Consider the following 144,179-nt stretch of genomic DNA (forward strand, 5'->3'; position numbering starts at 1 on the left):
CATCCAGACAAGGCCTGCTGTATCAGCATGATGTGCGTTTAACAGGTATAATGTGCAGAAGAACATAAAACAGTATTCACCTTCAGAAAGGCGTTTACTATCTTTACCACATACTCATCACTTATTTATTTTTTTGCTAACCACCACACTGCAGTATGGTGTGATGGTGATTATCACTGTTGCCTCACAGCAAGAAGATCCTGGGGTTGACTCCACCATCTGGCCAAGGCCTTTCTGTGTGTTGTTGTTATCTTTGTTTGCGTGGGTTCTTTGCAGATACTCTCGGTTCCTCCCACAGTCCAGAGACATGTAGTTAGTGGGGTTAGGTTAATGCGAATGTGAGTGCAAATAGCTGTCTGTCTCTCTGTGTTAGCCCTGCTACAGACTGGTGACCTGTCCAGGGTGTAACCCGCCTCTTGCCCTATGGCAGCTGGGACAGACTCCAGCACCCCTGCAACCCTGGTAAGGATAACCAGAAGAGAATCAATTTTTCTTTTTTTTTGCATGCTGTTAGGTGGTTGTTACAGTTAATATCACGTACTGTAAAATCCACACATCAATTTAAAACTCCCCAGACAGTGCAAAACTGTCAGGATGGGACATTAAGGCCAATGATGGAAAAATATAGGAAGGGAGGGGCTTTGAAGGAAAAAAGCCTAAGTTTTTGTTATAAATTCGCAGGAAAGACTTGCCAAAGTTTGCCAGACTTGCCAAAGTTTGACCAATAGACCGGATTTACACGAAACAGAAGAAAGCAAACACACAGTTTCTTTCAGTAAATCTTTATGTGAATACAAGAAAAATCAGAAATCACAGTTTACTGCATCTTCTAGTAAATGTAAAATCAGTCTATTGCACCTATTCATACACAAACAAAAAAAACCCAGCCAGAGTTAACACTGTTACAAACTCCTTGTCCTGGACTGAACCTACCGCAAGATGAAAGAGCGCTTTCTCCACATCTGTCAGCACATCTACACATCTGAATACACACTTCAAACACTTGAGTAATTTCAGGTTACAGGATAGATCTGAGAGATCGAGTGAAAGGAGCTTAAATGTGTTTTTTTCTATTGTTCTTCCCGTCTTGCATCTGTTACAGCTTCACTTTCATATGGACACAGATCTGAAACGAAGGAAGGAAATCAAACTGATGAGTCACTGTTTACATTAGATGTACTGCTTACTGTTTGCGTGGATGGTGAACGCATCTCACCTGTAGTGTTTGCAAAGTATAAATCTAGTGTGAAGTTGAGGCACTCAGCCTGTTTCTTGAGGACTTCGAGATGAGAGGCCTCCAGTGTCCCAGTCTTTGCTGGAGGTAGGGGATGGCAGTGTTAACATTATTTTCAACAGAGTGGCAAAAACAATAAAAAAAAAAACAGTTTGAAACTAATTATTAACATTACAGAGTCCTAAAAGTTGGACACATATGGACACAGACAGGCAAATGCAACTCACTGAAGATCCTGAAGCCTCTGCTTTTTGTGGTTTCGCCGTCGACCTCTGACACCAAGTGGTCTGTCCAAAGCATGCAGTCGGGGCAAGTGGCCAGATGCTTGCCAATATGCTCATGAGTGGTGGAGTTATAGTAATCTGTAAGATACAAATTAGATGGTTGCCATGTTGTTTTACATCACAATGACTATTTGATAATGTGAGTATAACAACATGTGATCTCTTACACGTGTCTGTGGAAGAGTTTCCTAAGAAGGTGGCATTGACACTTCCATGATAACATTTTCCATCCCTGGTAAAGAGCAGGAAAAAAATATAAGCACATGAAAAAACAAAGAAAAAAGTCAAGAGGTCAAATTACGTAACTCATTTGATGCCTCAAAGCAGGGGTGTCAAACTCATCTCATTAAAAAACTGTAAACCTTGTTAAAAGCCCCAAATTTATGCCCTCCTTCTCATCTTCCTAAATTGTCCACTGGACCGGATTTGAGCCTTTGCTAGGCCGATTCTGGCCCACGGGCCTTATGTTTAACACCCCTGCCTTGAAGGTAGTACAAATCATTTAGAAAATATCGACAATTACGCTTTGTGTCCGAAGCGACTGAGCATGTCTTCACTGTCAGGTATGGGAGTCTGTTCGACCCAGAAGCTGTGCAGAGTTTTAAGCTCTTTTAATTGCTCTTTGCTGTCTGATGTTCCAGCGTAAAATATCCATTTTCCCCAAAGCTAGAGAAAGAAAAAAGAAAAAGTAAATTCAACTTTCAAAGAGATTCACAGCAGGTTCTAAAGAACCAGCATATCTATTGAAAACAACAGAAAGGAGTTTACCATCTTTACCACATGCATAAACATGATCATCACTTGTTTCTGTGATCATATATAATAATAAGTTTATACATGCAAAATCACCAGTGGGACCTTTTAACCATCCAAGGTCAAGTCTGTTTTTTGTTTTTTTTGTTTTTTTTGCTAGAGCTACGAGCATCAGCGATGATGATTCAGCCCTCAGGGATTTAAAACAATTTAAACTCAGTTCAGCTTCATGGTGAATGTCTCTGCTGAGGACACTGTAGCAGCCTGGATCAGACGCACCAGAGAGCGAGAAGAGAGCCAGCAAAGCCAGGCAACAATGAAGGAACATGACGACAAGTCAAATGACAGGCAGCTGTATACTACTGCAAGACCACAACAGCTGGACTCTTATAGGGAAGGTGCAGCGGGGAAGTTACATAAGACAGGAGGTGGTCTTTAATGGGATTGTGCAATATTGGTACAGATAAGGATAAAGCTTTAATTATTTTTTTTTATCTGTGGTGTGCACGCGTTTGCAGAATAACAAAATGGAAAACAGCAAACAACATGAATGTGCTGCATTCCTGCAAAAGCTTCTCACAGACACGTGAAACAGATATTCTCTTTATCCGTCAAGTATGGAGTGAGCAGCAGCAAAAGTATTTGACAGATTTGGGTAGGGTGGCATAGAAATAAACTATTTCACAATCACCATCTGTTGCAGCCTGGAATTGCCAGTTATTGCAGAACACTGGAAACTTACTGGAATTTCCAGGGTAGCGTCAGCCAAAACACAGAAAGTACAAATAAAGCAGATTCCTGAAAAACAAAAGCAAGCATAGCGTGTCCTTTTGTAAAGATTTGAGTGAATATAGGAGACAAGAAAAACCCTTTTCCAACATTATTTAACCCAACTGCAGTATTAATGAAATTAGTTTGTTGACTTGTCTTTAGGTTCAAGGTTCTTTATTTGTCACATGCATAGTTATACAAGTATAACACACAGTGAAATGTAACCTGACACGCTCCTCGACATGTGCAAAAATTGGGGGGGGGGGGGGGGGGGGGGGGGGTAGAGGAAGAACATATACACATATATATATATATATACATATATATATACATATATATATATATATATACACATATATACATATATATACATATATATACATATATATATACATACACATATATATACATACATACACATATATATATATATATACACATATACACATATATATACACATATACACATATACATATATACACATATACATATATATATATATATACACATATATATATATATATATATATATATATGTGTATATATATATATATATTAGGGGTGTGTATTGGCAAGAATCTGGCTATACAATATGTATCATAATACAGGGTAGACGATACGATATATTGCAATACTAAAAGCCAGACGATATTTGTGTTTAGTAGGACTAAATTTAATTAGGAAAACTCAAGTAAACAGTCCAAACTGTTTAATGCTTGACATGAAACATCTGAAACAAAAACACTCTAAGTTCAAAATGAATGGAGAAATTAACATCTGCCTTATTAGAAGTCATGTCAAATAAACAAACAAAAACTACTTTACTGAAATATCAAGTATTTTTTAACATGAAAAAAGTAAACATGTAACACTGAAGTCTTTCTAAGTACTATGATTGTAAAATACTTATCCAAAAACTGCTCTATGGAGCATCAAAACAAAGTACTTTTTATGTGACCTTAACATAAACAAATATAAATCAAAAATGAAATTGCTTGAAGAATCCATCCAAGTAAACATTAACAAAAAATGTAAAGTGCTATTACAATTAAGTGTTAATAAAATAAAGTACAGCTCTGCAGTGTCCATCAATGGAACACTTTTAGTACAACCTGAAAAAAGGAATTTACTCATCTAAATAAGTGCTTATGAGACTCAACCAAAATGTCAAACATTCTCATATCAGAGATTTTACATGTGTAGTGTTTTCTCAGTGTTTATTTTTCAATTTCCAGATTTTTGTGCAGGAATACAAGCTGATCGACATGGTCAGCTCTCAGGACACTTCTCTGTGCATTTACTATGTCTCCTGCAGAGGAGAAAACTCTCTCTGCAGAGACACTTGTTCCAGGAATGCATAGGAAACTCCTTGCTACTTTGGATAGCTGAGGCAAGTCTAGCCGCAAGAGCCATGTTTGGTGCATTATCGGTAACAACAACAACAAGGTCCTTTGCGTTCAATCCCCATTCAGCCACAGCGTCAGTTAGTAACGCTGCAATGTGCTCACCTGTGTGACTGTCATGCATGGCTCGGGTTTGTAGTACATGAGACTGAAGGTTCCACTGGTCCGTTATGTGATGTGCTGTAACAGTTACGTACGATTCAGTGGCTCTCGAAGTCCAAGCGTCGCATGTCAGAACAACTGTCTCAGCCGAGTTGAGAGAGTCCAGCACTGTTGCTTTGACTTCTTGGTACAACTTTGGCAGAGCGATGTCTGCTCCGCCTAGGCTGCACTGTCGAGTGCAGATCCACTGAGCGCTCAACACAGACAGCATCGTCAGAAGGAAAGTTGATAAAATAAATTAAAAATTTTGTATTGTTCAATACATATGCGTACCGAACCGAAAGCACTGTATCGAACGGTTCAATATCGATACGGATATCGTTGCACCCCTAATATATATATATAGTATATACATTGGGTGAATGTGCAGTAGTAGCAGCAAGCAGGTGAATTCTGTACATTAATATGAATAGACATCTGACTATTTTACAGGATAGACAATATAAACATATTTAAAATTAAAGGAATTTGAAATGTACATTGTTCCTTGGTTTAGTGTCTGGAAGAGAGTCCTGTCTCAGTCAATTATAGATGATGTGAGAGGGCGGGTGTGTGTGTTTAGGGCACGGATGGCTTGGGGATAGAAGCTCCTCTTGAGTCTCTCTGTCCTTGCCCGGAAGATGCGGAACCATCTACCAGATTGCAGAAGTTGGAACAGTTTGTTGCCAGGATGGGACGGGTCCGTCAGTATCTGCGCTGCTCTAGTCCGGCATCTCCTGGTGTAGGTGTCCTGAAGCGGGGGGAGAGCAATCCTGCAGCAGTGTTCTGCTGTATGGATCACTCTCTGGAGAGCTTTTTGGTCCTTCACACAGCTGTTCCCAAACCACGATGTCATGTTCTGTGTGAGGATGCTCTCCACAGTGCCTGTATAGAAAATCCTGAGGATCTTTGGAGAGACCCTGAACTTCCTCAGTTGTCGTAGGTGATACAGGCGCTGCCTAGACTTTTTGGTCTGGACCTGAATGTGGGCAGCCCATGTCAGGTCTGAGGAGATGTGGACACCAAGATACTTGAAGGACTGCACCCTCTCCACTGGAGCTCCATTGATGATAATGGGCTTGTAGTCTCTGTGCTGACTCCTTCTGAAGTCCACCACCAGCTCCTTGGTCTTGCCGACGTTCAGCTGGAGGTGGTTGTCCTGGCACCATGATGCCAGATTCTTCACTTCATCCATGTAGGCCGCCTCATCGTTGTTGGAGATGGCACCCAACACCACTGTGTCATCAGCAAACTTCACAATGGTGTTGGCCACACAGTCTGAAGTGTAGAGGGAGTAGAGCAGTGGCGAGAGGACACATCCCTGAGTTGCTCCTGTGTTGATGGTGATGCTGTTGGAGAAGCACCTGCCCACCCTCACCACCTGAGTTCTGCCAGTGAGGAAGTCCAACACCCATGCACACAGACGGCTGTTAAGTCCCAGATCCCTGAGCTTTGTGAACAGTCTGCAGGGCACTATTGTGTTAAACGCTGAACTGTAATCAACAAACAGCATTCGCACATAGTTACCCTGTTTCTTGTCCACGTGGCTGAGAGTGGTGTGTAGGACGTGGGCGATGGCATCCTCTGTGGATCTGTTGGATCTGTAGGCGAACTGCAGCGGATCTGTGGTGTCTGGGATGGAGGAGGAGATGATATTCTTCAGCAGCCTCTCAAACACCTTCATTACTACCGAGGTCAGTGCAACTGGCCGGTAATCATTCAGGGATGAGGGTTTGCTGTTCTTGGGCACAGGGATGATGGTGGATCTTTTGAAGCATGTGGGGACCACAGACTTCGCCAGGGACTCGTTGAAGATGTAAGTGAACACACCTGCTAGCTGGTCAGCACAGCAGCGCAGCAGACGGCCGGTGATGCCGTCTGGCCCCGCCACTTTCCTTGTGTTCACTCTCCTCAATGCCGCTCGGACGTCATGCTCCGCGATGCTGGTCACCGGTCTCTCGCTGATGACGTCACTGTCCTCGGTAGCAGACCTACTGCTGAATGTCGCAGGTTCATTAGTGAATAACTTTATGAGTCTCATCAGCTTTGTGTTTACCAAAGGTCCCAGTCATCACCTGGATGACCTACAGAGACATACTTTAGACCAGGTAGTAACACAGAGTGCGACAGTCAAACACTTAACTACCTGTCTCACATTGAACTCCCTGCAAGATAAAAAAAAAAAGCACCAACACATCAGCGATACAGAGTTCCCTCATATCAAAGAAAGCACATCTGAATACAAATGTGACTCATGGAGCCAGTTGATGTCTCTGGTTAGACTTGAGCAATACAGCAGGTAATAATAGTGTTTTATTGCTTTTTCCCTTTACATCTCCGGCACTTTCCTTCTCATTGGGACACAGATCTGAAACAGAGGAAGGAAATCAAACTGATAAGTCTCAGAACAAACACGGCTTAAAGTCAAGTTTATGAACGTCAATATAGAGATAAATACTCTTAGATTGGGGGGAGGTATGGTGAATTTAAGAGACATGATTAGAAACCAGAGGACATTTAACTGGATATTGCAAAAATGACGCAACCCGATTTGCTGAGAATCGGGTCGTCACACCGAATGTGAAAATTGATCAAATATTTTATATTAACTACAGTTTTTATGTATTATCTGCAAACTTTACGGTGATAAACTGGGCCTTGGGGGACACGAATAGGTTGGCGAAGCTTTTGACCTTAACCATCATTGTTAGTGCCCAAGATCAAAGTTGACCTTGATTGAAAAAAACAAAACAAACAAACCCCAAAACATATTGAGTAATACATCATATGAAAGGCATAGAGCAGGGGTCTCAAACTGCAGTCCTAGAGGGCCGGTGTCCTGCAACTTTTCCATGTGTCCCTGTTGCAGGAAACCTGAATGCAATTAGTAGGTCATTAGCAAGACTCTACAGAACTTGACTGCATGCTGAGGTGGCAATTCAGCCATTTGATTCATGTTACAGTAGCTCATGAGTGAATGAACATGGTGCAATAAAAGTACTTTTAGAAGTACATTTTTCCAAACACTTACATTTACTTAAATTTACTTGAGTAGGGTCAGGAGTTTCCTCCTCAGCATGCAGTCAAGTTCTATACTCTTCCTAATGACCTACTAATTTATTCAGGTGTGTTGCAACAGGGACACATGGAAAGGTTTCAGGACACCAGCCCTCGAGGACTGGAGTTTGAGCCCCTGGCATAGAGAGAGCTGTACAACACACTCTTATTTTTTTTTTCAATACGATGGCCTACGACTTTACAGTGACATCATAACAGGCTGATATCAGCATGATGTAATAAAAACAACATAACCCATAACAACTTTGATGTTATTACTGTTATAACTAGAGTAACAACATCGAGTTTTAGCATAGCCTCTAGCATTGCCTTTGCTCTTCTGGGGGACTTGCTGTTGTTACTATTATTATTAAAATATGTAGCTATACATGTAAAGCTATCCATCTATCTACCTGTCTATCAAATTTTAAGTACAAAATCCATCCCCAAATGATTGTTTGATAGAAGTTATACAACAGGTTTGGTAAATTTAAGTACAGCTTTAACAAACACAATTGTGATCATTTCATCAGCAGATACTTTCAAATGCACTCCAAAGTCTGTTCAAAATGAAAAGAGATGACACTTTAAGGTTAGAGAAGCTTTATATCAGCATAGTCAAAACCCATGAAACTTCTCTGTGTATTTACAAAAACATAATACAAGAATAAAAAAGAGAAAATGAACACGTCACAAATGGAGTCCCACATACTGTCACAAAAACAGAAAGAAAAAAAATGATCCAATTTACAAATTGATCTTTATGTACTCCCACTTATGGCTTCAATCTAACACAAAACAAAATAAAACATCTCAGGTCAGCTGTGATGGTGCGCCATCAGTCCATCGTTCCCTTTGCAATAATAATTCTCTCTAGCATTATCTTTAAATAATAATAATAATAATAATAATATCAAATACACATACAAGACAGAGGAGCTACATTTGTGAGCTGTACACTTTGCAGTAAGGGAAGGGAAAGGAGAATGTTTGCAGGAATATCCACCCTTTGTACATGATAATAATTCATCTTGGGCAGTGAAAAAGGTTTCAAAGATTATTTAAAAACGAGCTTGTTTTATTTTTCTGTACCAACCAATTGTTCATCATACTAAAAATCACAGTTTTTCCGGATGACAGTTAAGTATGAGTGACCAAAGCTTGCAGTTTATCATCCATACTGCTTACCTCTTATTACTTCTCTTTCTCATTTGAACATTTTTATGTCTAGGATATGGGAGCATGTTTTGTCACCAAGTAAAACAAACAAACTAATGATTTCCTTCATTTCTGTCAAAAACATTTGTTTCGGCCCCACAAAAGCACATAATGGGAAAAACCCACAGGATGAATTGTAGTAAGAGTTCAGGTGAAATAAAAACTTTCAGTCTGTACAGTACTACTGAGTACTACGGAGTACTACTGAGTACTACGGAGTACTAACATTTGTGCAAACATTCCTCAGCCTTATGCTGACTTCAGTTTAATTACAATTAGCATAGTGACTGATCTCATGTGACTTAAAGTCAGACTATGGAAGTTTTTAAAGACGAATTAGCTCGTTTTCCCTCAGACTAATTGAAAGATGAATCCGTAACTACTAGAATGCATGAATGCTTAGTTCAATACATTCAGGACTTTTGCTTTATCTGTCTTGCTTGGTCTGGTATGACCATTAGCTTTTAGTTGCTAAATGTTAGCTAATGCAATGACCTATCTACAATGCCACTTTGCCGACTTTTGTGTTTAGACATTTCCCATTTCCACCTGTGGCATGTTGGCTGCTGTTAAAGCAGGTTCATAGTCTCACTTTAAGCCTTGAGCGAGTTTTTTTCTTAATGAACATTCGCCTTCAAATTAAATATGAAAACAAATATTGTCAAGTGGGATGAGAAAACCATTGATAGTATAAAACTTTAAATGCAATGTATGCGGTCTTTAGACATTTACAAACTCTAAAAAGACTTCTCAAATATCGGCCCAAGGATTGCGATGTCTCTCCACTTCTCTTCTGGTACTGCAAACAGACTAATTAGAAAAAAGAAGACTTGATGACAGCCATTTAGATCAATCAAACAGTGACTTTATATATTTAAACTCACTGGAATTTTAACTTTAGGCTACTGGTATTTTGTTTTTGGGTGCCGAACTTTGTGATCTGATGCAAAGGCAGGAAAATCTGTCTGTGACCGGACTGTTTGCACTCTCATACACACCGTATGCAAATTTACAGTTCTCCTCTGGGTCAATTTAGTTCCTTTGTACAGTCTCATTGGAGCAGAGGAAGAGCAGATGAAGGTAGCAGAGTCACCACTTAGAACTGGAGAAAAACAGGAGCGTAGAAACATGGACAGAAACCATGGAAGGGTGGGACTTCGGTCAGGGGGGTAGTAGTAGTAAGATGGCGCCTGGGGCTACTGTCCGATTGGGCAGGTGGTGGAGGAAGAGTCACTGGCCTAGATGGCATCACATCATGTCTCACTGCTTTTTGCTGAGCCACACCAGGTTATTGAGCGACAGACCAAACCTGCTTCCAGAGCCCTCACACACTCATCGTCATGTTTGGAGAATACTGCAGAAAAAAGTTAAGCAGAAACATAAAAACGCAACTGTTTATGTGTTTAAGAGAGGAAAGCACATCTCTAGCCATCAGTCTTAATTATGCAACAGTCACACGAAGCATATTAGTGGTTGGAGACCAAAATTGCTAGGACCATATGCGCCAAATGGGACTTTGTTGCCTTTGAAATGATTGCTTTGAAGACAGGGATCAGGTCTGTGAGCACTCGCAGTCAGCTGCGAAGCCTCTTTGTTTCACCAGCAAGAATTAGCATCACATTTAAAATCACGGCTGCATCATGGGAACTAAGCTAACTAGCCAGAGCTAGCATTAGCAGATAATGCTGGTGAAAATACACTATATCCAGTTTAAACAAAGAAAAAGAAGATGGCGACGGCCATAAAGTCGAGGCTTCAGAACAGTAGTCAGCAAACCAGTGGTGGTGTTATCTTTTATATACAGTCTATATATCTTGCAGAGACTAGTAAGACTGATATTATCCGCATGGTAAAAAGTACAGCAAGTAGTATCTTAGCTTAGCATAAAAAATGGGCACGTTTAAGGCAAAGTATTACAGGGAACTCTCAGCAGCAAACACCTCCAGTAATCCCATATATTAAGAAACTAATTTTCACTCACACTTTCGCTCTGAAAAGGGTTAAGGAAGTTTCCTCCCATCTCTCCATCCTCCCGAGGCGTCCCAGGCTGATTACTCATACTTAGGTTACCAGGAGAGTTCTGTTCAAAGACAAATAAAACATATATCACAGTATCTGCTACAAAAATCAGAAGTGTAGTTCAGAGTAGGTGAAAAACTTCTCATACCTTGGGGAGACTGTCCATATCGCCCGACCCTGAAGGAGGGAACACAAGTATGAAAATAATGCACATCACCACGATCAAATGAATACTAATTTTTCATGACAAATCAGGGACAAACATAACCAGAGGTTTTTTAGTTTGTTTGTTTTACCCCTGCTGGACACAGAAGCTTCTTGTTTTTGTACCTAAAGAGCCATTCATGTGATGTGGCTCCATCCCGGCCATTCCCCCTAATGGACCGTCACTGCCTGCACCCATAGGAAACTTCGGAGAACACACATAGGGCAAGTTAACAGCAGTATTCCTGTTTGACTTGTAACACTAACACACACCCAATAACCACTCACATTTGGCCGGCTTCCACCTGGAGGGACTGTGTTTATCATAGTGTACATGTTGTCTCCAGAGTTAGTTGAATCTGACAGAACACAAAAAGGAAAATGGAAACAGTAAGAAAATTAAAGGTCAGTAGCATGTTTATATATCTACATACACATATACAACTGATACACACAGAGCTTACCTGCTGGACTTGGCATTATTGGTGTTCCAGGTGGCCCTCCTCCCCCCGGAGGTCCCTGAAATGAGAGTTTTGTTTTCATGACATTCATGCATGATCTTGTGAATTAAAGCCTATTTAGCTAGTTTAAGAGTTTCAAACATACATACCGCATAGCTTCCTGGTGACGCAGAAGAGTATGGGGTCTACAAAGACAAAGAAGTAAACCACTCAAGTCATGAAATGAAAATGAAACTACTTCTTTGGTATTTTTGTTGCAGGACTTACAGAATTGGAGTTGGGAGGATTTGGCCAGGGTCTACCACCACCAGGTCCCCTAGAAAACACCCATACACTTGAGTTTTTTGCATTTGGCAGGGTCTTTGTTTCCAATTTATTTGGGAAGAGCTGGCAATAACAAGCTCCCCAGATGCCAGAAAAAAAGTAAATGGAAGAAGAAGAAGAAGAAAAAACTAAAGAAGACTAAATAGAGGGAAAGGTTAAGGTTGTGGTTTCATGTTCAGAGCCAAAAGTTAAAAACATGTGGTAAAGCTGTAGGCAAAAGACAGTTAAAGGAAACGGCTGACTATAACAACTCTACTGAGTGATTAAAGATAGCTGACATTTGGAGAAAAATGTGCTGAGTAAGCTTACATTTTTAAAATAGACACACAGAAAAGTGTATTTTACTCTTTTATAAGCTCATGTTCTCAGATAGGCCTTATTTTACTCTGTCTATATGTGCGTGTGTTATGGTGATGATGGCTGTTATTATGTTATTCATATACCACTCACATGCTCATACCAGGCATCCCAGGACCAACCAGAGCATTCAGTGGTGGCCTCATCCCACCTCCATAGTTCTGGGAAAAAACAGAAACCAGAATTCCATTTGGACACGACTACATGAGAGTAACTATCAGAAACAAAACTTACAGCAAGTAGTCCTCAAAGAAAAATCATCTTGACCCAAACCTGGGGTCCTAGTGGGACCATGCCCCTGGGTGGAGTCATCCTCTGCATTGGTCCTCCCATATTTGGATGTCCTGAAGTGTAGGATTTACCAGAATGAGAAAAGGTTCTCTTCAAACATGCATTTTTGTGTTTAACACCTTTTTGTGGCCACTTTGGTAACTCAAACCACAGACGAGGATGCATTTTTAAGGCGACGAGACTTAGATGGCACAAATGCTAAAATTTACAGCTGCTTCAGTGACACCGTTTTCTTGGTCTGATGTTGGTTCGACAGCGGCTGAACACCATCTTCACCCATGCATAATTTAAGTGTTGTCTGGAGCAGTGAGTAGTTTGCGTAAATGGGAGTATGCTTGATTCATAAGAATACCGAACATGCTGGTTTTAATATTAATAATAATAGTATATCAGGGAGAGGCTAACCATGAGTTCATCTTGGTAACAAGCAGCTTTCAACTGGGTTTCACGGTTATCTGAACACTATTAAAAACTCATAAACGTGCCATTCTTCCAGTGCAATGAATAAGGGCGACTGTTTCTTTATAAACCGTCTTTGATCAGATATAACAACGCTTTCAATTTTCAGTGTGTTATGCGATTTCTAGAGGGACTCTCCAGAGAATGTATTGTCATAAAACCTTTGTTTCACGATCCCCTCGGGAACCCATTCTGACTTTGGTGATTCCCTTCTCCCAATTATAGTGTCATAACGGGGTTTATTTATTTTGTAATGAAATATCTTGACAGCTACTACGGTAAAATTTGGCTCAGGAATCCATGATCTATAGGTGGAGAGTCCTCTTTTAGTTGTGTTAATACATAAGGGTGCATGTTTTAAGGGAAAAACCTCAATCAGGCTATGATCGCACAGTAAATATTATTTCAAAAGACAAAATCCTGCCTGCCTGCATTATTGTTAAATAAAGGAATTATTGACTATATGTGTGTGTTTCAGTGTGGGCATGCACCTTGCTGTCTTGTGGGATCCATTCCACTTGGTAACATAGGCTGGCTCCCTGGAACTCCTCCAAGACCCTACAGAAAGAAGAGGATCCATCTCCAACGTTATAATCACTGTGATGTTGCTCATTTGTACAATTCAGTTACGTCTGCTGCCTGCAGGGGTCAGTGTGGCTCTTACCTGATTCGGTAATCTGAGGGGCGGTCTTGGTCCTCCGGGGTATCGAGGTGACATAAATGGCTAAAAAAATAGGCAAATAAAATATTACATGCAGACAAATAAATGGACTGACCACATGTGTAACAAAGATTTAGAGGGTGGCACAGTGGGAACTTTATACGCTCTTCAAAGCAGGGAACCAACCAGAGCTGCTTTTATGTTTTCACTTGAATTCAGGGCTCATTTTCCTTTAGCCATACAGCAAACGGAGGAAGCTGACCGCATTTTCACTGGAGTGAATTTATGAGGGGGAGAAAAAAAATGACAGGAAAAAGAAGGATGATAATGATGTCAGTGCGTGTGTTAACTCTGTGGAATTTGGCAGCCTGTATGAGGAGCTCTTTTGCAGCTGTGAGTGGGCTTTCACTTGTCCTCACCACAGACAGTAGCAATGCTGTTGCTATGTCTGCTGAACTGATGCCACCCCGGACAGAAGAGCCACTCTGCAGTGGTGGAGGAGCAATGCAGAAATCTGCCACTAGAGAGCAATGGTCCTCTTAATTTAATCAGAGCCTTCACTTAAATTGCTGTCTTAGTTGTGCTTAAATGAACTGGATGAAGCTACAGCATTTTAGGTTTCTTTAGTGATGGCCTTACTATTTTTTTTATTATTAATTAAAAAATGTAAACAACTGATCATTATCAGCAAATGACGTAACAGAATTTGAATGAATAAAACGAAGCATCATTTGTGACTGACTTTGGAAATAATGTGCAATTTATCACAAAAAAAAAAGTTAGTGCAGATATTCCGTTATATTTCATACACAAAAAACCAGACAGAAGAGCTGGCAATCAGGTAATTGTTATATTTCTTTAACTAAGAGGTCCTGACAAGACCTTGCCTTCAAAGAGCGACTGATCTTCAGAAGCAGACGGAAAAAGCCGTTCGGACTCACATGTGAGTTTATGAAAGCGGAACTAAGAAATGCCCGGGAAGACTATTGATCTTTGCGTCTAATCCGAGCGCCTGAATTTGACTGATAATGACGTTTAATCGATGTACAACTGGCAGAGGCCTTCACAGATGATCTGGGGCAATGCTGCATGTGTGCGTTTTTGTGTGCCAGAAATGTATCTCTCCTGTCAGATTAGTTGTGTTTGAGATTGTACACATATTCAAAGGTAACGTACGTGAATATACATACAGTTGTTGTTATCTGAGAGTGAGTTCTTGCTCTTAGGGGATTCATTGGGTTTCTAGTTAGGATGTTTGCAATGCGCTCTTTCAATTTAAAATGCCTGGAGATGGCTTGTTGCTGTGATTTGGAGCAGTTTCAATACAATGCAATTGAAATGAAATGAGACTGAATCTGCCAAATATGGGGAAGCTTAAATTTGAGCTGATATTACATCCTCTGGAGTGACAGAAACATGGCCGTTCAGCTCTGCGTTGCATGCATACCTGAAAGAATCCCGGTGGGACTGGCCCTACTGGCATGCCCTCTCCTGGGGGAAGGTTACCGAGGACTGGGCTCGGTGCTGCTGCGGCACTCTGAAAGAGACAAATGGCGAAAAAGGGAGACTTCAACTCAGATCTCAGACTTGTCAGAAACAACAAACTCAACACCTCTTTCACCTGTTTCATCAGCTACTCTCCATTTTTCTGCAGAATAAACAAACAGATATAATAGTTTGGATAATTTCTGTCTTCCTCAAAGCAGGAATTTACTTATCCATGTTGCAAAGATAACACATCCAACACCAAATACCAGATAAGCCTGCCACCACTTATATAAAAGTCATAGTCTGCACTGCGAGGGTCTTTCCCCATCTCTCTCCCTCAGTGGGATATTTCCTGTTTCTGCAGATGCCCTGCCATGCCGGCCCAGGTTTATTTTTATTCAATGCGTTTTTGTTGTGCTTGTCCCAGACGGGTGGCGCTGGATCATTTCAGCACTGCCTCTGTCTGCTTCCTGTCGCATTGTACAACCAAGTTACCACCCAGCACCGGCCTCTTCTTCCTCATCCTCTTTAGGAATACAGAGCAGACAACGCGCAGTGTGGGAGAGTGTACGTACATCCATATATTGTACACAATAACGTGTGAACAGTGGGCTCATGAAGCCGGAGTGACTGCATCTGTGTCAGTATCTGCCCACTCTCTGTTCTATTTTTCTGATCTTCCTTTTCACTTTCTCTCCCCCTCTGAAGGCACTGGAGGGGTGTAAAGAGATCCAGCGAAATTCACCCAACAGTCTCTGAAGTTTCCGCCAGCTGACTTTTTAGGTCAGACAGGAACAAGGTTTAATCAGAGCTGAGATAAAAGCAGACTGACGACACCCCTGTATCCTCCTCTGCTCCACCCCGCCACCCTCTCTGTTCCTTCGCTCTCATATCTCTCGATCGTTAATGTTGAGCAATGTCGAACAGGATGCCGTGCAGTTTTTAGATTCTATATTCTGCTGTAAACATAGGCTGTATTTGTCTCAGCAGATGAACATACAGATGGACACAGATGGATATTTGCAGCTCCATGGTTCAGTAGCGGGAGGCTGGATTTGATGTGTGTGTCTGTGTTTCTGTGTGTACAAAATCATGCACTGCATCAAGTGTGTTTTGTTTTTTGGGATTTTTTCTCCCCTTATATTCCCTCTCCCTCCTCGCACCCTGGATTACCCAGAATGCCTTTCCACCCTGGCAGCCTGGAGGTCTGCTGAGTTTGCCTTCGTGCACCGAGAGAGGGAGGGAAAGAGGAGAAAAGAGGACAAAGCAGAGATTATGAGTGTGTGTGTGTGTGTGCATGTGGCAGTGAGTGTGTGAGCGCACTTAATGTTTGTGGCGGAAAAAGAAGAACGGGAGGAGGGAGGAGGAGGGGATCTACCTGACCTGCTGACAAAGCAGCATTTTCCCAAACACCCAAACACGGCAACGAGGAGAAATAAAAGCAAAAACAACAAGCCTCAAAAAGCAGGACCACCTCTCATACATGGAAAACTACAGCAACGCTAAAAGCTCTGGTACTGCTGCCGACGGTTAAGTGTCTTTTGATTACGACAAATCAGGTTGAGTCAAATGACATTAAAATCTGAATGAATCATAGGTTTAACAAAGCCTCTTTAAAAGAAGTGATTTTTTCCCCCCATGTTTGTCTCCATACGTTGATCTCTAGAAGAGTCACGTGGGTTAAACAGTGTAAAACTGGGATTTGGAAACAGGCGTATTTGATTTGCCAGTTGTGGCAAGCAGCTTCATGGCCCATTCTCTCATTTTCACAATGACAAATGAAGCAAATGAGAACAAAAACAAAAACACTGAGTTGATTCTAAATATTGAAAATGCAGTTTTTAGATTTTTAGGTGAAGGAGTTGAAAACTGCCCAAAATAAACCAACCAGAGAGACAGCAAAAACTTTGAGTGGCCGAACTAACAGTGTGGTAACTTCTTAAACAGAATGAATGCGCTGCTCAGCTCAGCAACACCAAAAGACCTGCAAGACCACAGAGGACAACTGCAGTGGATGATTGCAGAATTCTTTCCTTTGTTATAAAAACCCTTCACAACATTTAACCATTTTAACCTCTGCTACAGTAGCACATTCAAGGACATGGGCATATACCCAAGCTCCCTAAAAAGGCGTTCGCTGATCCAGAATGCTGCAGCCAGAGTACTGACAGGAACTAGGCACGGAGAGCATATTTCTCTTCACTGGCTCACTGTTAAATTCAGAACTGAATTAAAAATCCTTCTCCTCACATACTAAATCTTGAATAATCAGGCCCCGATCTTAGCTACTGTATAAGACTGCTGGTTTACTTTTAGTTCCTAGATTTGAGAAAGTAGAACTGTTGGTTACACTCAAGAACGAGGAGGTCAGACTGGACTTTGCCAGGAAACATCTAAAAGAGCCGGGAAGAAACAGCTAACAGTAGAGCCGATCTTATGGCATTAGGATATATGGCTGCCAGTGGGACTGCTATAACAGTAGCAGCAGGATAACCTGTGAAGTGTGCAGGCATGTACTCGCTGCTCAGATTCAGCCAAATGCTGCAAAACCGATCAGACAGTGCTTCACAATGGACAGATAATGACCCACACAAACCAAATCCAAAAGCAAACCAAGAGTTTCTCGAGCAAAGAAACGGGATAGTCTTCAGTGCACACACCACTCACCTGATCATTATTTCCAGTTACTAAATACAAAACTGAAGGCTGAATCACGTGTGTCCTTCCCTCCTCTGAAAACAGAATCTATAAAATCTGTTCAGTTAAACTGACGGCAAAGCTTAAAGATCTGCAGAATCATAACACCTGGTGTCGCTGTATAATAGTAATGTGGTGCCATTACCTCGTGTTAGCCACAGCGATGCTGTGATCCACACAGCAAACTCCTCCTTGTCAGTTCTGTTTAAATACCGATTCACAAGCGAGCTCAACATATTCCAGCACTTAACCTTAGCAACCACAAAAGATCCACAGATTGTTACACAGTTAATGAATCCATCATTAACACCTCTCACACATCAGTGTTTACACTTTTCTGACAAGGCCAAGTGAGAGGAACACTGAGATAATGAGGTGATGCCTGTACACATTAACACCGTACGGTAGTGTACATTATTGTGTGAATGTAGCTGCCAGCAGTGGTGCAGTGTAACGCTTCTGCATACACTTCTCACTGAACTTAAATGCAACCGAACACTGACGCTAATTTCCACTGCACTTCATTTGATGGACTTCATTGCCCATTCAATTTGCGAACAAGCTGTAAGGCCAATTATAACGCTCAGAAATTCTCAGCCCTTAAATGAAAATTAACCTGTCTGAAACTGGATTTGGGGGAACGACAACAATTTTTCTTGGCGGGTAAATCATTGCTTTTGCTGCCGATGTCCATGCAGCATTTTATAGTTTCATTGTTTGCTACATTTCCAGTTAAAAACATGAAGGGAAAACACTGCTTGACCGCGCACCACCGTTTGTTCAGCTGTGACACCTGTACAGCTGAAACATGCTCCATGAACAATGGCGTGAAACAGAAACACTGTAATGACAAAACTTCTCAATTATTATTTTTCTGTATAATATATTTTTTTTTTAATAAGCAACAAAAACTAGTATTAGACAACACCTGTACCTGCCTATAAGACAGCAAAACATAAGCCAAACGAGTTGGACTCTACCTTTTTCTTCAGTATAAATACTGCTAGTAGAACTTAAATACAGTAAATGTACAAAAATATAAAAAAGATGAGTGTAAATTTTTAAATTTTAAGGGGTCTTTTTACGGTGCTGGGTCACAACATTCTGACCTGAGCTATTCTGTTACTCCAAAAGTCTTTGCCTTTTTTGCTGTATTGATCATGTGTTAGAGAGCATTGTTTTAATGAATGCACAATGGCGGGGAAAAGGTATTGCATGCATGTATGTAACATCGACCTGAACCATGATACCACAACGACTAAAACGCTCAGCGTTTGAGTTTTCCTTTAATTTGTCGCACCCATCTGTAGATATACAGATAACCAGAATGTCAGTGAGCTCATTCGGCTCACTATCCATCACAGTTTACAGGTTATTGTCTGTGAAACGACAAATGTTACCTTGACCTTGAGCGCAGTTTGTGTGAAGACTCACTACACTAGGAGGAGTAGGCTACCAGACGGATGCCTCGCCACGCCATAAGATAGTCGATCCTTCGGCCGGATGAGCTGATTAAAGTGTATAACAAATGAACTTATGTTCAAGAAGAGTAAGGTTCAGTCCACTTTAAGCAATTTCCCTCACTTCTTTTCTTAAAACTATCTTCGTTCTTACACTCGTATCTTTTCCGATACGCCATCATTTTCTAGAGCGATCCAGAAAGACCTGATTGAAGCGTAACAAGACAATCAACTCTTCCGTCTGCCCATTCGGGAACCCCATTACATTACAGCTTTTCATTTAATGAAGCGCTGTGTGTGTTGTGTTCTCCCTACATTGCGGTTATTTGCACGCTAAACGAAGTGTTTGTGATGAAACCCGAGGCAGTGGAACAGCCCCCGAATGTCCTCAGATGAACACCTGCATCTCCTGGCAAACTCATTTGTTTCATAAATTATTCAAAACACCACCCTCCAGGAGGGGAATTACAGTATACCAGACATACACAACAAGGCATACAATAATACAAACTACAATTGCCATTTATGAAGTTTAAAAAAAAGGTCCAAAAAAGAGGCTAAAATAAGGTCAGCTTCTATTTCAAACTGTGAAGACTGGTAAATGTAACAGCGTCTTTCCTGTGTGAAAGAAAAAAAAAGGCAGTAAATGTATCATATGTCACAACAAACAAGGGGAAAAAAAAAAATCACCCGAATTCGAGGTTTACTCACTGAAGTAAAGCTTTAGATGTATTAGATCTACCGCGTCCACTCTGTTATCAAAAAGCTTCCCATATTATGGAAATATGTATAATTTCTCCATCAGAAATGGCGCTTTCTCTCCCGAAGCATCTCCTGCTTTATGCCTGAAAACGACCCAAACATGTAATTTGCTAAACTTTTCTATAAAAAGCACAAAAATGCATCGAAAGAACTCCGTAGTCATTCATATGTAGGGCAATTACGCCGCAGCTCAACACTTTACAACTTAATCAGACTTCCTCCATACTACATTCACAGTACACTAATCCCATCACACTAAAGGGCTCACAAATACTTAACAAGATAACTTGCAAACTCTTTCATCCCTCCATGTTTACAGATTAATGCGTGTATGTGTGTGTTTGTGTGTGACGCATGTATACTTAGCTTGGGGGTGTGTGTGAGTGTGTGTGCATGTGAAGGTGAGGAGTCATTTTCATTCAATACTGCAGAGACTGAGAGACACTCAGAGATGCGTGAGTGGAATCTCAAAAGGCTGTCTGTGTCTACCTTCCCTCTCCGTCTCTATCGCTGTGTAAACCTGAAGCGGTCCCTCCACCTCTCTGTCTCACGCAGCCTCACACATCAGCTCTGTCTGATTTTTATTTATTTATTTATGTATTAATTTACCAACCCATTACAATAAGTTTTATATATATATGTATCCCACATAAAATGTCCTGCTGTAGTAAAACTGACCTGACAATCTGTTTACAACATGCAGCATAGGTGAGTTCATCTGTGTTTACCGTCACTTAAATATCAAATAATTGAAAATGATATTACTTTACAGTAACTGCAATACTCCAGTAGTCCAGTATTCAGGCCCAGCAGCAGGAAGTCACTCCTTTTTTCAAGCCTTTATTATTTGGTTTGTTCACCTTTATATTTGATGATAGAATCTTTCGTCAGATATTCAAATTTCTACAGAGATTTTGTGCCAAGCTTCAATTTTACAACCTGCTCCTGGACAGACGGGTTATGTTGCCTGTCTTCCTCTTTAACCCTATAAAGGCTGCATATCTGCTACATCCAGTATTTTTTTGCAGTTTATTGCTTACAACTGTATTTTTTGCAGGGGGGGGTACACAGATTAGGGTGACTGACCTTCTTTTGCACTTGTTGACTTGTAAAAGCCTATATGACATTTTTTATTTCACTTCAGAGAAGGCATCGTTTAAATATGTTAAAGTTTTCTTTAAACAAACAGTATTATTACAGTTCTTCATGACAGTGTCCTCTTTTTTTGGAAGTCAAAATATGGTCACCATAACGCTGATGAAATGGAGGTCTCAAAAACTCATGTATCAAATATGACACACCAGGTGTTACAGGGTTAAGATACCCCAGATTTGCTCTGTTGGACTAAGGTGAGGTAACGTTTTTAACATACTCCTCTGGCTCTGATTAGTTCCGCTGTGGCTCGTTCTATACCTCCTGATTAATGCTGCAAATGCACTTCCACTGATTTGTAGCTGGTCTTAGAATTTCCTGGATCACTTTCCAAGTTTGAAAAGCCTCACAGTCAGCCTTTTATTTTCAGACACCTTAAAACAGACAGACTCCAAAATTCACAAAGTTTCCTGTTCACAGGTCATATTAAAACCACATTCATGCAGTTATGCCTAATCCGAAATCACAGGTGTGTTTAAATTTGTTGATTCCTTCTTTTAGCCTGTTTTCAACATTGCATTTTGATTGTATCACATTTGTCTGCTTAAGAGAGTAAATACTCAACTTCTGACCTTAGAAACAATAAAATTATTATTAATCTGACATTTAAGTCACACACAGGTGCACCCTCTTCAGACTAACACAGCAATATAGAATATGTATGCAGTTTTAAATAATAGTATTTATATCTGTATAATATTATAGACCTGGGTAAAGTGCGTTAGATGCGATAAGGTGAAAGCACTGTTGGCTTTGGTTGTTTAATGGAACAACAGGATTTATTATGAAATACTCAGAGCAGACCACTACTAAGTTATCCTATAAATTCTCACTACCACTAACTAATACTACTTCCCACCTAGCGAGAGTCCACCTCCCTACAGACACAGAATTAACCATTTCATAACACAAAGAAGAGCAGATAACTTGAACTAATAAATGAAATTATTTGCTTCAGTTCACCTGTGAACGATGGCCAGTGACAGAGGTTGACATATTTTCATTTATGAATTACAGTAGCAGCTGGGGAAAAATGGCAGAAGGAAAAATCTCTGAGACTGCGAGAAAATGTTCAAGTAAAAGCTCGAGGGGCAGGTTCACGAATTCTTCACTGAGCACGGCGGCTGTCTTGGAGAGCCTTTAGGTGAAAGGCTGCAGCGGGTTGTGCATAAAAGTTAACACTGAGTCTCAAGGCCACATCAGGATCTACGAATGACACGCTACACAGGAAGGAAATGTGTTCCCCCTCCCTCCCCCTCGTTTCTACTCACTCCATCCTATCAAATGCCATTAGTCCACTTCCTGAACAAGGAGGGAGGGTGTGGAAAGAAGAGATGCTTCCATTCTGCATGATTCCCTCTTTGCACGCACACACGCACACGCACACGCACACACACACACACACACACACACACACACACACACACAGTAACAAGAAAAACACACATTCATATATGCACAATATCACAGTGTGAATATGTGTATCCACAGAATAAAACTTTGGAGTATCTGTATCTGTAAATGTCATATGAGAGAGGCAAAACGAAGCGCAGAGATGAGAATGGGTGTGCTCTCCTTTTAATCATCTATTATTCACATCTCCCATAGCAAGACAGATCAACACACCCCACTGTGGAATCCCAGCCCAAACTCACTTTTCAGTTTCAAGACTTAAAAATCACCCTCTGCTATTCAAAGCTTGGAGAAGACCTTTCCTGTTTGCCCACACTGTACCAGAGCTACTTGCAAGTGTCTGAACCAAATTCAGTTGAAACACTAAGGTTATGTCATCTTTCAGCTCTTACGAGGGAAAGTCCAAGATGAGGCTCAAGAATAGTGACTTGCAAGCCCAGAGTGAAAGTTGTCTAATATGGCTTCTAGTCAGTGCTAGTATGAAAAGTGATGATAGCACGATGGCCTAAATGAGAGCAAATATCAGATTTGTAAGGAAATGTTCACACCTCTAGTTTGTTTAGTGTGGTTTGAATAAGCTCACGAGTTTGTAAACTTGTAGCTTTTTCCCATGGTTTGGTTTATTTTCACACGGAGAAAAATTCAAGTGAACTCCAAGTGAATCAAAATTCATCACTACAAACAGCGTGAAAATATTCAGTTCGCTTATTGGCCAGATGTGTCTGGGGCAGGAGCATCAAAAGTAAACACATAAATAAGGTGTTGTGCTCTGGACTATAGGAGGACAGAGAATTTATGTTCATTTCACAGCTATTTGTTCATCTGCCCAGACCTTTGCACATCTACAGTACTGCCTGGTGGTTGGTTTGGATCGAGGTTGGATCACGTTAACACCATAAACGAACTGGACTGGAGTTCATGTGGAACTACACCAAGACCACCTCCTCTCCAGGGTTTTAGTGTGATTGTTTTGCTCTGCAATTACTGAGTCCACACCTTGACAAATGAAACGCACCACGGGGGAAAACGAACCAGAGTTCAACACCGCAGGTGTGAAAACACCCTTAATGGAAAAGTCCAGTATATGCCCTGCATTGTATTGCTGTATGTAATCTGGTACTGTAATTGATTTGTTTATATGTATGTGTATATATTTACATGTGTACAAATACTATTTGCACTTCAGATTTGATGTTGTCTGAATGAATCTGCAATTAGCCTCAAGCTATGTGGGGTTTACAAAGAATCTCAATGAAATAGCTAAATGAAAACAATCAAAACAAAAAGGGTGGTTTCCATATTTCTATACATACCTCATGAACAGTTTACTACAAGCTACATTCATGCATTCAAACAAAATGTTATTCTATAGCTTTGGTGCGTTCTAACAATCACACACTCACAGCCCGATGGATGCACCGGGGGCAAGGACACTTCGCCACGCAGACTCTGTGACGCACTGAACAACCAACATTACAAATGGTAGATGACACACTCTACCACCTCAGCCACCCCTGTAGTGACCTGTGCTTTTTCACAGTAAAATCAGCATCAGTCCTGACATTGAATGGTTATACTACCTAATAATTTTCATGTTAGCTTTTTAGCAAAAGCTCTAATGATCACGCACGGTGCTTGATTTGCCGATACCCTCAGTACAAATGTAGAATAACGAGAGAAAATACTGTGGAATACTAGGTCTACTTTTTTAATTAACTGAGAACAAGCAAAATGATATAATTTCACATTTTAAGAACGGTAAGCTTGCTCGTTCTTGTAATGGGATGCAAACAATAAAACAAAAAATAAGAAAAACAGAAAAATACAAAACAGAAGTTGAGAAGTCAGTTTCAGATGCAGCAACACAACTGTCGACTAATATCACCAGGCAAAGATTTAAAACTGCAGCATCTGGTCAACTGTCCTTTAGTAAAAGATGAGCAAAGAAAAGATTCAGGAAAACATAGTTACCATATAGTATTTACAGATGAGTAAAGTTGACATCTGGCAAACTTCAAGCAATAATGACCCAAAAGCAAGGCTTTAATGTTCAGTGTTAAAGGTCTGGATATTAAGTGGCACTACAAAGATTAAACTAAAGAGGACATCCACACAGGAAGTGATTTGTGTGTTGCACATTGTTTTGCCACCAATGTTTGTTCACTAATCGGCATTCCAATCATTCCAGACTTTGGTTGCCTAGGTAACCAATTTTTTTTTTAAGCAAAAGGCCTGAGCCGCACCTCATTTCTTTCTATTTTGTGTCCAAGGAGTCAGACTTTCGTCTTTTTTAAGTGTTCATGAGCAATAGTTCTCCAGCCTTCCTGACAGTCTTTGGGTTTTTCTATAAACATTGGCTGCTTTACTCACACTCTCATTACACATACATATAGGATCTTGGGGGTGGGCACGATACACGGAATCCAAAGTACCATCAGGGTGTACACCTCACCCCTGGCGTCGTTGCCCACCTCTCAATTTTGAATACACGTAGACATTGAGGGCTAGCAGGAGAGACTATGCGCTTACCTGCTGCTCTCTGGCAGGTAGCTCCATGCCCTCCTGGGTTTTAATTACACCTTAGAACACACATGCATCAACACTACAATGAGCGGGTGGAGGGAGGTTTGGAGTCTTCTCTCACCCCCGTTCTCTGCGGCCTGCTGGAGCGGGGGGGCTAGGAGGAGTTGGCCGTCTGACTGCGGTCTGGAGTGTGGGGCCTCCCTGCTGCTGCGGAGTCGGGGCGGTCTGCCTCTCCCCACCGCAGGGAAAAGGGTAACACCACCTGGGTCTGGGTGCAGTTCCCCCCTCCAGGGGCAAGGGTACCTAGACCCGGTTCGTAGAGTACGCTTGGGGAGTGTGATCGCGTGTACAGCGTCTCTTTATGTCTGTCTCCACGTTGGTTGAGTGTGGAGTAAGTGCATATGAGAGCATGAGGGTGGGAATGGATGTTTGTGTCTGTGTGTGCCTGTATGTCTGTGTCTATATGTCAGGTTGGGTATCAGACGCCACCTCTCTGGGGACATCTCAGGCCCTCCAAGGTTTGGAGGCCTATCTCCACCCACCACCACTTCCCCTGCCAGTGGCGGACTCCCTCAGGTGTCGGTGCGTTGGTGGTTCTTTGTGTCTGGGGGTGGGCGTCCGGGTACACACCGGCTCACTCCTTGGCGGCCGCTTATCGGGGCCTGGAACCTGGGGCTCGCTCGGGCCACTTCGGAGGTGGGGTGCCCCCGGCCTCTCGGCCTGGGGCTCGGTCACTCAGGCACAGCTGGCTGCCGGCGGAGCTCACGGGCGCGTCACTGCAACTCCCCCTGGCTTCTGCTCCGCGGCTGCTGAGTGAGCCCTCATCTGGGACTCTCCTCAGCTCTTACTGGGACAGTGGCGCGGCTGCCCCTCTGTTGGTCTTCCTTGGTCTCTTGTGTTCTGGGGGCCTCTGGATGTCTGGAGTTTTGATCTCCTCCATACCTGCTTCATACCCTGGAGGACGGGGCTGTGGCCCCCCCACACCCTCTAGCAGATCATTACATGGAGAAACCTTTGGAATGCAAGCATGCTGATCCACACAGGTATGCACACAGGTGTGCACACGGGTATTCACAGACGCGGACTACAGCTTTCTTGGCTGCTGCCTCAAAGCACATTGTGCGCCGTCTATCTTGCGTGCTGCACAATATCGTTTATTATTTAGTATCTACTGATATCTACTGCTAGCTAGTTTATTGTGATGGTGCCGTTTTTTTTTTTTTATTATGTTGCTCTTTGTTGTTTGCTTTCTCTTCTGTTTTTTTTTCTCCATACAGGTGATCCAGGTGTTTTTTTTTTCTCTCTTCCCCCCCTTCTCACCGTCTCTTCTCCCCTTTGGTTTTCTCTCTCTCCCTCTCTTTCTTTCATTCTTTCTCTCTGTCCTATCCCCCAGTCATGTCTGTCCCGTTTGTAGCAACTGAAAATAAAATAAATTCATAATTATAATAAAGGTCAATCAAATGGACCAATATGGCAAGGCCATGATGATCCGCTTGGTAAAATAAATCCGCTTGGCATCTTTCTTGGCCTTAAGACAACAATTCTGATGGCTAAAGATCCAAACGGGACACAAAAAAAAAACCAAAAAAAAACAAAAAAAACCATTGGCTGCTTTTTCACAAAGTTTCAGTCTTTGTACTTGACCATTTTCCGTTTTAAGAGAGTGTGTTTTTGTTTGTTAAGGCCCTCAAAGTCTTAATTATATGGCTGAATAGTTATTTCTGTTATACATCTTTAAAGTCTGCTTGATATTTGCCCAGGGTACATGCAATTGGTAAAGTAAATTCTCTGTATATGAAAAAACAGGGACACGTGAACACCTGCATGAACTCTCATGTTCACCGTCTGGTGTCAACATTGTACCTCGGACCTGAGTGGACCCTAGAGGACTTGCGGACATGGAAAATATGATCAAGGCTAATCCCTGATAAATTAATCATTCAAGCATTATAAAATGCACCCAACTCAAGGAATCAAGTGTTGCGTCTACACATTAGAGAAATACATTTAAAATTGTAACTTTAGGAACTTTGTTACTAGCAGTCTGTCACAAAAACACGTAATTAGTTACAGAATCCGTCATGGATCGGCCTCCCCAGAGCTCGAACCTCAACATTGTTGATGCAATGTGGGATCATCTTGATAGAGACCAGAACAAAGTCATCCAGCATCCAAAAAACTTTGAATGTCTTTAAAGAAGCCTAGAGAACTATTTCTGAAGACTACTTAAAGATATTAGAAGAAAGCTGGCTAAAAGTGTTCAGCCTTGACTGAAAAATAAAGGTGGTAATACCAAATATAGAGTTTCATGTTTGCTAGTTTGCCTGTCCTTGCTTGGAAGCCACTAAATGTCACTGACTTTCTTTTGTCTGTGGTTGTTTTTAGTGTGGATGCTTATTAAGGTTATGGGAAAACCAAAGTAAAACCTAGACGATAATAATCAGAAATGCAGACGTGACAAATAGACAAAAAATAAAAGTTGGAAATGTCACATATTCTCATGACTGTGGGGTGGACAGCAGATGGAAAATATAAAGTGGGGAAATGAGCTTTATGTGTAAAGACTAAAGAACTTATTATGAAAGGCTAATTTCTCGCAGCTGAGTTTAGCATTTTCTCGGTTTTATTCTAGCACAACAGTCTTTCACTATCACAATCTTTCAAAATCTTTGCCATGTTTATCGACTTTAGCAGAACATTATCAGTATAACACAATCCCCACCAGCACCCAGACACTCTCTAGTGTAACATTACAGGTGATTACCTGGTAAAATGGCACCACTGCGCTAATCTGCTTGGTCTCACTGGGCGATTACAGGTAGGGTGATATCAGCTGCACAGGGGGTGACTATGATGGAGGGGGGGGGGGGGGAGGGCATACTGGTTGTGTTTCCTTTATCACTGATGTCATTATCGACCCTTGTAAACATCTCCGAGTCTTGCAAGGAGCTGTATAATATGTGAGGTGGAGCTGCAGGCTGATACACTGTCAGATACACATACAGAGCTGAAAATGATAGTCACTTTGGTGCTGGGGTGTTACTCTTCTTCCACCACTATCTTCCTTGGTTCAACGGCACTGGGGAAGATAAGGGAGATGGACTGAACACAGAGGGGAGGGTGGGCAAAAAAATAAAAAAAGACAGAAAATTTAAATCCTGCAGCTTAGATAGAGATGAGGCTATATTGTGGTCTTTTCTAATGTATTTAGAAGATCATTGCAAAGACTTTGATTATTATGTCATCTTTAATAGAATCACTTCAATTATTTTAAAACACATCATAGTGCAATTACGGAGATTGAGAAAAGTAATTAAGAAAACTGGCAGAAATGTTAATTCACAGACTTATTGCCACAGGAACAACTAATGAGGAGTTGTCTCATCTTGCAGTTCTTTAAGTAATAGAAGGCCAGACACAGGAGACAGCACAAGATAAGGATATGGGTGTCTACAAGAGGAAAGGAAAACACTGCAGTTAAAGAGATAACGTGCTAGTCTGATCGTGTCAGGGTTCTCTCTTTTGCCCTCCTACTTTCACTTCTGCAGCTCAATCTCTGGATCCTTTTCAACATAATCCCATCCACGTCCCCTACCTCTGCGGTTGGTAGTGATAATCTTTGCAAGAATTTCCCCAGTTTTCCTTGAAGATGAGTCAAGGAAGCATAGTATTTAAGCATGCAAAGTCCCATGATTAAAGATTTTGCAAAATAAAAACAATATGGATTCTTGCTGGAAGCAAAGCTGCCCGTCTTAAAGATCAGCTAGTCTTTACTTAGACCGCTGCAGAAGCATAAAATATGCTCCTGACAAAGCTCCCTATCATCATAATCAATAGCAATAATTGCACATGAACTTGAAATTTATCTCTTGTTTCCCATGGCCCTGTTACAGCTTCTCCTTATTCTTACGCCTACTAGTGTTTCACTGCCCTCAGTTAACCTCTCCCCTCCGCTCAGTGCCGTGGCTTCATCTTTGCCCCTGCCTCGAAGCGAGGCGTGCATATGTCAACATCACATAACACTTCACCTCGGCGTGTCTAAACATGCGTGCGACATGACTCAGCGTAATACACCAGTGGAAAACATACTCCTTAGAGAGCATATGGGGAGGGGGGGGGCACAATGGGCCAGCAAAAGAGGAAGCAACACACATGGAGAGGAGTCTAAAAGGAAAACTGAGTCAAAGAAGGAATGAAGAAGAAGATGAAGTAGTAGGCAGGGGATGGTAGAAATGTGAGTTTTTGGTAAAGAAATATTTCAGTATAAGTAGCACCACACTGAAATTTCCATTTTGAGTTTTAAAACAGAGATCGTGACAGCCATTTCCATCTCTCCTCCACCTATGGAAATTCCCATTCTCTTTCTCTCCTCTTCCCTTGGTTCGCTCTTCATTGCCATGGCAATGATGTTACAGTGAGTCACCTCATCATCTCCCTCCTCCTCAACACCGCCAAGAAAGAACATGGGAGCGTGTAAGAGAGAGAGAGAGAGAGAGACATGGACAGAGACAAAGAGAGAGGGAGTGAGAGGTTTTGTGGGGTGGAGGAGGAGATAGAGCTCTGTTTCCCTGGAAACAGACCGGGGGTCTCCCCAACCCCCATTGGTTCTCTGCTGGTTGGAATCAGCTTGTTACCCACAATACTTGAGCCAACGGAGTCTCTGTTTCTAGGTTGTCTCTGTCCAGTCTGTTTTTTTTTTTCTTCCCGTCTGTTCAAACGCACACAAACAAGCTCAGGTTCTGGTCAAAATTCAGGTTTGCATTCATACCACTGAAACGTGCTGTCCGAGCTCAGGTTTGTTCGGTGATACGATATGATCATTAAAACTGCAGAACTCAAAAACAGTCATTTTTCATTTATTATAACAAACTCAGGACTTTTATTATTGTGTTTGTGTCCCCATACTTCTCCACCATATTCTTCCAATCCCCTTGAGCCTTGCTCTAAACAGGGTCCACCATGGCCACCTCATCATATGGTATCTCTCATCTCTATGGACCAGTATAATATAAGGTTTAATGTTTCAAGTTGTTTAAGAACGTTTTACTTTAAGGAATGAGTCGACTTTCTTTCCTCTGTTCCCTGTGTGCCAGCACAGCATACACACTAAGGAAAGGAGACCAGTTGGAAGAAAAATGCAGTAGAGACTGAGAGCACATATGTTAATGAAATAACTTTTTTTTTCTTTAAATGTGGTAATTTATTTAGGTCCCTGTCACAGATGCCTAGAAACCAGACGGTGACTATCTGGCAACCACTGGTTGTGAAGAAACAATATGTATTCCCGGATGGGTTGGCGAGCAATTGCTGGTAGTTTCTATGAAGGACAGTGCCTACTTGTCTGCAAACGCTTGTCATCTACTTGGCAATCAATAGTAAAATTTGAAAAAGTGCGATAAAAAACCAACTCTACAGAATGTTAACCTTAAAGTTAAAGCTATGCTTTACTACCACTTTTACTTTGAAGGTGAATATTCTCCATTTACTGCTTGTGCTGCATTATCCATCTATCCATCCATTTTGTTCCACCTATCCAGGGCCAAGTCACTGGGGCAGCAGCTTAAGCAGACAAGCCCAAACATCCTTCTCCCCAGCCACCCCCTCTAGCTTATCCATGGGAACACCAAGGCAATCCCAAACCAAGAGACCGAGAAATATAATCTCTCCAGTGTGCCCTTAGTCTGCCTGGGATCTCCCCTTGGTGGGACATGACTGGAACACCTCACCCCGGAGGCGCCCAGGAGGCATCCTTGTTAGATGCCCAAACCACCTTAGCTGGCTCCTTTCGATGTGGAGGAGTAGCGGCTCTACTCTGAGTCCCATCGAAAGGCTGAGGTTTCCTCGTGGCTAATTTCCACTGCTTGTATCCGCAATCTAGTTTTTTCGGTTACTACCCACAGCTCGTGACCATAGGCGAGGGTAGGGACGTAGATTGACCAATAAACCGTCGTGAACAAGACCCCGATACTTAAACTCCCCCACTTTAGGCTCTAACTCGACCCTGGCATGTAGTGGGCACTCTACACTTTTCCTGCTAAGGACCTTGGCTACAGACTTAGAGGTGCCGATTCTCATTCCCGCCACTTCACACTTGGTTGCAAACCACTCCAGTGCGAGCTGGAGGCCACCACCTGATGAACCCAATAGAACCACAACATCTGCAAAAAGTAGAGATGAAATTCTTAGACAATCTAATTAGAAGCCTTCTGCCACTTGGCTATGCCCAGGCAAGTCGGCATCTTTGATGCAAACTACAGGCAACAACAGCAATCTGCAAACAGCCAAAGCAATTGCAAGGAGGTTTTGGGTGCAGCATAACAAACCTGTTGCAACCACTTGCCAACTGGTTAAGGAATACACAGCAACATGGGGTCAAGGGGGGGTCACTGACTGGTCTCTAAGCATCCATGACTGAGGCTTTCGCAATTGATTTCACACTGACTGCCATCAACCTCCAGCAACCACTTGGGAACCGGTTGGGGAATGTTTTCCGTCTCAACTGATGGTTGGGAGATTGTTGCTGACTAGCCTCTTAGGGACATTACTTAGAGAGTAAAGCATTCTCTCTAAGAGAATTGGGGGTATGGAGTCTTAGGTGTCAGGAAAATATTAAGTAACTTGCCATCTCTAGCTATCTCCATGGATACTTTCCTGAATATTTAGTAGTAATCTTCAAATTGTTTTAATGCAGTACACCGTGACTGTATCTATAAGAAACAAAGAGATCAAAAATGAAGCTGCAGGGTTTAGCTTAAGACAGTAGTTAGAAAGGTTTTGCTGATGAAGATTGGGAGGCAGCTCAGCTTGAGACGATGACTTCAGGGGAAAGGAAGTCTAACAGTCAAAAGCATGGCTGTAAGAATTTTGGCTTGCTGAGGTGTGATGTTTATTAATGTAGATGTGTCTCGGTACTCCTAGGAGTGCTGCTAAACCAGACTGTTTAAGTTAGGAAAGATCAGCAGGTTAACATATTTGCAAGAATGTTTTCATTATGACGTAGAACATTTAGGGTAACAACTGTTTTTATGACTCAGTAATACTAGAGAGAGAGAATAAAGGAAAGTCTAAGGTCGGCTGTGCACTTAGTGTCCTTTAATATACTGAAACAGCATACATTTTTACTTCACATGTCTCTCAGCGCAGACAGTGGCTGCTTGTCCTTCAGCATCTCACAGGCAGTACGGTACAGGATGTGTGCACTCGTGCTTATCAAACACTACTGTTTGAGAACCATATGTATGTAAATGAATAAAGCAGCACAGAGCGTTGTTACATATTTACCAATCTGTTTATGGTGTAGCTTAACAATAATGACACAATATACGTGCTGCTGTCACAGTGCACGCTATGAATGCACTTCTATGCATGAGGGGGAGAGTATGAATGTAAGATCTGACAGCATGAGACAAGGCATTTTTATCAAAGGGGGTTGCTCTTGGCACTCCTTCTTGATCTCTTCTTCCCCTAACTGCTGTGTGCCTGCTATCTCCCACAGTGATGCCACACAATGATACCAGGCTCCCTCTGCTATAATACTTGCCTGTAACACTGCTGCCTGACTACTAGCACATTTTATGTCTACTCAGTCTCCAGTTCATCCATCTGTCACCTTTGCTCATCTTGAAGATCCCATATTGTGAAAATGCCTTTTGCCTTTTCTAGCTTTAAAATGTCTTAGCTATGAGCAAAGCAAGCCAAATGAGTCTTCACACGTCAGAGGACAGAAGACCTTCTCCAAAACATTCACAAATGAATAAAGTTACCGTCTGTTTAATTTTCTCTCACAGACTGTATAGAAAAGATGTACATAGCTTCCAAGTTCGAAAAGAAAAAATGATGCAAATTGTCTTAAACCTGCATTTTTCCCCCTAATGGCCAGCCTGAGGCGACTCATCCAGCTGCAAAAAGAAATCCAGCTGAATTGAAGTCTGTGGAAAAAAACAGCCCTCGGCTTTGTCGTACTGTAACATCAGTAAACACCTTCTTAATGAGTTTGTGATCTCAGTTGCTAGTTTCAAGTCTGAATAAGTACAACATGACATTAGGTAAATCATGCCCTTTATACTGAAAAAGGAGGATAAAGCTGGGTGTGCTTGAGTGTCCCTCTGATTCAGTCAGAGCCACTCCTGACTTGTCACTTCTGTTTAAAAAACACCCAGATGGTGACGGCATAAATACTCAGATTGAGGCTAATGGGACCTCTTTTATTTACAGTCTATGTTCTCTCCTATTTTCTGGGCTCAAATATACATTATTCTAACCCTTTAAAGCCCTTTGAACCATGAAAAAATATATTCTTTGAAATATATTCTTTCTGAATGCTTTAGAATTTAACTGGTTTGATATTTAGTCTTTTTTAGCAAAGTACTGCTCAAAAATGTGCTGTACAATTCATTTAGGTTATTTGGGGAGAAAAAACTCCCACAAATTGTGTGTATCAAATACAATACATTAGGCATTAAGGGGTTAATGCCGCCATTTCACAATATAGACTTTTTCGATGACACATTTCTATGTTGTTAGATAAGTGAATGAGAATGAGATAATGACTGAATAGCGGGCGTAGAGACATCAGAGTTGCTGTGCTGCACTTTTGAAATCCTGATTTTATAACTGTAAAGTGAAGTGAAGGACAATAGTAGAGCAGAGAGAGAATGGCTTTTGTGTCACTCACACTCATTCAGGTCTGTGAGCCACATGGCAGCCACAGAAGTTCTCCTGCCTTGTTTTGGCCGGGGTTTCTGTGGCGTGGGCAGGAAATGCACAGCAGTTTTCCTGAAGGGGGGGGGGCTGCAGCAACTCTGAAGCACCTTATTTGGCACAGGGCTAATACCAGGAGTATACGACCTGATCTGATTCTGAGCTCACACTGTGAAACTTACATTAACTTGGTAATAGGTGCATAATATGGGAATTGTAGATAATTTAGCCTTGCAGAGATCCTTTGTTATTGTAGTGTTTGCCAATTCAGCAACATTATTGGAGCTCACTCAGATGACCTCTAGTATATCAGAGGTCCACCTACTGACACAGACTAGAACATTTTAGCTTAAAGCATACTTTAGTTCACAATAAGCACTTTTTAAACAACAACAAAAAAAAAAACCCCCACACAAAAACACTTGGATTCATCAAGGATAGCGTTTCACCCAGTGACTTTCTTCAGTTAAAGCACATACTTATCTTAAGACTGCACAGCACAACCAGTACTTCTGTCAAACACTGATAATCTCCTGAAATCAAAAGTCAGGCATCTTCTCCGTGGAGTTCAGTTAAGAGTTCTCCCCAACTCCCCCGAAAATTTCAAAGTCACCAGCACTTCTTGTACCAGTTCGCCTCTTTAACAAAGTCTCTATTCAAGAGCTTGTAAGAATAATCTACACAGAGAAAGTTATGGTAGTAAGAGTGCCGTGGGAATTATGTAAGTGCTACACACACATTTACAATTTACACACAATTACACACTAATGCACTTAACACAGTGCATACTTTTTTCTTCTTTTTTTCAGTAAAACAAACATCTTTAAAGACTCCACTTTAATTTAACAAATCATAAATCGCAGCAGTGACTTGGGCCTGCAGTGAGTTTTCATCTTGACACAGTGAGATGGTGATTTCATTAAGATGCAAATGCAGTTTGATAGCACAGCTGTGAAACAGGTGTCCGTTTTCAAACTCGCAGCGCTGTCAGGAAAAACCCCTGAAATGACACGCACGGGTCTGTGATGTATATTCTTCCAACACAGAAACGAGTCTGACTTTTGTCTCTAATAGGATCATTTCCGGGCCAGGCACGAGAATTTAAAAATAACTTGTTTATGTGACTCCATGGGCCCTTGCAAATGGAAACCGCTCATTTAGTATTGAGAACACAATTTACAAAGCACTTAACAGAACTGTAAACGGCCTTTCTGATGCCTGAAAAGCTTTGTCTGAGGATGGAAATCAATAACGCTGCATCTCTCTTCACTTTGTTCATCAGCCTTTTCTTTCTTCCATTTTTAACATTAGATTACTGTATTAATGTCCTAGAAGACCATCCCCACGCGCTCAAATCTAGTTATATGATTGGCATCTACATAACAAAACCATATGCATGAATCCCACGCACACGCAAACAAGAGAGAGCACAAATCAAACAGTTTCAATCAGATTCGCACAAAGCCAAATGTATCTACAGTAGGTAGTTCAAACTGGGATAAGCTCGCAAATGAAGTCAAAAGCCTTGTCACAATCCCATCAATTATCAAAGGAGTGGGACACAAAGATGATGCCAGCGAGCTCCTATATCTCTCCAGCATTAATTAGGACTTCACTCAGTAATTAGCTATCTGAAAATAATTACCATGAAAATGTCTGATTAAAATCTCCGCCAGTCTCAAAGTCAGGAGACTGAAAGAGAGACACGGGCATCAAATTAAGGCGTGCTCCTTCTTCCTTCTAACGACGTCCACCACAGTTGTCCTCTCGTTTTGTTTTAATTGAGTGGCAGATATGTGGGAAGCACCTCTCATTGGCTGCGAGATGTAGTGTTGCATTGGAGCAGTTGATTGAAAGTGACCTTGGTCTAATTACAATTGGTCTAATTATAATTCTCTGATTACATCCCTGCAGGAAACGTAAGAATGAGATGCTGCTGGTGGCCTTAGCTAATCACGTTAAGATACATTCTGAATGATTTCTGAATTGAATTGATTCTGATCTGACACGTAGAAAAACAACAACATACTGTTGTGGCTGCTTCCACTACAAATACTTAATTACTCGGTTTTTATGTTTTGTTTTTGATTTTTTTGCTTTTTGTGTTACAAATTATTGACATGAATCGCAAAGCGTTTATCTCACCAGTGTTTTTCCCTCTTATTTATTTTCATACATCTCCTTGCTTTCATGTTTCTCTCTGCCTGTCTCCTCTCTTTTTTGTTTGTCTCTCAGGCCTGAGGTCGCTATGCCCTCCAGCTCCCTCCTTGGGAGCCGGGATGACATCATCACATCGCTGCCTCGTCCTCAGAGTGCCTATTCATCACCCCGATCATCATCGCCGGCATCAGCAGCATCACCTGCGTACGCACACGGGCACGCATACACACACCGACTGTATGCAGATAAAAGGGGAAGTGAGGAAGTGAACCCCCACCCCACCCCTCGTTCCACAGGACTGCAAGCTTAAAGGAAAAAAGGGAGTAAACCACAGAGCCACACACGTAGGGGGAGAGAGAGAAGATCCTGCTGGGCTAGGCAGAAACCCCTGACCTGTGCACTTCCAACAATACATCTCAATAAACCACTGTAGAGAAATGTGATGAGTCAGACTGCACGCTCCTGAGGGAAAAACAACAACAACATAAAAAGCAGGAGAAGACCCCAGCGCACACACAAGCACCTCCAAACTCAAAACGAGGACCACACTTCCTCTCACACAGTCGCCAGTTAATGTAAAACTTCAGGAGCTCTGGCACTTCTCACTGTATTCCACTCTTTAGTGGTGAAGGCTGGATCTAGCCTTAATGTGCAGGAACAACAGCAGTGAAGTGGAGCCACATTGAGAAAACACAGCCATAAACAGTGTTTCCACTACACGAGCCTGCGTCTCACTGCCCAGGCTGCTCTACAGCATAAATGTGCACGATGCAGTATGTGCTGCATTTTAAGGCTGCTGTGGTAGAATACAAGAGGAAGCAGGTAGAAACCTTAAGTTATGCACTGAGGTCTCTGCACTCCATCACAAACATCACAACAAGCATTCCATTAAACGCCACTTAAGATCAAAGATTCATGATGGGATGAAACCGTTTTGCAAGGCTGTGAAGACAAGTTGCCGCCATATGAGAAACGGAGTGTGCTCATTACACGAGCCTCACAATAGATGTGAGAAATAAATGTCAGCTGTCTAAACTTTATGATCTAAATACATCCCACTCTGTCATTTTTGTCAACAACAACGCAACATTAGGTGAGCTATAATGCTACAATCCTTAAATATGGCGAGTAGGAAGCAGGACACAGAGATGCCGCTGCAGTGTTGTAGTTCAGTATATTTTTGGGTGGCAATAAACTGGATGACCACAGCTTCCGGGATTAATATTGTAGAGTCTCAATCTACTCAACATGAAGTTTAAAAATTAAACGGTATCCATATATGAATTTATTAATGAACACAATACACGTTACAATCGCAAAGTTAAATTCCACCCATTTAAAAAACAAAAAACAATCTGATCTTCAAGGGCATCTCCTTGTGCACCTCTGGGTACTCTTAGCAACATGGCTACTCGTGGCTGTTTTTTCTTTTTTTTTGTGCTCGAGCATCTCTGACATCACAGGTTTTAAATTTGCAGAATTGGGTCAGACTGACACGACTCTCATGTCGAGGATCATAGTAGGGCTGGGTATCGTCACTGATTTCTAGAATAGATTCGATTCCGATCCACAAGGTCCTGAATTGATTCGATCCACGATTCGATTCAATTCGATTCGATTCAATTCGATTTGAATCTGGGAAATTTTGCCTCAGACAGTCAGAAATATTATAATTCAGATCAGAACATTTACATATTTTTGTATCTATAAAAAGAAGGCTGACACTTTCCAGACTTTATCAAAGGTGTGAGCATCACAGCAGAGGCCTTTGTGTCAAAGTAGCTGAAGATAAAACACAGAAAAACATGAAGGTGATTTTCCTGGCCTGGGATTTTATAAAAAAATATTCTGCAGTACATCAAAAACGAAAGAAAACCATTAATCAACATATGAACATTACCTCTGAAGTTACAGCGGTTTGATTAGAGACACAGGTAAGCGTTTTGCATTTTGTATCATTTTAAAAAGTTTAAATTTGTTCAGAAGCCTGTTGAACAGCAGAAATTAGGTTTTCTTTTCGGAAGTAAGTAAAAGGAAAAAAAAAAAACATCGGCCGACAGCGCTGTAAACAACGGTAGCCTTGTTCGTAACAAGCAAGCGAATAATGCAGAAAACAGATTTCGGGGATAGACGGAAACTGTTCTTGAAGTACACTGAAAAAGAGAGAGAGAGCTGTGCATGAAGTGTGATTTTATTGTGGTGGAAGCAAAACAGCAAAAGTAAGAGGGAGTCCATGACGATGTTTACGTGAAGCGTAGTTTGGATCTTCTTTTGCTGCTGGTTCGGTCAATATTGTTTCGAGAGAGATCAAACTAACTGCTTTAGAATCAACGCAAAAAGGGCGTAAACACAAAGCGCGGACCCGCCGAAACATCAGAATCAGCGAGCTGTCGGCTTTCAGCCCCGACCGTGTCCGTGCCGTCGGGTGAGAAAGGCGACATCTCACTGATTCTGATCTGCGGGTCCGCGCTTTGCGTTTACGTCTTTGTGCAGAAGCCGTGGACCTGCTCTCATTTACTGTTTTAAATGTTTGGTGGTTGTCAAAATTTTGTGACGTTTCACCTGAGATTCTGGAATTTTGGGCAAAATACATTTATATAAAAAAAACGATTTAAGGTTTTTAATGAATCAATATCACGTTATCCAAGCCAGAATCGATTTTAATCGATGAATCGATTGTTAAAACCCACCCCTAGATCATAGTGATGAGAGCTGGGTCTTAGGGGGACTAAACAGCAGTTCTTTTACTGTCCAAAGGTGGCACATGAGGGCAGGAGTGCAGCTAGGAGCAAGCTTGTTATCGTCTCTTTATTTATTTATTTTAAAGTTGACTGTGCAGCTGGGGTCAGAGTTAAATGTTAGCACCCTTTAGCATGCTGCAGCAACTGAGAGTAGACATTCAGCGCAAACCAACTGAAATGAAGCGATCTGAGTGGCCTCAGATTTGGCTCCCTGCGGCTTCTTCCTATCAAAATAAAATCTAGCTGAAGGGGCATCGTTTTGACACAACAGCGGAAACCCAGCACATATGTCAGAGGAACAAGTGCAAGTAGTTAAAACTTCAGTGAGGGAACTAAAAGCAGCTTTCCCCAAGGAGACCACCAAAAAGGTGCGGTGGCCTTACTGAATAAAATATATTAGCTCTAATTTTAAGAATTTTAAGAGCTAGGTGAACACAACACAATAAAATCTGGAAACAATCCAGTTTTCTCCAGTTTCATATCATAAAAGAATATTTTTCTATGCAACTTCTCAAAATGCTTTCATCCAGCAGAGATGTGAAGATTTTTACACTGTGAATTAGACTCTGCCTTTCCATCAAAGCCACAATCAAACACAAGCATGACCTGCAACAGACTCTACTGCTCTGCAAAAAAAGCAGATAAAACGCTATTTGTCATTTTTTTTAGTTACTTCATAATTTCCTGGTTAAGGATATTATATGATTTGATCATCTGTTTATTCAATACTGCACACTGGCATTGGTCTCCTTATAACATGACACCATCCAGCATAGATTTCTGAATTAATCTGAGAGCGCCACTGAGCCAGAATAAGGAAGAAAAGCCGCGTCAGCGCAGACTCACGTAGTCGTGGAAGGCCTTTGCCTCACTGGAGTGTTCACATGTGTCTCTTCTCTCTGGAGCTGCACAGTACAGGTCCCAGAAAACACTACAAAGCACAGAAAGAGACAATATTATAAAGCCGAACCTTTTGAAATAAAGAAAAGATAGGCCATGACAGAGCTCTGGTAATCTGGCATCCAGAAAATAAGGTTTTTTTTGTTATCAACATTGCAGCAGATGACTTCAAATTCACTCTCACAGCATGCAAACAGTTAACCGAGGAAGGGCTGATGAGATAAAGACAAACACAGGAGGAGAGATAATTTTATTCAGTCATGGCAGTGATGGAATGAACAGAAACGGCAATAAAAAGAATGGATCTTGTATCATTTCCCATAAAAAAAAACGCACTCACCACCACCATGAGTGGAGGAACCCCGGAGGTTCTCCTAATGTGATGTTCTTCTCCCATCGGATCTTGAGACACACACACACACACAGACACACAGAGAATGAGATCCTTCAGAAACATAGCAAGTATAACAACATGCCTGACATCTGAATTACCTGCTTTATAAGGTTAAAGAGGGTGCGAGGGAATTCTTATAACACGCCATTAAGTAATTATGTTATGATTCTCGTGGAATCATAAGTGGATAAGTGGGTTTATGTGTGCCTGAAAGCTCTTGTATTCATGAGTACATGAAAGTGTGCGTTTGCTTCCTCGGTCAGGAGGTGTGTAGGGTATGAGGTCATAGACATGTACCGGCCTGAGGAGCCCAGCCAGACTATTGTGCGGCCTACGACACACCCTTCAGTCTCCTCCTCACAGCATTATCCATCATTCTGAGCTCATCAACTTTGAGTTTCATTTATTGCTGCTCTCTCTAAATTCTTTACCTTCCTTCCTATTAAAAAAAATGAACACAGACAAGTTTCTAAATAAGTCTGACAGCAAAAAATGCCATTCTTGAAGATGGCCATTGAGCAAGGTGGAATAAGAGTTTTACTGCATGTGGACTCGACTGGTTCTTATATAGCACTTCTCTACTCTACCTGAAGTACTCATAGTACTTTATACAACATACCTCATTCATGCCCATTCATATACATGCTTTCTATCAAATAATCATAATAATAACACGCATTTACTCTCTGCCCAACCTTCCAACTAGTAGATGACCTGCTCTACCTCCTGAGCTACAGCCACCCCACATGTATCTCTGCTTTCAGGCATTTATCCTATAATATTAGGCTCATATTAGGTCAATAAATTTGACCGACTAATCCTTAAAGTCAGGTTTTCAATACAGAGCAAAAAAAAATAAAAGTGTTGGGCAATCGACTCTTAATAAGTTTAACGAGGCGTCCCTGAGGAAACTTGCTAACAGCAGCGTTTTCTTTCTCAAATCAAGAACCACTATCGCCACAGAGGAAACATGGAGCAAAAGAGTAAATCAGCCTATGATAAAATTCAGTTTGAGAGTGACAGCAGATGCGAATGAAAAGCACAAGACAAATTACACAGATTTGAATCTGATCACTGAGACAAATTTCGGATATTGTCCGGGCTCATTTACGAGCAAATTAATTTCTCTTTCGGATCTTACTGTTATCTTGAGATGTGATTATTTCAAACAAATCGGTACACACACAGAGAGAGAGAGAAAAGAGCATCTTAAGGTATTAAGATTTGAATCAAAAATAAAATATCTGAAATGTGAAAACAAGGTGGAGAAAAAAAGAAAATGTTCTTTTCTGGGGCAGCATACCACTCAAATAAGACACCAAAACAAAGTAGTTTCCAGTGGAAGTGAACATGGTTACAACATGCTTAAAAAAGCAGTTTATAATAAAGCAAATTCCCAGTTCAGGAAAAGTGCAGATGGGGGTGGGTGGAGGAATAGATAGTTATTTAAAAAGCAGAAAATGAGCTATCTAAGAACGAGAAAATCAATTTTTTCTACCTACTGCTGGAAAAACTGCTGTGGATTTTATGTGATAATCTGCTGAGGTTAGCGCGGTGAACTTCACTGGTGCCGAAGAAAGAAAAACACAGCGTCAGTGGGAGGGTTTCAGACGCTGTTCATCAGACTGACACGTCTGCTGAAACAGTCGTAGCACCTTGCAGGCTGTCGTCGGCCTTGCAAACAGCTAAAAATGACATCACCGCTGCTGACGTGCTGTGCATTTTGCTTCTCGTAGCCTGGCTCCTCCACGCATTTCAGCGATATACCGACGCAGGAGCACAGAGGGAGATTGCTGCAACAGTAGGAAGAGTGATTGCTTTGTTTTGCAGCGACTTCAAGCGTGCCTCAAGTGTGTGCATAAACGGTTATGGGGATGACTTGACACCATAGTCCAACATGTCGTTTACAATCGCAGCATTCGTCAGAATCAGTGACATCACCCACGTGTAGGACGACTTTGAGCACAGTGTTCATGGATGAACTGTGCTTAGCCCCATGTTCGTCTTAATTTTTGATAAGGCTTAGACAAGTAGAACTCAAAGGCTGCGCTGCATAAATGGATCCATGTGAGGACAATCACAGTGGTTCATGGAAAGCACAAGAGAAACAGTAGTTAGTGGTTGTAACTTCAGCCTTATGACTATGTGTTTACCCCACTAATGGGCTTTTCTATTGATTGTGTGTGGTGACTAGGTTTGAGTTTGGAGCCCACACCTTGGCTCTGACCCTGTATGCACACACACACACACCACACCACACACAGAGAGCTGAAAAGTGTGAGCAGTAGTGAGACAATGACACAATTGTTTTGTCTGCATCTGACTTCTCAGAGTGACCTCATGTTCATCTTTTTTAATTTCTCTTCATATTATGTTTAATCCAAGTAAAAGAAGAAGACTATTGTGCCACCTGCTACAGCAGCGGTGTGAACAAGCGCTAACATAACAGGAAAAACCGAATCACCGCATGTTCAATCAGACCGTCCTGACCTCAGCTGCAGATCAGACACAGCGACTTTTAGAAGGAATGGTTTGCTTTGAAGTGTTTTGGGAGGGTCAGGAACTGCCCCTGTTTGTTTGGCCCGCATGCTTTTAGTCTAAGTTTGCAGTTCCAGTAAACCCTATTGGCAGCCAGCAATTTCCATTTACACACCATGACAAAGAAGGTTTTACTTTCTCGAACTGGCAGAAACGATACAGAAAAAAAATCGAGAATGAGCATGACATTCATCATTTCTCACATTTAATTGGCTGCAGCTTAGACCAAACAAGATTACACACAGTTCAGGTCAGGACACTTTCTAGTGTCTCTTGTATTTCCCCTTCATCTGGAAAGTGTGGAGAAAACCCCCCAAAAAACAACGAATGTGCCCGCATATCCCGTCTTCCTGTGGTCTGCATTCCCAGGAGGTCTTTTATTTACCTTCCCCATGCTGCAGAAAGATCCCTTTAGCATGATTGCTGGCAGATGTAGGCAATGTGTGACATGGGCACAGTTTTGTTTTCACCCCTACTCGTGTAAAATGTAAACCTTTTGAATTTGTGCTGTATTGTCTTTAAGGTTTCGGATCTTTTTGTTGTTTTTCTTTGAGCCATCAATTTAGTTTGAGAGGTTTGCGTGGTTTCTTTTTGCCACTTCTTCTAAGCTGTCCGTTTGTGATTTGATATTTATATCAAGGTATCCCTTTACGATTTGTGAATTGCCGCCCCGGGCTCCTGCTCCATGAGCATAAGGATGCGCTGTAAACCCATGTGAATGATAACACAGGGCTTTAAATGCCGTACTACAACCCACCCTTCCAGCACCAGTTACACTTTTTTTGCAAACATGTTTATGCTCTGTGTGTACGTGCACGTGTATGCTTGCATATGTGTGCATGCGGACGGCACGAAAGCGGCTGTGTTTATACTTGTTGCGCTCCCGCCGAATGCATTCCCACACTTGAACATGACACCGCCTATCTTCTTCATCTGCGGAAGAGAGATCAAGTGATACGGCAGAGAGGAAAGGGTGTCTGAGAGAAACTGAGGTGTAGGTACGTGTGCGCACGTGTGCGAACACACACTAAGAGTGATGAGAATCGGTGCCAGCTGATGATGTAACCTTTTCCACCACCCACACCCCCTTTCCCCCTTTGTTCTCCTCTTCCTCTGGCCGATGTACAACAAGCCTCTAGCTACTGTCTCCTACATTGCAATTTACCGTCATTTACTGCAAAGCACAATCATCAGCTGACCTCCTTTTCACCTCATCACCTTTTCACCTCCGCGGAATTAAAGTGAGGACAAGCGCAGGGAGAGGAGTGGAGAGACAGACGAGAAGGAGAGCAGGAAGATTACAATAAAAACAGAGGAGAACAAGATGGGAAGAGAGGGACAAACACAAAGCTGCCGAGCGGATCAGACAATGATGTCAGTCGGAGACGTCAGCTCCAGCCTAAGCATCATAAGTCTCCCTGCGCGCCGGCTCCAGTCCCACTAAATGCAACACTAATGTTAAAAAGCTTGTTGTCTCAGCACTGCGAGGCCAGGCTAATTCAATTAGCCGCTACACTTGTTCGACATGTTATATGAGGGTCAGACCACCCTTCAGAGCGGACACATAAAGTACATGGCCTGCAGTCCGGCACAAACACATAAAGCATTTTTGTGACTTACCTCTGAGAGAAAGGTCTGTGCTGACTTCTGTGCTCCTACATGCAGCAGGTACTCGTACACATAAAGAGCCAACCTGCACAAACAAAGAACAACAGCAGGACAAAAGATGAAAATTAGCAGAGGCAAACAGATATGAGGCGAGTAAGCAAGAGACAGTGAAAACAGTCTTAGTTTTACAAGCAGGCAAAAATTAGAGCAACTACTAAGCACTTGCAAATCTCCAAATATTGAAATAAATAAGTTTTTCTCTGGGTGTTTGAGATAAATCCATACATAGTGGGAAACTGCACTAAAGACGAACACCTAGGCGTGGATACAATTTGCCAGGCAGCCAGGCAGGACTAGAATCCTGTATGAGGAGATGAGTGAAAACTTCAGAGTCTGTTTGTGTGTCTTTGTGTTTCCCATGGGAAACACAAAGACACACTCTAACTTAGGAGCAATATTCCTGCCCCCAAATTGCCAAACAGACAGGACAACCATTAAAAACATTCGAAATTCACGCAACATATAAGCTAAAACAACACAGTGATAACAGTAGGCCTGGTGGGACCACACTGAGAAATACCGCACCTCAATGCCTTGGGCTCTCCATGGACTTCCTCCCATGGCTTTGATCACAGTAAGAATTAATTACAGGCTTGATTTGTTAATCAATTCTCCTCCCTGTGAGCCTCTCCTGGTACTAACAGCAACTTAGGAAATGGAGGACGGGGTAATCTACTGGTCTATAAATACAAGGTAAAAATTGATCTACAGGGGATCAACAGCAGATCTCACTGACTCCTAATGGCACTGTGTAGATTTAGAGATTTAGCCATTGTAAGAACACAAAGTAACTCTACAGGGATATGAACATGATCAGCGTATTTAGCAGTATTAGTACAAAAAACTATTCTGTCAGATGTTTGTATACTCAGTGGGCTTGATGTGTGCTGAAACAGCAATGTATTAATACAATTGTGTTATATATGGCTTCAATTAAATGACTAATCTGTTGACTATTTCTCAGTGAATCGGTGTGTCGCTGTCTAATGCATACCGCTGGAAAACTGCCAACATTTCTATCATCATTTTTAAAGATTATGGGGACATAGTGAAATAGTTCTCCAGACTTTCTGAAGGTCTTTCAAAGTTTTTCTTTGGGCATTGGTTGCTTTTTCTCTCATTTTAAGTCCAGTCTGCATATTTGGCCATTTTCAGAGACATGTTTTTTGTTTTTTTTGTTCATTTCTTAAGCCACTTAATATTGACCTATGAATCATCCAAGCATAGAAAGGCACCTAAACAGTGTGGTGTCTACATATAACAGCAAAAAGACAGTTTTAAACCTTTGGGCACTTTGTTACTAGCATTTTGTTGCAAAACCCCCCCAAAAAAACTAGAAAGAAAACACAAAATTTCTCCCCATTTCTTTAGCTGAATCTATGACAAATGCCAAAAGACAGAAGACACAGTTTGACAGCAAATACTATTTGCTCTCAAAATATATTTAACGCAATGCTACTTCCACAGAATCATTAGTGATTCCCAAAGTGCTATTAGGTGAAAACCTGGTAAATCCAGACACGATGTGCAGCATCCATCCACAAAGGTTTCTACAGAAACAGTCTTAGTGGAAGGCTGGCCCATAGGAAGCAATTCTTAAGGGAAACAGGAAGAAAAGGCTAAGGTACATCAAATTACACAAGATGTGGACTGAAAATCTGTGGCAGGTCTGATGGAGTGATGAATCCAAACTGGAAAATTTTGGTTCAAATCATCATCAAATCATCGCTGCTAATCATCACGGACAGGAAAACACAGTGAAACCCTATCAGCCATAGATTGGCTTCCCCAGAGCCCAAACCTCAACTTTATTGAAGCAGTGTGGGATCATCGTGACAGAGAACGGAACAAAGGGTACGAGGAACCGCAGAAGAGCTTTAAATGTTCTTCAAAAAGCCTGGAGAACTATTCCTGAAGTCTACTTAAACAAATGACACCAGAGAGTTCAGACTGTGTTGGAGACTAAAGCTGATTATACCAACATTTTTTTTCAAGCTCATTAGAATTGACCACACTCTGTTTTTGCCATATGTACTGTATTTCCATGTGAGTTTACAAGTTTCAATTAATTGTTGGACCCGTTTCCCATTTTCCTACCAAACTATAAAGAAATGATGGAGTGGTACAAGACTTTTGCAGAGTACTGTACTGTTGTATATGACGAAAGACGATTCAAACACACATCTGAGAAGCCTTAAACATGATGCATCGAGCGCTTTGAGCCGGAGCTTGGAGCTTTGTACGTTAGTGGGTTCAACTTTCTGAAGGCATGAAGCCATGAACGATGGCCACACTGGGACAGCAGCGGTCCTAGAACACCCCCACCCACTGAAAGGTGCTACCAGCTTGTTGTAGCAGATCCAGACTCTTACACCGAAGTAAAAATAAACTCCCCAGACAGCTCTGTCTGCCTGTCTGAAGATGATGGACTGCACACCTTTCTGCTATGCACACAGGTACTCTGTCTGCGGCCCCCACCTCCTCCGTCCCTCTCCTTTATTTCCATCTTTCTTCATCGCTTTCATCCTTCGTCTACCTCCCCCTCCTCTCCCTTTCACTCTGTTCCTTTTCTGTCTTGGTTTCATCTTGCACCCTTTTTTATTTTTTATTTTTTACAGAGGCCATGTTTGTTTAACGATGAAAGGACGAGGAGGGAACCTCTTTCCGTCTATCCTTCCCCTCCAATATCCATCTCTTCTTCCCCATGTCCCCTCTCCTCCCCCCGTGGCCGGGCTGTAATGTGTAACCAAAGAGATAGAGACAGAACGTTTCACAGGGACAAGGTTAACAGAACAATGAGAGGCTTGACAAAACTCTTGACACCTCGACAACTGAACATGAATAAAAGATGTGCCCGATGTGTGTGTGTTTTTTTTCCAAGGCGCTGCACAACCCCCGAACATTTCTAGGAACGAACTTGCTCCATCGCTCTGTTCTGCTTCGTTTTCCTGTCAGCCTGTCGAAATCTGTCACTCCCTCCTGTGAACCCCACCGCCAGCCACTGCAGCATCAGTATAGAACTATTTATTAATTCTGACAGATCGCATGTATCTGCAGTGAATACATTCGCAGCGATGATGACAACCTGATGGGCTGCATGAATGAATTTGTTGTGTCAGTGGGAATAAATAAAGAAATGAAAGCTTGTCCTCAGCATGCACCAGTTTGTTTTCAGTCAGCTATCTATTACTACGCTAAATACAGCCTCGCATGGTAGCTGCCTCGGATAAGGACTTAAAGGTTTTAACCTATGATTGATTTCACAGAGGCTCCGAGCTGTGACCTTTGGTCCTAATAGAGAGGTGGGAATCGAAGGAAGTGAGGAAACCTAGGAAAGGTGGATAGAAGAGGGCAGTAGTGGCAAAGGTGATGCAGTTTTTTTAAAAAGAAGTGAAACCACAGGTACATATGCTATTACAAGTTTTGGAGAGGTGATGAAAGAAAGGGAAAAAAGAAGGAAGACTTGGTTCATTTTTGACCTTAAATACAGGGAGTTTAAAGGCGTAAAAGCTAGCAAAATACACCCATAACACCCTCCTTCTCTTAACACACTACAGGTGGAATTTAAATGTGATTGATAAGCAGAAAGCAACAGAGCAGATATTGGTAGCACTCGATATCTGCCTAACTTTAAATCACAACTACTCATTCCCTCCAAGACGAGTGATAGGCTTTGAAAACACTAAATCCCTTCATGCTGTTGCCTCATTGCTCACTTACCACTTGTTCAACTTGCTCACTTACCACAAGCAGCTACAAGGAACTCGGCAGGACGACGGAGCCCAAACACTGAGCAGAGATAACGTTTGAGGATTAGAGGATGGGGGACTGTTCAAGGTTAAGAATGCTCTAAATTTGACACATTAAAATGAAAACATGACAATGGCTCTCCTGTCAAGTTAAATAAACTGTCACTTTAAGTCATATCTGTGGGCAGCAGTGCTCAAATTGAGGCAGCCAATGATTTTCGAAATGCTCCCTGACTCCATATTAGTCCATACACACTGAAGTTTTGAGGCGTTTGCCCTTGCTGACGGACACGCACGTTTCTTTCCATTTCTTACCTGACTACTCTGGCAATTTCTGTTGTAAATATGAAGCACTTTACATTAATCAAAGCTGCAGCTAGAATGATTAGAGTGCTGGGCCCCTCCCGCTTTGTTTCCACTCCATGCTGCTCGTAAGCGTGTGCACAAATGCACTTCTGGGTGTGTTTTGTGTCACGGTGGTGGTTCTAGCAGAGAAGGTATAGGCAGAGGATAGGGGTGAACTTTAAGGTCTCCAAGTGACCCATTTATCCTTCAAATTCAAGTGGTTCCGTCTTCTCTGAGTCACATCTAATTAAATTCATATTTCAAGCCGAACCCCATCCCGGCTGCTCTCGCAAAAATCTACAAGACCAGACAGCTGCAGCAAGCTCAGACAGTCAGAGACTGAGCTTAGCTTAATGAAGGCAGCAGGCAGAAACACTGACCAGTTTCTACGCAGTCTTGTAACAGAGCCGCCGTTGCTGTTACCAGGCTGTCGAACAGAGAGGAGATCAGGGAGAGGAGAGCTATCTCGGAGCTCAACCACAACCTCAGCTTAAAGCGAAGACATGAAGCTTTTTTTTCCTCAGGATCAGCATTTAGGAGACCAACAGATCACTGCTAATCAATTTACTGCCATGGCGATCAAAGTCTGGCAGAGCTTCAAATCACAACAGGCAATGGTTTCAGTGATTAGGTTTGCCTATTACAGATTAGCTTCAGAATATTTCACCCTTGTTAAAGATGAAATGGAAAAGCGATTATACTTCTGATCTGAATCGACACGTTAAGTGACATATATCCAGGACTCAATACTGTGCTGACATAGCCTAATTACATATTTGACCAGGAAAATCAAATTAAATGTTATATAAGTGAAAAGGGAAGCAATCAAATCCTTACTGCCAGTAAGCAATCTTCATTAATGATTTTTAGCAGTCTGTATTACCAAAACTGCATTATTGGGAAAACTGCTGGGTGCCGGTCCTGTTGTAGTTCCACATTGCTTTTAATGTTTTTGTTTAAGGGAGAAATTTGCACAAACGCCACACAGCAGAGGCAGCGGCGTTTAGTATCCTCTGAATAAAGTGCTATAAAAGTATCTTACTGCACAAATGTTATTCAGGTGTGGGCAGTGGCAGGAAATCAGTTTCTCCCTGCAGAAGGTGTTGAATGCAAACTGTGTCCAAAATGGCAGTTAGAGAGTTTTGCGGCAGGAAATATTTGATCAAAAACTCAAAATAGTGTCTGTGCAGTTTATTCCAAATCCAATTAGGCAGTCTTGCCCCTTAGCAACCATGGTGGTGACGCCCTCGGGCAGTTACTGCAGGCTCAGAAACCCGGCCAGTATTCAAATACAGAAATCTCAAAATGAGGCCAGTTTTCGCTTCAGAACCTGGACCTGAGCATTTCTATTCGCTTATCTTTATAAAATCAACAAAGAATCAAGAAATGCGAAAGCCACCTCACTTATGATTCAACTACTACAACTACCAAGATAAACCATCATCCTCTAAACACACACATTGCAAACCATCAAAGTGTTTGATGCATGCATCCCCCCCGCGCTGCCCTCAATCATATGTCGGCTCTCTAAATTGGCACTTAGTCATCAAACCTTTGAGAACCCCTGATTTAAATGGATGGAGAGAGAGGCATAACTGCAATTTCAATCACCACCACCACATAAAAACCGCATGTACAGAATAATCAAATCTGATAATAACACAAAAAATAACCCCAAATATCCCCCCCCCTCCACCCCAAACATCCACCTCCCCCACAGGGCTTTTTCATTCTCATGCACAATGTTTTACAACACCCACACACTTGTACCAGTACAAAACATGATTGGCCTGGTATTCAGCGGCTCAGCTGTTATAAAACAGACGATTGGCTTTTTGGAGGTAGCGGTGGATATGTGTCACGTGACTGCCTTCTCTGGCGTTACACAATTTTTCCTTAGACCTCTATTCCACGCTCCTCAGCTTTTAGTTTCAGTTTAGTGACGTTGAATTCAAAAGATTTTTGTGCAGACGAAGAGTCACATGATGGGTGAAACACCCCCTTTTTTTAAAATGCGAGAGAGGCTGAAGCAGAAATGGCTGCTTCATGGAGAAAGTTGCTAACTGTGGTTTTAGATTTTGTCAAGCCAGCAAACACAAAGAGAGGCTGGCTTTGTTGAACTTCATCATAGTGATGAAGTTCCAGGTGACCGTCATGCTTCTGGTCATCTGGTAAATATATTTAATTAAAGTTTTCAATTCAACTGACTTTTCAAAATTTATTTTATAGCAACAAATCACAACAACAGCTGCCCCAAAGCACTTTATATTGTAAAGATAAAGGCCCTAAAAGCTACTGAGGTAAATACCTGAATCTTTAGCACTTTAGTTGCAATTGTGCAATAGTGTTTGAAACTTTATCTGTTGTTCCTTTGTGTTCGGCAGAGAAGTATTTATTTCAACATCTATAATCACTAATCTGAGCTTTTCTCCCACCACCATCATTCTCACTTACTTCCAGCGTTTTTTTTTGTCAGCTTAGCTGCTTCTCATTCAATTTCTATTTTGTCTTATACACCCCCGATTCTAAAACTGTTCAGATGCTGTAAGAAACCTAAATAAACACAGAATGCAAATCTCATAAACCCGCATTTTATTCACAATAGAACACAGAAAATATATAAAATTATTATACAGAGAAAATTTACTTTTTCATGACAAATATTAGCTCGTTTTCAAGTTGATAGCATGAACTAAAATGCAGATGGGACGAGGGGAGCAACTACATTTCAAGTAGTACTAAAAAGAAACCGCCGGAGGAACAATTTGCAACTAATTAGGTTAATTGGCAACAGCTCAGCAGCATGATTAGGTATAATAAGGGCATTTCAGACATAACGATGGGCAGACGTTCAGCAACCTCGAAAAAATTATCTCTGAAAATTGTGGAACAATTCCTTAATATTTTTTCTAAAAGGAAAATTGTGAAGACTGAGTATCTCATTGTCTACGGAAAAGATTCGGAGGATCTGGAGAAATCTGTGAACAAAGGACAAGGCTGAAAATCAATACTGGATGCTCGCGATCTCTGGGCCCTCGGGCAGCACTGCATTCAGAACAGGTTAAAGCTCTATCATGCAAAGAAGAAGCCATATGTAAACATGATCCAGAAACGCCCGTGTCCTCTGTGGACTGAAGTCATTTAAAATGGACTGAGGCAAAATGGAAAAACTGTAATGTCTTTTGAAAAACCTGCGTCCTCACAGAGGGACCATCCGGCTTGTTATCGGTGGTTGGATCAAAAGCCTGCAACTCCTTGGTATGAGGGTGAAAGGTGTTTACAGGTTCTCAACATATGCACACGTCATCTTTTCCAGGGAAGCATATTTTAGCAAGGCAATGTTAAAAGAAAGAAAGAAGCTAACTTTTCGAAACAAGAAATCGCGCCCCCCCCCTTCCCGGTCATCATTATCTTCCAATAAGGCAAACACAACCATGATTATTGCCTTGGACCTAACAATTAAATAAGCACACCTTTAACGATTAATTCCTGTCACATCGTTAAAACAACTATTTCGATGTTACTACAGGTTTGGACACATACTGTAGCACTTAATCTGCAATACTCCTACACATTCAGCAGGAAAATTACTTACATTCAGTCTAGCCTTTAGAAAAAAAGAAAAATGAAAGGCAAGTAACTGCTGGTTTTCTGCTCAAGTCATACAGAAGATCAAAATTCACTGAAAGTAAATCTTTTAATTGAGGCCTCGGCTTTTCAACCTCGGCTGAACGAGGGTCCAACACTACGTTGCTCTAGGAATGTGGCATTTGCACAACGTACAGAAATATTGTTAAACTTTATTATAATTATATAAGTATTTTTGAATGTAGCAACTGCCTGACATGTCTAAAAATAAATGTGTGTGTGTGTAAACGAGTGAAAATAAAAATTCAGTGCAGTGATTTACCGTTCTGTCTTTCGAGGAACAGCTGGAGATTAGAGCCTCTCTATGCTGTCAACCAGGGATTAACTTGCAACTTCTCTCATGAATTGGTCAAACACAGGTTGGACACGTGATCAGTACTCTGAACATGTGTTCAGTACAGAGTTGCTCGTGTATTAAACAACCATAAAAAGATAAAAAGACATACATTCATATAAGAACCATATCCCTCTGTCGTTGTCAGGATGGAGGAAAATTACAGAGAAAAATTAAAGAGGAAGAGAGCGATGGTGGGACAGGAGTATAACAGAGCGAGATGAAAGGTTTTGGTGACAAGCAGAGAGAGAAGAAGAGGGATTAGAGAGACGGAGAGGGAAAAAAAAAAAAGGATGGAGGTGATGGGTGCTAGCGGATGAGCCCCGAGATGAATCCTCATGAGATCTGTAAACTTTCATATTCTAATGTTGAGGATTCTCACTGAGCGGTGTCTCAGTTAGTCAAGCACCCTGCTGTGACCTCCTTCTGCAAATTAACACAAAACCCTGCAATGAAAAAAAAAGTCTACGGAGCTACAGTAGAAGTGATTCCTACCGTTTTTTGAAGAGAAAAAGCAAATGACTACATGCTGTGCTGAAATCATAACATACAGGATGGACTGGAAGCTACACAAGCGTAGCATGCCGTGGTGTATGCGCTGGATTTCATTATATTTTTATAAACGCATTTTAAAGAGTCCTGTGAAGAGGTAATAACAATGGAAAAGTAATCCTATTGAACCAAGTCACAGACAGGAAGTTATACGCTGTAGTTATCTCCTGGATATGCTTACCTACACACACAAAAAACCAAAAAACCCACTAAATTAGCATCTTAAATCTCTGCTGTGTGTTTTCACAGCAAAGAATAATTTTAGCAAATGTGCCACAGTGAAGTAGAGCTGTAGTGTCTTTGAAGCGCTTTGCTTTCAAGCGACCGTACACGAAATAAAAAAGCAATGAAAGCAATTTAAAAAAAAATGTTACTCCTCCGAATTCAATATAATAGCAGTAACACTGCAAATTAGACCTGCAGTAAACTCCAGCTTGGTGAAAGTCATAATACATAAATGTGGACAGCCTCATTCTGAATGCTCTGCTTTCATTTGTGTGATGTTAATTAAAAAAAAAAAAAAAATGCAATCCCATCACTCAGCGCCTTCCAGCTCGTCTCAGTGAGGATCTACTTTAGCGATCCTCTGCAGCTTGACAGCTGAATGTTGAGATTTATTATTATTTTTTTAGACTTTTGCCATGTTACATAATTTTGCAGCATATGTGACTGATGCAATACAGACAGTGACAGCAGTAATCACAAGTATAGAGGAAGGCGCCCTGCATAAAACTGAGCCACTTTACCAATTAGCATCATGCAAATGCTTGATTAGAGACTGGTCATCGTTATGTCAAAGCAGGCTTTAAATATAGGTACAAAACAACCACATGGCTGCTTTTTTATTACCTGACTCACAGAAATTCTGAGGCAGGTACTGAGATCAGCATTTGGGAGTGCTAAAAAAAAAAAAAAAAGAATTTAACAAATCAACACATTTACTGTTTTTTAGTTGGATTTTTTTCTTTTTTATTAATTATCACCCAGCCACCTAAAACACACAATGTTTTACACCGTTTTCGTTACATCCTTGAGGCATCCTAAGTGATATCACACCCCAACACACAGCGCTGGGCCACAATGGCAACACAAATCACAGACACCTGTCTTTGAGTTAGAGGTATGATCGTCAGCGTTATCGTCTTCGTCGTGCCGAGCCTACACTGAATGCTACGGGATCCATCTCTCCAAATCAAGCCTCTGTGAGGCTCCGGCAGCTCGGGCTCCTGATGAATCTGGCGAGGACAGAGAGGGACCCCGCCATAAAAGGGAGCGCGGCGATCAAGCTGCTGCCCCTGCTGAGGACAGCCCTGTGTGTGACAGCCAAACACTTTCCCTGATTAATCAAGCCTAGCAGCGGGGCTTTATGTGCCATTAAGAGCCCTGCTAAATGACTTCACTTCATTCATTAAAGTGGAGCATCCTCTGCGGGTAGAGCAGCTCCGCTCGCCAGACAGACAGACAGACAAGTGAAAGCTTGGAGGAGATGGTGGTGGGGCAGCGATGAGGGTGGTGGGGGCACAGAGGCAAGATAAACAACGACAAATATAGACCCATTACAATGCTGAATTATTCATCTTATACGCAGAGCTTCAGGAAAACAACAGAGGGAAGAAAAAAAAAACAAGAGTCCAAACAACCATGGGGCTTATAGAGTCTTTATACACCAAAGAATATCATTAACACAGGACTACTTATGCACACACCTTGTCTGGGAAAGGTACCACACTGGGATCACGGCCAAATCACTTTAAATGGAAAAATCAGGTTCCAGTAGACTTATCCGTGAAGCGCTTTCATTAGGTATAGTTTTAATGAATCTGTGCAGGGGGAGTTTGACAGCTATAGGTGCGAGTAAATAAATCGCTTGAAAGTGTTGTGCGCCGCCTACAGCACATGTTAATATAAGCTATTCTCAGAGCACAAATTCATACAGGATCAAAAAGTCAGGCAGAAAATTCCAGAAAGGGAAGATTACAGAAGGGAGAGGCAATGATGCACCCCGACAGCACTGAGAGTGGACAAAGATTGGTAATTTACCAGTCAAAAGGGAGATAAAGATGGAGGGATGGAGAGAAAGATAAATAGATAAAGATTAGCAGCAACAGGAGATCCAGGGGGCAGAGAGGAAGAGAGAGACAAATGAGACTGAAGAAGAGGGAGGCTGAAAGAGAAAGAGAGAGGTAGAGAGTAAATGATTAATGAAAGGAGCTGTGGAGGGAGGTCAGGACTGAGCAGAAGAGGAGTGATGCTGCAGCCAGTGAGCAAAACCGAAGAGGACAACATTATGAGCAGCCGTGCTGCTGTCGCTCACCGTAACACAGGATTTGTAAAAGGGGAACCAAATGTGACTCAAAAGAGCTTGAGAGCACGCGTTGAATCTACTGAATTTGCCAAATTCACTAAATAAGGCATTTTTTTGCCTTTTCATGTTTAAACACAGATTCTAATTGGCCGTAATGCCTTTGAGAGGCTTTTATTGTTATTTAAGCCAAAGACTGGCAAAAATACAATGAACACTTGCGTGTGGATAAGTTTGCGTCACTGTAGAGAAGAAAACTTTGATCACCGGTGATGATTTATTACTTGACAAAACTGTTCAAAGACTTTCATTAGATCCTTTAACTTCTTGCAACATCTTAGTCAAATTCATGCCTTAAATTAATCCCCAACTGGCAGTGTGCTGTGGCTCTATCGCCGGCGCTCACTGATGCATTTCTAATTGGCATTTTTGCTGATGGTCACAAGTTAAATCTATATTCTCCATTACCCTTCCACCATGTCCCCTGGGATCTCTCTAATGGCTCCGAGCACTTGAATAGAGATATTTGTATAAAGTATATTCTCTCTGATGCCGACTCGTCTCCGCGCGGGCTTACTTCAGCTGCAGGTTTGGCGTGTAGCTGAGAGTTTGGGAGGAGCGGGAGGGAAAAGTTCACTACATCTTTGAAGATTAACAAAACACATGTTATAATCCAGCATGGAAACAGCCTGAGGAAAGACACTTGTAGTAAAATAAACTGTGTTTTATCTGCTCGTCTTCAGCGTTTCGTCTGCACCGAGATGGTCTCATGTGCTGCTTTACAGAGCAAATGTTTGTCGTAGCCTTTATCCCTCTCGTTCCACATCACATAGTAAAGCCCTTGGTGAAGTTTTGGCTTAGCGACAAGCCTGAATGCTCTATAACCGGCTCGGCAAAAAAAGACCCCAAAAAACAAAACACAGCAGCCAGCGCTGGTTAAGAATGGTTGAGCTGAATGACGCTAGCTGTTACAGGTTGACCAGCAATTTCGCAATTAGCTGATAAACCACTAAGATGGAGGGTTACATAGTTTGAACGTTAACTCTTTACCTCTTGAAAGTCTACTAAGGAGGAAACTCTTTTCCAACCTGAGCATTTTGTGTCATATTTCAGGCTGTCTTATAGAACAAAATGACTGGCTGTGCCTCAGGAGTTAGTGAGGGTGGTCTCTGTCTAAGCAGCTGCCCTCTGAAAAACCCAGAAACTATTCTAACGGTCATCAACCCATGTCTTAAGGGTACAAGGAAGGTCATCAAATATCATCTTTATAGCGGAAAAGAGTTAAAGGTAAAAACTCTTCTTGACTGTAAATCATAAAGTAGTTTTTCACTGAAACCTTGCTCCAGCAAAGATGAGAAATTGCCAAAGGTGAGATATCATGTGTTAAAGTCAAAAGAATGAAGCTCATATCCTGACAGAGAGGAAGAGTCCTGCATTCTTTGGCTCACCTCAGTGTAGACTCTGTGTTTACCTTTCATTAACTAGAGATCCCAGAATCCTCTCCTCCCGCAACCTCCCTTGGGATACTCCAATACAAGGTGAAAATAAATGCTGTAAAATAGCTGCTTGAACAACAAATATTTAAAAAAAGCACAGCTTATTATGTTTGAATTATAAATTATTTCATAAATGCTGATGAAAGACTAAATCTAAGTTTTAGTTTCCCGGATGAATTCTAATTACAGATCGCTCCGCAATCTATGTGTAAAACGGTTTTATTAACATATCTCTAAAAGGCCCAAAATATTCCATTTAGAAAAGCTGAAAAATTCCACAGTTTGGGAACTACAGTGCACTGCAAATGCACTGAAACAGGATATGACTAACACAAGAATAGCGTCAGCTCACGACATAAGCTAAGCTACAGGCAGACAATGATAAAAGCCAACTAATCAAGATACTCTAACCATAATGCAGCTGCAGTTGTGAATCCCCACCCTGTGCTCTAAGGACAGAACACACTGTGTCCTCAAAAAGCTACACCCAAAGGCCGTTACGATCACATGAGAAACAGTCGACAGACAGAACGCCGTCTAACCGAGGAGAAGGGGGGGGGGTTGCAATTAAGACTTGAACAGAAATGTAAAAAGGAAGCAATGCTCCCTGCCGTATACAAGCACAATCAGACAGAGTGAAACAGCTCTTGTTCTGTCAGCAGTGCAGAGACTCTACTGTATCACAGAGCAGACAACAATGCCCAGGGCTGAGATAACAGGAAATGCCAGCTTATCAGAGAGGGGAGAAAACAGAGGGAGATGGCGAGAGAGCGTGATGAGTAACTCACTGTTTACCAACAGTGTAAGTGAGCAAAAATTTCTGTTGTGTCCTTCATGTGAAAGTCTGTCATTTACACATAAGTTTCAGCCAGTGAGTTTTCCCCCCCTCCTGCAACTGTAATTTGTTTGCAGAACATGTAAAGTGGATAAATCAAATAATGGGGTAGGCAAATCCATCACTTTCTTAATTTGAGTTCCATTTCATTGGCTTTGATTTGTTCAGATTGAGTCACCTCTCGTGGGGAGTTTGTTTAATTTCACAGCTGAAAGAACACCAATGATTTTTAGGAGAGTTTTCCTTGTTCAACTTTCTCTACAAGCTATTACAGTAAATCTTGAATGCAATACAGCCATAAACCCCGGAATATTAAACTGCTGTTTACAGAGAGAACTTTGATGGCGACACTTAGTGATCATACTCGCTTAATCACTGCAAAAGTCTGTTCTCAAGAGTTTACTGGAAAATACGAGAGTTAAAGCAACATTATGCAAGAATAAAAAAGGAAATCGCTTTTCCACCACGACTGGAAGTGCAACTGATAAATATGAGGTATGCGAGAGAGGTGGCGTTCACACAGAGGCAACTGAGCCATTCAACAAGTGGAGCAAATTCATCCCCGTCATTGGATTAGGAGGACCGGAGTTATGGTTTTACCCCTACTTTATGCCTTCATTTTACCCACCAATAAACCAATACTTGTAGCAATAAGATAGTTCAAAAGGTGATTTTTAAAAAAAAAAAAAAACCCATAAATGTAGTATTTATTTAAACAAACCATTATGGTGTTTAAGGAGCAGTACATATTCAATATGAATTTGCTTTTTCTGTTGGAGGAAATTCAGTTTTGCTTTGAAATTCACTCCTAATAATAAAAGTATATTTAAGAAATAAAGAGTAAAAAATCCTTAGTAAAAAGTCTTCACTAATAAGAATTAAAAAGAAGAAATGGGAAGGATTTTTTTCCAACATAAGAAATATGATTTTTCTTCATTTGTCCTGTTTTATATCTGGGTGGACATCCATTGTTCAGACAGCATTTAGTTGTTTAGACATGCAATCACTCAATTTCTTTATTGTTCACCATATACAGCATTTTTCTCTCTTGCTTTCTTCTGCATGCACACACTCTTGCCCAAACACACTGACACTGTGGCATGTATCCACTGCCATTCCCTCTACTGAGCTCGGTCTGTCATTCAGCAGCACGCAGGACCTGGAATGCGACGGCGTGGGACGCGCTCCTCTCCTGCTAGCTCTACACATCGTCCGGTGGCACACAATCTTTGTTCGACTCGCACAATACAGCATTCCACAATCAACGACAATTAAAAACAGAGGGAGAAGGAGATGACTGGGAGGACTGCACCACTCTAATCTTATAGGATTTGAATTCCTGTCTACGGGACTCTAATAGGCCTCTGTTCTTTTGAACAACAAAGCTTCGAGATGAGATTGAAAAAAGCTGATACAGATGAAGGCAATCTGAAGCAATTTGGGGAGAAATGTGAAGCTATTAAGGCCTGTATGAAGGCTCTGGAGGAAGTAGAAATAAATGACTAACCATTCAGAGGAATGTTTTTCTGTAACATGAGGTTGTAAAAATTTGCAGAAAATGTATGCACCAAAGTGTCTGCAAATTACGATAATTAAAAAACACACACACACACACACACACACACACACACACACTAAGAACATATTTTTTAAAACACACTTTTTGTACACAATATTTCCAGCTAATTCACGTGTAGCTAGCACTGGATCAGAGTTGGTGAGTCCTGCTGCGTCCCTGTTGCCCACCTGGTCTCACTCTTTTGTCCTTCCTGCTCTTCAATGGTAGAAATTGTCATTAAGTGGACTTTAAGCGATTTAAATCCTAAACACGAGGATATTCCATCTTGGATTTCACTGGGGAGAAATGAGATGTCACCATGGACTTTGCAGGGATCAGTGGGCAGACAGCCTGTCATCTAAAGACGATGCATCTAAAATAAAAGAGGACAACTCCATGGCTTTACTTCTCAGAAATTAGCAGGGACAAGTGAGAAAGAGACAGAGGAGAAATGAGGGCAAGGTAGTGAGGAAGCAAAGAAAAATAATGTGTTTTTGCATGTGGGTGCAGGAGCGAGAGAGGGATAGAGAGAGAGTGTCTGAAGCAGTTCCGAAGCCTGGTCGTCACGCATGCTTAACCTTGCGCTAGTGCCTGTGCGATGCAGCTTGCATATCAATGATGGACGAATATCAGCAGAGAGGCCTCCAACCAACCTCCACTATACTCAGCAGGCTGGGGTTGGGGAGGCAGGCAGAGCAGCATCTGCAGTTACACTACGGTGCTTACTACAGCAATGCAAGTTATATCAGGTAAGGGAAGAGTTTTTGTAAATGTAAGTGTGATATTTTAAATACACGCTGATTTAAAAAGAAATTAAAGAGTGCAATATGAAAATACTGCTTTAAACTGACAAACAAAAACACGCTTTAGATCATCTAAAAGCACTCTTGGCCCGAGTCTGTGTGTGTTTCCATTAATGGAGTTTACTTTTGCCTGGAGCTCTCCAGTCACAGAAATGCTTTGAGGGAGAGCATCCCTGACTGTGCTGTGGTTTGGAGCAAAGCTGTGCATGTTTGGTGTCACCAGAAAGAAACTTCCTGACATAAACCACGAGAGCTACGGCCGATATCACCTAACAAAGCCAGACAGTGCTGATAGTGGATCCCATTCAAGGTCATCAAGGCGGACTATGAAATCCCCAGCCTCCCTCATTTCTCTTTTGTGTCTCATCATACCTAGAGGTGGAAGATCTGGCCAAAACATGTTTTTTAAGTTAGTCTGGGTAATTTCATGACAAAACAACATCAAATGCCATGAGAATTTCATGACAAAACAACATCAAATGCCATGAGAAAAGACTGCCTGAGAGACGAAACACCTTTAAAACTGGGCATTTGTGCACAGCTTTAAAACCACGAGCAGCACAGCAGCTCTAACTTAAGAAGAGAAGAGAAGAGAAGAGAAGAAGAGAAGAGAAGAGAACAAGAGAAATAATGTGATAATGTGTTTCTAATTAAAACAAAAGCACTCAGGGACACCCATGGGGTCCTAAGGGACCAGCACAAGGTGATAAACTCTCTCATCCTTAGCCTATTTTTTGGGAAGCGATAAAAGAAATTCAGGATGCCATGCCCTCTTCTGTTCTTTTCTCCTTCTTTCCCACATGCTATCTGATGCCGACAGAGGCCTTTTGTCACGTCGATCCTTCCCAAGGACCCCAAGGCGTCCTGTGAGGGTGCCTTCTTCAGGGTCCTGTGTGTTGATTGACACATCAGACCTTTTTTTCCTCCCTGCGTCGATCAGAGGCCGTTTCCCTTCTGCCTCATACAGCTCAATAAGAGGCCGCCGCTTTGATAGCAGTTCTGTGGCAAGTTACATCTCTGGCAGAAGGGATAAGAGAGAAACTAGGAGGGATGCCAGCAGATAAAAGAGGACTTTTACCAGCCTTCTATGTGTTCAGCAGGTTAAAAAGTGTTTTCTATCAAAGCCTTGTCAAACTGTCATTATCACTTTGATTTGAAGAGAGCTCTGTATACCCCAGAAAGAAAATACACCAGAGCTGCATTTCTCCTCTGGTTTTCTTGTAATCCCAGACTGATGCTAATCTAAAAACACTGTGGCGATTACACTAGAAGCAGTTTTAAGTTGCTATCTTTCACTGACAGTCAGTGTTGGCGAACGCCGACGACAGAGAGCGGTGACAGTTCTCCGTGTTCTAACAGTTGTTCTCGAGGCATCCCTTGAGAGCTGGCAAGGCTATTAGCTGTGTAATGATCACTGGATGTTGTAGTTCACATCCACAATGGCAGCGTGACAGACAGATGGAGGTTGATTTTGAGGGATGAAGCATATGGAGAAAAGTGCTGTGAGCAGACAGCTCAGATGGGATTGCAGGCTAACACATGTAGCATCCTCTCTATTGACCAGAACAGCAAAGATTAATACAGATCCGCAGACACGTAATCACGCACATTTATATTGTTCTTTATCCACTTAAACAAAAGGAAAAGCTCATGCTGAGGCCTACCACGTGGATCTTATGTATGGGGCTTATGCATTGGAGTTGAGCCAACAGAACCAGGTGTGGCCACTTACCAATGTAAGTGATCCATGGAGAGCGGGATTTGTGTATAGAGTGGGGAGGTTCGACACAGAGCCATTACAGAGCATTAGACCGTGCGGTCCTGTAGGACATCACCTGACCTCGTCTGACCTCAGTGAAAGAAAGAAAAACCTCTTTAATCTTTCTTTCATCCGTCCGTCCCTTTTCATTTTTTTACCGCTTAGCTGTGGAGTTTATTTCAAATTTTAAACTCTTCCAGCATTCACGTTTTCATGCTTATTTCCCATACTTAACCTCTCATTTTACCATCCAAGCTGACCAGCAACATATGTTTACCCTCGGGCTACATTCTTTTGCTCCTGCCATAACAAATAGGTTTCCTCTTTGTTCTAATGATTGCACCTATATCATTGCTCAAGGACGACGAAATGTAGTGAACAAAACAAGCAAAACAAAAAAAACCCCTCATCAATTACATTCATCAGGTGGCAGCTGGCATGGGGAAAATGTGATTCCCTGCACAGTTTATCCAATGCATTGTGAGCTTGCGGTGCGTGAGTGCATCTGGGAGAGAGATACAGCTATTTTTATTGTAGTTCCACTGTAATGCGACTCACTGTCAGAGCCAGAGTGGCAGCCTGAATTGCTTCTGTCGGATAAACACTCCCAGCATGCACTGCTTTGCCTCAGTCTGCGCAATGCTGCATTGGCAGCCTCCTGGCAGGATTTTGAGGTGTCTCGGTTTAGAAGTAGCTGTGTGTGTGTGTGTGTGTGTGTGTGTGTGTGTGTGTGTGTGTGTGTGTGTGTGTGTGTGTGCGCGCGTACACTTATGTGTGTGGAATGATGATCCTTACAAGAGCAGAAAATGCTTAAGTCTGCACCAAGACTGATGCTTGGTACCTGAACCAGACTGAATGAAATGGCACATACCTATACTAGTTACACATTCCTATGCTATAGGTTGTTTGTTTTGTTTTTTAAACCCTGACTTTACATGATCTTTAGGAAACACCTGAAAAGCAATTTATAGAGCTGTGAGCACTGGAAAAATGGACAAAACAAGCATCTGTGAGCATTTGAGGCACAGTTTGTTCCATGACTCAATACTCACTCAGGAAAAAGGAGAAAAGGAATTTGTACTATGTGCTGCAATGCAACTCAGTCAGGACCACAATCCCAGAACTATGTGGAATGTGTCCTCTAACTGCCAGCGACTGAAACCTACACTCGTTGAACAACTGCAGTACACAGTCAGTGGTCGTGTACTGTCACTCTGAATCAAAATCAAGCGCAGACCATAACACAGGTAGCACACAGAGAGAGAAGCGAGACCAGAGCAGTGTTGCTGTCTTAAAAGCCAGACAAAGTGTTCATTACTGGTGCAAAGGCATAAAGACAGCCTATTCTCAGATATTCGCGGACGTAGGGTATAAATACGAGAAAACTCTCTTTAAAAATGCATGCGTCAGGATTATATTTTTAAGTTTTACTCAGCATCAGACATCCAGACACACCTTGCTGCAAGTGGTCTGCAACTTGGGCTACTGTTTTTGCACACCTGAATATTTCAAATGTCTTTCTTTTGGGGGCTTTGAGCCTCACAAACAAAATCTCAGCTATCCTTCCTAAGCCCGTGTGTCTCTGCGCCTTTCTCGGAGGCAGATATGTTCCAGACACTGTGCGGCACATCCAACTTGAATAATCAGCATGCGGTGACACCATAATTGACGAGTATGACAATATGTTTTTGATTATTATTGTTATTTCTTATGATTGGGAAGAACAATACTTTAAAACATTTCCTTTTCTCGCTCATCTGCTTCTCTTTATCTGCATATCCTCCAGCATGAAAGGTACAAATTATATAAAGGAAATTGATAAGTGATAACAGCTTTCCCCCTACCTTCAGCAAAATGTGCTTCAAATGTTTTGTGCAGTGGGTGTTTCTTAATGTTTGCCATGTAATATATGCAAATAAGAAAGAAAATAATAATTCCCACTACAATACTGTAAATGATCTTGCAGCTTAGTTACACTGTACAGAGAAAGTTGAATAAGATTTTAAATTCAAGCGTGACATCTGTGTTTGTAGTGAAATATAAACTTTTATGGATTGTTTCGCTCTCTCTTCAGCTCCTACCATTTACATCAGATACCTGCACACCCCTAAGCCTGGTTCTGCCACGGGTTTCTACCTGTTAAAAGGGAGTTTTTCTTCCCCACTGTCACCAAGTGTTTGTTAATAGGCAGGTGATCTGGCTGTTGGGGTTTTCTCTCTATTATTTTGGGGTCTTTACTTTGCAATATAAAGCAGCTTCAAGTGACTTTTGCTGTGATTTAGCACTATATAAATAAAATTGAAACGAACTGAATTTTTATAGTGTGGACACATGAGATAGAAAAAAAAAGCATATTCCCAAAATGCATCTCTAGCAAGGACAGACTACATGTTTCAGATGTTTATCACACACACACACAAAAACATAAAATCTTCAGAGGTCAGTTGTATTTAGAGTTTCTCTGTATCTACATGGGCGAGACGCCAGGGCCCCGTGTCCGCAGGGGTCCAATCTGAGGTCAATACTACAACACTGTAAACTAATGATCCAGCAAATTCCCTCAGTCCTACTCTCTCCCCTCCTCCTTCCTTTTCTCCTCAATCTGTTGTTGCCCTCTGTCTCTCCCACTCTCTGATCCCCTGCTGCGCTGCAGAAATGAGAAACAACTGAAGACTCGGCAGCGCCGGGCCTGCTCTGCTCCTCTGATACACACCACTGATAAACAAGGCTGCTTGTTAAGAGACAAATGAAACTTTTGGCTTCCTCGATTTTGTTGCCTTCCACTGCCTTTTCATCTAGCGTTTTCTTGACACGCGTTCCCTTCTTTTGTCGACATGGCCTTGGCTGTAATGCCCAGTGGAACATCAATCTTGCGTCGAAGTGTAAACACAGATAACAAAATGATCTGCAAAAGCAAAGAAGTCTGAATTAACCAGGAAAAGTAAGAAGTTCCCTTTGAGCTCACCTCTAACTCGTGTACGCAATTTAAACAATCCGCTAGGTAGATGGCTCAGTTCCATTAAATAAATCGACTTTGATGTAAACGTTTAGTCACATAAAGTTAGTGTGTCTCCTCATTATAGCTTTGCCTCTTTGTTGTTTGTGCTGATGTACCTTTAGCAGCAGCTTGCAAATGTGAACTTCATCACAGGAGACTGCAGAACCACTTCAAAATCTTATGCCAAGACACACACACACACACGAGCGCACACAGATGCATGCATGTTTTCACACACAGTATCTCCCAGGCCTGGAGGAAGCTCTCCATCGGAGCCTCTGAGTCAGTGCACGCGATAAGGCAACGATAAGAGTCTCACTTTTCAGTCCTTTCATATTGATTTGGAATAAAGAATGGGGCTCAAGGGATGAACACTCAATCACGCTGTTGACCAATGGAGGCGAACTGGATTTAAAAGACACAATAAACGAGTTGCAGTATCTGGCAGTCAAAGTGAGACGATAGTGCAGACAATATCTGCACTAACTTTGCCCTACTCTCACAGGTGGCAATAAGCTGTCCCTGCAGACAGGGAGAGCACAGGCTACAACTGTGATCACCCTGTCTGCAGGAAGCCTGGCCAGTGAAGCTGAATAAAGACATGCTCCTGACCCAGTGCATCAGGTGTGGGAATATCCTGTTAGTTCCCATGCATAAAAAAAAAAAAAAGAAAGGCTATCAACCACAGTTAATATTAACACAGCCTCTATTTTATGTCACTAACATGTCCACCTTCACAACTGACCTTACAAGAAAGAAAGAAAGAAAGCTAATTTCGACTGCTCTCTTATTCACATGGGGTCGCCACAGCGGGTAGCACCGCATATTTGATTTTTATGCCGGACGCCCTTCCTGAAGCAAGCCCCAAGAGATTTGTGTCTCCTCTTGGGATCGAACCAGGGATCATTTGCTGGTTAGATAAATGCGTAAAACACATGGAGCCATTGCAACTGACCTTACTGTAGAATGTTTAAAAAAAAAAAAAAAAAAAAAAAGCTGTTGTTTAATCAGGAGGGTAGAAAAAAGCCCTCCACTCCCGTGTCAGTGGACAAGACACACAGGCAGTACAGCCATGACAAGCATTTCTATTATATATAAAAAAAAAAAAAACAAACAAACAGCTGATATGTCAACACAAATTTGCTGGACACCCACAGTACGTGTCCAACTACTTTAAAATAACCGGATCGACAGTCTCCGTCTCCCCAAGCGCGACGACAGCGTGACTGTCCGTTTTCACAAGCCCCATCTGGGGCAGCTTGTAGCAGGACCGGACCCGCGGAACACGGCATCTGAAGCAAGGCAGCCTCTGTGCAAAGCAACACGCTCCAAACACAGCAGTTTTCGAGCGGTCAAATGCGCGGACTTTCCAGCTGCTGCCGCCGACACCAGACCTTGAACATCTAGTTTCTCTCTAAACTGTTCGATCCTGACCGCGTGTGTGAAAAGCATACACCAGCCAAAACTAATAATGACTGAAGAAAAAAGAATGAACAAAATGAGAATGAAATCAAACAATCAACATGCTCAAGACGCCAAAACATTTACAGAAGAAAGGAAGGTGTTTGCTGGATTCGTAATTTATTTTTATTTTTATTTTTAAAGCGCATTGGAATTAAAATTCTGGAAAGGTGAATCAAGCTTGGTAAAACTGAACCTTTCCCGCTTAACAACATTTACAACCGGCAGATAAAATGTCTGTCTTTTCTCAAAGAAAACCCAAAGCAGTCAACTTTCTGAGCCGTGCACAGCGCTGAGCTGAGAGCCCCACGCCGCTGAGTGTATCGCCTTGCGCCCTCCCCTCCCGCAGCTCTGTGTGTGACTGCCCCCGGCCGCTCGTGAACTTCCCTCACAGCCGCGGTTTCCTCCCCCATAAATAAAACTTACTTTTCTCTGGCTTGGCTGTCGGACGGCACGTTGCTACTCTTGCCTTTGGCGTACATGCTTGCAGAGAGCTCCGATTGTCACGCACCTGTCAACCCATCACAACCTCCCTGGGCACAGCCCCGTCACCATGGTGACACAAGCAGCGTCGTCTCCCATTGGATGTCCTGCTGTTCAGGACCGCCCGTTCTCCATGGCTACCGCCAGTGAGTGACAGCTGTGTGTCCACGCCCCCTTTCAGAGTAACTCCACCCACCTCCTCTTTCTCTCCATATAGCTCTCTTTTTCTTTCTGTGCTCTACCGTCTATCCTTCTGTCTCCCTGCCTGTCTGAAGTCTGTCTGTCTGTCAGCATCTATCCCCTTCCCATTCCCCTGATTGGAAAGGCTCTCCTGCCATGTAGTCTCGACACACACAAACACTCACACACACACATATCCTCTTGCTTAGTGCAAACTGAGAAGAGGAGGGGGGATTTGAAACAGTCCAACTAGGATTTTTAAACAACTGGCTTTGGATGCTCCTTTTATAGACAATCACACCCTCTACCGACGCACACGCAGCTCACTGCACAAACAGCTCCAGCAAATAACTGCTTTTCCATTGGTGTTTATTTACATAGGTGTGAAGACATCCAAACATGTGGGAAGCGGAGCATGTCGGGAACAGTCGGGCTCTACAGAGAGAGAGAAAACAACACATTCTTTTAGAAGATGTAGTTGCCTTATAAGCCTTCCTGTACATACATCATACGTAGTGCTGCTACAGTGCAGCTGCAACACCAAGAGGAAATGTTCGGGAAATCCGCTGAAACACTAATGTCACATCTGCTGAAAGACAGCGAGGGTGATGAGCATTAAACTTTGTAGGACCACCTGTAGGAATTCCTGCTACATAATGTATGTGAGTTTGATCAAAAGTGGAACCCCCCCAGTCCTCACGTGGGCAACAGTAAAATGTTTGTTTGATGGTAATAGGAAACACAAGTTTGGATACATTTACATCCAGTGTCTCAAAAGCACACTTTCATGCTTACATATCATTCTCAGTGCATTTACTTCACATCAGGTATGTCCTCTTGCTCTGTGACAGCTTGGATAAGCGATAGCGCCCTTGTAACTTTAAGATGGTTAAACAGTTAAGAAATAAGGATGGATGGATGTTCACAGAAAGTAAGCGCCTTTCTGTGGTCAAAGCCTGCAACTCTCACTTCAGGTAAGTTAGCAGCTTGCTGGCTTGATTTTGCAACAACGTTCTCCTGCTGAAGCTCACACACAACACAAAGAAGCATGTAGTATATACAGTGCATGATAGTAGCTGAGTGAGAATCAGTGATAGAAACACTGTATGTATGAGTGTGGCTGGAAAATGCAGCAGGGAAGAAGTGCTATGTCATGTTGCTATGACCGGCTTGGAAGCTAACAGAGTAGAAGGTTCAGTCCACTGTCACAATATACTTATCACAAATCCACTGAGTCAAAGCACTCTGGAGAAAAAAAAGACAGGCGGTATAAAAGGCACTATAGAAGGCTGATTCCCAGACAGTAGTAAGCTCTGGAAAAACACAGACTGTGCATGCGTGTGTGTATGTGTGTGCGCACTGGGGGCGTAGCACAGGGGCAGCAGTGTTTATGCTTACGCAATGCTCCCGTGATGTGACCCAGTTGGAATGGATGCATGCTGCCTCACTCTCTCCGGTTCTCTCTATCTCACCCTCTTGTCCTCACGCTCTCATCTCTTAACTGAAATCTCACTCTCTCTTTCTCTCTCTTTCTCTCTCTTTCTTTCTCTCTCTCTATCTCTCTCTCTCTCCCTGTTTCCCCACTTCCCCCCTCCATGTGCCAAATAAACCCCGCTCCCCCTGGAGAGAGGCGGTTCTATTTCAGACAAGCAGAACTTTTGGTTTTGGGATGAGTCCCTTGGGGTCGATCACCATGACAACCACTCACAGGCGATAACCATGTGTTCCAGAGGATGGAGGAGCAGGAAGGAGTAGAGAAAGAACAAGGAAAATATAGAGGAAGCAGGAAAGAGAGAGAGAGAGTAAAACAGATAATGGAAAGGTTAACAAAGGTTAACCCATTTGTTGTCATGTTTCTGTGTGAGAAGCAGGTAGGTATGCAGGTAGAGACTGACTGTATGCACTGAGCACAAAGTGCCAGTTCTCCTTTATCAGGTTTGTCTGGTACATTGTCTCTTTTCTAACTATGCCAGATTCCTGAATCTTTCAGAAAGCCTAAGGTGGGGTACGTTATGATATCCTTCATTGTACAAGAGCCTGCAGACTGATCAGCAAGTCAGCTCAAATTCAGCTCATTCCTATAAAGATGTGATAGGATAAAAAGTAAAAGGTGGGAATTACCCCATAATATGACATTATCGCAATACCATACTATTTTGATTGCATTTTGCGATACAGTGAGATTTATTGCCTTTTTCAAATGCAAACTATGTCCTCAAAGTTAAACTTACAAGATACACTAATTGACCATCCATCCATCCATCCATCCACCCATCCATTGGTTGAGGGGGCAGCAGTATGAGCAGAGGAGCCCATACTTTCCTCACCCCAGCTACCTTCTCCAGCTCATCTGGTAGAACACCACGTCATTCCTAAGATAGCCAAGAGAGATATATATAGAGAGTCTTACTCAAGGCCTCCTCCTAGTAGAATTTGCCTTTGGAGGCATCCAGGAGGCATCCTAGTCAAATACCTGAACCACCTCAACTGGCCCCTTTTGATGAGGAGGAGCAGAGGAGCTCGGTCATCCCTCGGGAATGACCAAGCTCTAGTAATCCCAGGAACTATGTTGTCTGGGTCAATCTGGTAGTGATTCAGAAAACCCCTATGTTGAGAAAAAAAAATCATGGTTCCAGTGTACCCTGTCTGGGACAGGGTTACCTGGGTCCTACCCAGTCAGTGGCCAAACCTTAACCCACGAGACCTGGTTGGGCCGTAGGGGTTTGGGCAGCAGCAGTTCTCGTATTTCAATTCCCAGCTTCCAAAACTGACTCACAGTTAATACAGTTCATACAATAATTAATTGTGGAAAAATGGCTGAAAATCACATATCTGTTGTTGTCTATAGAAAAAACATAAACTGACACTTAATAGAAATTTACATTTAACAATTACATTTGCTCACCAACCTTTCTGTTCCACTGGAATATAACCAAAATACAACAGAATTTTTTACTTCTTCTTCTTCTTTTTTTTTTTTTTTTACAATATTGAAAAAGAACTACTAATTAGTTAAAGTTTGAGCTTTTAAAATGACACTATATGTACAATAGTCCTGGTTCACCTACACATTACACGTACAGGAGCTGTCTGGTCATGGAAACATACCACGAAGCTCCCAGCGCACAGTGTTTTTGCCGATGTTAATGCCAGAGGAGGTTTGGAGCTCTACAGTTACTGAGTGAGCAGAGCAAACTATGTGCCTCACCACTCAGTGATCCCTGCTTTGCAACTTTATTTGGTCTGACACTTTGTAACTGAGTTTTTGTAGTTTCTAGTTCATAAATGCTTCTACTTTGAAACAGAACTACTTACAGCTGATTGTGGAACATCTGGATATGAAGAAATTCAATGAACTAACTTACTGCTACAGTAACATCCTACTACAGTACCATACGGCTTGAATTTAATAAGCATTTTAGAGCAACCCATATATTTTCAAAGATGTTTGTAAAGGCAGGCTGCATGGCTAGGTGCTGGATTTTATACACCTGTGGCACCCAGACTAAAAACATGTGAATTCAAAGATTAAAAGGTGTAAGCACCTATTTTTAACCATTTAGGGTATTTACATACAGTTAGGCAGTGAGGTCCAGTAGTTTCCAAATTGGTTGCACCTTCTTACAAAAGACCATAAGAAGAGTTGCTTGTGAAAGGACTGCTGGGATGGGAGAGAAGAAAAATTTTATTGGACAAATTAGTATTTAGTTGTTGAGACTTCTCACTGATGTTTGCTTTTTATGTGAAAACTGTGAGCTTCTTTTGGCCTTGAACAGTTATTTTAAACAAAACCACCAGAGAAGTTTGGCGCCCACATTTTTCTAAAAGGTCATAAAGATTGTGACTCACTATAAAAAACTTCTCTCCTGTTTTTATCATCTGTTTTCTTCCTCTCTACTCCTCCTTAAATGATGTTTCTTATTCCACCTAATAGGCACTCTTTATTAGCTTTGCATCTTCAAGTCATTTATAAGCAAGTGAGCATATTCACTTACTAAAATAGAAAATACAGTCAAAATCACCGTAATCTACGGGGTAAATCCAAAATCCGCCCATTTCTTTTTCTCTCTCGATACTCTGAGGCACACTTTGTTTGCCTCTTGTATGTCACATAAATAGTATTAACACACAGTAGGCAACACACACACGCGCAAGTAATATATTTTCCCCTCCCCGGCTTTACACCAACTGCCTTGGTATTTTGGCAAACAGCCTTTGTTTACTGAGCCTGTCGATGGGCTATGTAATCGTATATTTCCACTGAGAGTGTCTGTTAGCAAGGACGCTAATTAGCAAACGATTAAGCTCTCACACAAAAGAGGTTCTTCAGATTAATTGCTACTGAAGTTTACAGAAGCTTGTGTCTCAGTAAATAATTTAGCGTGAACAATAGTATACCTTGTCACACTGTTTTCTTTTTTCTTTTTTGGGGGGGGGGTCTCAACTAAATGCTGGTGTCAGAATTAGAGATGTAACGCTGTTCCAACAGTTGTTTACTAAAGCGGACAGCGGAGGATAGACTGAGCTAAATCAAGACAGCGCCGGTCTTCTTTCAGGTGCATGCAGTCAGAAGCTCACCTGTTCACCTGCTAAAAATGCTTTCTCTTGCAAAAAGAAAAAAGAAACTAGGACACTGGGAAACATGGAAACACATAATACAAATGAGTAACATGCTAATGCACTAAATGCACACACATGTACAGATGTTTGCATGTAGATGCACATATGAATAAGGTGACATAAAAGAAATAAAACCCCTCAGGTCCACGGGCATCTTGAAACTGTCTCCTTTAAACAGCATTTGCTGTTTCCACCCCCCTTTCTCTCTGCTGATGAAGAGGCTATCCCATCTGGGATGGGTGTGTGATTGTGTGTGTGTTGGGGGGGGGGGGGGGGGGTTACAAAACTATTACTGTGTAAAAAAAACCATAAAAGTTGCATTCATAAGCACGGTGATACTTCTGATATTGCCCGTATAAACAATTTGCCTGTGGGTGTAATTTGATTAGCACTGTAAAGCGAGGCAACTTACAAACTGGTTACACAGTTTATCTAAAAGGAATCAACAAGGAAGCGCTGCAGCCCCAAGATCATCCAGACTGGGCTGTGAAATAAACTTGGCATTCAAGGAAAAAAAACGTGTTTGCTTCCTGCAGCTGATGCAACAGGGAAGCAAGAGTTGAAAACATCCTAATAAGCATGTCTAGTATCATTCTACGTCTCACCGACTTCAAGCAGTCGTGAAAATACAGGCCCCGCTGTGCCAACTCTTCTGTTCTGATGCTGGTTGACTCAACAAATTAATGCCTGGTTGTAAAATAGCCTGTCAGTTCTTTGCAGGGAATCAACCAACCAATATGTATTTAACTTGAAATAAGATTCCTCGCTAGCTCAAGTGCTGGCCTGTTTTTGTTTTTATGTTTTTGTTTTAAAGGAGTTTGGACAGCCCGGCAAACATTTAATGGCGCCATCAAACAACCCCACCACCCCCCAAAAGAGAGATGCAGTGTATACAGTGGTGTTTAAAGTTCAGCGAAAGCATCATCTGTAGCATCATGTGGCGCTCATGCGGTCACATTCGTTTCTAATTTGTTCCCAAGAATTTTGCAACATGGAAACATAACTGTTGACATGCTGTTCTCATTCAGCATTTAAGTTTCTCAGAGCTATAAAAATGTAAAAATAATGGCAGAGCCAGAGTAAATGCAGATCTGAGTTGCTGATTCATACACCAATTAAGCAGCTGTTAAATGGCTTATTACTAAAAAAAAAAAAAAGGGCCTTGGGCATTTCCACTCAACAGATGGTCAAACATTGTGCAGATGATATCACTTTATTATAATGAGTGACTTGCACACCGTGATGGCCACTGTACTGTATCTTAAATTAGAAATAGCCACTATAATGATTGGTAAATGAGTCTACTGAAGACTCAAATAGTCACAGTGATTGGAAGATAGTATAGGTGTTTTACTATGGGAGCAGGCAATGCAACAATCCTGATTCAGACATGCAAAACTGACTTTTTTCAGTTTAATTTCTTCAGTTAATTTGCTGAGATGAAAGAGCATTTCATCCTGTGACTAAGCAGAGAAAAAAGAGCAGTTGAGCCAAGGTGGAAAACTCCATCACAATTAGATGTATGCACAGGCTTCTTCTGAATTCTGAGCAGGTTTTCCATCGGTGAAATTCCTGATGATCTGAGCTGAGCTGAGCGTGTGCTGGGTGCTGATGTGACTAACAGAACACTCCAGCAGCAGAGCAGCGATCGGGCTGCCGCAGAGGACTCTGGGTAATAAGGCTGCAGATGAGTGCGACCCAAAAAACAAAATGGGAGCGTGGGGATTGGATGAGTGTGTGTGTGTGAGCATAAATGTGTATGAGTGTGCAACAAAGACACAGCTTGCATGCTGCCAGCCAAAAGCACATTCTCAGATCTTCAACACTGAGAGCACAAGGAGCTTAAATAAAAGAACAGACAGGACTATAGGCATTCTTCAGGTGGTACACACACAATTTCATGGCACTGATCTCCTTTTCCTGGTATCCTAACTAAAGCCACTAAAACAAAGCCAAACCAAAGTGAAGTAGGCTAAAGGATCTCAAGAAGCAAGATGTCATGCCATGAGCTAAAGAAACTCAAGAATAGATGAGAAACAAAATCATTGACATCTATCAGTCTGGAGAGGGTTACAGGCCCGGAACGCCAGTGAACCATGATGTGAGCCACTATCTGCAAAAGGAGAAAATTTGGAACAATGGTGAACCTGCCAGGAGTGACCAGCTGACCAAAATGACTCCAAAAATGGCATCAATGGGAGAGTTCAAAGAAGAAAACCAGGACCTAAAAGGACCCAGAGCCTAGTCTCACATTTGTGAAAAACATCTTGATGATCCCCAGGACTTGTTGGAAAATATTCTTTAAATTGATGCAACAAAAGTTGAACTTTTTGGAAGGTTTGACTCATCTGGTGGAAAATGAACACAGCATTTCATAAAAAGAACATTATACCAACAAAATGATGGTGGTAGTGTGATGGTCTGGGGCTGCTTTGCTGCTTCAGGAAGTCTTGCTGTAATTGATGGAACCATGAATTCTGCTCTCTACCAGAAAATCCTGACTGAGAGTGTCCGACCATCAGTTCGTTGCCTAAACCTCAAGGAACATCTGGCCTATGCAGCAGGACAGTCCACCTCTGAATGTCTCAAAAAAACAAAAACAAAATGAAGGTTTAGCTGTCACCTAATCAATGCTTTTGTATGGCCTTAGGCAGGGCATTCATGCTCAAAAGCCCTCCAATATGACTGAATTAAAGAAATGTGGGGCAAACTTTCTCCAGAGATGTTAAAGTCTCTTCTCTCAATAGGGTGACACAACCAGTTAGTTTTTCACATAGAGCCAGGTATGTTTGGTTAACTTTTTTCCCTTCATTGTCATTTAAAGCTGTATTTTGTATTTACACAAGTTGTCCCTGTCTATTATAAAATTTGTTTGATGATCTGAAACTTGTGTGACAAACATGCAAAAAGATAAAAGGAAGAGGGTAGTGTAGGTTTCAACACTTCTTACTCATAATCCAAGTGAATAGTTATCACTATAAGTCCTGTTACTACTACTAATAATGATAACCTTTATAATGAGAAGAATAACAATAATAATAATACAAAAAAATTGTTGTTTTAGGGCTAAAATAAGACAAGCTATTCTTTTTTTAATCCCAAACTTGGCAAATTTCTGAAATGGGATATTGGAACTAACTCTGCACTTCTCCTCAGCTCTGTGGAGATTTTCCACATCTTTAAGCTCTTTGGTTTTCTGACTCTGGTTCACTCTCTTTTCTCTCATGAGTGTTGCTTCCAGCCACAGCAGGCAAACGCTCTCATTAAACAACTTCTAAAAAGCCTTCTGTACACTACAGAGCAGCACCGGGAGACAGACAAAGTCGGCTGCAGATATTTCCTCGAGTGTTGATAGGGACCAAAAAAAAGGAGAAAGTATTGTGCTTTTAAAACAATGTGAAATGAATGCTAATGTAGCTCCACTGCTAAGGGATTTTTAAATAGGCAACCAGTTGCTAGTACAGCTTTAAGATTAGCCTGCTAAATACCTAAAATAGATATGAACAGAGTGGCCGAAAGTAAATGTAAGATCTGTCTGTCTGTCTGTCTCATCTAGGCCCTCACATCTAAGAGTTCAGGCAACTTTGAACTCAATCCCATAATACCAATTAACAGTAAAATATTAACTTTTATTATCAGCAGTACTTATCCGTCTGTATTTATCACTGCCACAGAATTTTTCTGAACTACCCCTTGCAAATCCCACACGTAGGGGCTTTAATATGAAATCAGAACAGAGGTTTTATACTACATAGGATTGAAAACTCTAACCTTGGTGGATACACCTCTCAACCTTATGTCTCCTCTAAGCTTAGATGATGGATGGTCCTGCATCAAGGTCAGGACAGAGGTTGTGTGGCCATATTAACAACCCTCTTCCACTGATAGACTGTCAGAACCTTTGCGTCTGGAAGCCTCCCACCGGCCCCGATGTAAACAACTGCAGCAGCAGTGAGAGCACTACAGTGTGCTGGAAAGGGTCATTTTTTCATTCCAACTTGTCTTTTATGGCATTTTAGTGCCTGATAATGTGATCAAAGCTGCATTACCCTTAAATGGGAAATGGGAAAAGCTTAATGAAGAGTCAAGGCAAAAGTGATTCGAGTGATGACATCTCTTTCTTCCCTGATTTATAAAATAAGAGTTTTGAGGGGAGACCGAGTGGATTTTTAAGCATTACCACTGTTGACAAAAGATTTTCCATACTTTTCAAGGCAAATATTTGATTTAAACAAGCAGACGTGTGCAGAATTTTAGAAGTAGGCTTGTTAGTGTGTATCTTTTGTGTGTACATAGTTTAAAAATATAGGGATTGCCATGAAAACGTACAAGATATTGTTTCCCACAGTAGTAGTACCAGTGACTTTAGTGATCCCCTGCCATTCTCTCACTAGAAATGCCTTTTTCTTATGTGTGAAACAATGACAAACGGTCCTGCTGTGGAAACTAACAGAATCAGAAGATTTTATTTAAAGCTCCAGACACAGGCAGATGATGAAGAAGAACGGCGATCTGGCTTTGACTGTAGAGCGCCACTGTCTTCATGCTCCACTGCCTGCTTTAAAAGAAAGAGTGTTGCTCTGTTCCTCGCCGAGGTCTTAGGAAGGTGAACGGTAATTGCTGAGGGAGGATTTAGCCTGACGATGGAACAAAGCACCTCTTTTGTTTTACTGAGGTAACTCTTATACTCTGAGATGGAGCAGTACTTTAGACATTAACTTTAGACATGAATATAGCATGTGGGCTGACAATTGTGTGTGGGTTGTTTGTGTGTTAACCACAGGCAGTGAGACAGACACACTCTGACTGACTGATTTGTAGTCTACATTACAGAACCTTGCAGTTTCTGACTCACTAGCTGTAGCACTGGCTCTGTGGTAATGACATCATGGTGGCAATAGCTTTTAAAGTCCGACCACAAAGAAACACAGACCGCAATCTGTGATGTTCTTTTAAAATAGTATTTTTTCGTACCGTTACTTCATCTTGTGGTAAACTTCCCAGAGAGCAAGAAACAGGTCGTCTCTCATTGTGCAAATAGTGCAGAAACATCATTACAGGAACGAGGACTGAATTAGTTAACGTAAAGACAGACATGAATTTAGATATTTAAAAAGGTCTCTCACAAACAAACAACAGAAAGAGAATAATTAGTTTGTTTAAGAGGAAAAATAGTAGCCCGTGCTTTAGAAAAAACATTTTAAATGAAGCACGGAAATGAAATGATAAAAGCACACAAAAAGAAAAAAAACAACAACAACAGAGGATATGAAGCATTAAGTGGCACGATTGTTCTGAGGTGATTTAGCTATATCTTCCTGCCACTAAATGAACGTGTCTGAGTGTTGAGCTGTCAGAGGCTGATAGAGAGCTTGGCTCTGCCTGGTTGTTGGGTCTTTCAGCACCCTTCTTGAGCCTTTCTAGTCTGGACCAGCATTGTTTGTGGAGAAGAAAGCTATCAGAGGATCTGCACAAGATTAGGTTTGCCAACTGTTCCCTTTGCGCTTTCCTGTTTTGCCGCAGGAATTCTATCAGCCAGTGCAAAATAGAAAAGAAAAGACATAACTGAAGAAAAACGTCTGACATAGTTAATCCTTTCCTCTCAGCATGAGCCTCATTAGAAATGTAAAAGTTCTCTTTTGAAGCTCTATGTTAAATGTTTCCATCAGACACTAAGGTTCCTCCACATCCTGGTTTAAGGAATAGTTATGAGATTTTAGAAACATGCTGACGTTAGATGAGGAGATTCTTATGTGTGCACAGGGCTCCTGCTTTTCAAATGAACAATTCATATTTTTACAGTTTGGTACTGAAAGCTGTGTTTTCAGTTCCTATTAATTTTTTGTCTTTATCCTGATCTAACTAAGCTGGAGACAAAATTTCCACATAACCATCAGGAAAACTGCGGATAAGCATATTTCCCCCAATTTTGAACTGTTTATTTTCATAGTATGTATTTGGATTTGGTGTCATTTGTCATACATTTGTAAGACATGATGTGCACAACTAAGCTGCCCCAACTCTTTCCACATTCTGACTTCCTGTCATTCAAATCCACCTGATGTATTTTCTGTCTTTGCCTTCCCAAAATCTTTTCCTGCAGTGCATGCATCCCTCCTGTCTTTCTCTTTCAGCTTACTGCAGTTCTCTGCCTCATCTTTTCCTTTTCTCCCCCGTCTTTCAGGTTCTCTCCTCATTTTCACCCTCATACACCTCCTCCTCCTCGTCTCCATTCCCTCTATCTAAATTGCAAATGGCAGCAGTGCTGACTGCCAGAGGAGCTCCTCAATGTCATTAGAGCTGACCCTGTGGATTAACTAGAGGAGAGAGGCGGTGTGTAGAAACTACAGATCAATAACGCGGCTTATCCTCTGGGTTCTTTTACTTCACTTTGGATTTAGGTCTGAATTACTGAAATGTCTGCTCTCCTCTTGAACAACAAACAACGGGGTTACATGTAGCCAAAACAGAAACCATTTCAGAAATCAAGATTGTGAGGACATTAAAGTGGTGAAATGTAACAAGAAAAAAGAAGAATCACAAGCAAATCCACAATTCGAGCTCATGTAAAACAAAAGAAAACAGTCTGCAATACAGAAACTTTGATAATGATGGAAACATGTTGCACGAACCAGCTGACGAGATCAGAATACCAGCTGCTGTGTGGTTTAACTAACACTGTGATGTGATATCTCAGAGATAAAGATATGGATAGGCAGATGTGTGCGCAGCCATCATACTACGTGTGGTTGATTTACTGAGTTGGCAGGAAAAGTCAAGTCACCATGAGCTCAACTAAACCTGATAGGTGCCCTTATCAGAAACTGCTAAGCCTATTATGAATGGTCGCGTGTGCTAGTGCACTCAAGCAGTACACACACACGCATGTGAAGATCTGAATCAGCAGATCATGTTGCTACAACTCTCTAGCGTAATAGCAAAATGTGCCAAACACTCATTCACTTTAAATTTCCAGATTCACAACAACCAGGTAACTTTTACTACACTGCATCAACTCTGAGAAGACTCGTTGCAGGACTTCAGATCATTCACTCTGTCATTCAGGTCTTTTTGACTCCAAAATCTGCTTTGAAGATAAAACAGGTAAAGTGATTATATTCTCCCAAACATTTCAGTTTGTCTGTCAGCAATGTACCTGCGTAACGACACGATTTAAAACCAGTGTCTTGCTAATTTATCTGTTTTGTGTGGTTCAGCCCTCAAGTTAGGTCTGAATGGTTCACTGTTTAGTGTTTAAGTATCTTAATAGACAAAAACCATCTTTCCAGAAATGATCAGGTACCAGGACGGGACTGAAAATGAGTGAAAAATAGAAAAAAGACCAAATCTAATGTTGTAAACAAGTTGCAACCTTGAAATAATAATTAACTGTAAACAGTAAAATAACTACTAGCTAAAGTTAATGAACTAATTTACAGTTTAAAATGGCTCTGTGAGATTTTATCTTTTATTTTGTCCAACAAAGGTAAACAAAAGCAGAGGAGAAATGGTTCCTGTGCTTTATATGTTATCTTATCCACTAGCTAGACTTGGTGCTAGTGTTAAAGGGATTGTAATTGTTAACAAAACCAAAGTTCTTCTGCAACAGCTGGGATCTTGAGCTTTCCACAAGTGGCGTCTCCAGCGCTATTGCAACAATAAATTCTTTCCATTGTTTATAAGCCTGGAGTCTTTGAGTGGTTGAATAACAGACATCATTAAAGTTTGTTGATTAAACCGACCTCTGCTTTTCAGCTCGTCCTGTTTTAAAATGCAGCTGAAGCGCTGTCTTGAGATTATGATCTAAATATTGCAAACAGTCTTGTCAAACATTTACATTTATAAAGGCCCGCACACACGCACACACGATCACACCTACATATAACATAAACCATAAAATAAATGTTCAGGCCTTTATAATATTGGCACCAGACTGGAAGGTCGGTTTAATGAAAGATGTTCTTAGTAACTTCTCTAAACTCGATGGTAAAATGTGTTCTACTGGCAGCGCTGAACAGATAATGTGAACGGTTATCTGTGTGGGGTAGTCTGTGATCGCTGTCAGTCACTTGTATATGTTTTAACATCCTGTATGTATGCACTACAAAGCAGCAAGTCTCTTACACGTAGTGATATTTGGCTGCCGAAATCACAAACTCCCGTAAGTCCTTTGCACTGCATGTTGTGGCTCACTATACTCTCCAGTGAAATTAAAGAGGCTGCTGACTGGTTTATTCCCTTCTCAAAAGTGGCAAGTGAGCAGGTCTGAAAAGATATGTGTCCAGGTTAACTTGTGCCAGGAGTTTTTAAATGTCGTGAGCTGTCAGTTTTAATGGGTCATTATCTTCATTTTATGGCTGTATTGTGTACTATAAACCCATCAAAGGGGAGTTAAAACACTTCTTATTAAAGCATAACACAGTAAAATGCCACTGCAGCTTATTCAGTGAGTAGTTCTGAAATAATTGATTTCCACATAATGGAAACATGACATTTGGGTTTTGCAATGGCGAGTGATGTTGTCATTATGTTTTTGTATAATAATGCATGGCTTTACAATATATGATAGAGTGCCTCAATAAAGTATGGAGTGCCATCTAGTGGTGTAACAATTACACATTGTTAAAAGGTCAGGCTAGTTCAACTACAGTCATGTCAAGGAAAGCCTGCTCTCTTTCAGTCCTCGTAGCAAGACATTAAAAAAGCGAAGTACAAAACATGACATATCACACCATGTTATTATTTATTTAACAAAAACTGAGCGAAAATTCAGAAGCAGTGTGCAAAAAGCGAAGTACACCCTTACTGCTTTCATAGGAATTAAAAGGGTAAGTAGCAGACAGGTGGTGCTAATCAAATGCCAACTGATCATCAGCAAGTGTGAGCACATCTAAAGCAGGGGTTTTAGCAGTTTGTGGGTCTGTGTTAACACAATGCCAAGCAGGAAAGACATTACATTGTTACTGCACATCAATCTGGAAAATGTTGTAAAAACATTTCCAAACAATTTGAAGTTAATTATTCATAAGTGAAAAATATATATATAAAACATTCTTCAGTGTCAAACTTGCACTTCAAATTTTGATTAGAGTTTATCATTAAGAAATATACTTGCTTTGAAATATGAAAGTGTAAGTCTCTTAACAACCTTGATGATGATAGTTTTTTCTAAATGTTTCATTGTAGATACAGTCTGTCTCCTCTTATAATAAGAGATCACATTTAGATTAGAAAAACACAGTTAATTAGACAGATGAGAAAAGCAGTACCTCGAGGCCAAAACGTTATTTTGAAGCATGGAAGAGGAAGAAAAGCAAAAGGGGAAAAAAGGGATTTGGTTGTGTAACCCAATAATACCTGTGTAGACAGATGATTTTATATTATATACAGTGCTTAGAAAATTCACAAAGCCTTCTGTCAGAAACACAGGAAAACATAAATATTTTACAAAAACTTTATATTGTTATTTACTTAATATTTTTTTTATCAGCTTTTGTAAAAATGTTAACTTAAACAACAAAACAAAACAATAATTGTAACACAATAATAATAATAAAAAATAAAAATAGATTAAAAATATATAATTTTGATTAAACAGCTGGAGAATACTGGTGTAGTTATTTTGGATATTACCAGTGCTGTTAATTTAGGGCAGCTGCGGGGCATAAGCATTGGGTGGTGCTCTAATAAATTGGTTGTACTGTGTATTATAACTGTTTCTTACAGTCTCCAGTTTGTCAGAAGAATGCTATCAATATAAACGAATCTAATTTAATTTTTTTTAAATAATCTACATAAGAAATAAACTATGTAATGTAAGGAAAGATCCATCAAATAAAATAAATTAAGTAATTGAATAATAATAAATTAAATAGTCGTAAATTACAATCAGTGATATTTCCATAAGAAAAACGTTAATCACACATAAGTTAATACATTGCAGCAACACGTCAGGGATGTTACAGCTTCATAAATATGAATATTTATCAAAACAAGCTCAACTCATATTTACTAAAAGTAGATTAGTTACCTTCATGTAAAAACAACAACAACAACAACAAAGGTGGTTGTGAATATCTCAAATGTAAAAGTAACGGGAGCTGAATGGAGAACGAAAAGCGACAACTTTAAAATGCTTTTTTTAAATTTCGACGGATCCACGGAGGTCACGGAATACTTGACCCGTGACTCCGCCCAATGTCAGGGCGATCCCCCCTGAGTAACGTGTATGCCTACACAGTTTTATTTTTGTTGATTAGAAAAAAGTTATTCGTTTCGGCCGTTCTCACTTTCTGTCCGATTGCATTTATCAGACGTATTAAACTTTTTCTTTCCTGTAAGACTTTAGTTTTGTTTCTCTGCGATGTTCGAGCAGACAATCCGAAATTTCAAAATCAATTTTATCAGGCACGATGGACGAAATAATTTTTCCAGTGGCGACCAAATCATAGGTCACATCTCTTTTGATCTGACAAAAGAAACAAAGATCACTTCAATAACAATGAGGCTGAAGGGAAACGCGAATGTGCGTCTGGACCGCCGGAGGAGGTGGAGGGAAACAGGAAACGAGGAAACGTTACTCTGCAAGGCTGGACTTCTTCGACTTAAAAGGAGTTATTTTGCAAGAAGACAGGGGTATGCTGTTACTGGTGCTGTTTGGACGCAGTGATACATGGCAAACAAACAGTCACTGTCTTTGTCCTTTTCTTATAGCTACTCGTGGGACAAAACTTCAACTCGGGACGCATGTGTATCCGTTCACATGTCAGCTCCCACTAGGGTGTGTATGACCATTTAACTGTGAAACACCCACTAGCGTGTGAAGCGTTTTACTCAGGGAGGCATGCTGACAAAAGTCTTTACCCCCTTCCTGATTTCTTAGTTAGTTTGTTTTTTCATCAAACAAATTTTAATAGACAATGATAACCTTTAAAAAATGCTAAATGCATTTCTGTTTGTTAAATCATGAATGAACGGTGAATAGCCATGTTATTTTGGAAAGCTGAGTTTAAGTTCACAAAAAGCACCCAGACCTGATTACTCCCAGACATGTTGAATGAAGAAATCACTAAAACAGAACCTGTCTGACAAAGTGAAGCAGGCTAAAAGATTTAAAAACGAAGTCCAGGCCTCGAGGGCCGGTGTTCTGCATGTTTTAGATGTGTCCTTGATCCATCACAGCTGATTTAAATGGCTAAATTACCTCCTCAACATGTCTTAAAGTTCTCCAGAGGCCTGGTAATAAACTAATCATTTAATTCAGGTGTGTTGACCCAGAGTGATATCAAAAACCTGCAGGACGTCTCGAGGCCTGGAGTTCGACACCCCTGTACGAGAGCCATGAGGGACACGTGAATGCTGCTCTTTACCATGAAATCCTAAAGGAGAATCTCCAGACATCAGTTTGTGACTTTGGTCCTATGCAGCAGAAAAATGATCCAAAACACACCAGCCAGTTCATCTCCGAATGATTCAAAGAACCCCAAAACAAACCAAAACAAACCACACAAAATGAAGGAGTCCTGACCTAAATTTGATTGAGATGCTTTGGCATGACCTTAAACAGGCCGTTCATGCATGAAAACCATCCAGTGTGGCTGAATAAAAATAATTCTTCAAAGAAAATTGGGACAAAATTCCTCTACCGAGTGTGAAAATCTCATTGCCAGTTATTGCAAAAAGCTTGATTGCAGTTCTTGTTGCCAAGGGTGGCACAACTGGTTATTAAGGTTTAAGTGACTTTTTCACATAGGGCCAGGTAGGTTTGAATAGTCCCCCCCCCCCCCTTAGATCTTCATTAAAAGTGCATTTTGTATTTACTTGAGTTATATTTGTCTGCTATTAAATTTGATTGCCGATTTGAAAAATGCAAGTGTGACAAATATGCAAAAAGCTAAGAAATCAGGAACTGTAGATTTGACTTAAGTAAAGAGCCACTGTTAAAAATGAAGGGATTTTGGTAGATATAAGATAAGAATGGGCCCTTGGTTTTTAAAAACCAAAACCTACAACTTGTGTTGTAGTTCAACCTTTTGATTCATTAACATAACACAAAACTGAATCACTTTTTTTTTCTATCTTTTCTATTATTTTGCATCCCAGAAACTTCCCATCGTCCTTTCATGGGGTTCACGGAAAAATAGCATATACCTTGACAGTGGGCATTAATAGACCGTGGCGTATGTCCAAGGACTTTGTGACAGAGCTTAAGTTTGTAAACCACATTGATACCAACCAGCCAGGGTTGAATGTAAGTGGTGCATTTTCAGATGAATCAGCTGAGGAGTCCTTGTTTTTGTTGCAGTGTCTGCAGTTTCTCTGTAATCAAACTGATATTTCTCACAGGACTCCCTAAGTACACCTTGTTCGACTAATTGTCCCAGGAATCCTTTTAAGTGAACCAAAATTTGAAATTACTTGCCACACCTATGTTTTTCCTGCATTCACAACTCAATATGTTGACTTTGAAAAAGCTCTGCAACCCCAGGTTTGCTTTGTTGTATTTTCATTCAACCCTATGGGAGCAATTATTGTACAAGAATGATTCAGAGTTGTCTAACTGCATTTAGAGACAATTTACATCTTTAAAATCTGATTATGTTCCAGTCGTAACCAACACAGACTGAATGACCACTATTATATTGAACCTTGTATTGTGCTTCAGTTGTTCATGTTCTCAGATGTATTTTTCGAATAAATGGACACAAACCAGACTGTACACAAGCTCTCACTTCTAATAAATGAATCCCACGAGGTGCTGAGTAACTATGGGACCAAAAGTGATGAATTTAAGATTTTTGGGTTTTTTTTTGTTACTCTAACTATAGCAAATGTTGGATATGTTTGGAGTTTTATACAGTTCCACCATGCAATGCCAAAGGAACCTGAGCTGCTACTGCAAATATGCAGTGAAACAGAGAATGATGGGATTGCTCCATTTCTTCATATTATTCTAAAGCCATTGTTTGATTGATTTGGTCCGCTGATGCTCATTTTGTGCAACTTTTTCTGCATAAGAGTAATAAATAGGTGTTGATTTCTCGTAATCCCAAAAGCAAAACAGTGTAGTATTGGTATATTATACTTTTTTATTTTTTTATTTTTATCTGTGGCACTATCAGTGTGTTGTTTTTCTGCAGGCGCCACTCTCAGGTTCAAACAGCGTGACACCATGTAGCTTGTGGTGTAACTCCAGTCCCGTCACTCTGACAGTCAGTGTAGCGACGAAAGCTTTCACCCCTGGTATGGCTTCCATCCATCAGATAATCGTTTTATCTGTATAATCAATAATAATAGTTAAGTTTGAAGAATTTGATTGAAATAACTTGCCCCTTTGTCTTTTCTTCCACTAGGCGAAACAGTGAAAATATTTTGTGAATTTAGTAACTCTTCATCTAAAACAGCTACTCCGAAGGTGAAGCTGCAACAGAAACAGACTTTCTACACCCACAGTAAGCGCAACAGGAAGATGGCTATCAAAACTTTGGCGTGTGTGTCAGGAGAACCTGTTGGTGCTCAGGTTTCTTATGTACGCACTGAGATCATGCTCGCTATTCCCTCGTCTGCATCTTTAACCATCTCAGAGTGCAGCATTCTGGTTGTTGATTACATTATTGAGGTTAGTACCTGTGATGGGTTGAGAAGTCATGGATGTATTGATAATCCAGTTTACCTCAGCTGTTCAGACAGCAAAAGCCTGTTTGGATCCATTTCTTTTTTTATTCATTAAAATCTAATGAGCTTCTGTTTCTTGTTTCCTGCAGGTTAAACTCCACGTAGGAGCATTGGATGAGGTCGTTGTGCTGTTTCCAATCATCCTGTGTGATACCCCCGTGCAAACTTATCCCCCAGTATGATTGTAAGTAAAATGTGTTTCTGCTATTACAAGGTAATAATACATGATGCAGAATGGTTCCACTTGTGAGTTTTAAATGTTCACAGCTTAATGTCGATTTAATATTGTATTAAAATGTCTCCCTTTTGGTCAAAATGCAAAACATCATCTGTGCACCGCAGTCCTGACGAATAAGGCAATAACAATAACTCGGGGAAGAAGATTTGTCATGAAAAGAAAATCTGTGTTCACAGTACTCAGGGGTTAATCTGACAGAATTCATTGAGGCATTTAAACATTTACTCTTCAGTGTTGTCACAGTATGCTGTGTGTCGATTAGAGAGCGATAAGGACCCATAGTTTCAGACACAGATGGTAGAGCTTCATAGAAAAAGGTGAGCCATTTATCTGAATTGGTACAAAATTCAATAAACAAAATAACAAAGCCCAAAAATTAATAAAAACATAAATCTAGTAAGACCATGAAGATATTCAAAAAACAGAAATCAAAGGAGAACACAGATGACTCAACAATGATGAGACTGTATATACATACAGGGGCTTGGTTAGGAATTGAGGATGGCAATGAGGAGATAATTAAGACATTTAAACACAAAGCAAAGCTCACAACAAGACACAAGAGGAAGCTAGTTAAATAGTTAGAATAGCAACTTAATGGTTTGATTCCATCCCTACAAACCTGTTAGTTGTTTTTTCTCAGTCTAACTGTAAATAAACTCTGGAATTAATTACAAACCTAATTTTAATCTTAACTAGACAATATTTTTTGAACAGATTTTTTTTAAAGAAATTAGTGAATGTATTTTATTTCATAACATATAGCACATATACCATGAGAAAAATCTACTTTTACCTCAGCATTGACTTACAGCGAGCATGATGTTTTCACCAGCCTTTCATTTTTCCTTTGTGCAGCAACACAAGGTGTTTTTGGGGATCCACATGGAGCATATCGCCACTGCTCTTCCTACACGTGTTACTGTTCATATGCCATTCATATGTTGATGACATGCAGTTGTACATGTTAATTTCCTCTGATGACCTCGATGCATCTTTCATTTTATCTTAACCTTTTTTTTTTACCTGTTTACCTTTTTACTTTAAATGACTTAGATACTGTTTGTGCTAGAGACAAATGGTTTCAGTACTCGCTCTTACAGAACTTCAAATATATTCCCACACCTGTGTCAGAAGACTTTGTATATTTGTATGCTTTTATGTGTCTGTATGTGTGTTTATGCTTCTTGTACAGTTTATTACATGTGTTATGTGTTTTGAGTGTTATGTTTGATGTACATCAGGTTTATGCTTTATAATCTCATATATGCCACTTTTTTTTAAAATCATCCCTACAGCCGCCTGTTACCAATTTTCACGTTATTGTGAATGTATTTGTATAAGGTGTGCTGTACTGCAAAGCTGCCATGGTGCGCATTGGCTAGACGCGACGTCATGAGTCACAGCGTATATCACTGCATTCGGGTGAAGGTCAATAAGTGTTGGTGTAAGTTTAATAAAATCCTTGACCTTTCCATCTCTGAGAAAATATGTGATGGCTGTCAGAAGTTTAATAAATCATACTATGGAGTTTCTAACACTAAATTTTAATGGAGAGAGCCAGTATAAACTGCAAGACTGGAGGAGAATAGCCAGGTAAAGGATGTTAAAACTGGAAAGTCTTAGAATTGGAAATCTTTCTTTCCATCTACATGATGTGAATAATCTGTGGCGAAGTTTTTCATCATAGTGACTGAAGAAAAAGGAGACTTGTGTAACAGTGTCATAGTCCAGTTTTGGACAAATTATCAAATTTATATGTACATATATGTACATATTCACAAAATATACTGGCATGCTGCATGTTATATTGTCATCATTTGCATTTCAACTGTTTATAAAAATAAACAGTTAGAACATATGTGTGTGTGTGTGTGTGTGTGTGTGATGTATTTCTTACTCTTAAAGATGATGTGGTGTATGTTGATGGTGCGGGAAAAATTCAGACTGCTTTAGACACAATGTTTTCGAACATTTTGCCTCTTGGGTCTTTGTGATGCTGGCAAGAAGGGATACTCATAATGTGGTCATCTCAGGAGACATCCAATCAGAAGATAGCCTGCTTAAAGGGAGGGTTGTCTACACAGTAGAAATAATAGATTTTACTGCTTATAAAGATTATTTTTAACTTTGAATTAAGAAAAGGAACTCCAGTGCAAAGCTAGAACAAGGAGCTTGGAATGAGCATAATAGGTCCAGCTCATGGTTGATGTTAAACAAAGATGGATGGGAAAACTACCAAAAGTGGCTTAACAGTCGGGATAAAGTCTGGATGGATTTGATTCGAACGAGCAACTGTATTTCAAATATATGCTTAGAAAGTTTATTGTACCTGCAAATCAACATAATATTTAAGGCAAAGTTGACTCAGCAGAAAAGGTTTAACTTCTTTTTATTTTATTCTGTCTGATTTCACTCATTTTCTTTGTGCAACATTTTTATTTATTGTGACTAGAACAACAACAGTAAACAAAAGCAATCATGAAGCCACTCAATTTAAATCGTGGGAATTCAAAACAAAAACAAGTTTGTCTCCGGAAAAAGAGGTACATGCAACGAAATGTTCAAAAAGAACAAGCCTGCGTGGTTCACAACTATTACTATCAGTATCATGGAGCTTTTATTTTGCCTTTCTTAGGTTTTAGGTAAAGAGCTGACAGGCCACACTGCTTTTAAATGTAGTATTTAGCTCTTAGTGAATTTGCATATCAGCGCTAGTCAAATTAACAACAGCAACAACAACAAAACTATGCATAAATCAGTACATTCTTAGGGAAGCTTGATTTATCGGGGTCATATTGTTTAATTATTAATTAAACCCAAGTATCTATCAGCAAATTCCTTCCTCATCACCTGCTCATAAAACCTCCATCCTCTCTGTCTCACGTATCACTTTATTGTACCGGTAGTACTGAGTAGGATGTTATGCCAAATAATATTAAGACCTCCTCAGCGGGATATAACCCCCAGAAATAAAAGCAATTCTTTCAACAATAGTGATTTTCTGACAGGATAAATTACAAATGTGCTGTCACAAGACTGCAAAATACACTCAAGACAAACTGTTTATCACTGAGGAAGGTCAGGGTAAGTAAGTTTTTTGTTTTTTTGATTGATTTTATTTTGGTTTTTCTTGCATTGTTCATTAACTAGCACAGGACCATAGTATAGGGCCAATATTATTGGGTCTGTGCTTTGTGCAGCTAGAAAACTGATGTACTTATTCATATTGAGGAATAAAAAAAATAGGGGTAGTACATTGTTTTTTCATTTTCAAAAGTAACTGTACTTACTTTTTTGAACCCTTGCGTTTTCTATGCATTGTGGTGTGTCCATCTTCATATGCTATCAAACTTATCAAAGTATATTGAGGCAAACTGTAAAAATAAGCCAAAGTCCTGCTCCACTATCTTTTGCTAAATGGTTGCAAGGCAGTGTGATGGCATAATAATTATAAAGTAGGTGAAATGAAAATAACGTAATGCTTTTATAAGGTTTTATAGATCCTTTTTGGTCTTTCTTTGTCTTTTCTATGTCTTTCATTTTTTAAAATTTGTATTACAAAATCATTTTTCTTTTTCTTTTGCCTTTCTGGTATTTTGACAAAACTAGTCTACACGCTAAACATATTCTTACAGTTTACAAAATCAGACCCTGACTGTTGTAAGATGATCTTTTTTTCCCAAGACGTAAATATAACCCTGTCCTATTCAAACTAGTAGCACAAATAATACAAGGAAGACTTAATAAATTTGTTTCCTAGTTTGTCCTCCTCATGGTGGAAACCGTCCTTCAGTAAAATTAGCAAACCACAGTGACAAGAGCAATCCAAGAATCTGTTTATAAGCCTTTCTTTAATGAGACATGAAAAGCTCTTTAAATGACTGCTTTAGTTCCCAGTCAGGCTGCCATGTCTGCCCATTCACCTTTCAAGTCCCTTCACAGTGAGTTGTCTCTGAAATGTATCGGGAAAAACTATTATTACCACAGACTTTAAGGATTAACACTTTCAAGTGTGTTCTCTCTTTTCTGAAAGATGTCCTGTCACTCACCCAGTTTGATTTGTACATCGTGTGGTTGCATCTCACAAAGAGCTGACGTCCTCCTTCAGGGGGAAAGGCTTTGTATGAAGTGGAGGCAAATCTGAGCTGCTTGATGAAAAAAGACAGCAAAGCAAAGGCAGTTCACTCTCATCCATGGTACCCTTACAAACTGCCAGACAATACACCCCCACTGAGTTTGCTGTAAGGAATATTAATACTGCATGTAACCAGTTTGTGATTTTCCTGTAAGACTCCACAGCCAAGATAAGATTTCAATTCAGTTCAGTTTTATTTATCCAGTGCCAAATCACAATAACAGTTGCCTCAAGGTGCTTTATATTGTAAGGTAAAGACCCTACAATAATACAAGATCAAATTTATTTATTTAGTGCATTTAAAACAAAAACTGTTGAGCAAGGTGCTGTACATTTAAGATAATCAAAAGAGATAAAAAGATACAAGGAAAACACAGAAAACCCCAACAATTGTATGACACCCTGAGCAAGCGCTTTGGTGACAGTGGGGAGGAAAAACAGGAAGAACCCTCTAGCAGAACCAGGCTCAGGGAGGGAAAGCCATTGGGGCTGCGACTGATTGAGGTGATTGGAGGAAGACTGCACAAAAGACATGCTGTGGAAAAGAGTCAGCGAATAATAATAAGTAATGATTAATGCAGAGAGGTGTAGAGACGCACTGAGACTGAGAAAGACGACTGAGGAAGATATGAAGATGAAGCGCTTCACATCAGGATCAGTGACCATGGATGTTGCATGTTGTCCACGCACAATCTGTTATCTCCGTGTTGGTGTTGTTCCTGCATCATCATCAACATTGCAAATGGCCAATGATGTTGTCTGAGCTTTCAATTAGCATTAGCCGAGAAGTTAGTTAGTGCATTTGAAAATTATCACTGGCAAACCCGCTAGGAACACAAGTAACTTAAATTTTGCTAACAGCAAACCTAACTTGATAATATACTTATTATATTGTATAAATTATTAAAGAAAACACGTAAAAATGCTTATCGCTTGCTCCAGAAGTGAGGCTTTTCTATTGCAGAGCTGTGGCATCACAACAGGTAACTTTACAAATCCCTTTGTACATGTTTGAGCCTGAATCTGATCCCACATATGCGAGTGAACACAACAGAAGTATCCTGCAGCAACAAAGATTACAGCCAAAAATCTCAGTTTAGTAAACGATTCACTCATTACCTGCTTACTGTGGGACATGTGCCTTTTAGAAAATCTGTTAATAACACACATGAAAATTTTATGTAGGAGGCTTTCTTTACATTAAATACTTGCTTCAGGCCATTCAGCTATATTTGTGTTGGATTGATTTTAGTACTTTTTAGTGCCAAAACAGTCATAATGTCAGTAAATATGGACTTCAATGCAGGACTCACTAACAGTTTAACAGGTGAGTGCACTCTTTAAAGGGGTGATGCAGTGATTTCTGCTGAAGAGGAGAGATCAAGCTAGAGATGGGTGAGGGTTACTTTGATTGCATGAAGTCATGTAGTCTTGGATTGATTACTACAGCAAGTTGAGGGGAGAGAAGGCCAGAGAGGCAGGTGAGTGACAGGGAAGTGTTTCTCTTTTAGCATAAGTAAACTAGCTCAGGGATTCAGATGAGTAGAATTTGTAGGAGTCAGCTTGAGTTTTTTCCAGCGACTATAGCACCAAACGACTAGTCGGCAAGAGGAGAGAGAATAAATCGGTAGCCTTGTGTTGCAGCACCACCACTGAGCAGGCAATGATCTGGCAGAGAGTGCAGGTTCTTTAAATACTGCAGATTAAACGAGCTGATGGCAAGGATGATCCCAGGAAAAAGCTGAGGAGCCAGCTCACTCCAAACCTGAGAGGCAAAAGAAGCAAAGACAGAGAATCTTCTATTGTCCAATTTTACTGAGCCCATGCAAATTATGGTTTTAGTTTCCTGTTCTCTCTGATTTCGAGAAAAGTAAGACTTACATCTAATCTTTTTTCCACCACAGGTCCATCTGTATGTGAAGTATGCCTCAGGGCCAGAGATCAAATTCACCATATTTAAATTTCACTTTTAAAAAATGATCAAAGCTTTCCTTGTTTTCTGTTTAAACTCATGTTAAAATAGAAAATACCTAATCTCAGTACACTCTTTCAGAGCATCTTTCAGAGATGAGATTGTCTCAGATAATCTAAAGATTGTGATACCAATAGACTGCATTGTAAATAGTAAACAAAAGAACTATGAGTTGAAACAGCATGACCCGCATTATTTTCAGGCTTTGAGTGTCTGTTTATGTTTTTGTGTATGTGGTCCTGGAGATATGTAGCTGGAATGATTGTAGCTCAAATAGATTATTCGCTAATGGGAGATCAGTGGTTTGAACTTCCTTCAGTCCAGTATACTAATTACAATTTATGTCAAATAAATGACTTCACTGGAAGGAAACTTGTCTAAGTGGTCTGGAGTTCAACAACTCCCACGTTATCTGGGACTAGCTGCCATGGTGAATTAAGCTCATGAGCAGCGCCAGAGTGCTGCTCTCAGTTGAACAAATAAAGAATTTTACATCATATATATATATATATTTTGAAAAACTGCTTTAAGACAAAATGAGGTCAAATGTTGATGCTGAATCAACCTAAGGAAACATAAAGAAAAATTTCTGGTCAACATTTTCTCCAAGCCAACGTTAGAGGCTGGTGGGGAGTTGGGATTTGCTCCTACAGTAGGTAGGTTGCGTCTTTTTGTTCCAGATAAAAAATGGTTAATGCTCACTTGCTATTAACATTATTTACAGAACAGAAAGAGAAACATTCTTTTATTATTATCTCAATGATGTCACCCCCTTAGGGTCCATCATATGCAGACTTTTAGAACCATTTTAATTAGTGCTAGCATTAAGGTGATCTAATGTAGTATTTGCATAAATTAAATAACACACACGAGCTTCAACTAAAATTTGATGCCTGTGTTTATTATCAGACTAGTTGAGCTTGCTGTTGTGCTACTGTGCCCTGGTTGTAAATATGCTGCAGCCCATCTTATTTCCCATAGAGGGCAGCAGCGTGCAGGTTTAAGGATGAAAAGGTGCAATTTAGCAGTTTACCTCTTACCCAGAGACATAGAACTCAGGGCGCTGTACATGAGCAGTCTCTGTTTGCCACTTTCCCTTCATGATCCATAACTAACAACTAACATAACAAATAATTAAGATGAAAAGTGTGTAACAATCTGCAGTGGTCATTAGGGTAGACAGAAATGACATCTCCTATATTACATGTAATGAAAAATATATATTGGTATGTTGGTGTGGTTTTAAAGTTCCCTCACTTTTTGGTTTCTCAGCATCCTGTAGTCTGCAATTACTTGCTGAAATCAAATATACAGGATCAATATTAGTCTCTTTACAAGTTTAATACAGGATTAATATTAATATTCACAACCTGCTGACATCCTTATAGTATTTTCAAACTGTCAGAGGACAAACCAGATCATCAAGGCACACCACAATAATTGAAAATAATATAGTTATATTGATGTGAAAGTTCAATGATGTTTGCATCAAATCAGGTGCATGATATGTGCAATGAAATGGCATGCAGTATAATAAGTAGTACACTCAACTGTCATGTGCTACGATGAGTCGATTTTAGTCCAGAAAGCATTAGAAGAAAACACAGTTGAAATATATTTATCATCTCTTTTGTAAAAAGACAAGACTTTAAAAAATCTCAAATAAGAAGAATAAAGATTTCATTTTGGCTACACTCTGTAACACTACCTTTAAATACTTCATATTTCCCTGGAGTATTTCCACTGTGTTTAGTCACATGACCCATGCTTGGGACTGTAAAGTTTAACACACCCACAACAGGTGATTTAGGAATATCACGTGCTACCACGTGCTGTGTGAGTAATGCTGTTTACATGTACACATGGTAACAGTGACCTCATTGAGGAAACTGCATTATTTCAATTTCATCATTCATTCACTTACAGAAACAGCATGCTCATATTTCATACATCATACATATCATTTCTTTCCTAAAACATCTTGATTTTGTCAACCTGGTAGAACAGCGTTTTTGCCAGATCCGCTCACACAGCTTTTCAGAGTTTTAGTTGAGATTAACTCCAGGCCAAGTTTGAATGTGTTAGGTGAGGTTCTACATACAGATCAGACTAGACAGATTACAGTTCACGTAAAAAATAAACAAATAAACAAACAAGCAAACAAACATAGCTCAAGAGTAGAGGGCTTGGGTGTGGCTTTCCCAAAGAAGACAATTTGTGTAGCTGGAGTGGCTGATGACTAGAAACAAACGGGTAAACATTAAAACATGCGTGAGACCAGATTTGTCCATAGGGCTTGACCATAGACTAATTAATGAGGATTTTATATTTATTTATTTTTAATAGCCTTACCTAGATGCACTTTCCTTTTAGTAAATATTTAATATTTCCCCTGTTCAATCACATGATCATATATATTGCTCAAAGTTTTCCAACAATCCCACAACAGGTGGTCCGGGAGAACCACGTGCTAGCACTTATTTAGGTCCCTGTGGTTTAATTATTACCAAAGCTCTTTGTAAGATGACTCTCGTCATGAGATATAAAACCTCGCTGCTCACACTTAGCTGGCACTTGCTGTTTTTGTAGCACTGTGCAGCGTTTGATAGCGTTATGCCAAATATTATTAAGAGCTTTTTAGTGGGATATGATCCCATTAACAAAAGCAATACTTTTGCTAGTGGCGATTATATTACAGGACAAAATACACTGGAGTTGTCACAGGAATGCAAAATACAGTCACTCTTTGTAAAGCTGAAGGGAAAGGCGGAAAAACCGTCATAACCTATCACAGCAAAGACAAATACTTCACCATCAAGCAGTTTGTCATTCAGGAATCTCAGGGTAAGTACGCTTATGTCTTTCAATGAATCAAAGCACCCCCAAAGATTTCTTACTTTTCTGACAATATTTGCTGTTTGTGTGACACACTACTAAAAATATAAAAAGCATACAGTACTTAATTGAGACGGAACATTTTAACAACAAAAGTATAGATATCCCCCCCCCAAATGGTTTGGTCCAGCTCGGCTCTCCCCTACTCTGGCTCTAGCGTCCTTTCTGCCAGAGCGATGGTGGCTGAGATGCAGCGGAGCTGAGGTGTGAGTGCCTGGCTTAAAACAGGACATATTAGCTGCATTTAACCTTCAGTTACTCTTTATATAGTTGGGTAGGCGTCAGACCATGTTTCTTTTTAGCTGAAAAACTTTACACCCAGGTAACCTACAGTGTTGAAAACGTGTTTTCCGACATGTTCGCTACCCTACAATCCGTCCTACTGTGTAATAAAATCAGCGACATTTGACCGCCCTGTTGCTCCCATTAAAATTTATACAGCCAATTTAAAATCTAAAACTTTAAATTGTTTGAAAGTACACTGAGAGAGGACTTTTTTATTAGTGATCTTAATAATATTTTTTTCATCTAATTGAATACAGTCTATTTGTGATTATCATTCCAAAGAGGGAGAGAGGATAGATGGGAACGTGAGGAGAAAGTACAAGGTCAGGAAGAACCAGGTAAGAAAACAGACAGGGAACAGTGACAGGCAAAACTGAAACTGTTAAACTGCTTGAGAGACTTGACCACCAAAAAGTGATAGAGAGATTTTCCAACCTCAAGGTGAGGCGACATAGGTTAAAATAAAATTAAAAATCTGCAGAGCCATAGTAGTATCTGCAGTAAAGATCTTTTCATACATTGTATACATTGTTGCCTCCATTTTTATAATTTTTCTATCAATATTTTGTACATTTGTACATTTCAAGGACTATTTTTGGAGTGTATTTTTATGTATCTGTATTATATTATACATACACATTAAAAGTGAATCTCTGTCCAAAAAATGCACTCAGTTTACTTCTTACTCACTATGATCATCATTTATAATTTTCCCCCAGTAATTAAGGTTAGGATATGTATTTTTTTATTCCAATCCCTTCTTCTTTTGCAGCATTTAAATAACCTTTATCAGATTTGATGGTTTTGTTACAGACTTAAAAAAAAAAGTCTTTTGCTTTTCTTTCACAATTGTGGGGATTAAATTGTGTTAAAATTTACAAAACAGTGATGTCGTGTTTTTGTGATGAGGACCCAGGCACAGAGAGACTTGATGAACTTAAGAATCTTATGATTTAATAAAGAAATTTGCAGACTTGCACAGAGATAGTAAAATTATGATGACTGATAATGGAGATGAAGACAACGGACGATGAGGACAGGAAGGAACAGGGGTTTAAATGCACCAAGGAGCCAGCCAGAGGGAACTCTGTACAACTGGAGACATTTAAGGATGCAGGGACTGACAGAGACAGGGAAGAAGTCTCATCGTGACGAGTAAAGATTATCTTGCCTGGCTGAGCAGCTCTCTGGGTGCTCAGCACCCCCCAAAGCTCTGATCCTAGAATCGCCCCTGCCTGTAATCATATTTTTTTTCTTGCAACTTTAATTACCGTGCAAGTCAACCCCCAATAATTACTTATTAAAAAAACTATTATTATAAGGATAAGCACTCTTGAGTGTTTTCAATTTTTCCTTAAATGATATCCTGCCACTCACACACTTTGATTTGTTAATAGTATTGTCCTGTCTTACAGAGAGCTGCCCTCCTCCTTCAGGGGCTCACATGGAAAGATTGTGTATAGATTGGAGGCAAATCTGAGCCACTCAGTGAGAAAAGACAGCAAAGCTCTCATCCACAAAGGAAACCTTGATGAAGAGCTTATGGTACCCTTACAAACTGCCATATGTTACACTCCTGAATTAACACTGCATGTACACAAATTGTGATTTTCTTCTCAGACTCCGCAGCAAAATATGACTGATAAGAAGATGAACCTCTTCACATCAGGATCAGTGGCCATGGATGTAAGCATTCCAAAAACAGCCTTCCTCCAAGGTAATTATGACTTGCTCGCAATCTCACATTACTGAAATATACATTCACTCCACAGGGAATCTTTTTATGACTGAAGATAGACTATGATGACAGATAAGGCATGTAGTGCACATGTTGGTTAAATGTGAAATGTGTTATATTTTTGCAGAAATATAGAAAATCTTAAAACCTTTGCGAACTCATTCCTGCAAAGATCAAACAGATGATGACACAGCTTAAACTCTTAAAAGTTTGCAGTACTGAAATCCACAGCTCCACAGCTTTGTATGCAGCATAACATCAATGTAATTATATTGCAGGACAGAACTTTAACCTGATGTTGTTGTTTTTCCAGGAGAAGACATAAAGGTCGTGGCTTCAGTTCAGAACAAATCCTCTCGTGACATTAAACTCAAGTACTGTCTCTACAGAAAGTACAGCTACTTTGCAAATAAGAAAAGGAAACTTGAAACAAAAGACATCCTGAAAGAGGAGGGTGAAGCCATCCCACAGTCAGTCACCAGACAGTCACCAAGATCATCACCGTCCCTTCCACCGAGACTGCCTCAGTCCTAAACTGCAACATCATCAAATTAGAGAACAGACTCCGGGTGAATAGGCCTATTTCATCTTCCTGAAAGTATTTCCCAGGCCTTGTTAATATCTTTATTTAATCAAGTATGCATTACGAGTCTAATAAGCACTGACTCTTTCTAGGTCCATCTGGATGTGAAGTATGCTTCAGACCCAGAGATCAAGTTCCCTATAATCATCCTGCCTGCTTTAGAGGGGTCTGATAAGCAGCAGTCATCTGACTATTCAGCCAGTGGATTTGAAGCATCTCCAAACTCTGACTTTCCAGAAGGGACAAGCTTTCTACAAAATCCAGCTGCCCCTGGAGTTGATGGCTTACCACCTTCCTATGAGACATATGACATGTACCCCTCCCTGAACAGTTCAGACAGAAAGTCCTAGAAGCTCGGCTACAGATTTGGAGGGTACTGGGCTCTTTATTTTTGATTCTGATTTAAATATTCTGAATAGCTCAAGCAAGTAACATGATGTGTTACAGAGATGATATGATATCTATAAAAATCACTGTATATAGCCACTTATAAAAACATTTATTCAAGACATTACTTAGTGCCTCAGAGAAAATGTATATTTTCATTTATTTTATCAGTGTGATGATAGAAGATTTCCATGACCGAGGTGTATTTTGATACATTTTTAACAGATGGATTTTTAAATATCAAATCTTTGCCACTCAGTGCATAAATATCTTTATTGCTGTAGAGTATAACGGGGCCAGCAGGAGCAGATTCTGTGAATCCATAAAATACACTCTTTGAATATAATTAATTATAATTATAATATTTTTAATATTAGTTAGTTTTAAGTTTTAAAAAAGATGTAGTCAGGCTTTTTTGAGCTTTTTTTTGTGATCTAATGTTTTGTTGGGAAGCACTTTGTGATGTTTATCTTGAAAGGTTTGAAGTAATCCTTTTATTTGGTCTACAGCATTCGGCTTTATACACAGAGCTAATTTGTTCTAAATATATGGATTTATAAATTTCACTTTATATGCTGCAGTATATTGATGCTGATGGGTATTGAGGTTTAAGAAAAAATGTGTTTGATAAACAGCCTATAACAATAATCCTAATGCTGAGATTGTTTCTGAGACATCCACATGTCCACAGCAAATATACTGAGCCCCACAAATGGGCCCTAGTGTATTACCAGTGTGGAATAAAAAAAATGTGTATGTAAAAGGAATGTGTGTGTAAACAGGTATATGTATTATGAAATCCTTTGAGTGATGGATAAGACTAAAAAAAGGTTTTTACAAATCCACTCCTTTAACCAAACACTTTGAAGCTCTGCTCTGGGATGTCTTCATACGACTGTGTCCGGACAGACTTTGCTAACAGCAGCGCCACATCTGTGCCAGATACAAACTCAGACCTGGTGTATAACACTTCAATAAAAAAAACAAAAACAAATGAATGTGTCAAAACTTGAGATATGAGCTGTGCGGGGCTTCCAAAAAAGGCAACAAGTCGCGGAGTCTGAGCCTTGTAGCTGGAGTGGCTAATGAATAGAAACCTGACTGGCCAACAGGTGTGCATGAGAACACAATGGGCCAGATTTGGCCAATGGGCTACGACCACAGAATAATGAGGACTTTTTATATAACCTTACCTTTAGACACACTGGTATATGGATGCACTCTCCTTTAAGTAAACACTCAACATTTCCAGTGTTTAACCACATGTTTAATCATGTTTAACTCCATGTAAGTCACACCCCAATCAAGTCTGTCAGGAATATCATGTGATTGCATAGATTATACTGTCCATAATGCTATTTGTGCCTACACATACTAGTACGAGGTTAGTGTTTCATAATTTCATTAATTTATAGAAGCACCATGCCTATACATTTTATTTACACAAGATTTATTTACTCTAGCAGACATTTACAATGTTTCTTACCAATAAACATGAATATTTTAGGGCCTTGTGGTTTAATTATTATCAAAACTCTGTGTACTTGCACCTACAAACCCTCCTCATGACACATAAAACCTCTCTCCTCGTGCTTATCTGGCATTTACTGTACTTGCAGCTTTGAACAGTGTACTATGTCAAGTAGTGTTAAGAACTTTACAGTGGGATACAATCCCCTAAACAAAAGCAACACTTTCAGTAGTGGTGATTATCTCATGGGACAAGTTACATTTGAATTAACTAATGAGTGCGAAGTACAGTCACTCTTTGTAAAGCTGAAGGGAAAAGCTCAAGTGTCATGGACTGAAAATCATGGGAAAACTATTGTGACTTACCAAAGCAAAGAGAAGTATTTCAGCATCAAGCAGTTTGTCATTCAGGAATCTATGGGTAAGCTAATGTCTTTCAATTTAGCACAATGCTGTAATCATTTTAAATCATGGTATGTTTAATTAATCTGCTACTGTTTACAGAAAAGCTTTTATTTGAATGATCATTTATACAAAAATTGCCTTTTAACTAGTAAGGTTAGTACAATCTTGACCAGTTCATGCTGATGGCAGCAATAATAGCAGGAATAACATTTTCCTGCTCTTCTCTTTCTGTAATTTCCTCTCTTCTTCAGAGCTATTTGCAAACCTGCTATTTCAATGAGCAGCCCTTCTAAAAACAGTCACAGAGACAAATTTACAAACCTTCCTTTAATCAGACATAAAAAAAAAAACCATCCTATCTGACTAATTCGTTGTTCCTTAGGCAAAAATGTTCTTTCCCCTGGCTGCCATGTCTACCCATTCACCTTTCAGATTCCAGTGCAGTGAGTTTTCTTCTGAGCAAAATTATTTCCATTGGTGTTCCATATAAACATATTCAAACACGTTTCTTTATTTTCTAAAACAATATCCTTTCATTTAAGTTTCATTGCACCTTTTGTTGCCACATCTTACACAGCAAATCCAGCATGTCCAAATTAACACTGTCGGATTTGATTTCAACACTATTAAAGTGTCTATATGGGTCCACACCAGAGAGTGTTAATTTAACTCTTTTTGGAGAGTTGGTACGTTAACTCTGACTTAGTGTTAAACACCAAATCTGTCTGGAGTTGATAATTTAACACTTGGTGTTAAGAGTTTATATATTAACTCTCAAAGAGTATTTTAGTTTAACTACGTAAGAGTTATCTTGTAATTAATTCTAAAAAGCAGGAATTTTACTGTTCTGAACTTCTAGAAATTTCTTTTGGAAATAAACATTTACTAAAAAGACGCAATGGTTTTTGAAAAACATTTATTCTGAACTGTGCACCACAATTTCAAAACATTTTCTGAAAGATGTAACAGTGTACATGTTCTCACTTTCATTAGAATTGTGTTTATCAAAAGGTCTGACATAGGTGAGCTGGTAAATGCAAATGACAGCATTCTCAACACTTATTTCTTCAATACAATATGCATGTCCTTCATTCATCCCTTTGTGGAACTTCAACGCACTTCTGCTCTCCCCCATATTCCATCTTCACAAGCATATCCTGTGTGGAGATTGAATAATAATTAGTTGTCACTAATTAATGGCACAAATAATCCAGTAAACAATTGCAGCACAGTAAAAAAAAAAAAAGGAATCCTCTTTGAGCCATTACTTGTGTAAAGTATTTTCCCAAAAGACAAGGACACAGGCAACAGGTAATATTGAACTAAATGTAAAACCTTAACCTTTTTAATTTTTACCTAAACCGTGTGCACAAAACTCTGGAGGGATCTAAATGCTAACGTAGACTCCAGTCAGGACGTCTGCTACTGCTGTTTGCTCGTTTTTTTAATTTTTATTTCATGGGCGATCGGTTTCAGGCTTCAAGTAGCACCATTATACCAACATTTCACATTCTAGACATTGTTTTAGGTGTATTTGACCAAAAGTTTGACTGAAAATTCACATGCAAGCTTTTTTCAAGGTTGTGGTATTTGCCCGCAAACAATACCTTTCAGCTAGCTAAAACAGAATGTTATGCTATCACCGAGCAACATGGCTAATGCCTTTCACACAGCTTTGTCTCAACTCCAAAGAGCCACAGAAGTAAAAGCTAATAATAATAATTGAAACAATCTTTGAAAAAATGACTTACCAAGCATAGCAAACAACTCAAATATGTAGAGCAAAATGTTCTGAAACGGCTTCACTTCAGCTTCGATTGGAGCCGTGCTGGGGGCGGAGTCTGTGAATTTACTCTGTTGGTGTCATAGCCCCTCTAGGAGTTCAGAGTTAAGAGGTCAAGAGTTAATGTTTCCATTGTAACACCTCCAGATTTGACAGAGAAACACTCATTTTTAACACTCGATTTTAACTACTATCATTTTACTCCTCAGAGTTACATTAAAAGAATGTGACTCTGCTTAGAGTAAAATTAACTCTACTTTTGCAAGGAGACTATTAACACCAAAACATTTAACACTTTTGAATTTGCTGTGTACAGAGACCTGCCGTCCTCCTTCAAGGCCTCATGTGGAAAGATTTTGTACACAGTCGAGGCAAATCTGAACCGGTCGATGAGAATGGACAGCAAAGCGAAGGCAGAGTTTACCCTCATCCAAAAGAGAAACACTGATCCAGTGTTGATGGTACCCTTACATTGTTGTTGAACAAATACACACATGCATACACAGATTTTCTAAATTTCACCCTTTTTTTATGTTAGAGCCCACAGCAAAATGTGATTGATAAGAAAATGAAGCTCTTCTCAACGGGATCTGTGGCCATGGATGTAAGCATTGCAAAAACAGGCTTCTGCCAAGGTAATTTAAACCATTACTGAACCATACAGTCAATCTGCACGTTATTCTAATAGTGGATTACAATAGAAAATGGCAATAGAACACATTGAAATTCATCTATAGCTGAAACATGTGCAGCTCAAGGTCAATTTGCTCATGGAACACATTTAAGGTCTAAAGATAAGATGATATCTAATGTAGGTCACAGGCCATGGAAGTAAAGACCAGGATCTAAATGTGATGTAAATACTTCACTCCTAAACGCATACCAGCAAATGTCCAAATGTAATCTTGGTACATGACCTCAAACCGTCCTCTCCTTGTAGTACTGCTGTCAAACTTTACACTCATATAATTAAATGCATTTGTCTTCTGTGTGGAATTAATGCAAGTCATTGATTTTGTAATAGTGACACCCGCAACTTAAAAGTTTAATATTTCTGTAACCAGTTTTTTGATTATTTGTAAATTCATGGCAAACAGAGCGTAACGCTCATGTATAACCTGTTCTTGCTGTTTTTCCAGGAGAAGGCATAAGGGTCATGACTTCAATTCAGAACAAGTCCTCTCGTGACATTAAGCCCAAGTACTGTCTGTACAGGAAATACAGCTACTTTGCAAATAAGAAAAGGAAAGTTGAAACAAAAGACATCCTGAAGGAGGAGGGTGAAGCCATCCCACACTCTGCAGGTCAGACTGTCACCAGGATCATCACTGTACCTTCCACCGTGACCACCTCAGTCCTAAACTGCAACATCGTCAAAGTAGAGTATAGACTCCGGGTGGGTAAGCCTATCTATCTTCACTTTTATGTTGTTCTGCATCAATGGGGTTGCATGGTAATGTTGACTCTTTTTCCACCACAGGTCTATCTGGATGTGAAGTATGCTTCAGACCCAGAAGTCAAGTTCCACATAGTCATCCTGCCTGCTTTAGAGGGGTCTGATAATCAGCAGTCATCTGACTTTTTGACCAGTGAATTTGACCAATTTCCAAATCCTTACATGTCAGGAGGGATGAGCTTTCTACAAAATCCAGCTGCCCCTGAACCTTCTGCTCCACCACCTTCCTATGAGACATATGGGATGTACCCCTCTTTCACAGGTTTAGATAGAAAGCCCTAGAATCTGTAGTGCAGATCTAGTTGTATATTGCTATTTTTTTATAATAGCAATTAATTAAGAGTAAGAATAAGAGAATAAGAGTAAGAATAATTGGTAATAGATTGATTTACAGCTTGATATTCTGGTTTAATTTCAGTCGTTGACCATATTTGTTCCCTTTAAATGTGTAATAGCAGGAATAAAAAAATATTTAATAAATAATCCTCTCATTCCAGAGATTATATATTGTCCACATTTATTATTTTTAATCCATCTGACAACAGAAGACTCACATTTATGATCTCTGAACTATGACCAGCAACAAGATGCTGTTGACCAATCATGTCTCTGAACACTAAATATTTGCATTATTTTCCCACTGAGGAAATGCAAGTCACATTACAGGTGTGCTGGAAATAGAACAGTGGACAGTCCTGCACTGTGCTTTTCTGTATAGCCTACTACTATGCAGCATCTAGGAAAATCTTAAGACCTTGATTAAATGTTTTTGTAGTAACGGGTGGTGTTATTCTATTTTTTAACAAATAACTGAGCAGACAGTTGAACACAACAATCTGCAGTGGCTAGTTCCTATACTACGATTAATAAAAATCATACGCACATTTTCTCATGCTTCATCCCTTTTTTCTCAACATACTGTAGTGTCTTTATGGTTAAATGAGTTTTACTTGTGGTATTTTAGCATGATAGAATTTCATCAACCTGAAACAGTCTGGCTTCCTTAAAAAGCTGTGCTTGCCTCAGAGCAGTTAAAGAAACACCAACGTAAAGTTTAATGCTGCTTGAAGTTATTGTTCCTAAGTTTCCAAGCTTTCTGTTGATTTTGCACTTCATGGTGTTAATTTGTGCTGGGTCATTCTCATAGATATAATGCCACATGTGACATGGCTCATTGTCTTTAATAACTACTGGTAGCAAAACCTGTTAGTTGTGCTCTGCTGCTCACCTTTTTAATTTTTTTTTAAAGAAATTTATTAACACCTGACTTTCTTTTTTTTTGTTTTGATTCTTTGATTTTGCATTCTTGGTTGAAAGACTCAGAGCGCACATTAGCAGTCATCTAGATCTAGATAGAATAAATTAGGGTGCTTATGTAACAGTCAAGAGCGCAGGGCAAACTAAACCCTTTTGTCTCATTTGGGTGTGAAAGTTCAGGTCACTGAGGAAATTCATTTATGAGCCTAATTACTTAAGAAAATACAATTTTATATATATGTATGTATGTATGTATGTATATATGTATATATAAATATATATACATATATACATATATATATATATATATATATGTATATTATATATATATATTATATATATATATATATATATATATATATATATATAATTTTTATATTTTATATCTCTCTCTCTCTCTCTCTCTCTCTCTATATATATATATATATATATAAGATCATAAAATAAAATTATTATATTATAATATTACATAATATATATATATTATATAATTTTATTTTATTATCTCTCTCTCTCTCTCTCTCTCTCTCTCTCTATATATATATATATATATATATATATATATAAACAGAGGCGGAGCCAGACATTTGAAACACCCGGGGCTTAGCCCAAAAGGGTAGTATGCATGTGGGATTTTTTTTTTTTTTGGGGGGGGGTAGAAATGACTGAAAGATTAATAGGCTCTGTTTTGAGTTTTGTTCAAAAAAGAATGACTTCATATAGGGAAAATATATATCACATGTGCAGGACACCTTAAACTAGTTTTTTAATTAAACAGCAAGGAAGAACAAGGTCAGGGCTGTATCAAGACACAGGGACTAAACCCCAGTTCAACCAGACCCAGAACTGATCCAGAACTAAAACAGGACTACAACAATTCAAAATCAGGACTACTTGGGATTTAACCAAGACAGAACCAGAATCAGAACTAGATGATAGTAGCACTAAAAATCATCATAGACCTGCACTACACTTGTTTTTTTTAATTCTAAGCAAAGTCCACTATTTAGATTGAGAAAAGTTTATATAATTATTTAGCCTTGTTGTGCAAACAAGCCTGCATAACTTAATAAATATAGAATTTGAAAAATAACAAACCTAAAAAGAAACACTAGGTATGAGATACATGAGTACCTATGATACGGTGATACTTTTGGTAAACGACCATTTGACTAACATGTGTGTCTCACCTGCTCTTGTTCATCTCTGTTCTGTCCTCATTCTCCATCTCCCTCTCTGTTCCTCTCTCCCCCTCTTTGTGCTGACAATCATCAAATATACAGATATTTACAAACTCTTCAGATAAAAACACAAACACTTTTTTAATTGTAACATCAAATCAGACTAAATGTTTATTTTTTTTAGATTGATAAATATAAAAACATATTTGTTAACTTTAAGAGTAAAGAGAGAAACTATCTGTATTTCTTAATTGTAAATGGCACCAAATTGTATTCAAACTTGAGCCACACTTATGGAGCTCCACAGTTCTTTTTCTGGTGTTTTGGTTGACATCTCTTGATTTTCCCATGTCACAGAAACAGGCTCTGTGTTTTGCCTTATATGCATCCACAGCTGTGCCACCAATTTACTCACATGGACTCTACTAACCTATCAGAAGCTTCTTCATCTCAGAATGGAATCCTCTGGAGTTTTCTTATTAATTAACAATAAACTTAGTGTATATGTACTCCTAAATTTGATGAAAGTGATAATAAATAGACAGATCTCGCTCTCTTTATTCTGACATTTAACTAATTCAAATCATATTTCAATATTTATCTAAAACAAAAGTTTACTCTAAATTGATGTTGTACAGTAAAAATGTTTTATGTTTTCTCCCTAAAGTGTATGTAAATATCTGGTTACAAATGTGAATATCCTGCTGTGTACTGAAATCCCTCTTGTTTTGCATAGAAATATACTGAACAAAAATACAAAGCATAATATATAAAATAACATTTACCTGAGTTTTTTCTTTGAAAGAAGCCTCTAATGTCCATTCTTATATTTCAGTACATAACTGAAACCGATTTAGTCGGGGAGGGTAAGAACTGAAAATATGAAATAAACACACATAAGCTAAGACTCTAAAAAAATAGCATTTGTTCGGCTTTTCATTTCGCCATTTGTTGATTCACTCGAAGAGCAAGTAACGTAATATTGGTCAAGTGATCAGTTTGATATCAATCTTTCGTGATGCACCGTCATATTTACATTATTTGTATGGTACGAATGATTTGCTTTGGTACCTAGTCAATAGTGATGGGTCGTTCGTGAACGAAATGGCTCTTAGAGCCGCCTCTTTGACGTGAACGACGCGAGCCGGCTCCTTATCGCGAGCCATCACGTGGGTTTTTTTCCCCCCTTTCTCTCAACCTCTCTCTAGCACTTTTTTTCGCTTCACTCCGCACGCGAGCCGTGTGCTTTACGCTGGGAAGAGGGGGGAGGGGCGGTAGTTACACTCAGCACAGGAACAGAGCCAGAGGGAGAGAAAGAGAGCCAGGGACAACAACGTCACATTAGAAAGGTATAGTAATCATCCACAACTATTTTCAGTTGCAGATGATAAAGGATTCAGAAAGTTTATTCATGCAGGTCCATATGACAGAGAATATGCATGTTCTTTTAGTTTTCATATTTTAATTTATATTTAATTGTGTTATGGTTTGCAGTGTTTTGTGTTGTTTCACTTTAAATTTGTAAAAGGAAAAAGCTGAAAATTTAATTAGTTAAAAGTTGAAATGTGAATAGTTGATTTTTGTATTATATGATTTATTTATTACATTTTATGTGGAGTGAATAAATAAAAGTATATTTACGGTGGCCCCTAGAGACAAAGCACGTACGAACTCTGAAGCACGTACAAACTCCAAAACACGTAAAAACACGTACAAACTCCGAAGCACGTAAAAACTCCGAAGCACATAAAAACTCAAAACACGTACAAAAGACAACAGAAGTGCTCCAGGATGCTAGGTGCAGTGTTGAGCTTTTGTTACCTAGTGGCTACACAAGCCAGCAAGTACCAACGACCGGATTTGGTGTGTGGTAGTAACAGGTAAATGAACATTGTTTTTAAAATTATTTGAATATATATGAGTGCCTGTGTATAAATACACAAACAATACACATATGCTTTCATGCTTTCAATTGTGTAATTTAAGTGATCTAGTAGCTCTGCTTTGGAAGTTCAGTTCATGCTAGAAATGTGTTTTGGAGTTTGTACGTGTTTTGTCTCTAGGGGCCACCGCATATATTTATATATAAACATATATAAATAAAACCACTTTTTTTACGTTAGTAATTCCTTTTGTGCATAATTTTATATTATTGTTAATAATAAATTAATTAAAGCAACAAAACAACCTGAAGAGCCGGTTCGGAGCCGAAAGAGCCGACTCTTTTTAGTGAGTCGAACCGAAAGAGCCGGATCTCTAAAAAGAGCTGGAAATCCCATCACTACTGGTCAAACTTAAGCTCTTCTTCCTATGGCTGGCTCCGTTTCTCCAACAGCGCACTCACAGGCAGCAGCTGCCCCACCCTCTCGCTCAGTCGCTTAGTGCCTGAGCTCGGATCATACCAATATCAGAGGGGATTCATGCACAGCCGTAAATTCCCACAGTGTGCACTATGTGCTTCGAATATTGTGTGTACTTTTTGTTTTATACAGTTGTCAGCCAGGCATCTAACTATGAAAAAATTACACTCCAAAAGACCCCGGGCTTCTGACAAAACAGGGCTTAAGCCCAGTAAGCCACCCCCACGCTCCGCCCCTGTATGTATGTATATGTATATATATATATATATATATATATATATATATATATATATATATATATATATATATATATATATAAGAAAAAAATGCAAACAATAGCAAACTTATTCATTGCAGGTCTGGATAAGCTCCTCCTGACCCATTGGACCCCTGGGCAGTCAGTCCCACTTTCCCCCACACTGCTACTACGCCCCTGCATGTCACTGTGTGGGACCAAATAAGTGACTAATTGGGTGCATGCATTATTGGATAAATGAAATCAGAGATACAGCGGAAGGCGAAGCCGCGGTAATGTAAGACCTCCTTCAGGATCGGGACACACCTACCGCATATCTCAGTCTGTCGGTTGTTACTCTGGTGTCCTTGGAAAGTTTCCTAGTGCGCTACTACAAATTATGCCGTCCACAATCAAGAGATTAGAAGTAATCTATAACTCTATCAATGACAGCAACACTTTTACTAATGGTGATGTTATTTATGGGGAAGTCAGGCTGGAAGCGGAGAAAGACTTCCAGATAGAGTCCCTGTTCATTAAATTCAAAGGGAAAGCTGAGGTTTTGTGGACCGAGAGGCACGGACAAACCACGCATGTATACCACGCCAAAGACAAATACTTCAGCGTTAGACGTTACTTCATCCGAGACAAAAACAGCAAAGGTAAGTTTGCTTTTCATTCTGCGCTGCGTGCACGGAGGAGCCTGCTTAAGTTAGAAAAAAACAAACAAAAAACTAAAAAGAACAACCAAAAACTAAATTATTTGTGTTCAGTTTATAGTTTTAAAGAATTTAGCAAACAAATAAATTCAGCTTAAGGACTAAAGTCAACGCAGTGGAAGGAAATGTTGGCATCAGGCGTTGTTTATGTTGGGTGAGCGGAGGGGGAGACTAATTCCTGCTGCACAACAACTGCTCAACCGCCGATCTCTTATGCTGCTGCTCTGTGGCTTCAGCCTAATCTAAATCTGCTTGGACTACTGAACATTTTGAAAGTTATTTTCTGTGTAACATGCAGCAAAGCTTCTTCCTGTAGAAATGAATTTTCAGCCCATCGCTGTTGTTCGTCAGTGATTATACCAGTCAGAACACACATACAACTAAAGCACCAGATCACCAGTTTTTACATGGATTCTGTACTAACAGTGAAAATATGATTAATCAAATCTAAGTAAAAGATAAGAGTTAAAATGATGATTCAGAGCATGATTTGTCTGCATTTCTCAGTGTAAACTTCTAAATAGAAAGTTTTAGTTTTAGACATTTTAATCAATCTCTTACTATATAACTCAAGAAATTAACAGACACTCAGAGATTACAATCATGATTTTCAGGTTTTTGCCCAGCCTAAAATAACACAGTAAGGTTGACAGATTGCGTTGCTTTCTGCTTGATTTTTCTCTTCAGAGGACGACAGACAGACACTAGTGACCGACAACTTACAAACATGTGAGTATTTGACCGTCCTCTCTCACCCTGTAGTGGTGCTTGCTTGTGTTTTTACTGAAATATATTTGTGTGCTGTCTGTGTTTGAGCTTTTATTTCATTCAGCTATAGCTTGAGTCACTTGTTGAATGCTGAGACTGCACGTCCGGTGTTGTGTTCACGCTGTCAGTCTGTCACTTTTACACCTTCTGTCGTGTCATCTTCTGCAAAGCTGGATTAAATAACTCTGGCAGATGTCAGGCTGTCTGTTCATTGAAACATGGGCAAACTCTTTGTGCTAAATAAACTCCAGTTAATATGAAAAATAAATGGCCATATCTTTATCTGGTATATAATTGTAATATTTTCAACACACTGAAACTTCATGTCTTGTCATTGTGGCTCGTAAATGCAATCCTGCTGCAGGATTACACTTAGAGTCGCAGTGTAGTGAGAGCCAGAGTGCTTTTTAATCACTGATGTCTAATTACAAGCATAAAAAAAACCCTAAACACATTAGCTAAGTGATGCAAACATGCATTTTTGTTCCTTGAGACATCCGTTGGGCTTGAGGAGTTCTTTGTTCTTTTCCAGCTCTTGTGTTTGTAATCCCTAAATATTTGACTTAAACAGGAAGCCAAATCAAACTCACCCCAGCATCCCTTTACAACGGCCTGCTTCGTAATTGTAGGAGTTGTAACTTAAACACACATCTGAACAATTCTTCTTAAATTTGTATTTATCTTTTACATTTCTTTTTGCTATTTGTTTTTTTTATTTTTTTTTTAGACAGCAGCGTTGTTGCCCCAGGAATCCATGTCTACCCATTCAGCTTTCAGTTCCCCTTCCAGTAAGAAACATTTCTTTAAATGGTTGCAGTGTTAGTAAGAACAAACAGACAACCTCGTGTTTTGTTACTGCTGTGGTTCCAGAAAAGTAAGTGAACACACTGAGGTTGTGTATACATTAAAACAACATTAATATACTGAAGTTTTAGATACGTACATGTATGAATGTGGGCAGATAACCACCAGTAATTTTATCATGAATTGATTCGTGACTTGGTGAATGTGTCAAGTCTGAATTCTGAGCTTGAGTTGATTCAGATATTTGAACACTCACGGGTCCATAACTCCCTAAACATTCACGGCACAGCTGTAAATCCAAGGATTCGCCTGATTTCACCGCCAGCAGGAATGTCGCTGGCAGTGCATAAAGGGAGTGTTCTAAAACATGTAAAAAGTGTCAGCATAGCATTAGCTTGAGCCAGTTGTGTTTGCAAACTGGAAGAACATCAGAACATATTTTATTTATTAAGTGCTGAAAAACCGTTAATCCCAAAGGGCTTCACTCGTAATTGTTCTGTTTATGGCTGCTGTATTGTTTATTTTGATATAAAACATTTTATTAAGTCATTTAGAAAATGTGAAAAGCTGTATGTATTTTACAAGTAAGTGATCAACTCACTGCAGTTCTGTGGGCTTTGCTGTTTGTTCAATAGGGATTTACCCTCCTCCTTCAAAGGTGCTGATGGTAAAATTGTGTACTCGCTGGAAGCCGTGCTGAGCAGATCAATGAGGATGAACACAAAACGTTCAACTATGGTCAACTTTGTGTCAATGACAAATGTGAACAGTATATCTTGGTTACAGGTATGTGTGTTATCTCATTTGCAGTCATTCCAAAAAAGTTGGCACAACCACAGAACAAACAAACAAAAAACAAAGGGTGAGTGGGCGGCAATAACCTACCCAGTGTTTAGACCTGCTTGGACATGTATTGAGCAACTTGTTTCAGTATTTGCATTCAGAGTGCTCACCTTGTGAAAACACTGGTTTTAAAGGCACCAAACATAGTCTTACTGGAAAGGGCCACTGGCTTAGCTTTGAGATCAATGTGGCTGAAGTCTATTAAAGTTAATATATCTCTGTTTTTGGGAGAATTTAAGTGCATTTGTGCTAGAGCAGGGCGATATGACCAAAAATATTTATCACGATATACATTTGAAAATTTGCGATAACGATAAAACTGACGATATAATTGAGACTAGACAAAATACTTTACAACTCCACAACTTTATTAGTGCAAAAAAACCAAACAAACATCAATTTATTTTCACTTGAACAAGCAGCTGTTTGTTATGTGTTTTAAAGTTATATACAAATTTAACAGTGCAAATACAAATTCCTTGCTGACAGTTTAACCAAAAGGCATTTCCAGTGGAAACTGGCTGACATATCCTCAGCATAACCGTGTATAATATCCACAAAACCTAAAAAGAGATTATACACAATACGGTAATATTATGTTGAAGCACAGTAAGTATCACTCCGCGAGGCTCCTGCCTACGATAGCCGTAATGCTCCGACAATCCATCAAGCGGTGCGGGTTCGTAGCTTAGCAAAGTCGTACTAAAACATTTGACAGATTTTCGAGCGCCGTGTACGACATAAAATCGTTTCGAGGTCAGTAAACAAAACCAGAATTCATACATAAGGCCCATTGGATTATAAGGGGCACTGTCGATTTTCAGAAAAATCAAAGGATTGATTTTAAGTGTGCCGTATTTTCCAAAAAACACGGTAATAGCGACAGCCCGCTAGCATGCTCTACCAAAAATAGTGTTTTGTTGTGTATCTGACGGACGAAAGCTAAACCAGTTCCACACCACTGAAGTTGCAGCATTTTTACAAACCAATTCTGGTTCATCCGTTTCATTCAACGATCCGCTTTCACCCTTCTCATTCTCCGTCGGCGCCGTACGCGTATGAAAACAAAGGCACTGCGCATGCGTCTTTTACCCATATTCTATCGCGATATTTAATTTTCTTATCGTTGTCCAACATTATACCGGTATTACCGTGAACAGTATGATATGGCCCAGCCCTAATTTGTGCTACATTCTTGTTTTTCTTTCAGACACCGCTGCATGAGTCTAAGGATAAGAAAATGAACATTTTTACCTCAGGAAGTGTAGCCATGGATGTTAATCTTGAAAAAATGGGCTTCCGACAAGGTGAGAGGCCTGCAGGTGATACTGACATGTATTTGTTTAAAGCAAAGGTCAGGTTTGACTTTTCCGCTCGGTATTGCAGGAGAAGGATTAAAAGTTGTGGCCTTCATTAAGAACAGTTCATCTCGTGAGATCAAGCCCAAGTACTGTTTGTACAGAAAGCACAGTTTCTTTGCAAGAAGGAAGAGAAGGGTCCATACTAAAGATCTTTTGAAAGAGGTGGGAGACACCATCCCTCCATCTGCAGAAGAAACCGTCACAAGGGTCATCACCATTCCCCGTGACATGGAGCCCTCGATCCTCAACTGCAACATCATCAAAGCTGAGCACAGACTCAGGGTAAGCAGCTTGAAAAATGTTTGCTGGAAACACCAGTAAATCTTAAAACTGTATTAATCCTTTCAATACAAGTTAGTTATTCCACAGTACTGTCCAAAGTTATTGATCCACAAAAGGATTTCTTTAAGTAGTCTTCAGAAATAGCTTTTTTTTTTTTTTTTTTTTTTTTTAAAAGCTCTTCTTTGGAGGTCTGCTTCCTTTTCTTCTGTTCTCCATTAACATGATTCCACACTGCTTTTGTAATGTTGAGGTTCAGGCTCCAGGTAGGCCAATCCATACTAATGGCGTTGTTTTTGATCAAATGAAAAATGAAGCAATCCAATCAGGAAGCCAAGGAGGTACAGGACTTTTTCCTCTTTCTGTCTTTGTTTGCATCAATATATACTTGCTTCCCTGTTTAGTTGTGCCTCTCTTCCTGTTTTATTTTGGTTATTATTTCTCTCTGTGTCCTCTGTGGGTTTTACTTCCTTTGTCTCATTATTTAGTTTCAGCTGTACTTCTGCCCTCATCACATTCTGTCTGCCAGTCTGTAACTTGAACTGCTTTATTGTCACACTGGAGATCAGTCACCAGATCAGCTAACAGCCCAGATCTAAGTTGTGCTAACTTAAAATTGTTCAAGAAGGAATGCTCTGTTCCTCGAAAGAAAATGCATTTCATTTTACTTTGGTGAGAACTTGTTAACTTGTTTTTTGAAATTCTGTAGTAGAAATGCATACATTAAACAAAAAGGAAAAAAGATACTTTCTAGATAGAATGTAAATTTAAATTGAAAACTGGTTCTTTGCTACGCTTTTTTTTTTTTTTTTTGTCTTCCTAGTGTGAGTAGGCACTGGTTCATTCCTTGAGTTACCTAGCTTTCCTTTTCATGCATTAATTATTCATAGCTCAGTGTTAAGCATTTCAGCAAACAAAAAACATTCATCCTTTATTCCTCTTAAAAGGATTCAACTAAAAATGAATGGGGGGGAAAAAAAACAGCCAGCATCAAAAAAAGGAAACTGAAAGACTTTAAGAAAACCTGACAAACTATTTCTCAAGACCACTTTAGAAATTACAAGAAAGGAACCGGTGGGTGGTTCAAGACTTTTGCACATTACTGCATGTAAACTCCAAACCAAAAGTTCATTTGAGGGGCTTTACTGCTAAAATCCTAGCAAAGAATATAGAAAAGATCTGTAATGTAACTGATCACATCAATGTTGATGTGATCAGAAAAAATGAGCAAGATGGTATGAATGTTGTGAGCAATAGTGCAGCAGAGCGCTATTTAAAGCTCTCTGTCGGTTCTTTATTTTACGCAATGAAAGACTTTTGTTTAAAGCTGCTGAAAGCGTTTGAACACAATTGTCACGCTTTGTTCATTTGTTTGAGAAAAGTGTTTGCTTTGCACGCATGTGAACACAGTATTGTATAGAGCATAGTGGAAACTGTCGGCACATAGGTTGTCTTTATAGAGCAAAGCTCCAGTGTCTGCCATGGTTTATTGACTCATTTTTACTGAAAAGCAATAATGTAAACAAAAGACATATGTGACATAAGAACCTACTAGTAGTAACTGAGGACAGCTGTTATATTTGTGTTAATGGGTAACATCTGCAGCTCAAAACCAACATAACCTGTGTGAAAGGGTTGAGCTACAAAATGATCAAACTTTTAATTAATACTAAAATAAGCATAAGCTGAGATACATGAAGTCCGTAACCAAAGAAAAGGCTGATAGATTTTACCTGTTGAACATGTTCTAAAAACAGAGGATTGGTTCAATTCTGCAAATACTGAGTAACTTTAAACAATCTAACGTGTTTTACAGGTGTACCTTGACGTAAAATATGCTTCAGATCCAGAGATCAAGTTTCCTGTAGCCATCCTGCCAGCCTTCCAGGCCTATCCTGCAGTGCCACCACACTATCCCGCTGCTGCTGCTACCCCCTTTGGATTCAACCCGAACCCGAACCCTCCAGTGTGGGGTTTTGAGCCACAACAACCAATAGCAGCTCCCCAACCGTCAGACCCCCCTCCTCCTTATGGAGCATATGCAATGTACCCTCCATTGCCAGATTTTGAGAATAAATCCTAGCAACAGGTCTGACCAGATGCTTTGCCAGGAAATGGTGTGAAAATACCGAGAAGCATACTGTGGTCATTAAGAGCCACTCTAGTGTTCACCAAGCACTTCTGTGGCTATAGACTATACCAAATCCCTATAGTGTGTGTTTAACTGCCTCATATAGGAGTATCTGCTCCTGATTGTTTCTTTTTTATTTAACACTTGATATCTTAAGTGCCTGCGTGTTACAGACAGACGACTCTGAATAAAAGGGACAAAATGTAAAACATTGCATTTATCACAGGAACAAGTAATGCTGTTTGACTGGTAGGTTTTTAGGTGTAAAACCTTTCTGAAAAGTAAAGAGAAAAATATTTTCCATTCACTGGTTAACAACATTACGACATCAAGCTGGTGTTGGGCGGATTAAATCTTTGAAATGAAGTTTTGTATGATAATAAACTTTTTTTTTTTTAAGGCAATAAACCTCTTTGGTTTTTAGATTTATTTACTTATTTTTGGTTTGTTTTTTGTGGCGTAACACAAAACATGAAGCTGACATAACTAGACATCTTTTACTTTGAGTTAATTGCTTTCAGTTTATGGGGCCATCAAAATATTGACTGCAACATTTTTCTTCCTGGTATTTTTTTAGGTTTTGCCAGTGTTTCCAGATTAATTTTGACTATTTAGACAGTTGACAATTTCTGGTAAGATGGGTCATTAACACTAACTTACCTAGCACGTGTTTCCCCAGGAAAAGTTGATACCTTTCTTTTTGTATTATTTCTTAACCTACTGTGAATATTATAGTGATGTTAGTGACAATAACAAAGAAGAATCTTTTAATGTTCTTTGTGGAACTTCCCCTAAATTTATACTATCAAAATATATGAAAAGATGTCTCCTAAGCCTTGGTAATCCCCCCAAAAGTCCCTTTTGTCATCTCTCTGAAAAAGGGGGTCTATTGTTAAGGTTACTTCTCATCACTTCTGCTTAGGATTTCAAAGGGTTAAACATGGCATGTAATGGGCATCAAGTGGAAGATTTACTGTAGGTGTGGTAAAATATATCATGTGATGCAGCCAGCATGCGGCAGTCACACCTACAATAAAAAATAAATAAAGAGAAACAAGGTGGTATTTTTCGCTGCCCCAATATGTGGCTGTGAAGAGACCATGCTGGTTATCCAGAGAGTGTGTGCTTTGGCTGTCTCAAATCATTCATAATGTAATCTCATGTTAAACCCCGTCGAGTTTCCATAGCTGAAAATCTTTTAGTGGCACTGCTTTGTGCGGGTGTATGATACAAGAAAAACTGGTTTCACAACATTTGCATACTTGAAAGCAGATATAACCGGCAGAGAGTGGCTGCGCTGGGCACAACTGGCTTGAGTTTTCTCTTGGTTTTTGCAACAGATTTTTGTTTTCCCCCACTTTTTGTCACCCATTGAAAATGGCCATTAAAAAATTCTCAATCGAATACGATGCCATCAACAGCAAAAACACCTTCACGAATGGAGATATCATTAATGGAAGAATTATTGTGGAGGTGTCTGGTGAAACCAGAATCCAATCACTGACTTTTAGAGGACAAGGAAGAGCCAAGGTATGCTGGAGTGAGCATTACGGACAAGATCAAACCCACGTTTACTGGGCTACTGAGAAATATTATGACATCAAACAACATATCTTGAGAAAATCAAGACACGATGGTGATGTATTGAATTAACACAGTTGTTGACACGTGATACACTGTTCCTTGTTTAACAGACTGTTCAAAACAACACCTACTTCTTTTCCAGGCACTGAAGTCATTGGAAAAGGAAGACACGTGTATCCTTTTTCGTTCAGGATTCCTGATGGGTACCTCTTCTTATCTTAATCAGAGGTTTAGATTTCCATTCTGCTTCTTAGTGGGTCATTTGAATGTTTTTGTATTGTATTTTACAGAATAGTGCCATCAACCTATAAAGGAGCCCATGGAAAAATTGTTCATAAGGTGAAAGCAGAGCTGAAACAATCAATGAAGATTACAAAAAAAACTAAGGCCCACTTCACTTTTGTGTCCAAGACACACATGGGTATTCCTGGACTTCTGGTAAGAAATCATTAATCCTAAAAAAGCAACGATTCAATTTCATAATTGATAGTGTTCAGGCAGACGAGATCATTACCTTAAAGCACATTTATAATGTGGGCGTCTGCTTTTTAGGAACCTCAGTATACTTGTAAGGATAAATCTGTTTTGGGCTCTGGAAAGGTTTCAGTAGATGTTCATACCACTCAGATGGGATACATGCAAGGTAATTATCTTTACTTGGCTTACTGCCTTTCAGTATTCAGTTTCTGCCCTCTCCCTTATTTTTATTTTTTATTCTTTGGAAAGTGACTATAAGTTTGGTTGAGTCAAGAGCTTTTTACTCCTTAGACTCCTTCCCTAAGGAAGCATCATTTAAAAATACTGCTTTATTTCATCCCAGCTCCCAGCTACTTAAAGTGCTTGTAAACAGGAAACCAGTGTGCATGATTCAGTGAGGGGTGTTTCTGTGGAACTGATCCTTTGATTATTGAAAGGAACTTAAAGCTGATTGAGTACTAAGCTAAAAGTTGTTGTAGTAGTTTTTTTTTTTTTTTTAGCTTGTTTTGTTTTGTTTTTATGAGTACGAACCGAGCTGTATGTAACTATATGATGCTGACGTGCTGTTTTTGGCAACATCTAGGGGGGTACATTTGGCAAGCTAAATTATCAACCACTGTACACTAGACTTACAAGGAAGGTAAAGACAAAAAGTTGAAAAGTCTAATAATCATTTAAGATAGAAAAAAGGTTGCATTTGGCGCCTTTTGTGCCAGGAACATTAAGTCATGTAAGAATAAAACTCTCCAGACTCTTTTGCGCCTTATTTTGTGTCATACGAATTTGGAGGAAAATGGCATAATGGCTGTGTTACACTGAGATGGATTTTGTTTTATGTAGTTTCATGTTGTTGCTTTTTTGGGAGGATGACTCTTGATGGTATATGCCCAGATAATTTGGCCTCTGGATCACCCGACTCTAGCCAACTGCATAAAAGCATCCTGAACCCCTGTAGAGAGATATTATGTAGATGTAAGGAAATGTCTTTCTGTGCTTGGCAGTGATTTATACAGGATAACTTTCTGTACTTTACAGGCGAAGCTCTCGTGGTCACAGTTGAAATCAACAACAACTCGAGTCGCACAGTGAAGCCCAAATTCAAACTGTATCAGAAACACAGTTTCTTCGCCCAGGGCCACAGGAAAGTTTACACACACGACATCCTTAAGGATAAGGCTGAGGCTGTTGAAGCATCTTCTGGCAGAAAAACCGTGACCAAGGTGATCACCATCCCTGGAGACCTACCCCCCTCCATCTTGAACAGCCACATCATCAACCTGGAGTACAGGCTGAAGGTAAACAACTTGTAGAGCTGTTCTTTTGTTTGTGTACTTGAGTACTGTTTAAGTAATATAACTAATGGCAGGAAGCTTGTCTTTGTTTCTGTATATGCTATTTAAAAGGTTTTATTTGGGCTGTTAGTTGGTTAGTGGTGCCTCTTTTCTGTCACAGGTGACTGTAACAAATCATTTTTATGGAAAACTGTTAAACTGCTTTTCTCCTTCCTCATTTTAACGTTCACAAAAGGAAATAAAATAAAGGATGTAAGTACTCAGAGGAACTAATGGAAAAAAAACCCAAAGATTGAGAAGCTTGGATTAAAGCACGAGAGCCCTCTAGTGACAAAACAGGGCAACAACAAAGCCCTGCTGAAATCAATAATTTGTAAACAAAAAAAGTCTTAAACAATTCTGTTTGTGTGTTATTTTGTTTGCACAGGTCCAACTGAATATCAAATGTTCTATTGATCCAAAGCTCAAACTTCCTATAGTTATCATGCCTGCGGTTGTGAAACAACCACATCCTTCTGCTGGTATTGGATTTGACACTTTTAGGAACCCAGAAAAACCATCCTGGGGAACTACACCCCAGCAAACACCACCCCAGCAAACACCACCCCAACTTGCAGATCTTCCACCTCCCTACGGAGCACATGCGATGTACCCCACTACCACTCTCGATGATTATAAGACTGCACTTTGAAAATCTTCCTTGAGAGAGAACATTTAAGCCTTAAACACAGACTTGACACAAATGATTGAATACATTCAGAAAAGCAGACTGGTGTGCTGTTAAAGCTACCAACCACCTATTGTTTGTTCCTTCATACCCCAAACTGTGAAGATGACATCAATTGAGGCAATAAATCAGAAAATGCTGGTTTTCATATTAGCAGTTGTTATCTTCTAACTCCTAACAGATTTTAATTTACTTTCCTATTTAAACTGTAAGATTGTATATATTTAATATCTGTGTAAATAATATATTTACAAGTGTTTGTCAGATTTGTATTGCTGATTGTCATTTATGCTTAGAAATATCTACTCATATATGCTTAGAGTTTTATAATCGATGTCATGTTGGTAGAGGTTTGATCCTTAGTAGTCTGTGGAGACTCTGTGTGCCTCCCAGAGTACTCTGTAGCACAAAGAACTTTGCCTACTTGTGTCTTGCTTTTGCTGTGTAGTAAATTGTCTTGAACGTTCCCGCGAATAGGTTTATGCTGTGTTACTATATTTTTCTAATAAAACATCATATTTGAAATGCAAAACTAACATCTTGTGTTTGTGGCTGGTGAGTCCAGTTTAATGTAAACCCTTATATTCTACTCATCATATGACACATCCTAATGTAATGCTTCTTCTAAAACTTTAGAGTCCATTTGGGCAATTTGGACACGACAACCATTAACTGACGTATAAAAGTATGTGCTCCAAGGTTCACGTTGGGGGTCAGGAGTAAATTTGATTTAGTCACTGTCTTTGGCAAATAAATTAAATTTAACGCAACTGATAAAAAATTAAAACACTTCATATTGTGTGGAAAACTACAGTAAGATATGTGCAGGGATGTCATATGTGCTCACTGCAGTTAAAGTAGTGTTAGTAGATATATTAATCCTTTCATGCATGAATTATGACAACCTCAATTGGGATTTTTTTCTTAACTATTTTTATTCATCTTTAGGCATAAAAAAAGAGTTTTGAACTTCCAATGGGTTAGAGAAATTTAAATTTAAATAAGAATTTGTTTTGTGCACTTACACTGGCTGAAAGGTGGATGGCAGGGTATGGAGTGTGTCACTCCATACCTGACACAAATACAAGGAAGCAGACTTGTATTTGAATAGCTGTCCACTGTAGGGCCCACTATGCGTGAAAGGGTTGAGACACAAATGGTAATAATACTTTTTAAAAGGCCTAATCACAAAAATCAGGTAACTCAGGTTCAACTGCTCATTAACACAAATATCTAATCAGCCAATCACATGGCTGGAAATCAGTGCTTTTATAGTAGGCATGCAGAGATGGTCATGATGACCCTCCAAAGGATAAAAAATTGAAAGTTTTTACCTCAGGAAGTGTAGCCATGGATGTTAATCTTGAGAAAGTGGGCTTCCGACAAGGTGAGAGGCCTGCAGGTGATACTGACATGTATTTGTCTAAAGCAAAGGTCAGGTTTGACTTTTCTGCTCGGTATTGCAGAAGAAGGATTAAAAGTTGTGGCCTTCATAAAGAACAGTTCATCTCGTGAGATCAAGCCCAAGTACTGTTTGTACAGAAAGCACAGTTTCTTTGCAAGAGGGAAGAGAAGGGTCCATACTAAAGAACTCTTGAAAGAGGTGGGAGACGCCATCTCTCCATCTGCAGAAGAAACCGTCACAAGGGTCATCACCATTCCCCGTGACGTGGAGCCCTCGATCCTCAACTGCAACATCATCAAAGCTGAGCACAGACTCAGGGTAAGCAGCTTGAAAAATGTTTGCTAGAAACTGCAGTGAGTCTTAAAACTGTATTAATTGGTTATTCCACCTTACTGTCCAAAATTATTGACTAGGGCTGGGTATCGTCACTGATTTCTAGAATCGATTCGATTCCAATTCACAAGGTCACGATTCGATTCAATCCACAATTCGATCGATTCAGTATGAATCGGGGAAATTTTGCCTCAGACAGTCAGAAATATTATAATTCTGATCATTTATCAGTACATATCCATATTTTTATATCTATAAAAAGAAATCTGACACTTGTGAAACTTTATCAGAGGTGTAAGCATCACAGCAGATGCCTTTGTGTCAAAGTAACAGAGCATAAAACAGTAAAACATGGAGATTTTCCTGGCCTGACTTTTTATAGTAGATAACCTTAAAAATATTCTGCCGTAAAACAAAAACAGAAGAAAACCATGAATCAAAATATAAACATTACCTGATGCTGCTGAATTAAAGCAGAGCAAAGTTAAAGAGGTTTAATTAGAGACACAGCTAAGCATTTTGCAATTTCACATAATTTTAAGAAGTTTACATGTCTTCAGTATTGAACAGCAGAAATGAGGCTTCCTTGTTGAAGTCAGGTTAATAAATAAAAAAACCCACAGCGGCCGACAGCGCTGTACATAACAGTAGACTTGTGCGTAATAAGCAAATGAATAATGCAGAAAACAAACCTTTTTATCATCCATCCATCCATCCATCCATCCTTCCATCCATCCATCCATTTTCTTCCGCTTATCCAGGGCCGGGTCGCGGGGGCAGCAGCCCAAGTAGAGAAGCCCAGACCTCCCTCTCCCCAGCCACCTCCTCCAGTTTATCCGGGGGAAGACCAAGGCGTTCCCAGGCCAGCCGAGAGCTGGATAATCTCTCCAGCGTGTCCTGGGTCTGCCCCGGGGCCTCCTCCCGGTGGGACATGCCCGAACCACCTCAACTGGCTCCTTTCGATGTGGAGGCGCAGCGGCTCTACTCTGAGCCCCTTCTGAATGGCCGAACTTCTCACCCTATCTCTAAGGGAGAGGCCAGCCACCATTTTGGAGGAAGCCCATTTCTGCCGCTTGTATTCGCGATCTCGTTCTTTCGGTCACTACCCACAGCTCATGACCATAGGTGAGGGTAGGGGCGTAGATCGACCAGTAAATTGAGAGCTTTGCTTTTACACTCAGCTCTCTCTTCACCACAACAGACCGGTACAGCGTCAGCATCACTGCAGCCGCTGCACAAATCCATCTGTCGATCTCCCGCTCCTTCTCCCATCACTCGTGAACAAGACCCCGAGATACTTAAACGCCACTTGGGGCAGGGTCTCGTCCCTGACCCGGAGTGGGCACTTCACCCTTTTCCGGCTGAGGACCATGGTCTCAGATTTGGAGGTGCTGATTCTCATTCCCACCGCTTCACACTCGGCTGCGAACCGTTCCAGGGTGAGCTGGAGGCCATCACCTGATGAAGCCAACAGGACCACATCATCTGCAAAAAGCAGAGATGAGATCCTTTGACCACCGAAGTGAAAGCCTTCCGCCACTTAGCTACGCCTAGAAATTTTGTCCATAAAAATTATGAACAGAATCAGCGACAAAGGGCAGCCCTGGCGGAGCCCATCACCCACCAGGAACAAGTCTGACTTATTGCCGGCTATGTGGACCAAGCTCTTGCAACGGTCGTATAAGGACTGAATGACCCGTAGCAATGGGCCAGACACCCCATACTCCCGGAGCACCCTCCACAGGACCCTCCGAGGGACACGGTCGAATGCCTTCTACAAGTCCACAAAACACATGTAGACTGGTTGGGCAAACTCCCATGCGCCCTCTAGTATCCTTGAGAGGATAAAGAGTTGGTCCAGTGTTCCACGACCAGGACGAAAACCGCATTGTTCCTCCTGTATCTGAGGTTCGACTAACAGACGGACTCCCCTCTCGAGCACCCTGGCATAGACTTTCCCAGGGAGGCTGAGGAGTGTGATTCCCCTTCAGTTGGAACACACCCTCCGGTCCCCTTTCTTAAAGATGGGGACCACCACCCCGGTCTGCCAGTCCAGGGGTACTGCCCCTGATCTCCACTCAACATTGCAGAGACGTGTCAACCAAGACAGCCCTACAACATCCAGAGCCTTCAGGAACTCTGTGCAGAGCTCATCCACCCCAGGGGCTCTGCCACCAAGGAGGTGTTTAACTGCCTCAGTGACCTCGCCCCCAGAGATTGGCGGGTCATCCCCTTCATCCCCAGACTCTGCTTCCGCCACAGAATACGTGCCAGTGGGATTGAGGAGATCCTCGAAGTATTCCTTCCACCGCCTGACAATTTTCTCATTCGAAGTCAGCAGCACTCCACCCGCACTATACACTGTGCAGGTAGAACACCGCTTTCCCCTCCTGAGTCGCCTGACGGTTTGCCAGAATCTCTTCGAGGCAGTCCGAAAGTCTTTTTCCATGGGCTCTCCGAACTCCTCCCACACCCGAGTTTTTCTGATCAGTGCTCTCCTTGTTCGGCCTGTGAGTTTAGGTGGACGGCCTTGTCTTGGTAGGTTTACAGTTGTGCCATACTCCTTCCATTTCTGAATGATCGCTTGAACAGTGCTCCGTGGGATGTTCAAGGCATGGGAAATCTTTTTGTAGCCTAAGCCTGCCTTAAATTTCTCAATATCTTTATCCCTGACCTGTCTTGTGTGTTCTTTGGACTTCATGGTGTTGTTGTTCCCAATATTCTCTTAGACAACCTCTGAGGCCATCACAGAGCAGTTGTATTTGTACTGACATTAGATTACACACAGGTGCACTCTATTTAGTCATTAGCACTCATCAGGCAATGTCTATGGGCAACTGACTGCACTCAGAGCAAAGGGGGTTGAATAATTAAGCACACCCCACTTTTCAGTTATTTATTTGTAAAAAATGTTTGGAATCATGTATGATTTTCGTTCCACTTCTCATGTGTACACCACTTTGTATTGGTCTTTCATGTGGAATTCCAATAAAATTGATTCATGTTTGTGGCTGTAATGTGACAAAAAAAAAGTTCAAGGGGGCCGAATACTTTTGCAAGCCACTGCACCCCCAGTCTCCCTCAGAATGCTGTTGAAGCTCTGCTGGATTAATATAATCTTGCTTCCCTGTTTAGCTGTGCCTCTCTTCCTGTTTTATTTTGGTTATTATTTCTACACTCATCACATCCTGTCTGCCAGGCAGCTATACTGTAACACTTACAGTCGTTATAGCACTTAATTCAAAGCAAGGGTCGGATGCTATTCCCTTCTTATGGTCAGATGAAGGTTAAGGGATGTTTGCTGTTTTTTGTTATTTGAAAGAGTTGCTTAAAGTAGACTTTTGACTTTTTTTAGTATTTAGACTAAATATTTCACCAATATCTCCATTAAAAATCTTGATTTGATAAAAAAGGTGCCTAAAATAGTTCTATGTTGCCCTAAAAAATATTCCCTTAGTAATTATACTGCGTCACATTGCTTTCACACAATACAATATGACTGGATTGTATTGCCTATAGTCAAGACTGTTTCCAGTCAGTAACTTAACACCCATTGTCACACTGGAGATCAGTCACCAGATCAGCTAACAGCCCAGATCTATGCTGTGCTAACCTAAAATGGTCCAAGAAGGAATGCTCTGTTCCTCGAAAGAAAATACATTTCATTTTACTTTGTTGAGAACTTGTTAACTTGTTTTTTGAAATTTTGTAGTAGAAATGCACACATTAAACAAAAAGGAAAAAAATATTTTTTTCTAGACAGAAAGTACATTTCAATTTAAAACTGAAAAACTTTAAGAAAACCTGACAAACTATTTCTCAAGTCCACTTTAGAAATTACAAGAAAGTCTGACGCCTTTGAGCAAAATATAAAGAACCGGTGGGTGGTTCAAGACTTTTGCACATTACTGCATGTAAACTCCAAACCAAAAGTTCATTTGAGGGGCTTTACTGCTAAAATCCTAACAAGAAATATAGAAAAGATCTGTAATGTAACTGATCACATAAATGCTGATGTGATCAGAAAAGATGAGCAAGAAGGTATGAATGTTGTGAACATGAGTGCAGCAGAGCGATATTTAAAGCTCTCTGTCGGTTCTTTATTTTACACAATGAAAGACTTTTGTGTAAAGCTGCTGAAAGCGTTTGAACACAATTGTCACGCTTTGTTCATTTGTTTGCGAAAAGTGTTTTTTCTGCAGAGATTACAGTTTCCTGTAGCCATCCTGCCAGCCTGCAGGCCTATCCTGCAGTGCCACCACACTACCCCGCTGCGGCTGCTGCTAGCCCTTTTGGATTCAACCCGAACCCAAAACCTCCAGTGTGGGGTTTTGAGCCACAACAACCAATATCAGCTCCACAACCGTCAGATCCCCCTCCTCCTTATGGAGCATATGCAATGTACCCTCCATTGCCAGATTTTGAGAATAAATCCTAGCAACAGGTCTGACCAGATGCTTTGCCAGGAAATGGTGTGAAAATACCGAGAAGCATACTGTGGTCATTAAGAGCCACTCTAGTGTTCACCAAGCACTTCTGTGGCTATAGACTACACCAAATCCATATAGTGTGTGTTTAACTGCCTCATATAGGAGTATCCACTCCTGATTGTTTCTTTTTGTTGTTGTTTTTTTTAATTAAACACTTCATATCTTAAGTGTCTACGTGTTCCATAAAGACGACTCTGAATAAAAGCAGAAAATGTATAACAGTACTTATAATGGAACTGTGGTCAGTATTAGGACCCTACATTCTGTTTCTTTTAAATACTTCATTGACGACCGGAGTCTTCCCTGAATGTTTTAAATCTGCTGTGGTAGTGCCAATCTTGAAAAAGCCTGGACTGGATGTTGACTTAGTTGCAAACTATAGGCCCATCTCACATTTTTCTTTTTTGTCTAAGGTCTTTGAAAAAGTTGTTTTTAAGCAGCTCACTGATCATCTTTCAACAAACAATCTGTTTGAACCATTTCAGTCCGCTTTTAGACCAAATCACTCCACAGAAACAGCTTTAATCAAAGTGGCAAACGGTCTGTTGGTAAATGCAGACAGTGATCGCACTTCAGTTTTAGTACTACTAGATCTAAGTGCTGCATTTGACACTGTGGATCACTGTGTTTTATCGGATAGGCTTGAACATTTTATTGGAGTTACAGGAAATGTTTTATCATGGCTGAGATCTTACCTGTCTGGGAGATCTCAGACTGTTAGTTTTAAAAATGATCTCTCCGAGACCTGTGCAGTGGGGCATGGGGTCCCTCAGGGCTCTGTACTTGGCCCGTTGCTGTTTTCCCTGTATCTGCTGCCTCTTGGTGTTCTTTTACGTTCTTTTAATGTAACTTTTCATTGTTACGCTGACAACCTGCACCTTTATGTTCCTTTAACCATTGGAAATTGTGCTGAAATGTCTAAATTAGAATCGTGTCTATCTGCAAATAGGGGCTGGTAATCGGATAACTTCCTGCTTCTTAATACTGATAAGATAGAGTTGATGGTCACTGGACCACAAAAATTTCCATACATGTCCCAAAATTTAATCTTGAAAATTGAAGGTAAAAAACTTGGGCGTGTGGTTTGACACAGTGCTCTCCTTTGAGTCTCATGTAAGAGAGACAACAAAGACCACCTTTTATTATTTAAGGAACATAGCCAAAATCAGACAAGTTTTATCAAGCAAGACTGCAGAGGTTCTTCTCTATGCATTTGTGTCTTCACGTATTGATCATTGTAACGATCTCTTTTCTGGGCTACCAAAGAAAAGTTTTAGAGGTTTACAGATGGTGCAAAATGCAGCGCCTCGCATTTGAACTAAAACTGGAAAATTTGAGCGCATTACGCTGTACTGAAATCCCTTCATGGGCTATCTTGTCAGGTTTGAGCAGATTTTAAGGTCCTGCTGCTCACCTACAAAGCTTTAAATGGATTGGCACCTTCATACCTCTCTGATCTTTTGCACCTTTATGTTCCATCCCGTGCTCTCCGATCCCAGGATTCTGGCCTTTTAAAAGTTACTAGAGCAAGAAAAAAGACTATTGGAGAGTATGCTTTCTCTTTTTGTGCACCATTTTTGTGGAACAACCTCCCTCAAGATATTAGGCAGGCATGCTCTGTGGAGGTTTTTAAAGCTAAGTTGAAGACCCACTTGTTCACCCTATCCTACATGTCTTAATTCTATGCCATTTTTTTATTTTATTTTTTATTTTTTATCATTTCAAACTTTTATTGTTTTTTTAACTTGCTATTGTGTTTTTAACTTGTATTGCTATGTATCACTTGTATTTATTTATTTCTCTTTATTTTCAAATAGCTGCACAGCACTTTGTTTAAAAGCGCTTTGTAAATAAAGTTGTTATTATTGTTATTATTATTATTACTTGTTCCTGTGATAAATGCAATGCTGTTTGACTGGTTTGTTTTCCTCCTAAAAGCCTTTCTGAAAAGTAAAGAGTAAAATATTTTCCATTCACTGGTTAACAGCATTACAATATCAAGCCTGCAGGTGACATATAATGCACTTTTTTTGTTTTGTTTTTTTGGTATCTTTGAAATAAAGCTCTGTATGATAATAAACTTTTTTAATGAAATAAACGTCTTTGGGGTGGTCTTTGGATTTTAGTAATTTTTTTATGATATACCACAAAACATGAAGCTGACATAACTAGACATCATTTACTTTGAGTTAATTGCTTTCAGTTCATGGGGCCATCAAAATATTGACTGCAACATTTTTTTCCTGGTATGTTTTAGGTTTTGCCAGTGTTTCCAGATTAATTTTGTCTTAATTAAGTCAAAATTAATCTGGTAAGAGGGGTCATTAACACTCATTAACACTAACTTACTTAGAACGTGTTTCCCCAGGAAAAGTTGATACCGTTCATATAATATTATTTCTAAACCTACTGTGAATATTATAGTGTTGTTAGTGATACTTTTACTGTTTTATTTAATAGTAATGTCCTCCAAACAAGAATTTGTTAATCCTTTTTGGGGAACTTCCCCCAAATTTTTGCTATCAAAATATGTGGAAACTTATCTCCCAAGCCTTGGGAATCAGGGGGCGTGAGAACAGCAGCATGCTTCCCCCCCCAAAAGTCCCTTTTGTCAACTCTCTGAAAAAAGGGGTCTATTGTTAAGGTTACTTCTCATCACTTCTGCTTAGGATTTCAAAGAGTTTAAACATCATGGCATGTAATCTGCATCAAGTGGAAAATTTACTTTAGGTGTGGCGAAATATATCATGTGATGCAGCCAGCATGTGGCAGTCACACCTACAATAAAAAATAAATAAAGGAAACAAGGTGGTATTTTTCGCTGCCCCAATATGTGGTTGTGAAGAGACCATGCTGGTTATCCAGAGAGTGTGTGCTTTGGCTGTCTCGAATCAGTCATAATGTAATCTCATGTTAAACCCCGTTAAGTTTCCATAGCTGAAAATCTTTTAGTGGCACTGCTTTGTGCGGGTGTATGATACAAGAAAAACTGGTTTCACATTATTTGTATACTTGAAAGCAGATATAACCGGCAGAGAGTGGCTGCGCTGGGCACAACTGGCTTGAGTTTTCTCTTGGTTTTTGCAACAGATTTTTTTTCATCCCACTTTTTGCCATCTGAAAATGACCATTACAAGATTCTCAATCGAATACGATGCCATCAACAGTAAAAACACCTTCACGAATGGAGATATCATTAATGGAAGAATTATTGTGGAGGTGTCTGGTGAAACCAAAATCCAATCGCTGATTTTTAGAGGACAAGGAAGAGCCAAGGTATGCTGGACTGAGAATTATGGAGAGGGTGATTACCGCAATTACTGGGCTACTGAGAAATATTATGACATCAAACAACATATCTTGAGAGAATCAAGACACGATGGTGATGTATTGAATTAACACAGTTGCTGACACGTGATACACTGTTCCTTGTTTAACAGACTGTTCAAAACAACACCTACTTCTTTTCCAGGCACTGAAGTCATTGGAAAAGGAAGACACGTGTATCCTTTTTTTGTTCAGGATTCCTGATGGGTACCTCTTCTTGTCTTAATCAGAGGTTTAGATTTCCACTATGCTTCTTAGTGGGTCATTTGAATGTTTTTGTATCGTATTTTACAGAATACTGCCATCAACCTATAAAAGAGCCCATGGAAAAATTGTTCATAAGGTGAAAGCAGAGCTGACACAATCAATTACAAGAAAATCCAAGGCTCACTTCACTTTTGTGTCCAAGGCAGACATGGGTATTCCTGGACTTCTGGTAAGAAACCATTAACCCTAAAAAAGCAACGATTCAATTTCATAATTGATAGTGTTCAGGCAGACGAGATCATTACCTTAAAGCACATTTATAATGTGGGCGTCTGCTTTTTAGGAACCTCAGTATACTTGTAAGGATAAATCTGTTTTGGGCTCTGGAAAGGTTTCAGTAGATGTTCATACCACTCAGATGGGATACATGCAAGGTAATTATCTTTACTTGGCTTACTGCCTTTCAGTATTCAGTTTCTGCCCTCTCCCTTATTTTTATTTTTTGGAAACTGACTATAAGTTTGGTTGAGTAAAGCGCTTTCACTCCTCAGACAAAGCAGTATTTTTAAATGATACTTCCCATCATTTAAAAATACTGCTTTATTTCATCCCAGCTCTCAGCTACTTAAAGTGCTTGTAAACAGGAAACCAGTGTGCATGATTCAGTGAGGGGTGTTTCTGTGGAACTAATCCTTTGATTATTGAAAGGAAGTTATAGCTCCTGTAGAGAGATATTATGTAGATGTAAGGAAATGTCTTTCTGTGCTTGGCAGTGATTTATACAGGATAACTTTCTGTACTTTACAGGCGAAGCTCTCGTGGTCACAGTTGAAATCAACAACAACTCGAGTCGCACAGTGAAGCCCAAATTCAAACTGTATCAGAAACACAGTTTCTTTGCCCAGGGCCACAGGACAGTTTACACACATGCCATCCTTAAGGATAAGGCTGAGGCTGTTGAAGCATCTTCTGGCAGAAAAACCGTGACCAAGGTGATCACCATCCCTGGAGACCTACCCCCCTCCATCTTGAACAGCAACATCATCAACCTGGAGTACATGCTGAAGGTAAACAACTTGTAGAGCTGTCCTTTTGTTTGTGTACTTGAGTACTGTTTAAGTAATATAACTAATGGTAGGAAGCTTGGATGGCTTGTCTTTGTTTTATTTTGGTTGTTTTATTTGGGCTGCTAGTTGGTTAGTGGCACCTCTTTTCTGTCACAGGTAACTGTAACAAATCATTTTTTTGGAAAACTGCTTTTCTTCTTTTTAACGTTCACAAAAGGAAATACAACAAAGGATGTAAGTACTCAAAGGAACTAAAGTACTTCCATATAAATGAAGAAAAGCTCTCATTAAGAGGCAAATGCAAACACTAATGGGGAAAAAAACAAAGAGTGAGAAACTTGGATTAAAGCACGGGAGCCCTCTAGTGACAAAACAGGGCAACAACAAAGGCCTGCTGATATAAATACTTCCTAATCATGCGAATCAACATCTACATTCACTGAAACAAACAAACAAAGCTAAACAATACTGTTTGTGTGTTATTTTGTTTCCACAGGTCCAAATGAAAATCAAATGTTCCATTGATCCAAAGCTCAAACTTCCTATAGTTATCATGCCTGCGGTTGTGAAACAACCACATGCTTCTGCTGGCATTGGATTTGACACTTTTAGGAACCCAGAAAATCCAGCCTGGGGAACTACACCCCAGCAAACACCACCCCAGTGTGGAGATCTTCCGCCTCCCTATGGAGCACATGCGATGTACCCCACTATCACTCTCGATGATGATGGCATTGAGATGTTAACTTTTTGAACTGTGTGGATCAAAGTGTACCTTCTAACAGACCCATAAAGATATATTGTATTTTCAGTGAGGAGCTTGTTTCAACAGCAGGAAAGACCCCACTATTTGAGAGAGTCCTTGGGACCCTCATGGTTCAAAAAGTATTTTGACCAGAGTTACAGTCTTGGAAAATTATGTATGATTAGAAGTGAAACCATTTACCTGTCTGTGGAGAATTCTTCCACATTTCGACTGATCTAATGTAATCCACTGTCTCTGTGTTTAGTCTGTGTAGATTATCTCCCCACTAAAATGCAGTTAGTATTAAAATAAAACCCACAAAACACTTAAAGATTTAAAACTCTTTTACCTGGTCATTTGATGCCAGTTTGGCTCTTTCTCTGTATGTCACTCACTCGCTGATACACACACACACACACACACACATACACTGAAAATATTCCGTTTTTTCATTTGAGATTCTTGAGTTTAGACATTTAAAATAGATATTCCAAGTCTTCCTGTGATTTAAAGAACATGAGCATTCAATATTAATTCAGATGTTGAGCTAGTTTTCAAGTTCTTCTGTGTGAATTTCAGTTCTGCACTTTGGCTGTCAGGTGAATGATTCAGTGTATTTCAGCACTTTTTAACTAAACTGAGTCACACAAAGTTGTGCTAAAACCTTTAATTATTAATTTTTTAAGTTTTATTGCTTAAACACTGTATATCAAATGCAGTATGACACACTGAACCATTTGGATTGGTCTCTGTTTTCAGACTTTCACTCTCTAACACTTAATTCAAAACAAAGTTTCCATCTTATGTACCTTTTATGGTTAGAATAAGGTTAAATTAATTTTATTGTGACTCAGTATTCAAACACATTAAAAATCTTTCACCTTTAACATCATATTAGAACATTAAAAAAACAGTCATTTGATAAAAATCAACACAAAAGTGACATCATGTTGCCCTCAGAAATCTGTTGTTTGAATTTTCTAGCACCAATTTTTCAACACTTAGCTTGAACATTAAGTAATACAATACGATACCATCACCAGTGACACAGGTAGAGGCTAGAGTTACCTTTGTGAAAGCAACACCTGCAGGCTTGATCACATGATACTGTGTGACGCAGATACAGCTTCTGAAGAAGGTCCACTGCTCCACTGAATACGCCTGCCTTACTGCCATCCTTATTCGTCAAGGAAAGACTCCATCCCAGCGGATCAAGTCAAACCTGCTTGCAGTAAATTGTTGGGATTTAATTTCAACCAAATGAGGATTCTCTCACTTTCACTCCATAAGAAGACTGTTTGATATATCCTTCTAATGACCGTCAAGCATCTCTTTGTGGAATTCAACAAGGTGAACGAACAAGGCACCTTCTCCCCCGGGGACATCCTCTCTGGAAATGTGATAGTGGTGACCAGCAAGGAAATCAAAGTGCAGTGTTTTTCGGTCAAAGCCAAAGGGAAGGCTAAGGTAACTTGGCATGAAAAAGAAGGAGATGGTATTGTGGCCCACAGCAACAAGAAGAAATACTTTTATTTTGAACACATTATTCTTCAAGATAAAAAGGGAGATGGTTAGTATTGTCCCAGTGAAGTTTCTGAGCTGATAGATATATAATTGCTGTTATAAATACTGACGAACATACAGGTAACATAAAGTGTTTCTTTTCATAAGGTTCGGTAACCATCAGCCCTGGGAGGAATGTGTATTCATTCAACTTTGTAATTCCAGATGTGTATGTGTTCCCCTCTAACATGATCTCTAATAATAAATCCATATTATGTAAACACTTTCTTTCCATATGTTTGAATGAAATCATTTCCCTCTGGGTTCTTTCAGAGACATGCCTTCATCTTATGAAGGGAAATGGGGCAGGATCACATACAGTTTGCGAGCACAGCTTACTCAGTCGATTTGGCTTGTACACAAAACCAAGACTGAGTTTCCTTTTCGGACCAAGTCTGAGTTCCCCTTTGCCTCCAAATCAGAAATGATTATCATTGGACTTCAGGTAAAAGACAAAAAAAACCCAACCTTTTTTTTTTTGGACTGAGCTTAACTTCAGCTCTCCTAAATGTGTCATGACTTATTTCATTGCCTTTTTAAAAAAAAAAAATTATTATTATACTAGGAGCAACAACACTCAACTAGGATTTCATTTTATGGCTCTGGAAAGGTGACTATGAATGTTACCTCAGAAAAAATGGGATTAAAGCAAGGTAAACCGATGTCTCACAGAATATATTTTCCTAAATTTTGTTAACTGAGACATAAATAATGTGTTTTTTTTTTCTAAACATACACAGGTGAGGCAGTGGGAGTCTCTGTGGAAGTGCTCAATGATTCAGCACATGCAGTAATACCCAAATTCTACCTGTGTGAGAAGCAGACCTTTGTTGCTGAGTCAAAGAGGAAAGTGCACACAAATGACATCCTGTTTGGGACAGGAGAGCCTGTTCCGGCTGAAACCAGTCAGACCACCACCAAAGTTCTTAGTATCCCTCCGCAGCTCCCTCCTACCTTCTTCAACTGCTGCATGATGAAGCTGGAGTACAGACTCAAGGTACAGACTGTGTTTAAAGACATAGTATAATGATATGGCCTTACACCAGGTTACATTACAGAATAATACCGTATTTTAAGATGAAACAGTGTAACACCGAGACAATAAGTCAAATGAGATCTGAGGTTTTTTGGGATACATTTGCACAGCGGTAACAGCACCGCACAGTGGCTGCATACTGGGGACAGGAAGTGTGAGAGGGAGGAAAGGGGAGATTTCCTCATGGCTTGTCCACACACTGATGAGACCACATAAAGCGTCACATTGCAGTCCAACCTGTTCCATGCCATCCGCTCAAACAGATTTAAGCCAGTGCTTTCAGTAAACACTGGTCCTGTGGTGGAGACACAGAGTGCATTATACAATCTAGTCTACAGAAGAAGTAGATTTTGATTAAAGGCAAAATCAGACACAACTTAAAAAGAATGTAAGTAATCAAAGTATCTTTATTTTATTTGTACAGGTTACCCTTGATGTCCCTCTGTCAAGAGAGCCTGTAATCAAACTCCCTCTGGTCATCCTGCTGGGTTCACCAAAACCACATGAGAAAAAGACAAAAAAGAGATCCATCTGGTTTAGAAAGCTTCCTAGTTAGAAGGATGTGTTAGATCACCAGGAAGTGGCTTGCATGTTCTTTGAAATGAATATCAGGACTGAAAATAAAAACACGAGTTTAAATAAGTGGATGTTTGAACTACCTCAAGTGGGAAACTTCCCAAGTGTCCACTAGGTGGAGATGTGGGCCACATTAGAGAGTAGAAAAAGCCCCTCAGTAGTCTCAGGGGCTCAGTTGAGCAATTTGAGGCTTTTTCACCTTTTTCTCTACAAAAATCTAAATGAGAGAGTGTGTATTCTTCAGCACTGTATCCCACAACCAAAGAAAGTAATGCAGGTATCACTTTACAGCAATAAAAGCACAAGAAGCCGATCGATCTTACAGATTTCACAACTTAATGCATTTAAAACCACACTCAAATATCAAAAACTCAATACACACCTGTGCCCTTTTATATTCATTACTGATGACAATTGTGAACTGAACCTTGACCAGAGGCCAACAGGCTTACAAAATAAACTAAAACATTTTTAGCCACTGAAATAAGAGTGCCTTTGTTCCATGGTTGTAGTTAAGATTTCCTGGATTTGGGTTTTAATATTTCCTCCTGTCCTACTGAACAGCACCTGTCAGATCAAGCATCAGCACCAGGAACTACTGCCTCTGGAATTAATCTGATTATTTGCTTCAAGGAAAAATATGACTAGCAAAATCTAAAAAAATAAAAAATAAATAACCAAGATAGATTAAAACATTTAGATAAAAATAAAAAAAATGCTTAATTTAAAATCTATTTTATTAACAACTGCAATTATTTTGATGAAAAAAACTCATTCTTGGAAAATGAAAACGTAACTGATCAGTAGGAATTAGAGATTTTTATTTATTTATAGTAAGATAAATTTAGAGGGAAATGTGTCTTTCACTACACACAGCTCCACATTTTTTGATTTTTAATTTTCCGAATCAGGCAGTTAGGTCCATAAGTTTATGAACAAAGCCGGATGTTTATTAAATATACCTCTGTACACCATCACGGGGGATTTTAAATCGAACAATCAAGATCTGACTGAAGTGCAGACTGTAATTCAAGGGTTTTCACAAAGCCCTCGTTTTTTTAGTAACTTGACAGACTGAGATAATATTTAATAATATTAAATAATTAAAAGGATTATTTTTAATACTTGTTTTAAATCCTGTGCAGTCAGTGACAACCTTGACATCCACTGTTAGGCCTTTACTGCAGACGCTGGCAGCTGCTGCTTGTCTGTGAATCTCTCTGCTTTCAGTTTTGTCTCCAATAAATGAAAAGCTGCTTTATTAGGTTGGGATCAGGTGACTGACTTGACCTTTGAAGGATATCCCATTTCTTTGCCTCGATAAGCTCCTGGGTTGCTTTTGCATATGCTCTGGGTCACGAGAGTATAGCCCTGCTACTTTCATCAGCAGTCATATCATCAGTAAACGCTAGCTGGCATTGTAGCTATACATTCCCACGCCTCCACCCTGTTTGAAGCATGATGTGGTATGCTTTAAGTCACGAGCTGAGCTCCTTTCCTCTTCCCATCATTCTGGTAGAAGATCATTTCTATTTAATCTGTTTTAGGTTATTTTAGATGTTTTCTGTCTAATCTAGCCTTTCTGTTATTGAGTATAACTAGTGGTGAGTTTTATGCTGTAAACCCTCTGAATTTACATTCATTAAGGTGTTTCTTGATTGTAGACTCTGGCAATGGTACGCCTAGATACTTTAGAGTGCTCTGCATTTTGATAGATGTTGTGAAGGGTTTCTTTGTGTTTTTTTTACATCAGCCCTGAAAGGTCAAATGCACTGGAACCTAAGAAAACACCAGCAAATATTACAATGATGCTGTAGCACACAAAACACAAGGAAAGGGCCAATGAAAAAATCTGTGATCATCCACTTAGATGTTTTCTGTGGATTTGTCCCCTCCTAAAGTTTTTGTTGTCACTCTGATGGGTTTATTTTCAGCCTAATAATGGCCAACTTTACTTTCATTGACATTTCTTAGACCTCATATTGAAAATTATCAAATTTACTATGGCAGTTTAATTTAACTTAAGGCACTAACTGGCCATAAATCCAAATGTCAGGCAATTGTTCAATAACCTTTGAGCCTCTGAAAATGGAAAACGATGCAAACCCCCCAAAACAAAACAAAAAAGCCTGTAATTCCTGGACAGTTAATGCAATACTTCTGTTAAATTCTGCACCTCAGTCAGATCTTGATTTTAAAAAGAGTCACAATTCAAAAAAAATTGGTAACTGCTGCTTTAAATACTAATCATCTGTTGTATTATCAACATACAGTCTTTGTTAAATAGGCAACAGGCCTCTACACCCATCCAATCAAAAAGAACAAACTTCACATATCTCTGTGCATAATTGTGAAGTACAAAGTACCATTAAATGGACACACATTGTAAGTTAAGTACCTAACCACAGTTCTTGTACAGTAGAGTAAGATTCTTCCTGACATAGTTGTATGAAATAATCAGAATTTTGATCTGGTCTAAACTAGTTCTTGAAAACAAACTTATATATGAGAAACTGCATAATTACATAATTCCTTATCTTAAAATCTCCCTCCGTCTTGTGTGGAACATTTACACAGCGCAGCGGCGGCGAGACACAGTGACTCAGAAGGAGCTGAGAATCAGATGGTAGGGCTTTCTCAAGCTCGTCGTTGTCCGTGGACTCGTTTTGCAACAGAGGAAAGTATTTAACAAAGGCACATTCATGATTCTAACAGAACATGTGTTACCCAACCAGCGGTTCTTAAGTGAAACCAGGCCCATGTTCCTGACAGAGACTCAGACATCTTTCCTTGCCTAGGAAGGAACAACATGTTGAGAGCTGAGCATTTTATGGTTGAGATTCATCCTAGAAACATTTGACTATTGCGGGACCACATACAGCACACCCACCTACCCACAGGGAGAGAAAGAGAGGTAGCGGGAGAGAGAGAGCAGTGTCTGGTTCTGACTCAGCACAAACAGGGCTTCACGATTTCACAGTCAGCCCACAAAACAGAGGGAAAAAAAATGACAGAAAAGATCTCAGCATTAATAATACAAAAACATGAGCGTGACCTGCACTGATTCTAATGTTCTGGCCTGCCTGCCCACCGCACTGCTATTTATGTAATTGGAAAATTAAAAATCATATTTCAACCCACATCTGTTGCAGTTGACTTGTCAGCGTGTGTGACTTGAGTGTGTTAGGAAGTCTATTAACATTTGAGTGGAAACATAAAATGATATATGTCACAAATGGCTTTTAGTATATCAATTATTGTAAGTAACTGTAATACTTTGACAGTACAATGACTATGTGGGCACAGGAAGACTGGCAGCGGTTGACGTATGTCAATGCAAGCTGGAAAGAAGGAGGAAATTACAGGATCTAAACGGTTTACGGTTGAATACAATAGAAATCTGGAGTGTGGTCAAACACAGACAAATCAAGCTAATTCTGCCTCCCCCGCCTGCATGGAGATATCTGCAAAAAGCAGCGACAGTGTAGGCCATGTTCTTCAGTATACCAGCATACAAGCTGGTATGGTTGGGAATGATGAAGTGCAGTGTGTGACAGATTCCTCTAATTCCGGGAACACCTGCATGAAGGCGTCTCTACAGGGCAGCAGTTTGGTTCAGTTTTTTGGCTGCACTCATGGTCTTGGCTGCTCTGTAGCAGAGCCTGCCTGGTAACCAGTCTGGCTCCATGTACAGTGCAGGCTTGTCAGCCAGCCAGCTCTCTCTACACACACACACACACACACACACACAGGCAGACACTCAACACGCGCCGCAGCCTTTCCTGGGTTTTGGAGACAGGGTAGAGGGAGGTGTGGCCTGTGGCACCTCCCACCTCCGTAGCCAGAGCGAGTACCATGACAACCATGTGAGCCTGCCGGCGACTCCCTGTCTTCATCGGCCACGGTTGCCATGGCAACTCCCCATGGGGCTCCCGCAGATCAGCGGGATGGGCGTCCAGTTGACTAACCCTCTCCCAGCTGGGGAACGGCTGAGGGAGTGCGAGAGAGAGAGAGAGAGAGAGAGGAGTGAAGAGGAAGGGAGGGTGCATGAATGTGTAGGATGGCACAGCAGCGCCTGGGGAGAGAGAGAGAGAGAGAGAGAGAGAGAGAGAGAGAGAGAGAGAGAGAGAGAAAGGAAGGAGAGAGACTTCAGAAGGAGAGACACGGGAGACGGGGAGTCTGACCTGCTCAAGCGGCCTATTTCTGCCTACGTACAGGCTTTTAGCTTGCCAGCAGACAGCAAAGTGTGCAGAAAATCTTACGTAAATACATCTTAAATCTGAATATTTCTCAATCTAACTGGTCCCGCTTCTTCGGGAGCAGATTTGATTCTGCGCACACTCATTTCACTAATTGTGCACAAGCTGCTTTACACGATTCAAACTCTAATCGATCCATCAGCAAAGCTTCTGTAGAAATGTGCGTCTCTGCTGCCTTTCTTCCATTTTCCATTCGTGTCAGTGACAAGTACCACTCTTTGGGTTTGGACTGAGTGTAATAGGGCCACAGATGGCTCTGTGTCTCTAGTGTGGTTGGAGAAAGAAATGGCATCACTGGGTCCATTGGCTGGAGACTACTGAGGGGCTTTTTCTACTCTCTAATTGCTCCAAGCTGCGTCCCCTTGAACGGCCAGAGACACACACAGATTTTCATGAGTGAAGGAAGAGGGGGCAACCAAAGCTGAACCTGTTTTTAAAGGAGCGCGTGTTCATTAAAGCTCACATTTCATTGTTTCTCCTTAGAATATGAATAATGCTTTCAGGGCCACAGGAACAAAGAACTGCGTTTGTTAAGTGCATTAAAATGAAGTTTTTATTTTGGAAAAGGAGAAAGATAAACTTCCCACTGTAAACATTTTCTGATCTTTCTTTCTGTAAGTGCAGAAAAGTTTGATTTCTTCTTCTTCTTTTTTTTTTAATATAAAATCCTTAACATATTTTAAATGTATAAAAAAGTGACACAAGGCAATTCTGTCAGTGTTACAGAAGGCAAGTTGCCAAAACATTCTATACTAATTCAAATAATCTACAGTTTCTCTTATTATTTTTCTCTATTATACGTGCAATAATACTCCTAAAACTAAAACTAGCTCTACATAAAGTGTGACTATATTGTGCACTTGTAGTGGTAACCTTTGGAATTACAAATTGTTTTTACTGTTCTAAAAAATCCCTTGACACAAGTTGTTTGATTACACAAAGGATATAAAAACAAAACAAAAACAGTTCATTTCTATTTATGAAACTCAGAGAAGCACCCTCCCCTGCATAGGTGGACATTGCATATCTTGCAGCCGAACACGCTTTCATGTCGCAGTCCCTTGTTGGTGCAGTTCCTGCAGCGGCGCGAGCGCTCCGACATGCGCTCTAGGCGATGTCCATACTCTATGGGTGAATCTGCGTGTCTCTTGCGTGCTGCCCGCTCCATGCCCCTCGCCCCTTGGTAGTCTCCAATCAGCTGCTGTGCCAGGCGAACGCGGAAGTGACGTTGGGTGAACTGCTTGCCATTGAAGCCCGCTGGTGGTGCGCCCCCCCGGCTCTCCCTCAGGATGATGTATGCATTGACAATGCACAGGTTAACATAGAACCACAGGAAGTAGCGCCACCACTTCTTGCACGGCCTGCCAACCTGGTAGCACTCCCTCAGCTGGTCACACAGGTCCACGCCCCTCATGTTCTCCTGGTATAAGAGCAAGGGCAGAGGTCGGGGCACGCCAAAAGACAAACCTGAGCTGTCTATGCTGTCATTCTCACCATCTCTGTCTGCCTCGTGCTGCTGCCGGCCTGGACTGATGCCCACAATTCCTGGAGCGGAGTTGGTGGACAGGCAGCTGACCACCTTGGCGTCCCTTGTCACAGTAGCAACCAGGTTGCCACGCTGGCATTGGTAGAACTCGCCCTGGGACAGCTTTCCGACGTTTCGTGGGCGGAGGACCTCTGGGTAACCTTTGCGCCCGGGCTGAGTGGGCCCACAGGCATACTGTCCGTCTCTCAGCAGCCTCTGGAGGAGGGGCACAGAGGTGAAGAAGCTGTCCATGAAGAGATGGTGGTACTGACCCTCCAGGCCGCGCACTAAAGAGGTTACCACTCTGTAACCGAGGCAGGCTGCTGCCTCGTCTTCACTGGGCCGGCCTACGTAGATCTTGGCTCGATGACAGTAGCCTGAGCGAGAGTCACACAGCATCCACACTGTCAGCCCCTTCCTGAGGGGCTTGGAGGACATGTACTGGGTGGGGGAGAAACGTCCCTTGGTGACAATGGCACACTTGTCTATGGTCAAACAACGATTGGGCACGTACGCGTCCCACATGGTGTTCTCCACCACATCAAGGAGAGGCCTGATTTTGAAGAGGCCATCATATCCACGCTCCCCACGCACGGGCTCTGACTCACGGTCGCACAGCTGGAGATACTGGGTGAGTTTCTCAAAGCGCCTCGCCGTCATTGTCTTTTTAAAGCCCGCATTGCCGATGAAAATATCACTGGCCCAGTACATGCCGGTGTCTGGAAGCTGATTGATGCCCATAAGAATATTCAGCCCCACATAAGCTTTCATCTCCCTAACATCAGTTGGGTGCCAGTGGGGGTCTGATTTTCCGCTCCTCCTTTGCCGATAGAGGGCGTAATTGTTTGTTTGTTCTACCATGTGTTCAAAAAGAGAATCTGGGAAGAGTATCCGGAAATAGTCACGGGTGTCAGCATCGTCCCCCAGCGAGTGCTGAGGGCCACTGACAGCGGAGAAGGGCTCGATTGAAATTACCTGGTCAGGCTCGCCCCAGAAGTCGGGAGAAGTGCAGTCTTCATCCAAATCATCTTCAAAGCTGAAAAAACTCCTGCGCTCCTCCTCCTCCTCCAAATCAGAGAAATCAATATCCGAATCGTTCGAGGTGGTGTCAGAGCAGTTAGTGGAGGTAGAATAATAGCAGTCCTCTGCATACTCCTCCTCGTCGTGCTTGAGCCCATTGCTGCCTGTGACTAAAATTATGTTGCAGCCTCCTCCTGCGATGAAGCTGGCCGCGTCTGCAGTCTCCGCCGCCGCGGCTGCTGCTGTGCTCGTGAATCCATTCTCCCCCTCGCCGCCGCCGTCCTCCTCTTCCTCTTCCTCCCGCAGTTCGTCTTCCTCGTCCGAGTCTGGCTTTCTGTACGGAATCTCAAACCACTTCACATCGGCCGAAAGGTTAAGCGGAGAGTCTTGGCTGTCGCACGCCGCTGTACTTTCTGTGTCCGCGCTAGTTTCCAAAATAGTAAAAAGCTCTCTCCCTTTTCTTGCCGTCGCCATGTCGGGGTATTAAAGTGCCCCTGCATGAGTCTTTTTATGTAGATTTTTTCACTGTGGAAAAATATTCGCGCAAACCGGCCATCCGAAATGAACTGATGTGCACTTAACAGCAGCCTCTTCCCTCAAAAAAACTTGCCAGCGGTGGACCTATGCGGCGTCTATAAGCTTGATTCTCATTGTTTCCGCTCCTGGTTTTTCTGGGCTTTGTAGCGCAGTGTGGCCGCAGACGTCAGAAGCTGCATGCATGTCCTGCTTTGTAGGGCGTTTTGCGACTGCAGCTGGTGGGGTTGCTAGTTCGCTAGGCTGGCAGATGGCCGCTTGCTGTTCTAATGCCCGCTGGCATTCCCCACCATCAATAAGCCGGATACCCATTTCTGAGGCCGCGGAGATAACAGAAACCACTGCTTTAAAAAACAAAAACAACAACAACATCAAAATCACACGCTGTCAATCAGCTGTCACACCAAACAGCTGTAAAACATTGTGGATCCTGCAAACAGATTACAAACTCTGAATTTCCCCCCAAACATCTCTGCCTTTGTTTTTTCACAAGTTTATTAAGTTTAGTTTTTTTTCCCTAATGTTTGCAACTGTGACAACTAAATGCATAAAAAAACCACACACAGCAGTTTTAAAGTGCAGGACTTCTTATCCATCCCCATGCCAAACAGACACCACAATGAACTCGGGCAGAGAAGCAGTTTGTTCATTCATAAACATGCTTCTTCCCTCTGACAGGTTCTTACATGAATCTGAAGCCCTATAGGCTATTGTGGAATTAGGGACCTCCCTCTATTTTATGAATGTGGGCAGATACTCTTGTGTTTTACTCTCAGACTGAGGTTGGAGATCTTTGCTTGATGAGATTGATTCCCTCTGCAGGTAGTGGCTGCAAACCCGTGAGATGCTGGCCCTTTTATTTTCCTTTAACTGTGCCATTTCAATTAGGATTTCCCGTGTTTACACATTATACACTCATGACTCTGCCAAGCACTCTCTAAGAGCCTGTGACATTTGCCAGTATAAGTTAACTCTTCAGTCCCATTATGAACAGATCAGTGCAGGAGCCGAGCTCTAGTTGTGAACTGCAGCTATACTTGCAGTTATTATTATCAGAATAAACAACCCTTTTATGATTACTGTTGTTGTTTATGTTTTACGGGGTTTTCCTTCATCAGTGTAATACTTGGAAGCTCAAAATGGCCATTGTAATATGTGATCTAGGGTTAAACAAGGATGCTTTTGACATTTCTGTATGCTACTCTGCATTAAATAAAGTATTCGCTACATTGTACTAGTTATATAGTTATATTAATTACACATAAACAGCATATTACTGAGGGTCACTTTCCCACAACAGACAGCAGAAAATGTAAAATAAGACATTTGGCTTTGACTTGAAATAATAAAACTTGTTTCTTTTTCGTTTGACTGAGGACTGGTTAAATCCTTTCTTTTTGTTAGGGTGGGGGAGGGTGTGGGCTGCAGGAAGGGTCCTTCCCAAATTCTTTTAGCTGTGGCCTGAGTCTACATGGCTGGCTGAGCACTGGGTTGCTGCCCCTGGGCCCTGCAGCAGAGGCACGATTTATGCGTCCTTCCTCACTAGCTTATTGCACAGATTCTTGTTGTCTCAGTGGTATCATATTGCCTCTCTGAGCTAGAGGCCTGCTGTTTTTATCTGCAGAGAAGGAACTGAATGCCATACGAACAGTGCACACTGGGAACCAGTATTCTGGAAAACAGTGGAAAATGAGGGAGGCTGTGGACCTTCGATATCCAGCCCAAAAATAGAAGTAGAGAGGGGGAAAAAATGGCTCACTCCAGCGTTTCCAGGCCCCTGGAGCAGAGTACTGCAGCAGACCCCTCAGAGACTCCTGCGGTGGGGTGGAGAGACGTCAACCAATGGGGGTGCAGGCGTTCTGTGTGTGTGTGTATGCGCGTGTGTGCCTGTGCGGCAAACTCAGCTCCTCCACTGCTCAGATCCATTTCCTGTGGATGAGTTCAGAGATGGTTTTTGAGTGTGTGTGTCTGTGTGTGTGCATGCATCTGGTTGCATGTGAGCAAATGGTGCAACCACTGCAGCTCCCGTTTTAGACAGGCGGACTTTATTCTCTGTCATTTTGGTATAGTGTCTGCTTTGCTTATGTGTATGTAATGCTTGTCACTGAGGGGCTTGTTAATCACACATCTCCTTGCACTGCCAGAAGCACCCTCAGTCTCAGCTGATGTGATTAGAATTATGAAAGCAAATCATAAACAGTGGATTTTTTAGTAAGCAGACCATCAGATGATTTGATGAGCTGATGTTTGACATAAGTGGGGAAACTGATGAGCTGTAGTGCTATTAATGTAAGCTAAGCTGTCTTTTTAGGACAGCTGTGCTATATTATGGACTCTTTACTAAAGTGTTGCTACATAATGAAATGGTTTTTAGCGTTTTGCTGAACCTTTAGATGACCCAGTTACCTGCCCAAACGCTCCATGATGTGTAATTTTGACCTTGAGAAATATTCACCTGATTGTCCCCTCCCTTTAGGCAAAGGGAAAACACTGCCCTCTTGTGTTGGATGGAGAGCAGTGATCACATGAGCAGTCTGACAAAGTTAAAGTCTTTAAAATAATAATAATAACAATAATAATAATAATAATAATAATAATAATTTCACCATCCAATGTTAATTTTATTGTATTTATCTTATTATGGCCGAGCAAATCTTTGCGGTGAAGCACACAGAGGCTTTATTTTGGTCTAGTCAGAGAGCAGTAATGTGAAAAATCCAGTGTGCTTTGAGCCCAACAGTCTTCACATGACTTTCCTCTTAGATATACTTGCATTGATACTGGATCTCAGAATGCATATAGCAATTATAATGAGGAGTAATTAAATTATGACAGTGAAAAAACTGGCACACTGCTCTATAACAGATACGTTTTTGTGCATATACAAAAATATCAATGCAAAAACCCCCCAAAAAACAATAACATGTTATCTTGCTCTTCAAAACAGATGAAAAAATCTCCAAGTTGGGCAACAGGTTATTTTACAAAGTAGTTAAAGCTACTGGAGAACTTTATATGCTTTGGCCACTAGATGGAGGAAACAGACAGAATACTGAGGGAAATGAAACAAACGTAATTATACTCAGCATCATGTTTTATGCTCTCTTTGTGTGCAAAGCTCTCTTAACAGACCAGTGGAATAAGAAGTCTCTGTGTATTACTCACCTAAGTTCTCACTTGGCTCTTAGTGCATACACCATGTGTTCCTCATTATGCCTTTTGTACTTGAGTAGGACTCACAGACCTCATCGTTGAGGCCTTGGCTCTGCTTTTTGCACAGTTAGCGCTCCTGCAAGTTCAGGTCTTAGGAAAAAAAAAATCTGTGTCTTACTTATTCCTTAAATTCATTCATTTACTCCCATAATTCATTCTTTGTGTGTTATGGTCGCCATTTTACTGACCTCCATTTTAAAAGGGAAACCACAGTCTGTTCTGTAGGAAGGTGAGACAATTTAGCCAAGCTTAATTTCCTGATGACTGCAAATGTAAAATGTTTCAAATACCAGACCCTACTTCTATATGAGTCAATCTTCTCTGTATCATGGATGGACGCACAGTTAAATATCAGACACCACTGTTAAGCACATCTTTATTTGGTTTATACCAACTTTTTAGTTTAGGCAGCTGCTCATAAGTATAGTCCAACCCACAAAAATCAGGGCTGCACACAGCTGGTCAGAAGAAAGAACAGGC

At 40.4% G+C, this 144,179-nt stretch overlaps 6 protein-coding genes and 1 pseudogene across 8 annotated transcripts; 5 read left to right on the forward strand and 2 right to left on the reverse strand.

Moving 5' to 3' along the window:
* Positions 1–8,230: 8,230 nt before the first annotated feature.
* si:ch211-130m23.3 (uncharacterized protein LOC558547 homolog) lies at positions 8,231–66,814 on the reverse strand. Its single transcript, XM_040019153.1, has 17 exons — positions 66,501–66,814; positions 44,187–44,259; positions 39,975–40,036; positions 39,581–39,665; positions 15,086–15,175; positions 13,642–13,701; positions 13,469–13,535; positions 12,501–12,571; positions 12,321–12,388; positions 11,814–11,862; positions 11,696–11,731; positions 11,550–11,604; positions 11,374–11,444; positions 11,212–11,290; positions 11,030–11,058; positions 10,844–10,942; positions 8,231–10,216 (listed from the first exon to the last, which is right to left on the reverse strand). Exons 1-17 carry the CDS (start codon positions 66,554–66,556, stop codon positions 10,187–10,189), a joined length of 1,080 nt encoding a protein of 359 aa, XP_039875087.1. The 5' UTR covers positions 66,557–66,814; the 3' UTR covers positions 8,231–10,186.
* An 11,226-nt stretch (positions 66,815–78,040) lies between these two features.
* LOC120725897 (arrestin domain-containing protein 3-like) lies at positions 78,041–87,271 on the forward strand. 2 transcript variants are annotated; one of them, XM_040018973.1, is made up of 6 exons: positions 81,326–81,992; positions 82,071–82,137; positions 84,497–84,599; positions 84,710–84,975; positions 85,121–85,215; positions 86,128–87,271. In XM_040018973.1, the coding sequence occupies exons 1-5, from the start codon at positions 81,721–81,723 to the stop codon at positions 85,211–85,213; spliced, it is 801 nt and encodes a 266-aa protein (XP_039874907.1). In that variant the 5' UTR covers positions 81,326–81,720; the 3' UTR covers positions 85,214–85,215; positions 86,128–87,271. The 2 variants fall into 2 exon arrangements, 1 of the variants encoding a protein (XP_039874907.1); XR_005694255.1 differs by lacking the exons at positions 81,326–81,992; positions 82,071–82,137 and adding an exon at positions 78,041–78,461.
* Positions 87,272–98,292: 11,021 nt separating this feature from the next.
* Positions 98,293–102,883, forward strand: LOC120726318 (arrestin domain-containing protein 3-like). The gene is made up of 7 exons (XM_040019806.1): positions 98,293–99,210; positions 99,292–99,295; positions 99,575–99,585; positions 101,242–101,386; positions 101,464–101,560; positions 102,065–102,321; positions 102,406–102,883. The coding sequence occupies exons 1-7, from the start codon at positions 98,903–98,905 to the stop codon at positions 102,661–102,663; spliced, it is 1,080 nt and encodes a 359-aa protein (XP_039875740.1). The 5' UTR covers positions 98,293–98,902; the 3' UTR covers positions 102,664–102,883.
* Positions 102,884–107,562: 4,679 nt separating this feature from the next.
* LOC120726174 (arrestin domain-containing protein 2-like) lies at positions 107,563–114,685 on the forward strand. 2 transcript variants are annotated; one of them, XM_040019550.1, is made up of 7 exons: positions 107,570–108,076; positions 108,821–108,862; positions 109,629–109,689; positions 110,341–110,491; positions 111,759–111,855; positions 111,935–112,191; positions 114,005–114,685. In XM_040019550.1, the coding sequence occupies exons 1-7, from the start codon at positions 107,815–107,817 to the stop codon at positions 114,269–114,271; spliced, it is 1,137 nt and encodes a 378-aa protein (XP_039875484.1). In that variant the 5' UTR covers positions 107,570–107,814; the 3' UTR covers positions 114,272–114,685. The 2 variants fall into 2 exon arrangements, with proteins under 2 accessions (XP_039875485.1, XP_039875484.1); XM_040019551.1 differs by lacking the exon at positions 109,629–109,689 and having other exon boundaries at positions 107,563–108,076; positions 110,364–110,491.
* A 156-nt stretch (positions 114,686–114,841) lies between these two features.
* LOC120726175 (arrestin domain-containing protein 3-like) lies at positions 114,842–119,291 on the forward strand. Its single transcript, XM_040019553.1, has 6 exons — positions 114,842–115,955; positions 116,046–116,106; positions 116,194–116,341; positions 116,456–116,546; positions 117,416–117,675; positions 118,100–119,291. The coding sequence occupies exons 1-6, from the start codon at positions 115,697–115,699 to the stop codon at positions 118,361–118,363; spliced, it is 1,083 nt and encodes a 360-aa protein (XP_039875487.1). The 5' UTR covers positions 114,842–115,696; the 3' UTR covers positions 118,364–119,291.
* Positions 119,292–127,250: 7,959 nt separating this feature from the next.
* On the forward strand, positions 127,251–133,688 carry LOC120726176 (annotated as a pseudogene).
* Positions 133,689–138,380: 4,692 nt separating this feature from the next.
* On the reverse strand, positions 138,381–140,426 carry LOC120726319 (piggyBac transposable element-derived protein 4-like). The gene has a single exon (XM_040019808.1). The coding sequence runs from the start codon at positions 140,424–140,426 to the stop codon at positions 138,381–138,383; it is 2,046 nt and encodes a 681-aa protein (XP_039875742.1).
* Between the last annotated feature and the right edge of the window lie 3,753 nt (positions 140,427–144,179).

Source organism: Simochromis diagramma, unplaced genomic scaffold (genome assembly GCF_900408965.1).
Source record: "Simochromis diagramma unplaced genomic scaffold, fSimDia1.1 OVJJ01000822.1, whole genome shotgun sequence".
Taxonomy (NCBI): domain Eukaryota; kingdom Metazoa; phylum Chordata; class Actinopteri; order Cichliformes; family Cichlidae; genus Simochromis; species Simochromis diagramma.

Excerpts from the sequence above, each read along its gene's own strand:
- si:ch211-130m23.3 (XM_040019153.1), bottom strand. The coding sequence starts at position 66,556 with ATGTACGCCAAAGGCAAGAGTAGCAACGTGCCGTCCGACAGCCAAGCC. Across the intron at positions 11,059-11,211 it reads TCACATGAATGGCTCTTTAG|GGTCGGGCGATATGGACAGT; the intron begins GTACAAAAACAA and ends TCCCTCCTTCAG. Across the intron at positions 10,943-11,029 it reads ATATGGACAGTCTCCCCAAG|AACTCTCCTGGTAACCTAAG; the intron begins GTATGAGAAGTT and ends GTCTTTGAACAG.
- LOC120725897 (XM_040018973.1), top strand. The coding sequence starts at position 81,721 with ATGTTCGAGCAGACAATCCGAAATTTCAAAATCAATTTTATCAGGCAC. Across the intron at positions 81,993-82,070 it reads TATTTTGCAAGAAGACAGGG|CTACTCGTGGGACAAAACTT; the intron begins GTATGCTGTTAC and ends CTTTTCTTATAG. Across the intron at positions 84,600-84,709 it reads GACGAAAGCTTTCACCCCTG|GCGAAACAGTGAAAATATTT; the intron begins GTATGGCTTCCA and ends TTCTTCCACTAG.
- LOC120726318 (XM_040019806.1), top strand. The coding sequence starts at position 98,903 with ATGTCAAGTAGTGTTAAGAACTTTACAGTGGGATACAATCCCCTAAAC. Across the intron at positions 101,561-102,064 it reads AAAAACAGGCTTCTGCCAAG|GAGAAGGCATAAGGGTCATG; the intron begins GTAATTTAAACC and ends CTGTTTTTCCAG. Across the intron at positions 102,322-102,405 it reads AAGTAGAGTATAGACTCCGG|GTCTATCTGGATGTGAAGTA; the intron begins GTGGGTAAGCCT and ends TTTCCACCACAG.
- LOC120726174 (XM_040019550.1), top strand. The coding sequence starts at position 107,815 with ATGCCGTCCACAATCAAGAGATTAGAAGTAATCTATAACTCTATCAAT. Across the intron at positions 109,690-110,340 it reads AGCTTTCAGTTCCCCTTCCA|GGATTTACCCTCCTCCTTCA; the intron begins GTAAGAAACATT and ends TTTGTTCAATAG. Across the intron at positions 110,492-111,758 it reads ACAGTATATCTTGGTTACAG|ACACCGCTGCATGAGTCTAA; the intron begins GTATGTGTGTTA and ends TTTTTCTTTCAG.
- LOC120726175 (XM_040019553.1), top strand. The coding sequence starts at position 115,697 with ATGGCCATTAAAAAATTCTCAATCGAATACGATGCCATCAACAGCAAA. Across the intron at positions 116,107-116,193 it reads TCGTTCAGGATTCCTGATGG|AATAGTGCCATCAACCTATA; the intron begins GTACCTCTTCTT and ends TGTATTTTACAG. Across the intron at positions 117,676-118,099 it reads ACCTGGAGTACAGGCTGAAG|GTCCAACTGAATATCAAATG; the intron begins GTAAACAACTTG and ends TTGTTTGCACAG.
- LOC120726319 (XM_040019808.1), bottom strand. The coding sequence starts at position 140,426 with ATGGCGACGGCAAGAAAAGGGAGAGAGCTTTTTACTATTTTGGAAACT.